Below are 144179 nucleotides of genomic sequence, written 5' to 3'. Positions count from 1 at the left end.
TGCAGTGAATGCATTTTCGGCCGATTTGTTGCACTATGAGGTAATGTGAGCTCCTTTGCATTTACTGCACTTTACTGCGTTTGAGCAGTAAGGAGCTGAATGCCCAATCTGACTGCATTTGGTGCAGTTTGCTACCTTTGAAACAAAAGTCGACGAATAGGCACACAAAGTCCCTCAAAATAAAGGAAATTCGGAAGAACCGTACCTTTGAAGGTGATTCGGAGCGAGGAAGTCTCACGATACACCTTCTTTCCGTCGACCAAGCTTGAAGCATAAAGCTTTTTTACTTCAAGGATCTTAGCACGAGGAGTTGATTGATGCAAAAATGCCCCCTCTCCGTTTTCTAGGATGTCCTCCAGAGAGCATTCAAAGTCATCTACTACACCGATGACTTCCACCAATCCACAGGGTATGTAAACCCGATAATCCTCCGTATAGGTCGGATCAGCCGCAATGGCATTGGCCTGCGTCCGGTCCTTAGCGGAAACCCGAATCTTATTGGGACGCAGCCGAAGCACGTCCAAAACTCCTGGATAGTTTTTAAAGATCGATGGAGAGATCGATCTGGCATCCAGGGGTTTATTTCTGGGCATGAAGAAAACATCATGTACCCCCTTGAAAGAAGCAGGATACGCCCTACTTCTTGGTTTCGGGACTGCTGAGTTGAATGGTTCACGCGAGGAAGAAGCCTGTTCTACTAATAGGGATTTCTTTTTTGCAAGAACCCCTGGATCAGAACTTTTGCGCTTCGCTGTAGCGAAGCACTCATCTGATCCGTCAATCGGCTCCACCTCCATGGCGGAGCTCGAACGAGTGGTTTGTCCAATCAGACAGAAAGGCACGAAGAAAAGGAACAACTTACCGACACAGGACAGGTGTAGAAAAGTGAGAAGGCGCGCAGAGCAAAGAGCGTACGCACTTTACTGAGCGGGCGCTCAGCTTACCTACACACACAACACTAGACGATACAACTAAGCAGTCACAATTACGCACCTACGCACAGGTCGCTTCTCAAACGTTTTATACACTTTCACTATACGTGCTGCGTGTAGTTGGAGTCGATGGCTTTTTGTTTTTGGCAATTCTCGTCGAATTCGTCAGCACGGAGCATTTGAGCAGGTGCACATCCTGATCGCTTCGTGGTTGGAGACGGAATTCCCGCTATCCGCTCTTAATAGAGTAAAAAAAATCCTCTTCGCCTGGTCCTGATGGGATACCTATGTATGTGCTTAAGTGTTGTAGCGTCATTATTGTTTCGTACCTGTTAATTATGTTCCAACGGTCGTTGTAAGAGTCTTACTACCTTCCGTTATGGAAATCCTGCTGGTTAATCCCAATCTATAAGAAGGGCTGCATGTACTATTGTGTCTAATTATATAGGAATTACTAAGATACAATGTGTGTAATCTTAAACGCTCGATTAATTTCCCTCAACCAACACAAATTTATGCCCAAAAGATCTGTTGTGTCTAACCTTATGTGCTTTGTTCCAATGTTGTTTTTCCATTTGGATGCAGGTCACCAAGTCGATGTTGTATACACCGACTATAAAGCCGCATTCGATTGTGTCCCTCATCATCATTCCCTTATTGTTAAGCTAGAGAAATTAGGCATCACCGATCTTGTTCTCCCTTGGTTTAACTCCTGCCTGTGTGATCGTTCGGGTCATGTCGTGTCAAGTGTTGAGCCTCGTTGTCCAGCCCGTTCTTTGGTCATGCTGGAGTCCCGCAAGGCCGTGTATTGAGTATTTTATTGTAAAATTTGTTTGTGAATGGTATCTGTTATGCTTTATCACCGGAATGTTACCTCATGTTTGTTTTAGTACTCCAAGATCATTTAAACTGCTCTACAACCTGTTGTGCTGCTAATGATCTTATTTTATATCTTTCTAAGTGTAATGTTCTTCGTTCATTCGTAATGTTGTTCGTTCTTCTTGATCAGGCTGTAAAAGATCTAGGTGTGAGGCTTAACCACAGACTTAGCTTTTCAATGCACCTTGAAAAAAAAGTAAGTAATTAGTAAATCCTACAGTTCTCTTTATTTATTCCGTCGCATTGACTCTAAATTATAAATTCTCTATGTTTGAAGGCTGGAACAAGACTGGAATATAGCAGTCTTGTTAGACCAACTATAGTGTTTTATAGTGTTGTCTGGTCGCCGTCTCCTCCTACTCCTAGTCTGAGACTTGAGCGAGTGCAAAAAGCATTTCCTCGTTTTGCAATTCGAAAGAACTTATAATCGGGCCATGAGCTTCCTCCCTGCCCTGCTCGTTGTCAGGTGTTGGGAATTGAAACCCTTGAAAACGGACGCTCTCTTTCGCACAGTTTAATCTACTCAATCCTGTTTGATGAAAATGATGCGCCTAGCCTCCTTACGTCCTTTAATTTTTATGTTCCATCCCGACCACTCCGTTGTCGTCTTGTCATAACACTTACAAATCATTTCATCTACTGCTTTCCGCCAACTTCTCCGTATCCATTCCCCCTGATTGTGGTGTCTCCCAATATTTTCCCTTTCCACTTTTCCAATTTTGTACCTCTATCTTCATTTACATTAATATAGCTATTATGTATGAGTTATCTTCATACATTCTAAATGGAAAACAAATGAATATATATGAAATAAATTGAACTCAGAGGCAGTTTAGCTAACACTATATTGTTTTACAGATATTTCGTTGCATGTTACAATATGGGCATGTTGCATTGTTTGCCAGAATGTGAAATTGAGAACCTGCTAGCTTTACATAAGTAGATTCTGCTTTGGAATTTCAATCGAAGTATCAGGAAGGACGTTATTGTTAATTATGCACGAGTTAATTGTTTTAACTGACGAGAGGTACACGACAGAGGATAATTTCATGTTGTACGAGGCATGTTCATGGATGAATCACGAGATGGATTATAGACGACACTAGTACCTTCAGTACTGGCCACCTTGAGGAAGCTGTTAGCTGACTGCACCTATAGCTACATCGCCCGTTTTTTAACATTGGCACTTGTTCTTCTACGAACTTGACCAGTTCGTCACATTCATCGTGCTTTGCAGCCACTGCTTGCCAACCAACAGTAGGCAGTTTGTACGTCTTCTAAAAAAGGAGAATGGATAGTGACATGTTTCAGTATTCCCAATAGGTTTACCCAATTTATGCAAACTCTTCACATGCAGGGTAAAATCATTTCGACGCTATGTCATAAAGATGCGCCAGGTCATTTAAGTGACTTTCGATTGGAACTGCTCTAAAATGTGTATCGCGCCTCAGTACTTGTGATCCAGATTCTTTTTCTTGGCATGTCGCTTTGGTTTGTTGGTTCGGACCGGAAGCAAGAAACTTCGACTGTATTGGGGCACTTCTGTTCGAATTACATTTTTTATTATATACCCTTTCGTATGTATACGATTATTTAACTTTACATTTTAGTTTAATTCTATTTTTCTTCTTCATATGGGGCCGTTTTGCCGCGATTTCGACCTTCAAACGCTCCAATAACGCCATATAATAGTCACTGTTGATGGTTTTTCCCTTCTCAAGATAATCGATAAAAATTATTCCATGCGCATCCCAAAAAACAGAGGCCATTACTTTGCCAGCGGAATTTTGAGTCTTTCCACGCTTCGGAGCCGGTTCACCGTTCGCTGTCCACTGAGCCGACTGTCGATTGGACTCAGGAGTGTAGTGATGGAGCCATGTTTCATCCATTGTCACATATCGACGCAAAAACTCGGGTGTATTACGAGTTAACAGCTGCAAACACCGCTCAGAATCATCAACACGTTGGTGTTTTTGGTCAAATGTGAGCTCGCGCGGCACCCATTTTGCACAGAGCTTCCGCATATCCAAATATTGATGAATGATATGACCAACACGTTCCTTTGATATTTTTAAGGCCTCTGCTATCTCGATCAACTTCATTTTACGGTCATTCAAAATCATTTTGTGGATTTTTTTTATGTTTTCGTCGGTAACCACCTCTTTCGGGCGTCCACTGCGTCCACCGTCCTCCGTGCTCATTTCACCACGCTTGAATTTTGCATACCAATCAATTAGTGTTGATTTCCCTGGGGCAGAGTCCGGAAACTCATTATCAAGCCAAGTTTTTGCTTCCACTGTATTTTTTCCCTTCAGAAAACAGTATTTCATCAAAACACGAAATTCCTTTATTTCCATTTTTTTCATAATAACAAAAGTTGCTTGACAAAAGACGCTCTGTCTCACAAACTAATTGACATACAGACGTCAAATTTTGACACGAATCATTTGAAGGTTGGTACTATATAAAAATAATATGCATTTAATACTAGCGGCGCCATCTATGTGTCAAGACCGGGGACTTATCAGCCAACCTGTTATGATGCATTGATGGAGGAAACATCCTAACGGTAGTGAGCGCATTATTAAACGATCGCACATCAGGATTGATATGGGGTCACTATTTGCATGAGAATGTCATGCAGATGAGCGTCAGCAACCCGTTTGGTTACTCGTTCAGGTTTACCGGCCGTTCTTGCACACTACTCCAATTACTCAAGTACGCCTTAATTGTTTGGTGGCCTAATATAATTTGGCAGCTCGCACGACTTGAGTCAATCCAGCGAAAGTCCATTCGGTTCGCTCTGCGCTCCTAGGATCATCATCTTGACTATTGGACCAGATGTGTGTAGCTAGGATTTCTGTCCCTCAAGGAAAGGGTGCCAAACACCAGGCGATTGTTCCTGTCGGGTTAAATAGATGGTCAAATTAAGTTTCCTGCTTTACTACCGGCTAACAACATATACGTACCGGTTCGTGCCTTACAGGTGCGGTCATTGCTCGCGATGGATGATCGGCGCACAGAGTTTTAATATTTCGATATATTTTTAATCCGACGTCAGAATTGCACCGAATTGCATTTCTGCGATGTGTTCGAGACTGGTATATTGATCCGAACATTGTGTATATTAATAACCTGGTCCGCTGGTCCGTGCAACTAGAAATAATAATAAAAAAATCTTCTACATTAGGATAAGTCCCCCATCTCAATTAGTGAGTAATCGCTGTGTGTTTTTCACAGCAATTACTCTCCAGTCAGCACCACGAGGAGGTTTGTGATCGGAGTTCTAAAAATGTGCAATCATTGCAAAAGGTTAATTTTACATTTTACAATCTTTGCATCTTTAGCATTTGCCAACCGCCTACCTAACCATCTAATCTGTTCTTCACTACCTAAACTGAACTCCTATCAGATGCTAGCTATTTGGCCCTAGTCTGCTTTTAGTATATTTAATATCTCAAAACTATTCTGGTTATGCCGTTTAAACTGATATTCTCTTAAATAAGATCTCATGCTACCTTTATTTGTTCCCATACTCCTAAGAAAATCCTTTACATGCTTCCATAAATTCTCTATATTCTGCGTGTGTACCTCTCGATTCCCTGGATCTACAAAATATTCCGAATGATTGACCTTAAGATGGCTATACCCATGTCGCTCTAATCCTCCGTACGCTGCCCAACAATCCGTCATCACTATACTATTTCTATCTACATTGTTTAAAATTAGTGTGTTGACCTATCCCTTTTCTCTACAATTTTTAAAAATATTTCCTTTGTTTCCCTACAAATGCCTCCAACTAGCCAAACCTGATTACTATCTGAAACACGACCCCTATTATTCTTTCGCTTAGCTACTACCGACTCGTCAATTTCTACCGTTAATCCTGATTCTCCTATTGGCCTTCTATTTGCCTCAACGTAACTAGCACATTTTTCCCTAACTATACTAAACCACTTATACGCTGTATTCCTATTTACTGCAAATTCCTCCACTATTGTTTCTACGCTAAGATCCATCCTAAAACCAACAGCAAACTTTTCCCTAACGTTATCCTCGACCCGCTAAACACACTGCCCTTACTAATCGAACATTCTACATTGTTGCACCGCGGATTGCAACATACCCACTTGTAACAACCTTCTGAACTAATTTTCTCTTCTAGTCATCCCTGCACTACAGTTCTCGTAATTCTGAGCTGCCCTCAATAGTCCTGCATCTAACATTAAACTAACTAGCCCTACCTCATCTTCAACTAACTTCAGTAGCTTCGTCACTGTATTTGCCTGTCCTAACGCATTCATATTTCTACACTCGTGTCTTACTGCCCTATCAACTAACTCTTCGCTAAACCACTAGTCACGTTCACGCTCTACGCTGAATTTAGGTACTAATTTCCTTTTTTTATGCAAGGCACACAATATTAGTTTTCTTTCGTCCTGGCTATGTGGCGATGCGTTGGTTTGTTGGTGTCGTTTTAAATGTCGCGTTTTAAGAATGGGGCACCTTCAGCATTGGTCAATGCGATAGTTTCCCACTGTACATTTGAAAATGCCTTTGGCGCATGGCCTTTAGTTCGAATAAAAATTGTTACTGCCGTAATGCATATTTCATCTTACATTATGTGAGTGGTTATATAATAAATAAATTCATCATTTTCTCGTCTACAACTTGTAGATATACAATTTAAAATTTTCTGCAAAAATATGTATTGCATTTCGAAGATCGAAAATCAAAGTCCATATCCAGTGCTGCCAGATATATCGAAATTTTAAGCCGTTAAAAAATATTTTAAATTTTAATTTAAACTATTTATTTAACTCTTCTAGTTTACATTGCAAGTGATGCTTCCCGTGAAATGCGCGAAGTTGGTTTCATAGTTGGTTGGTTCTTCTGTGCCAATGAAAGGTCCACCAACATGCTCCTGTCTATGCCCCTCACCCACAATCACCTCCTGTTATGATTTCAGCAAAGTTTTCTTTTGAAAACGAACATGGAATGTCACCATATAAAGGCTTCATCACAACAACAAAAACATTGGTTCTAGTAATACCGAACATACACGCATATACACGCATTTTCCTCAGCTATGCTATCTGATCGGAATCCGAACAAACTAGCAGTATTAGTTTACTCTCGATATACGATTTGTTAACATCTGCGAAAACTAATACCATGATCCGTCTAGACCTTCTTTGTGCGGAACTGTACCTTATGCGCATGAGTACCGTTATCTTCTTGCGCACGAATATACATCCTCAACGTTTGTTTCAGACTCAACCAATAACGACTAACACGGTACGCAAATTGCTACCAGCCAGATCGGTCATCCAATATCATTCGGAATAAAATGGAAAGAAACCATGTTAAACCTGCAAGTAGTCTCTTTTCCTGAATGATGATTCGACATCCATCATCAAATATCATCAATAGTTTACTTCCTTGCATCGTAATGCAACTGCAGTACCTATTTGCATGATGACATTCAAAACCTGTTTCTAGTGCTGTTTCTTGTATCAACATTTTATAAGAGGGAATACGAATGTTCGATTGTCATAGCTTCAACCGTAGGACAATAACAAATCAAAGGGATTGTTCTCAAACACTGACCCAAACCATACTGAACACATCCTTATAAAATCATTGCATCATTGAAATATTTACATCTTCAATGCGCATCGTACTTATTTTTTGCTTAGCGCATTAAAGCCTATTGCGCATCATGACACATTAGATCCAATGACCGAAATGTATTTTCACCAAAGTTGCATACACACACAACACTCGACGCAACACTCGACATAAAACAAAACTCCTCTGAGGTTGTGTACCCTCTGACTAGGATTCCGTGGCAACATCGATTCGACGGCGACTTTAGGTAAATTGTAAACATAAGTTCTCTACTCGTTCTCCCAACAGCTGATCATGAAGGAAAAAACATCTGCCACACTCCTCTACACTCCACACGCACTTCCACCTGCGCCGAAACGTGCAAAAAAAACACTTGCTACTTTTTATTGCACTACCACAATCACAACGAAAAGCTTCCAAAATTTTTTGCCACTGCCCCTGACAAATTTCGGGTCAAGTCCAATCTGCGTCCATTGGAGTATAAATAGGACCTTTTTAGGACGTCCTAAAAAGGTCCTATTCAGTTCCGAAATGGCTTCGAAAAGACCGCTTAGGGTTAACATTCTAGATGAAATTTCTTTTACTGGCACGCTTGTTTTCTCCATTTCTCGAACCTTTTTTGATTAAATTTTGCACAGGTTTTCAGAGCTCATCAGATTTTCTGAAACTTCTGTAACAGCTCCTTTAGCTCGTTGTTTCGTGTCGTCAGCGTACTTATTTGCTCTTGCATTTCCAAAATGGTGCTATTTTTAATACGCACATTTCACATGGGTTTTTAGAAGAAGCATCTGAAGTGGAGATACTTCTTTTATTGTGTCGTTTTGGAGATCTTATCACTTAGACTTGCTAAAACCTTCTGATCTTGAAACTAAATTTTTTGATTCTTTTATACAATTTTTTGGAGCTCGAGCGAGCAGATCTCAAGTACCCCGAGATGATCCGTTTTCATTTTTTTCTCTAACGCTAGTAGCGTGAACGCTACACATCCTTTGTTACTAACTCACCACCGGAAATGTTTTGAACATTTTTAGTACTTTGCGGGGTTTCTTCCAACCATTCTTTGGAGGCGCATATTCGCAGGAATGGTATATGTTGCACGTTTTCACTTCGAGTCGTGAGTGTTGGTATCGCTGTAATTGGGCCATATTGTTCAAGTACTACAATTTTACAAGGCTCGTTTTGAAATAATAGTACTTACCACGTGGATATAGCTTATTCCTTGTAGTTTTTAGCAACGGAGATTTGTGCATTTAAAAATCATCCGATTTGGAATGTGTGGACCATGTCATCGAATTTGTAGATTTCCAACCCAAAGGCTGTTGACAAAATCGAATCCAGCTGCTTCGTACATCATATTCCTTGTGAAAACGATGGAACGAAACTGGAAGACCACGTTGTTTAACATTTTTGGTGTTGTGATTGCAGAAGGAGACATGATGCATTCGGCATTTTTAAGCTTACAGAACATACACTTATTAAAATGGTCGACAACTATTTTCATGATAATCACATTATGTGGTTTTAAATTTTTAACTCACTTGTATAGACTTTCTACATGGTAACGTTGAGTATAAATCGAAACTTTTAAGTACACTAGGAAGTGTAACTTAAAACTATAATAACTGTAATAATTAACTTAAACTATAAGTATATTAAACACTAAATATAAAACACAAAAATATATAAAATTATGCGTTTCACCTCAGGTTATAATAAAAAATTGTTTATAGATTATTAGTGGCAATTCGCGGGACCACTTCATACTAGTACAAAACTAAGTGAGAAATGAATCGCCTAATTCTATGTTCCCTGTGCTTTTATACCTTTCGGGACCTGATTGCTATCTATTGTGAAACGTGGGAATCACGCATGAAGAGGATGTGTTGGGTTCCGGAGTGTCGGGCTGCAAGAATGCGTCTTCTTCCGTAGGGGACCTGAGTTGATCGATGACTGGTGTCGTGTTGTATGGGGCTAGCCTTCTGACGAACGGATGAGAGTCAAGTGATAAAGAATGCAACCATTTCCGTAGGGGAGAAGTTCCAACGATCGGCGATAATTCGTCTAGCTCCACTGATCGCGGATGACATGCAGACGAACGGATGTGAGTCAAGGAATGTTGATACGATCACACGTGTAGAATATGTAAACCTCCGTCCACTGGCTTCCCAAGGAAAGGAACCAACGTCCGGTGCGACCTCGCTAAACCACTCCTCGACCTGATCCACCATAGTCCACGTGCATGTCGGGACGTGTACAGTGATTGCGCGTCTTCGTCGTCTGCCGGTGCTGCTGTTGTATCTACAAGAAAAAATAATGGGAAGAAAACTCATTAGTATTGCTATTGCTGCATCTCCGTCATGAGGGATGGGCCCGATAGTAGCCGTGTTGTTGTCCGCCTTCGCTGTTGTCGCCGTCGCCGTACAGTTGGTAGGTTGTCCTCTGCCATACGCTGTTCGCTGGGCACCTCGCGCAAAAAAAAGAAAAAAAACAAAGAATTAATCAAAATTTCCCAATTACTCCCCCACGGCGTCCATCAAGGCAACAAACACATCTTCATTGCATCTACAGAAGTGATGCTCAGCATAATATTTTTCCACATTTTTTGTTGTGTTTGTCCCATTTTTTTTTTAAGAACGCCTTCAACCACCGCCATACGTTCTCAATCCGTTGAGTGTTGATGTCAGCATTCAACGGATTAAGAAAGTTTATGGAATGGTTGACCGTGGCGTGGGGAAAACCGATAGTTCCCAGCCCATTATAGCCGGGCCAGCAATCGGTTATAACAGTGGTTTCGGCTTCCACGTGCCGAACCCCTACTCCGTTCAATGTTGCCAACGAACGGTTGGCAACCCGCTGCAAAAAAATTTCCCCCGTCTCCCAGCATATGCCGCCCCCCACTAGCCATTGCGTAGGCGAGGTATTTACTCGTCCGACGTTGTACTTGCGACGAGAGATTACCGTTTCGTCGATCTCCACTGTCATGCCGGGGCCTCCAATTTTGGCGCTCTTGCATTCGAACGTTTCCCATAGAAACGTTCGAAGTGCGTCGTACCATAATATTATGGTATTATGGTTGAGACCAATTTCCCGAGCACGACGAGTAGCATCGGCGTTACCCGCAAACTAATAAATTCCTCGCACCAGTTGGGCTAGTGAGGCTTTATGCTTGGAAAATATGGACCCAGCTCGAACGCTGCTGGTCCCCCAACACGCACCGACTTTACATACGTACCTAAAACCGTCGACGGATTTGTACCGGTTCAGCCGCATGTCTCCTCCGCACCGCGGACATATCGGCTGGGGCTGCAAAAGCGCCCGCTGCTGCAACCACTGAATCCCGGCCAGGTTGTCGCGAAATATATCTGCGATCGCTTCCAAACTACACGCCATCTGAAAAATAATCTGGGAAGAACTTTGGTAAAATTATCAACACTTCCTATGACGTCCGATAATGCTTCAGGATGGAAAAGGTGCTTAAGGTCAAGATGTTCATACAGTTCTAAAATGATGCCAGTTTCGCAAACTGATTAGGCTGCAATTAATATCATATGTGCTATAAATTGTGTGGTTTATTTCACGTTGTAGATAATAATTACGAGTTTGTGAATATAATACTTTGCAGATAATGGAAAAAAACTTCGATTTAATTTTTTATGATTTTCTAGGTAGCATCCTCGAACACCTGCTGCTTCTCTGGCTGGTGATTTGTGTAATTATTTGCAAATTGTATCCTGATCCTGTAATGATCTTCCTTAAGTGAAGTATGAAACAAAAGATGTAAAAGAAGTACAATACATTATTCATATTTGATGAATATTGATTAAAGCTAGTGGCTGTAAATGTAATGTTGTTTTTTTTTTGTTAACGGTGAGGGAATCTTCAAAAGGCGAACACGTAGGAGGAGGGTGGATACGGCTGCCAGCAATGGGGATCGGTCATACTTTAAGTTAGAAAGCTTAAGCTTTAAGCCTGTACTTGCCAAATAATACAGATACCGGGCTGTATCATTCTGTACAGATTCGTAAAGGACATAGCATTTTGACATAAAGAATGACACAAGGAATCATTTTTGTAAACTATTTGAGGAGGTTTGAGATCGGAGTTCTAAAAATGCGCAATCATTGCAAAAGGTTAATTTTACATTTTACAATCTTTGCATCTTTAGCATTTGCCAACCGCCTACCTAACCATCTAATCTGTTCTTCACTACCTAAACTGAACTCCTATCAGATGCTAGCTATTTGGCCCTAGTCTGCTTTTAGTATATTTAATATCTCAAAACTATTCTGGTTATGCCGTTTAAACTGATATTCTCTTAAATAAGATCTCATGCTACCTTTATTTGTTCCCTTACTCCTAAGAAAATCCTTTACATGCTTCCATAAATTCTCTATATTCTGCGTGTGTACCTCTCGATTCCCTGGATCTACAAAATATTCCGAATGATTGACCTTAAGATGGCTATACCCATGTCGCTCTAATCCTCCGTACGCTGCCCAACAATCCGTCATCACTATACTATTTCTATCTACATTGTTTAAAATTAGTGTGTTGACCTATCCCTTTTCTCTACAATTTTTAAAAATATTTCCTTTGTTTCCCTACAAATGCCTCCAACTAGCCAAACCTGATTACTATCTGAAACACGACCCCTATTATTTTTTCGCTTAGCTACTACCGACTCGTCAATTTCTACCGTTAATCCTGATTCTCCTATTGGCCTTCTATTTGCCTCAACGTAACTAGCACATTTTTCCCTAACTATACTAAACCACTTATACGCTGTATTCCTATTTACTGCAAATTCCTCCACTATTGTTTCTACGCTAAGATCCATCCTAAAACCAACAGCAAACTTTTCCCTAACGTTATCCTCGACCCGCTAAACACACTGCCCTTACTAATCGAACATTCTACATTGTTGCACCGCGGATTGCAACATACCCACTTGTAACAACCTTCTGAACTAATTTTCTCTTCTAGTCATCCCTGCACTACAGTTCTCGTAATTCTGAGCTGCCCTCAATAGTCCTGCATCTAACATTAAACTAACTAGCCCTACCTCATCTTCAACTAACTTCAGTAGCTTCGTCACTGTATTTGCCTGTCCTAACGCATTCATATTTCTACACTCGTGTCTTACTGCCCTATCAACTAACTCTTCGCTAAACCACTAGTCACGTTCACGCTCTACGCTGAATTTCGGTACTAATTTCCTTTTTTTATGCAAGGCACACAATATTAGTTTTCTTTCGTCCTGGCTATGTGGCGATGCGTTGGTTTGTTGGTGTCGTTTTAAATGTCGCGTTTTAAGAATGGGGCACCTTCAGCATTGGTCAATGCGATAGTTTCCCACTGTACATTTGAAAATGCCTTTGGCGCATGGCCTTTAGTTCGAATAAAAATTATTACTGCCGTAATGCATATTTCATCTTACATTATGTGAGTGGTTATATAATAAATAAATTCATCATTTTCTCGTCTACAACTTGTAGATATACAATTTAAAATTTTCTGCAAAAATATGTATTGCATTTCGAAGATCGAAAATCAAAGTCCATATCCAGTGCTGCCAGATATATCGAAATTTTAAGCCGTTAATTAAAAAAAAATATTTTAAATTTTAATTTAAACTATTTATTTAACTCTTCTAATTTACATTGCAAGTGATGCTTCCCGTGAAATGCGCGAAGTTGGTTTCATAGTTGGTTGGTTCTTCTGTGCCAATGAAAGGTCCACCAACATGCTCCTGTCTATGCCCCTCACCCACAATCACCTCCTGTTATGATTTCAGCAAAGTTTTCTTTTGAAAACGAACATGGAATGTCACCATATAAAGGCTTCATCACAACAACAAAAAACATTGGTTCTAGTAATACCGAACATACACGCATATACACGCTTTCTCCTCAGCTATGCTATCTGATCGGAATCCGAACAAACTAGCAGTATTAGTTTACTCTCGATATACGATTTGTTAACATCTGCGAAAACTAATACCATGATCCGTCTAGACCTTCTTTGTGCGGAACTGTACCTTATGCGCATGAGTACCGTTATCTTCTTGCGCACGAATATACATCCTCAACGTTTGTTTCAGACTCAACCAATAACGACTAACACGGTACGCAAATTGCTACCAGCCAGATCGGTCATCCAATATCATTCGGAATAAAATGGAAAGAAACCATGTTAAACCTGCAAGTAGTCTCTTTTCCTGAATGATGATTCGACATCCATCATCAAATATCATCAATAGTTTACTTCCTTGCATCGTAATGCAACTGCAGTACCTATTTGCATGATGACATTCAAAACCTGTTTCTAGTGTTGTTTCTTGTATCAACATTTTATAAGAGGGAATACGAATGTTCGATTGTCATAGCTTCAACCGTAGGACAATAACAAATCGAAGGGATTGTTCTCAAACACTGACCCAAACCATACTGAACACATCCTTATAAAATCATTGCATCATTGAAATATTTACATCTTCAATGCGCATCGTACTTATTTTTTGCTTAGCGCATTAAAGCCTATTGCGCATCATGACACATTAGATCCAATGACCGAAATGTATTTTCACCAAAGTTGCATACACACACAACACTCGACGCAACACTCGACATAAAACAAAACTCCTCTGAGGTTGTGTACCCTCTGACTAGGATTCCGTGGCAACATCGATTCGACGGCGACTTGAGGTAAATTGTAAACATAAGTTCTCTACTCGTTCTCCCAACAGCTGATCATGAAGGAAAAAACATCTGCCACACTCCTCTACACTCCACACGCACTTCCACCTGCGCCGAAACGTGCAAAAAAAAACACTTGCAACTTTTTATTGCACTACCACAATCACAACGAAAAGCTTCCAAAATTTTTTGCCACTGCCCCTGACAAATTTCGGGTCAAGTCCAATCTGCGTCCATTGGAGTATAAATAGGACCTTTTTAGGACGTCCTAAAAAGGTCCTATTCAGTTCCGAAATGGCTTCGAAAAGACCGCTTAGGGTTAACATTCTAGATGAAATTTCTTTTACTGGCACGCTTGTTTTCTCCATTTCTCGAACCTTTTTTGATTAAATTTTGCACAGGTTTTCAGAGCTCATCAGATTTTCTGAAACTTCTGTAACAGCTCCTTTAGCTCGTTGTTTCGTGTCGTCAGCGTACTTATTTGCTCTTGCATTTCCAAAATGGTGCTATTTTTAATACGCACATTTCACATGGGTTTTTAGAAGAAGCATCTGAAGTGGAGATACTTCTTTTATTGTGTCGTTTTGGAGATCTTATCACTTAGACTTGCTAAAACCTTCTGATCTTGAAACTAAATTTTTTGATTCTTTTATACAATTTTTTGGAGCTCGAGCGAGCAGATCTCAAGTACCCCGAGATGATCCGTTTTCATTTTTTTCTCTAACGCTAGTAGCGTGAACGCTACACATCCTTTGTTACTAACTCACCACCAGAAATGTTTTGAACATTTTTAGTACTTTGCGGGGTTTCTTCCAACCATTCTTTGGAGGCGCATATTCGCAGGAATGGTATATGTTGCACGTTTTCACTTCGAGTCGTGAGTGTTGGTACCGCTGTAATTGGGCCATATTGTTCAAGTACTACAATTTTACAAGGCTCGTTTTGAAATAATAGTACTTACCACGTGGATATAGCTTATTCCTTGTAGTTTTTAGCAACGGAGATTTGTGCATTTGAAAATCATCCGATTTGGAATGTGTGGACCATGTCATCGAATTTGTAGATTTCCAACCCAAAGGCTGTTGACAAAATCGAATCCAGCTGCTTCGTACATCATATTCCTTGTGAAAACGATGGAACGAAACTGGAAGACCACGTTGTTTAACATTTTTGGTGTTGTGATTGCAGAAGGAGACATGATGCATTCGGCATTTTTAAGCTTACAGAACATACACTTATTAAAATGGTCGACAACTATTTTCATGATAATCACATTATGTGGTTTTAAATTTTTAACTCACTTGTATAGACTTTCTACATGGTAACGTTGAGTATAAATCGAAACTTTTAAGTACACTAGGAAGTGTAACTTAAAACTATAATAACTGTAATAATTAACTTAAACTATAAGTATATTAAACACTAAATATAAAACACAAAAATATATAAAATTATGCGTTTCACCTCAGGTTATAATAAAAAATTGTTTATAGATTATTAGTGGCAATTCGCGGGACCACTTCCTACTAGTACAAAACTAAGTGAGAAATGAATCGCCTAATTCTATGTTCCCTGTGCTTTTATACCTTTCGGGACCTGATTGCTATCTATTGTGAAACGTGGGAATCACGCATGAAGAGGATGTGTTGGGTTCCGGAGTGTCGGGCTGCAAGAATGCGTCTTCTTCCGTAGGGGACCTGAGTTGATCGATGACTGGTGTCGTGTTGTATGGGGCTAGCCTTCTGACGAACGGATGAGAGTCAAGTGATAAAGAATGCAACCATTTCCGTAGGGGAGAAGTTCCAACGATCGGCGATAATTCGTCTAGCTCCACTGATCGCGGATGACATGCAGACGAACGGATGTGAGTCAAGGAATGTTGATACGATCACACGTGTAGAATATGTAAACCTCCGTCCACTGGCTTCCCAAGGAAAGGAACCAACGTCCGGTGCGACCTCGCTAAACCACTCCTCGACCTGATCCACCATAGTCCACGTGCATGTCGGGACGTGTACAGTGATTGCGCGTCTTCGTCGTCTGCCGGTGCTGCTGTTGTATCTTTATTTATTTATTTATTTCCATTATGACGGCCAAAGGCCGTATGGTCTCTGCTGTTGTATCTACAAGAAAAAATAATGGGAAGAAAACTCATTAGTATTGCTATTGCTGCATCTCCGTCATGAGGGATGGGCCCGATAGTAGCCGTGTTGTTGTCCGCCTTCGCTGTTGTCAGCGTACTTATTTGCTCTTGCATTTCCAAAATGGTGCTATTTTTAATACGCACATTTCACATGGGTTTTTAGAAGAAGCATCTGAAGTGGAGATACTTCTTTTATTGTGTCGTTTTGGAGATCTTATCACTTAGACTTGCTAAAACCTTCTGATCTTGAAACTAAATTTTTTGATTCTTTTATACAATTTTTTGGAGCTCGAGCGAGCAGATCTCAAGTACCCCGAGATGATCCGTTTTCATTTTTTTCTCTAACGCTAGTAGCGTGAACGCTACACATCCTTTGTTACTAACTCACCACCAGAAATGTTTTGAACATTTTTAGTACTTTGCGGGGTTTCTTCCAACCATTCTTTGGAGGCGCATATTCGCAGGAATGGTATATGTTGCACGTTTTCACTTCGAGTCGTGAGTGTTGGTACCGCTGTAATTGGGCCATATTGTTCAAGTACTACAATTTTACAAGGCTCGTTTTGAAATAATAGTACTTACCACGTGGATATAGCTTATTCCTTGTAGTTTTTAGCAACGGAGATTTGTGCATTTGAAAATCATCCGATTTGGAATGTGTGGACCATGTCATCGAATTTGTAGATTTCCAACCCAAAGGCTGTTGACAAAATCGAATCCAGCTGCTTCGTACATCATATTCCTTGTGAAAACGATGGAACGAAACTGGAAGACCACGTTGTTTAACATTTTTGGTGTTGTGATTGCAGAAGGAGACATGATGCATTCGGCATTTTTAAGCTTACAGAACATACACTTATTAAAATGGTCGACAACTATTTTCATGATAATCACATTATGTGGTTTTAAATTTTTAACTCACTTGTATAGACTTTCTACATGGTAACGTTGAGTATAAATCGAAACTTTTAAGTACACTAGGAAGTGTAACTTAAAACTATAATAACTGTAATAATTAACTTAAACTATAAGTATATTAAACACTAAATATAAAACACAAAAATATATAAAATTATGCGTTTCACCTCAGGTTATAATAAAAAATTGTTTATAGATTATTAGTGGCAATTCGCGGGACCACTTCCTACTAGTACAAAACTAAGTGAGAAATGAATCGCCTAATTCTATGTTCCCTGTGCTTTTATACCTTTCGGGACCTGATTGCTATCTATTGTGAAACGTGGGAATCACGCATGAAGAGGATGTGTTGGGTTCCGGAGTGTCGGGCTGCAAGAATGCGTCTTCTTCCGTAGGGGACCTGAGTTGATCGATGACTGGTGTCGTGTTGTATGGGGCTAGCCTTCTGACGAACGGATGAGAGTCAAGTGATAAAGAATGCAACCATTTCCGTAGGGGAGAAGTTCCAACGATCGGCGATAATTCGTCTAGCTCCACTGATCGCGGATGACATGCAGACGAACGGATGTGAGTCAAGGAATGTTGATACGATCACACGTGTAGAATATGTAAACCTCCGTCCACTGGCTTCCCAAGGAAAGGAACCAACGTCCGGTGCGACCTCGCTAAACCACTCCTCGACCTGATCCACCATAGTCCACGTGCATGTCGGGACGTGTACAGTGATTGCGCGTCTTCGTCGTCTGCCGGTGCTGCTGTTGTATCTTTATTTATTTATTTATTTCCATTATGACGGCCAAAGGCCGTATGGTCTCTGCTGTTGTATCTACAAGAAAAAATAATGGGAAGAAAACTCATTAGTATTGCTATTGCTGCATCTCCGTCATGAGGGATGGGCCCGATAGTAGCCGTGTTGTTGTCCGCCTTCGCTGTTGTCAGCGTACTTATTTGCTCTTGCATTTCCAAAATGGTGCTATTTTTAATACGCACATTTCACATGGGTTTTTAGAAGAAGCATCTGAAGTGGAGATACTTCTTTTATTGTGTCGTTTTGGAGATCTTATCACTTAGACTTGCTAAAACCTTCTGATCTTGAAACTAAATTTTTTGATTCTTTTATACAATTTTTTGGAGCTCGAGCGAGCAGATCTCAAGTACCCCGAGATGATCCGTTTTCATTTTTTTCTCTAACGCTAGTAGCGTGAACGCTACACATCCTTTGTTACTAACTCACCACCGGAAATGTTTTGAACATTTTTAGTACTTTGCGGGGTTTCTTCCAACCATTCTTTGGAGGCGCATATTCGCAGGAATGGTATATGTTGCACGTTTTCACTTCGAGTCGTGAGTGTTGGTATCGCTGTAATTGGACCATATTGTTCAAGCACTACAATTTTACAAGGCTCGTTTTGAAATAATAGTACTTACCACGTGGATATAGCTTATTCCTTGTAGTTTTTAGCAACGGAGATTTGTGCATTTGAAAATCATCCGATTTGGAATGTGTGGACCATGTCATCGAATTTGTAGATTTCCAACCCAAAGGCTGTTGACAAAATCGAATCCAGCTGCTTCGTACATCATATTCCTTGTGAAAACGATGGAACGAAACTGGAAGACCACGTTGTTTAACATTTTTGGTGTTGTGATTGCAGAAGGAGACATGATGCATTCGGCATTTTTAAGCTTACAGAACATACACTTATTAAAATGGTCGACAACTATTTTCATGATAATCACATTATGTGGTTTTAAATTTTTAACTCACTTGTATAGACTTTCTACATGGTAACGTTGAGTATAAATCGAAACTTTTAAGTACACTAGGAAGTGTAACTTAAAACTATAATAACTGTAATAATTAACTTAAACTATAAGTATATTAAACACTAAATATAAAACACAAAAATATATAAAATTATGCGTTTCACCTCAGGTTATAATAAAAAATTGTTTATAGATTATTAGTGGCAATTCGCGGGACCACTTCATACTAGTACAAAACTAAGTGAGAAATGAATCGCCTAATTCTATGTTCCCTGTGCTTTTATACCTTTCGGGACCTGATTGCTATCTATTGTGAAACGTGGGAATCACGCATGAAGAGGATGTGTTGGGTTCCGGAGTGTCGGGCTGCAAGAATGCGTCTTCTTCCGTAGGGGACCTGAGTTGATCGATGACTGGTGTCGTGTTGTATGGGGCTAGCCTTCTGACGAACGGATGAGAGTCAAGTGATAAAGAATGCAACCATTTCCGTAGGGGAGAAGTTCCAACGATCGGCGATAATTCGTCTAGCTCCACTGATCGCGGATGACATGCAGACTTACGGATGTGAGTCAAGGAATGTTGATACGATCACACGTGTAGAATATGTAAACCTCCGTCCACTGGCTTCCCAAGGAAAGGAACCAACGTCCGGTGCGACCTCGCTAAACCACTCCTCGACCTGATCCACCATAGTCCACGTGCATGTCGGGACGTGTACAGTGATTGCGCGTCTTCGTCGTCTGCCGGTGCTGCTGTTGTATCTACAAGAAAAAATAATGGGAAGAAAACTCATTAGTATTGCTATTGCTGCATCTCCGTCATGAGGGATGGGCCCGATAGTAGCCGTGTTGTTGTCCGCCTTCGCTGTTGTCGCCGTCGCCGTACAGTTGGTAGGTTGTCCTCTGCCATACGCTGTTCGCTGGGCACCTCGCGCAAAAAAAAGAAAAAAAACAAAGAATTAATCAAAATTTCCCAATTACTCCCCCACGGCGTCCATCAAGGCAACAAACACATCTTCATTGCATCTACAGAAGTGATGCTCAGCATAATATTTTTCCACATTTTTTGTTGTGTTTGTCCCATTTTTTTTTTAAGAACGCCTTCAACCACCGCCATACGTTCTCAATCCGTTGAGTGTTGATGTCAGCATTCAACGGATTAAGAAAGTTTATGGAATGGTTGACCATGGCGTGGGGAAAACCGATAGTTCCCAGCCCATTATAGCCGGGCCAGCAATCGGTTATAACAGTGGTTTCGGCTTCCACGTGCCGAACCCCTACTCCGTTCAATGTTGCCAACGAACGGTTGGCAACCCGCTGCAAAAAAATTTCCCCCGTCTCCCAGCATATGCCGCCCCCCACTAGCCATTGCGTAGGCGAGGTATTTACTCGTCCGACGTTGTACTTGCGACGAGAGATTACCGTTTCGTCGATCTCCACTGTCATGCCGGGGCCTCCAATTTTGGCGCTCTTGCATTCGAACGTTTCCCATAGAAACGTTCGAAGTGCGTCGTACCATAATATTACGGTATTATGTTTGAGACCAATTTCCCGAGCACGACGAGTAGCATCGGCGTTACCCGCAAACTAATAAATTCCTCGCACCAGTTGGGCTAGTGAGGCTTTATGCTTGGAAAATATGGACCCAGCTCGAACGCTGCTGGTCCCCCAACACGCACCGACTTTACATACGTACCTAAAACCGTCGACGGATTTGTACCGGTTCAGCCGCATGTCTCCTCCGCACCGCGGACATATCGGCTGGGGCTGCAAAAGCGCCCGCTGCTGCAACCACTGAATCCCGGCCAGGTTGTCGCGAAATATATCTGCGATCGCTTCCAAACTACACGCCATCTGAAAAATAATCTGGGAAGAACTTTGGTAAAATTATCAACACTTCCTATGACGTCCGATAATGCTTCAGGATGGAAAAGGTGCTTAAGGTCAAGATGTTCATACAGTTCTAAAATGATGCCAGTTTCGCAAACTGATTAGGCTGCAATTAATATCATATGTGCTATAAATTGTGTGGTTTATTTCACGTTGTAGATAATAATTACGAGTTTGTGAATATAATCCTTTGCAGATAATGGAAAAAAACTTCGATTTAATTTTTTATGATTTTCTAGGTAGCATCCTCGAACACCTGCTGCTTCTCTGGCTGGTGATTTGTGTAATTATTTGCAAATTGTATCCTGATCCTGTAATGATCTTCCTTAAGTGAAGTATGAAACAAAAGATGTAAAAGAAGTACAATACATTATTCATATTTGATGAATATTGATTAAAGCTAGTGGCTGTAAATGTAATGTTGTTTTTTTTTTGTTAACGGTGAGGGAATCTTCAAAAGGCGAACACGTAGGAGGAGGGTGGATACGGCTGCCAGCAATGGGGATCGGTCATACTTTAAGTTAGAAAGCTTAAGCTTTAAGCCTGTACTTGCCAAATAATACAGATACCGGGCTGTATCATTCTGTACAGATTCGTAAAGGACATAGCATTTTGACATAAAGAATGACACAAGGAATCATTTTTGTAAACTATTTGAGGAGGTTTGAGATCGGAGTTCTAAAAATGCGCAATCATTGCAAAAGGTTAATTTTACATTTTACAATCTTTGCATCTTTAGCATTTGCCAACCGCCTACCTAACCATCTAATCTGTTCTTCACTACCTAAACTGAACTCCTATCAGATGCTAGCTATTTGGCCCTAGTCTGCTTTTAGTATATTTAATATCTCAAAACTATTCTGGTTATGCCGTTTAAACTGATATTCTCTTAAATAAGATCTCATGCTACCTTTATTTGTTCCCTTACTCCTAAGAAAATCCTTTACATGCTTCCATAAATTCTCTATATTCTGCGTGTGTACCTCTCGATTCCCTGGATCTACAAAATATTCCGAATGATTGACCTTAAGATGGCTATACCCATGTCGCTCTAATCCTCCGTACGCTGCCCAACAATCCGTCATCACTATACTATTTCTATCTACATTGTTTAAAATTAGTGTGTTGACCTATCCCTTTTCTCTACAATTTTTAAAAATATTTCCTTTGTTTCCCTACAAATGCCTCCAACTAGCCAAACCTGATTACTATCTGAAACACGACCCCTATTATTTTTTCGCTTAGCTACTACCGACTCGTCAATTTCTACCGTTAATCCTGATTCTCCTATTGGCCTTCTATTTGCCTCAACGTAACTAGCACATTTTTCCCTAACTATACTAAACCACTTATACGCTGTATTCCTATTTACTGCAAATTCCTCCACTATTGTTTCTACGCTAAGATCCATCCTAAAACCAACAGCAAACTTTTCCCTAACGTTATCCTCGACCCGCTAAACACACTGCCCTTACTAATCGAACATTCTACATTGTTGCACCGCGGATTGCAACATACCCACTTGTAACAACCTTCTGAACTAATTTTCTCTTCTAGTCATCCCTGCACTACAGTTCTCGTAATTCTGAGCTGCCCTCAATAGTCCTGCATCTAACATTAAACTAACTAGCCCTACCTCATCTTCAACTAACTTCAGTAGCTTCGTCACTGTATTTGCCTGTCCTAACGCATTCATATTTCTACACTCGTGTCTTACTGCCCTATCAACTAACTCTTCGCTAAACCACTAGTCACGTTCACGCTCTACGCTGAATTTCGGTACTAATTTCCTTTTTTTATGCAAGGCACACAATATTAGTTTTCTTTCGTCCTGGCTATGTGGCGATGCGTTGGTTTGTTGGTGTCGTTTTAAATGTCGCGTTTTAAGAATGGGGCACCTTCAGCATTGGTCAATGCGATAGTTTCCCACTGTACATTTGAAAATGCCTTTGGCGCATGGCCTTTAGTTCGAATAAAAATTATTACTGCCGTAATGCATATTTCATCTTACATTATGTGAGTGGTTATATAATAAATAAATTCATCATTTTCTCGTCTACAACTTGTAGATATACAATTTAAAATTTTCTGCAAAAATATGTATTGCATTTCGAAGATCGAAAATCAAAGTCCATATCCAGTGCTGCCAGATATATCGAAATTTTAAGCCGTTAATTAAAAAAAAATATTTTAAATTTTAATTTAAACTATTTATTTAACTCTTCTAATTTACATTGCAAGTGATGCTTCCCGTGAAATGCGCGAAGTTGGTTTCATAGTTGGTTGGTTCTTCTGTGCCAATGAAAGGTCCACCAACATGCTCCTGTCTATGCCCCTCACCCACAATCACCTCCTGTTATGATTTCAGCAAAGTTTTCTTTTGAAAACGAACATGGAATGTCACCATATAAAGGCTTCATCACAACAACAAAAAACATTGGTTCTAGTAATACCGAACATACACGCATATACACGCTTTCTCCTCAGCTATGCTATCTGATCGGAATCCGAACAAACTAGCAGTATTAGTTTACTCTCGATATACGATTTGTTAACATCTGCGAAAACTAATACCATGATCCGTCTAGACCTTCTTTGTGCGGAACTGTACCTTATGCGCATGAGTACCGTTATCTTCTTGCGCACGAATATACATCCTCAACGTTTGTTTCAGACTCAACCAATAACGACTAACACGGTACGCAAATTGCTACCAGCCAGATCGGTCATCCAATATCATTCGGAATAAAATGGAAAGAAACCATGTTAAACCTGCAAGTAGTCTCTTTTCCTGAATGATGATTCGACATCCATCATCAAATATCATCAATAGTTTACTTCCTTGCATCGTAATGCAACTGCAGTACCTATTTGCATGATGACATTCAAAACCTGTTTCTAGTGTTGTTTCTTGTATCAACATTTTATAAGAGGGAATACGAATGTTCGATTGTCATAGCTTCAACCGTAGGACAATAACAAATCGAAGGGATTGTTCTCAAACACTGACCCAAACCATACTGAACACATCCTTATAAAATCATTGCATCATTGAAATATTTACATCTTCAATGCGCATCGTACTTATTTTTTGCTTAGCGCATTAAAGCCTATTGCGCATCATGACACATTAGATCCAATGACCGAAATGTATTTTCACCAAAGTTGCATACACACACAACACTCGACGCAACACTCGACATAAAACAAAACTCCTCTGAGGTTGTGTACCCTCTGACTAGGATTCCGTGGCAACATCGATTCGACGGCGACTTGAGGTAAATTGTAAACATAAGTTCTCTACTCGTTCTCCCAACAGCTGATCATGAAGGAAAAAACATCTGCCACACTCCTCTACACTCCACACGCACTTCCACCTGCGCCGAAACGTGCAAAAAAAAACACTTGCAACTTTTTATTGCACTACCACAATCACAACGAAAAGCTTCCAAAATTTTTTGCCACTGCCCCTGACAAATTTCGGGTCAAGTCCAATCTGCGTCCATTGGAGTATAAATAGGACCTTTTTAGGACGTCCTAAAAAGGTCCTATTCAGTTCCGAAATGGCTTCGAAAAGACCGCTTAGGGTTAACATTCTAGATGAAATTTCTTTTACTGGCACGCTTGTTTTCTCCATTTCTCGAACCTTTTTTGATTAAATTTTGCACAGGTTTTCAGAGCTCATCAGATTTTCTGAAACTTCTGTAACAGCTCCTTTAGCTCGTTGTTTCGTGTCGTCAGCGTACTTATTTGCTCTTGCATTTCCAAAATGGTGCTATTTTTAATACGCACATTTCACATGGGTTTTTAGAAGAAGCATCTGAAGTGGAGATACTTCTTTTATTGTGTCGTTTTGGAGATCTTATCACTTAGACTTGCTAAAACCTTCTGATCTTGAAACTAAATTTTTTGATTCTTTTATACAATTTTTTGGAGCTCGAGCGAGCAGATCTCAAGTACCCCGAGATGATCCGTTTTCATTTTTTTCTCTAACGCTAGTAGCGTGAACGCTACACATCCTTTGTTACTAACTCACCACCGGAAATGTTTTGAACATTTTTAGTACTTTGCGGGGTTTCTTCCAACCATTCTTTGGAGGCGCATATTCGCAGGAATGGTATATGTTGCACGTTTTCACTTCGAGTCGTGAGTGTTGGTACCGCTGTAATTGGGCCATATTGTTCAAGTACTACAATTTTACAAGGCTCGTTTTGAAATAATAGTACTTACCACGTGGATATAGCTTATTCCTTGTAGTTTTTAGCAACGGAGATTTGTGCATTTGAAAATCATCCGATTTGGAATGTGTGGACCATGTCATCGAATTTGTAGATTTCCAACCCAAAGGCTGTTGACAAAATCGAATCCAGCTGCTTCGTACATCATATTCCTTGTGAAAACGATGGAACGAAACTGGAAGACCACGTTGTTTAACATTTTTGGTGTTGTGATTGCAGAAGGAGACATGATGCATTCGGCATTTTTAAGCTTACAGAACATACACTTATTAAAATGGTCGACAACTATTTTCATGATAATCACATTATGTGGTTTTAAATTTTTAACTCACTTGTATAGACTTTCTACATGGTAACGTTGAGTATAAATCGAAACTTTTAAGTACACTAGGAAGTGTAACTTAAAACTATAATAACTGTAATAATTAACTTAAACTATAAGTATATTAAACACTAAATATAAAACACAAAAATATATAAAATTATGCGTTTCACCTCAGGTTATAATAAAAAATTGTTTATAGATTATTAGTGGCAATTCGCGGGACCACTTCCTACTAGTACAAAACTAAGTGAGAAATGAATCGCCTAATTCTATGTTCCCTGTGCTTTTATACCTTTCGGGACCTGATTGCTATCTATTGTGAAACGTGGGAATCACGCATGAAGAGGATGTGTTGGGTTCCGGAGTGTCGGGCTGCAAGAATGCGTCTTCTTCCGTAGGGGACCTGAGTTGATCGATGACTGGTGTCGTGTTGTATGGGGCTAGCCTTCTGACGAACGGATGAGAGTCAAGTGATAAAGAATGCAACCATTTCCGTAGGGGAGAAGTTCCAACGATCGGCGATAATTCGTCTAGCTCCACTGATCGCGGATGACATGCAGACGAACGGATGTGAGTCAAGGAATGTTGATACGATCACACGTGTAGAATATGTAAACCTCCGTCCACTGGCTTCCCAAGGAAAGGAACCAACGTCCGGTGCGACCTCGCTAAACCACTCCTCGACCTGATCCACCATAGTCCACGTGCATGTCGGGACGTGTACAGTGATTGCGCGTCTTCGTCGTCTGCCGGTGCTGCTGTTGTATCTACAAGAAAAAATAATGGGAAGAAAACTCATTAGTATTGCTATTGCTGCATCTCCGTCATGAGGGATGGGCCCGATAGTAGCCGTGTTGTTGTCCGCCTTCGCTGTTGTCAGCGTACTTATTTGCTCTTGCATTTCCAAAATGGTGCTATTTTTAATACGCACATTTCACATGGGTTTTTAGAAGAAGCATCTGAAGTGGAGATACTTCTTTTATTGTGTCGTTTTGGAGATCTTATCACTTAGACTTGCTAAAACCTTCTGATCTTGAAACTAAATTTTTTGATTCTTTTATACAATTTTTTGGAGCTCGAGCGAGCAGATCTCAAGTACCCCGAGATGATCCGTTTTCATTTTTTTCTCTAACGCTAGTAGCGTGAACGCTACACATCCTTTGTTACTAACTCACCACCGGAAATGTTTTGAACATTTTTAGTACTTTGCGGGGTTTCTTCCAACCATTCTTTGGAGGCGCATATTCGCAGGAATGGTATATGTTGCACGTTTTCACTTCGAGTCGTGAGTGTTGGTATCGCTGTAATTGGACCATATTGTTCAAGCACTACAATTTTACAAGGCTCGTTTTGAAATAATAGTACTTACCACGTGGATATAGCTTATTCCTTGTAGTTTTTAGCAACGGAGATTTGTGCATTTGAAAATCATCCGATTTGGAATGTGTGGACCATGTCATCGAATTTGTAGATTTCCAACCCAAAGGCTGTTGACAAAATCGAATCCAGCTGCTTCGTACATCATATTCCTTGTGAAAACGATGGAACGAAACTGGAAGACCACGTTGTTTAACATTTTTGGTGTTGTGATTGCAGAAGGAGACATGATGCATTCGGCATTTTTAAGCTTACAGAACATACACTTATTAAAATGGTCGACAACTATTTTCATGATAATCACATTATGTGGTTTTAAATTTTTAACTCACTTGTATAGACTTTCTACATGGTAACGTTGAGTATAAATCGAAACTTTTAAGTACACTAGGAAGTGTAACTTAAAACTATAATAACTGTAATAATTAACTTAAACTATAAGTATATTAAACACTAAATATAAAACACAAAAATATATAAAATTATGCGTTTCACCTCAGGTTATAATAAAAAATTGTTTATAGATTATTAGTGGCAATTCGCGGGACCACTTCCTACTAGTACAAAACTAAGTGAGAAATGAATCGCCTAATTCTATGTTCCCTGTGCTTTTATACCTTTCGGGACCTGATTGCTATCTATTGTGAAACGTGGGAATCACGCATGAAGAGGATGTGTTGGGTTCCGGAGTGTCGGGCTGCAAGAATGCGTCTTCTTCCGTAGGGGACCTGAGTTGATCGATGACTGGTGTCGTGTTGTATGGGGCTAGCCTTCTGACGAACGGATGAGAGTCAAGTGATAAAGAATGCAACCATTTCCGTAGGGGAGAAGTTCCAACGATCGGCGATAATTCGTCTAGCTCCACTGATCGCGGATGACATGCAGACGAACGGATGTGAGTCAAGGAATGTTGATACGATCACACGTGTAGAATATGTAAACCTCCGTCCACTGGCTTCCCAAGGAAAGGAACCAACGTCCGGTGCGACCTCGCTAAACCACTCCTCGACCTGATCCACCATAGTCCACGTGCATGTCGGGACGTGTACAGTGATTGCGCGTCTTCGTCGTCTGCCGGTGCTGCTGTTGTATCTACAAGAAAAAATAATGGGAAGAAAACTCATTAGTATTGCTATTGCTGCATCTCCGTCATGAGGGATGGGCCCGATAGTAGCCGTGTTGTTGTCCGCCTTCGCTGTTGTCGCCGTCGCCGTACAGTTGGTAGGTTGTCCTCTGCCATACGCTGTTCGCTGGGCACCTCGCGCAAAAAAAGAAAAAAAACAAAGAATTAATCAAAATTTCCCAATTACTCCCCCACGGCGTCCATCAAGGCAACAAACACATCTTCATTGCATCTACAGAAGTGATGCTCAGCATAATATTTTTCCACATTTTTTGTTGTGTTTGTCCCATTTTTTTTTAAGAACGCCTTCAACCACCGCCATACGTTCTCAATCCGTTGAGTGTTGATGTCAGCATTCAACGGATTAAGAAAGTTTATGGAATGGTTGACCGTGGCGTGGGGAAAACCGATAGTTCCCAGCCCATTATAGCCGGGCCAGCAATCGGTTATAACAGTGGTTTCGGCTTCCACGTGCCGAACCCCTACTCCGTTCAATGTTGCCAACGAACGGTTGGCAACCCGCTGCAAAAAAATTTCCCCCGTCTCCCAGCATATGCCGCCCCCCACTAGCCATTGCGTAGGCGAGGTATTTACTCGTCCGACGTTGTACTTGCGACGAGAGATTACCGTTTCGTCGATCTCCACTGTCATGCCGGGGCCTCCAATTTTGGCGCTCTTGCATTCGAACGTTTCCCATAGAAACGTTCGAAGTGCGTCGTACCATAATATTACGGTATTATGGTTGAGACCAATTTCCCGAGCACGACGAGTAGCATCGGCGTTACCCGCAAACTAATAAATTCCTCGCACCAGTTGGGCTAGTGAGGCTTTATGCTTGGAAAATATGGACCCAGCTCGAACGCTGCTGGTCCCCCAACACGCACCGACTTTACATACGTACCTAAAACCGTCGACGGATTTGTACCGGTTCAGCCGCATGTCTCCTCCGCACCGCGGACATATCGGCTGGGGCTGCAAAAGCGCCCGCTGCTGCAACCACTGAATCCCGGCCAGGTTGTCGCGAAATATATCTGCGATCGCTTCCAAACTACACGCCATCTGAAAAATAATCTGGGAAGAACTTTGGTAAAATTATCAACACTTCCTATGACGTCCGATAATGCTTCAGGATGGAAAAGGTGCTTAAGGTCAAGATGTTCATACAGTTTTAAAATGATGCCAGTTTCGCAAACTGATTAGGCTGCAATTAATATCATATGTGCTATAAATTGTGTGGTTTATTTCACGTTGTAGATAATAATTACGAGTTTGTGAATATAATACTTTGCAGATAATGGAAAAAAACTTCGATTTAATTTTTTATGATTTTCTAGGTAGCATCCTCGAACACCTGCTGCTTCTCTGGCTGGTGATTTGTGTAATTATTTGCAAATTGTATCCTGATCCTGTAATGATCTTCCTTAAGTGATGTATGAAACAAAAGATGTAAAAGAAGTACAATACATTATTCATATTTGATGAATATTGATTAAAGCTAGTGGCTGTAAATGTAATGTTGTTTTTTTTGTTAACGGTGAGGGAATCTTCAAAAGGCGAACACGTAGGAGGAGGGTGGATACGGCTGCCAGCAATGGGGATCGGTCATACTTTAAGTTAGAAAGCTTAAGCTTTAAGCCTGTACTTGCCAAATAATACAGATACCGGGCTGTATCATTCTGTACAGATTCGTAAAGGACATAGCATTTTGACATAAAGAATGACACAAGGAATCATTTTTGTAAACTATTTGAGGAGGTTTGAGATCGGAGTTCTAAAAATGCGCAATCATTGCAAAAGGTTAATTTTACATTTTACAATCTTTGCATCTTTAGCATTTGCCAACCGCCTACCTAACCATCTAATCTGTTCTTCACTACCTAAACTGAACTCCTATCAGATGCTAGCTATTTGGCCCTAGTCTGCTTTTAGTATATTTAATATCTCAAAACTATTCTGGTTATGCCGTTTAAACTGATATTCTCTTAAATAAGATCTCATGCTACCTTTATTTGTTCCCTTACTCCTAAGAAAATCCTTTACATGCTTCCATAAATTCTCTATATTCTGCGTGTGTACCTCTCGATTCCCTGGATCTACAAAATATTCCGAATGATTGACCTTAATATGGCTATACCCATGTCGCTCTAATCCTCCGTACGCTGCCCAACAATCCGTCATCACTATACTATTTCTATCTACATTGTTTAAAATTAGTGTGTTGACCTATCCCTTTTCTCTACAATTTTTAAAAATATTTCCTTTGTTTCCCTACAAATGCCTCCAACTAGCCAAACCTGATTACTATCTGAAACACGACCCCTATTATTCTTTCGCTTAGCTACTACCGACTCGTCAATTTCTCCCGTAATCCTGATTCTCCTATTGGCCTTCTATTTGCCTCAACGTAACTAGCACATTTTTCCCTAACTATACTAAACCACTTATACGCTGTAATCCTATTTACTGCAAATTCCTCCACTATTGTTTCTACGCTAAGATCCATCCTAAAACCAACAGCAAACTTTTCCCTGACGTTATCCTCGACCCGCTAAACACACTGCCCTTACTAATCGAACATTCTACATTGTTGCACCGCGGATTGCAACATACCCACTTGTAACAACCTTCTGAACTAATTTTCTCTTCTAGTCATCCCTGCACTACAGTTCTCGTAATTCTGAGCTGCCCTCAATAGTCCTGCATCTAACATTAAACTAACTAGCCCTACCTCATCTTCAACTAACTTCAGTAGCTTCGTCACTGTATTTGCCAGTCCTAACGCATTCATATTTCTACACTCGTGTCTTACTGCCCTATCAACTAACTCTTCGCTAAACCACTAGTCACGTTCACGCTCTACGCTGAATTTCGGTACTAATTTCCTTTTTTTATGCAAGGCACACAATATTAGTTTTCTTTCGTCCTGGCTATGTGGCGATGCGTTGGTTTGTTGGTGTCGTTTTAAATGTCGCGTTTTAAGAATGGGGCACCTTCAGCATTGGTCAATGCGATAGTTTCCCACTGTACATTTGAAAATGCCTTTGGCGCATGGCCTTTAGTTCGAATAAAAATTGTTACTGCCGTAATGCATATTTCATCTTACATTATGTGAGTGGTTATATAATAAATAAATTCATCATTTTCTCGTCTACAACTTGTAGATATACAATTTAAAATTTTCTGCAAAAATATGTATTGCATTTCGAAGATCGAAAATCAAAGTCCATATCCAGTGCTGCCAGATATATCGAAATTTTAAGCCGTTAATTAAAAAAAAATATTTTAAATTTTAATTTAAACTATTTATTTAACTCTTCTAGTTTACATTGCAAGTGGTGCTTCCCGTGAAATGCGCGAAGTTGGTTTCATAGTTGGTTGGTTCTTCTGTGCCAATGAAAGGTCCACCAACATGCTCCTGTCTATGCCCCTCACCCACAATCACCTCCTGTTATGATTTCAGCAAAGTTTTCTTTTGAAAACGAACATGGAATGTCACCATATAAAGGCTTCATCACAACAACAAAAAACATTGGTTCTAGTAATACCGAACATACACGCATATACACGCTTTTTCCTCAGCTATGCTATCTGATCGGAATCCGAACAAACTAGCAGTATTAGTTTACTCTCGATATACGATTTGTTAACATCTGCGAAAACTAATACCATGATCCGTCTAGACCTTCTTTGTGCGGAACTGTACCTTATGCGCATGAGTACCGTTATCTTCTTGCGCACGAATATACATCCTCAACGTTTGTTTCAGACTCAACCAATAACGACTAACACGGTACGCAAATTGCTACCAGCCAGATCGGTCATCCAATATCATTCGGAATAAAATGGAAAGAAACCATGTTAAACCTGCAAGTAGTCTCTTTTCCTGAATGATGATTCGACATCCATCATCAAATATCATCAATAGTTTACTTCCTTGCATCGTAATGCAACTGCAGTACCTATTTGCATGATGACATTCAAAACCTGTTTCTAGTGCTGTTTCTTGTATCAACATTTTATAAGAGGGAATACGAATGTTCGATTGTCATAGCTTCAACCGTAGGACAATAACAAATCAAAGGGATTGTTCTCAAACACTGACCCAAACCTTACTGAACACATCCTTATAAAATCATTGCATCATTGAAATATTTACATCTTCAATGCGCATCGTACTTATTTTTTGCTTAGCGCATTAAAGCCTATTGCGCATCATGACACATTAGATCCAATGACCGAAATGTATTTTCACCAAAGTTGCATACACACACAACACTCGACGCAACACTCGACATAAAACAAAACTCCTCTGAGGTTGTGTACCCTCTGACTAGGATTCCGTGGCAACATCGATTCGACGGCGACTTTAGGTAAATTGTAAACATAAGTTCTCTACTCGTTCTCCCAATAGCTGATCATGAAGGAAAAAACATCTGCCACACTCCTCTACACTCCACACGCACTTCCACCTGCGCCGAAACGTGCAAAAAAAAACACTTGCAATTTTTTATTGCACTACCACAATCACAACGAAAAGCTTCCAAAATTTTTTGCCACTGCCCCTGACAAATTTCGGGTCAAGTCCAATCTGCGTCCATTGGAGTATAAATAGGACCTTTTTAGGACGTCCTAAAAAGGTCCTATTCAGTTCCGAAATGGCTTCGAAAAGACCGCTTAGGGTTAACATTCTAGATGAAATTTCTTTTACTGGCACGCTTGTTTTCTCCATTTCTCGAACCTTTTCTGATTAAATTTTGCACAGGTTTTCAGAGCTCATCAGATTTTCTGAAACTTCTGTAACAGCTCCTTTAGCTTGTTGTTTCGTGTCGTCAGCGTACTTATTTGCTCTTGCATTTCCAAAATGGTGCTATTTTTAATACGCACATTTCACATGGGTTTTTAGAAGAAGCATCTGAAGTGGAGATACTTCTTTTATTGTGTCGTTTTGGAGATCTTATCACTTAGACTTGCTAAAACCTTCTGATCTTGAAACTAAATTTTTTGATTCTTTTATACAATTTTTTGGAGCTCGAGCGAGCAGATCTCAAGTACCCCGAGATGATCCGTTTTCATTTTTTTCTCTAACGCTAGTAGCGTGAACGCTACACATCCTTTGTTACTAACTCACCACCGGAAATGTTTTGAACATTTTTAGTACTTTGCGGGGTTTCTTCCAACCATTCTTTGGAGGCGCATATTCGCAGGAATGGTATATGTTGCACGTTTTCACTTCGAGTCGTGAGTGTTGGTATCGCTGTAATTGGACCATATTGTTCAAGCACTACAATTTTACAAGGCTCGTTTTGAAATAATAGTACTTACCACGTGGATATAGCTTATTCCTTGTAGTTTTTAGCAACGGAGATTTGTGCATTTGAAAATCATCCGATTTGGAATGTGTGGACCATGTCATCGAATTTGTAGATTTCCAACCCAAAGGCTGTTGACAAAATCGAATCCAGCTGCTTCGTACATCATATTCCTTGTGAAAACGATGGAACGAAACTGGAAGACCACGTTGTTTAACATTTTTGGTGTTGTGATTGCAGAAGGAGACATGATGCATTCGGCATTTTTAAGCTTACAGAACATACACTTATTAAAATGGTCGACAACTATTTTCATGATAATCACATTATGTGGTTTTAAATTTTTAACTCACTTGTATAGACTTTCTACATGGTAACGTTGAGTATAAATCGAAACTTTTAAGTACACTAGGAAGTGTAACTTAAAACTATAATAACTGTAATAATTAACTTAAACTATAAGTATATTAAACACTAAATATAAAACACAAAAATATATAAAATTATGCGTTTCACCTCAGGTTATAATAAAAAATTGTTTATAGATTATTAGTGGCAATTCGCGGGACCACTTCCTACTAGTACAAAACTAAGTGAGAAATGAATCGCCTAATTCTATGTTCCCTGTGCTTTTATACCTTTCGGGACCTGATTGCTATCTATTGTGAAACGTGGGAATCACGCATGAAGAGGATGTGTTGGGTTCCGGAGTGTCGGGCTGCAAGAATGCGTCTTCTTCCGTAGGGGACCTGAGTTGATCGATGACTGGTGTCGTGTTGTATGGGGCTAGCCTTCTGACGAACGGATGAGAGTCAAGTGATAAAGAATGCAACCATTTCCGTAGGGGAGAAGTTCCAACGATCGGCGATAATTCGTCTAGCTCCACTGATCGCGGATGACATGCAGACGAACGGATGTGAGTCAAGGAATGTTGATACGATCACACGTGTAGAATATGTAAACCTCCGTCCACTGGCTTCCCAAGGAAAGGAACCAACGTCCGGTGCGACCTCGCTAAACCACTCCTCGACCTGATCCACCATAGTCCACGTGCATGTCGGGACGTGTACAGTGATTGCGCGTCTTCGTCGTCTGCCGGTGCTGCTGTTGTATCTACAAGAAAAAATAATGGGAAGAAAACTCATTAGTATTGCTATTGCTGCATCTCCGTCATGAGGGATGGGCCCGATAGTAGCCGTGTTGTTGTCCGCCTTCGCTGTTGTCGCCGTCGCCGTACAGTTGGTAGGTTGTCCTCTGCCATACGCTGTTCGCTGGGCACCTCGCGCAAAAAAAGAAAAAAAACAAAGAATTAATCAAAATTTCCCAATTACTCCCCCACGGCGTCCATCAAGGCAACAAACACATCTTCATTGCATCTACAGAAGTGATGCTCAGCATAATATTTTTCCACATTTTTTGTTGTGTTTGTCCCATTTTTTTTTAAGAACGCCTTCAACCACCGCCATACGTTCTCAATCCGTTGAGTGTTGATGTCAGCATTCAACGGATTAAGAAAGTTTATGGAATGGTTGACCGTGGCGTGGGGAAAACCGATAGTTCCCAGCCCATTATAGCCGGGCCAGCAATCGGTTATAACAGTGGTTTCGGCTTCCACGTGCCGAACCCCTACTCCGTTCAATGTTGCCAACGAACGGTTGGCAACCCGCTGCAAAAAAATTTCCCCCGTCTCCCAGCATATGCCGCCCCCCACTAGCCATTGCGTAGGCGAGGTATTTACTCGTCCGACGTTGTACTTGCGACGAGAGATTACCGTTTCGTCGATCTCCACTGTCATGCCGGGGCCTCCAATTTTGGCGCTCTTGCATTCGAACGTTTCCCATAGAAACGTTCGAAGTGCGTCGTACCATAATATTACGGTATTATGGTTGAGACCAATTTCCCGAGCACGACGAGTAGCATCGGCGTTACCCGCAAACTAATAAATTCCTCGCACCAGTTGGGCTAGTGAGGCTTTATGCTTGGAAAATATGGACCCAGCTCGAACGCTGCTGGTCCCCCAACACGCACCGACTTTACATACGTACCTAAAACCGTCGACGGATTTGTACCGGTTCAGCCGCATGTCTCCTCCGCACCGCGGACATATCGGCTGGGGCTGCAAAAGCGCCCGCTGCTGCAACCACTGAATCCCGGCCAGGTTGTCGCGAAATATATCTGCGATCGCTTCCAAACTACACGCCATCTGAAAAATAATCTGGGAAGAACTTTGGTAAAATTATCAACACTTCCTATGACGTCCGATAATGCTTCAGGATGGAAAAGGTGCTTAAGGTCAAGATGTTCATACAGTTCTAAAATGATGCCAGTTTCGCAAACTGATTAGGCTGCAATTAATATCATATGTGCTATAAATTGTGTGGTTTATTTCACGTTGTAGATAATAATTACGAGTTTGTGAATATAATACTTTGCAGATAATGGAAAAAAACTTCGATTTAATTTTTTATGATTTTCTAGGTAGCATCCTCGAACACCTGCTGCTTCTCTGGCTGGTGATTTGTGTAATTATTTGCAAATTGTATCCTGATCCTGTAATGATCTTCCTTAAGTGATGTATGAAACAAAAGATGTAAAAGAAGTACAATACATTATTCATATTTGATGAATATTGATTAAAGCTAGTGGCTGTAAATGTAATGTTGTTTTTTTTTGTTAACGGTGAGGGAATCTTCAAAAGGCGAACACGTAGGAGGAGGGTGGATACGGCTGCCAGCAATGGGGATCGGTCATACTTTAAGTTAGAAAGCTTAAGCTTTAAGCCTGTACTTGCCAAATAATACAGATACCGGGCTGTATCATTCTGTACAGATTCGTAAAGGACATAGCATTTTGACATAAAGAATGACACAAGGAATCATTTTTGTAAACTACAATTTGAGAAAAATCGATTTAAGTTTAGTAATTTAATTTTATTTTCAATGCATTTGAAATAATATACAAGTCTGATAAATAAAATAATCCTTTTTCAGTTGTTTTTGTAAAAAAAAATTGTTTTTATCTTTCGCACATGGGAAACATGGCGTAACCAGGCTCAGACCAACTAGCAAATTTTTTTGTTTTGACATTTGTCGAGCTAGGGTTAGCTTCGTTCTTTGAGAAACCAATCTATCCTTCTTTCTAGGCTTAACTTGGCTTGCCATTTATATGGCGAGCTGTAAGCGGATAAGCCTGGAAATTAGTGTTCGGTAATTCAGTTTCAGATTTATGAACATGAATACATCTTTGAACTGAATGAATGAATCTGAATCTGTATTCCAAAGATTCATGAATCTTCGAGATTCCTGAATCCTCGATATTCATGAATCCTCGAGATTCTCGAAATTCGAGACTAAAAATAGCGCAGTGCTTATTATAACTTCATATGTAAAATTTCGTATTTTGCATGCAAAAATAATAAAAAAAATCAGCCCATTATAATATTTGCGGAGAAATTTATGAATCTATGAGGATTCATGAAGCTCTGACGATTCATGAATCTTTGAGGATTCATGAATCTCAATCTGAATTGTCCAACACTAGTTGAGACCCATTATTTCAGCGTATTGGACAAATTGGCTTCTCGAATGAGACTTACACAAAAGTTTTGTTGAATAAGGTTCCATTACTGTCGAACTATGAGGGGAAAGAAGTAGTTCGATTGGAGGCACATCACTTCTAACTGTGGGTCCTCCATGGCATGCGTGAGGGTTACTGTTGTGAAAACAACGCGTCAATGTAGTGGTGCGCACGCGGTGACAGCGAAGGTTACTGCAGTAATAAGTTCACCGTTTGATGAAATGTCAAGCGAGATAGGATCATGACGAAACAGTGTGCGAGTCGACATTGGAGAAAGATGATGGCCGTTAGGAGAGCGGAAAATTGTATAAATAGGGGGTGAAAGGGACGATTTCGTTCTTTTCCAAACTAAGCGGCAATAAAGACCAATTTGTGGTTGCTAACGATTAGCACAACCGACAAAACCTTTTTTCGCCGTTACTTTTACAACATTCCACAAATTGTTAATCGTGTAACGCGATTCATCCGAGTTCGTTTTTTTGTTCACAATTTCACGTAGTTAAGTCACTCGCGGGTAAAGTGCAAATCGTTCGATCACCAAGTAGTGTTACGGTACGCGCGCGAAAACTACGAAAGTGAAACCGTCAATCGACAGTGGATTTTAGTGCACTCATACGAGGTGAAGCGTTTGTTGTAAGGGACATGGAAGAAGCAAAAAGTTCAGGAAGTGCGAGTGTGGACCGGGAGCTTCAGCCGGAGCCACTTCAATATACTTCAGGGAGGCGTACTGATACACAGGCGCCATCCGCTGATGAAGAGTCCATCTGCTCAAGAAGGACGAATAGATCCGACCTGGAAGCCAGAGAGCTCAATCTGGCGCGAAAGCAGCTGGAGTTGGAACGTCGAGAGCTGGAACTAGAGCGTCGCGAATTCGCACGAGAACGCGAAAGAGCTGTTTCGGACGGAATACCGGACGGAAAAGTGGAAGGATTAGAGGGCTGGGTGCGAGACACAGAGAGGCTGGGAGCGACGCCGACAGATCGGGTCGCAGCCACAATAGCGCAGCTTGACCGGCGAGTTCATCACCCCTTGACCCCAGTATCGTCCCCGGATGGATACGGAGCACGAATGGCGCAACCAAACAGCAGCAGGATGGCGGTCAACCAACGTCGCTGGCGTCCATTCGAGGGCGCGATGGCCGCATCACCGCCATGCTACGACCAAACGTTGGTCATCGATGAAGCCGCAGCAGCAGATCAGGAATACGCGGAATGGCGTCGCGCGGTCGATGAATCCCTTGCAACGCACCGTGAGACGCAGGACGGACAACAAGAGAAACCCGGAAACACGACAGCAGGTGAGCGTGGTGTGTCTTTCCAGGTAGCAAAGCCGTTGGATGTTACCCCAGAGGATGACACGTTAACAGCTCGTCAAAAGGCGGCACGAAAGATTGTAAGCAGAGAGCTGCCTACCTTTTCCGGGGTACCAGAACAATGGCCGATGTTTTACTCCAGCTACGAGCGATCGTCTGCAGCTTGTGGTTTTAACGAGGAAGAAAACCTACTACGGCTACAACGAGCCTTGCGGGGTCAAGCCTTGGATTCGGTCGACCACATTCTGCTAATGCCGTCGGGACTGAAAAAGGCACTGGACATCTTCAAATCCGAATACGGTAGGCCGGGGCTCATTGTGGAGAGTCTAATACAGAAGGTGAGGAAAATGCCCGCACCTAGGGCGGAAAGTTTGGAGACCATAGCAGCCTTCGGGAAGAGCGTACAGAAGATGTGCGCAACGATCCAGATATCGGGGATGCGGCAATACAACTGCGACGTCGCACTACTCGAAGAGCTGGAGGCAAAGCTACCCCCGGAGCGTCTACTAGAGTGGGCCCGATACAAGCTACAATTGCCGGAGGCTACAGTCAGTGAGTTTGGCACTTGGATAGGAGAGATCGCAACTGCGGCCAGATTAATGGCGAAACCATCGAAACGGGGGCCGATTATTGACCGTCGTGAATCGAACTGGCCGCCGAAAACTCGAAACGCTCACGTATCCGTACACACATCTGAACCATCCACCAGCCGCGAGTGCAAGTTGTGTCATGACTCGTGGCACAAACTGGTGGACTGCGAACTATTTCGAGAACTACCGTTATCGGAACGACGTGCACACGTACAAAACGAAGGCTTATGCGTACGATGTTTGGCAGCGCATCGAGGTGTGTGCTTCATAAAAACGGTGTGTAACATCGACGGGTGCAAACTAAGACACCACACACTGTTGCACGAGAGAAATGACACTACGCGTAAAACCGGCACTGAACACAACACTAAACAAGGCGCCACACGTAACGGTAAACAATGTAACACACACTCAAGCACAGATGCAAACATCCTACTACGCTATGTACCGGTGATCCTCTACGGCAACGACAAGGAGGTGAGGACATACGCCCTCCTCGACGAAGGGTCAACGGCGACCTTCATTGAACATAGTTTGATTGGCGAGTTAGGTGTTGAAAGCAGGCCGGATCCATTGAGCTTGAGGTGGACGGGAGGCACAACTCGGCAGGAAGTTGGCTCAGTCCGTGCGGCACTTCGCATCGCAGGCGTGCGCGATGGGTCAAGATCATTTCACCTAAAAATAGTGCATTCTATTAATGACTTGTCTCTTCCAGAACAATCGCTAAACATGGAAGAGCTAGGTGAGAGGTATACTCATCTGAAGGGACTGCCCATTGCCTCGTATAGTAAGGCGAGACCACGCATACTGATTGGAGTGGACAACTGGAGTCTAGGAAGGCCCCTCAAGTATGCAGAAGGACGAAGTAGCGAACCGATCGCCACAAAGACGAAGCTTGGCTGGACAGTGTTCGGGGCACGCGGCGGGTCGATGCATGAAGATGAAGTCCGCAGCTGCTACCATGTCTGCATATGTGACGACGCCTCGAACGAGCTTCTACACAATACGTTGAAGACACACTACGCTATTGAATCGCTGGGAATTAGCAACGTGAACCATCTCGTTCCGAGGGAGAGTGAAAGGGCCAATGCAATACTGGCCTCAGAAACCCGGCTGCTGGATAATCGCTACCAAACCGCCTTGCTATGGAAATACGACGATGTGCGGTTACCGTGTAACAGGAGCATGGCGCTGAGGAGATACTTGGGCCTACGGAAGAAAATGGAGAAGGATCCTACGTTAGCGAATGCCATTATCCAAAAGATGAAGGACTACGAGGAGAAGGGCTACATCCGCCGAGTGACGGAGAGCGAGATTGCCGAACGGGGACCCAGAGACTGGTTTTTGCCGATCTTCCCAGTCTTTAATCCAAATAAGCCTGGAAAGCTTCGAATGGTGTTCGATGCTGCCGCGCAGGTCCAGGGAGTTAGTTTAAACAGTTTTCTCCTCACAGGACCAGACCAATTGGTAGGATTGGTTGCAGTACTCTACAAATTTCGCGAGTTCCGGGTTGCGGTAACGGGAGACATTCGCGAGATGTTTTTCCAAGTCCGTATGAAGCCAGCCGACCAGCGGAGCCAAATGTTCTTCTGGAACAGCGATACAACCCCAAATGGATCGCCAAAGATTTACGCAGTCTCCGTCATGACCTTTGGTGCGGCATGTTCCCCAGGTAGTGCCCACTATGTGAAGAACATCAACGCGGATAGATTCGCAGACAGATTTCCTCGAGCTTCGGAGTGTATAAAGCTTGAGCACTACGTAGACGACATGCTGTCCAGCGTTGAGACGGTCCAGGAAGCGGTGACGCTAGCAGAAGACGTTCGACATGTACATGCACAAGGTGGGTTCGAAATCCGTAACTGGCTATCCAATTCCAGGGAGGTCGTTGAGCGCTTGCGGGGGGGAGCATGCAACCAAGCAAGCATCGAGATGTGCCCCGAGCAAGGTACTGAGAAGGTGTTGGGAATGTGGTGGAACACGGAAGACGACACGTTCACATTCCGACTCAGCCCGAAGAATGACCAGGAACTATTAGCTGGAATCCGGATGCCCACGAAACGCGAGGTACTTCGAACATTGATGGTCATATATGACCCATTAGGCCTGATTGGCCATTTCCTGATGTTTTTAAAGGTCTTACTGCAAGAACTGTGGCGATCCCGACTGGGATGGGATGATACACTGGAGGGTGACGTCGCGAAGAAATGGTTGAAATGGGTCGCCGTGCTACCCGACCTGCAAAAAACAACCATCAGAAGATGTTATCGAAAACTATCATCGTACCACACCAAGAACATACAGCTGCACATATTCTGCGACGCCAGTCAAAATGGTATGGCAGCGGTGGCTTACCTGCGTTTCGAAGAAAATGGTGTAATAGAGTGTGTGCTAGTCGGCTCGAAGACGCGAGTGGCGCCGATCAAGTACCTATCCATCCCGAGACTCGAGCTGCAAGCGGCGCTAATAGGAACCCGTTTTGCCAAGCACATAGAAGAAGAACATCGATTAAGTATTGCTAGAAGGGTATTCTGGACCGACTCGAAGAACGTCATTAGCTGGATCAGGTCCGATCACAGGCGATACTTACCATTTGTGGCTGTGCGGGTAAGCGAACTGGTCGAATCTACTAAGGCGGAAGAATGGCAATGGCTTTCAACTAAGCTAAACGTCGCGGACGACGCGACTAAGTGGCAGACAATACCAGAGATGGGGCCGTCAGGACGATGGTTCCGTGGACCGGAGTTTATCTGGCAACCAGAAGGAGAATGGCCGATTAACAACACCGACGCCGGAGAAACGACCGAGGAAGCCCGGCAAGTGATCCTGCACCACACAATGGAAGATCACTTCGTTAACTTCACACGGTTTTCTCGATGGAAAACGCTCCTGAGATCAGTCGGATACGTTATTCGGTATGTAAAAACTTTACGGCACAAGGTTCGACAGTTGGAAACACCGAGGGGACCACTCACTCAAGAGGTGGATCCAAGACTACTTGCCCACGCTAACCCGTCGAACTAAGTGGTTCGAGCCTGTAAAGCCGATCGCGGTCGGCGATATCGTGTTGATCGTAGATGGGAACCTGCCTCGCAACAGTTGGCCGAAAGGACGTGTGATTGCAGCGGTTAGGGCTAGTGACGGTCAGGTTAGGCGTGCGACAATACAAACCAATACCGGTACGATCGAGCGACCCGCAACTAAAATAGCAGTATTAGATGTAAAACCGCGGAAGGAGTAAGGACTTATCAAACGATCAGAACATACAAAACTAGGAACCGCGTGGTTTACAGTGACGTTTCGTTAAGTGAAGAACCGAGTTGCAACACTGGAGGGGAGAATGTTGTGAAAACAACGCGTCAATGTAGTGGTGCGCACGCGGTGACAGCGAAGGTTACTGCAGTAATAAGTTCACCGTTTGATGAAATGTCAAGCGAGATAGGATCATGACGAAACAGTGTGCGAGTCGACATTGGAGAAAGATGATGGCCGTTAGGAGAGCGGAAAATTGTATAAATAGGGGGTGAAAGGGACGATTTCGTTCTTTCCAAACTAAGCGGCAATAAAGACCAATTTGTGGTTGCTAACGATTAGCACAACCGACAAAACCTTTTTTCGCCGTTACTTTTACAACAGTTACAGCATCACTTTATATAACATACTCTTGAGGAACCTACACGGTGAGGCTCTAGGCGGTTATCTACTACAGCCACCATTAGAACCGCCACTGGATGCCAGCGAGGGCGAAGAAGTGCAGCCCTGCACCGATTTTACTGAGATACGTCATCCTAACTGAGTTTGTACACTTCCACAAAGGATGCCTTTACTTCCTAATATTGAGACATAGTCCATAGCCACGTCCTTAACTATTGGAAATAATGAAAACCAACATGGATAAATCGTATATTTCGGTTTTCTCTTTGACTTCACTTTCATGCTCATTCCCAATGTCAAACGGAAAAAAACTCAACGGAAAGACTCTAACGGGTATCTAGAATGCAAATTTGCTTACCGTTTGGTTAAAGACGATGATAGTTTCGATGATTGGTTGCTTTGATCTTTCATGCTGCTTTCAATAGCAAAACTGTACACAAATTTGAAAACAGTGCATACGGACGAGCGGGTTTTACAAGCCTTGCCCAAAATGGAAATTGATCGTTTTTAAATAAGACTGCAGCTATTACAGACGCAGATTCCAAATATAAACCATTTTTTCGTTTTGATTAATATCCTGCGCCGAATTGTTAATGCATCCATCACGTCTCTGACCGTGCCTCTACACCTAGCGGTCATCGCATGTACGATTGCCAACGTATCTTTCATGAAGCTTTTCCTAGCTTACGTACCTGTGATGACCGCTAGGAGTGCGATGCGCGGATGCGTGGTGAATGTCGTCAAGCAACAAATGATTTTAAAAGTAATTAAATACTGTTTTTTTGGCTATCTGAACGACTGATTTCTTATAAACATACATATTAGCTTGGATTTTGTTTTAAAAAAGCACATGACACTCTCACGACAAATTGTACTTTCTTCGTTTGGCAATGGTAGTGCAAATTTTTAACTTTCTGTTTGAGAAACTTCTGTCAATGATTTTTAAACGTCTGAAACTGCCTACGTCTTCAATGGAACGTAAAACAGAATGTCGTAATACCAAAGTGACATTTTGGCGTCGTTTGAGAAGATGTTTGAAATTGGGAATGAGCATGATTGTTATCTAGTGTTATGTTCTAAAAGTAAAAAATGTATTGTATGAAATTCCGGTCAGATTTATTCTTTCGTTCATATTTTTTTTATTCATTTTATAGAGGCTTTGGACCCTCTGACTGACATTCGCCTCTTTACTTGAACGTATATTACATTTGAGATTAGATTGGTGCAATCGTTACCCTAATTATTTTTCTTTGTACAAATTTATAGCTTTTAAGAATAGCAAAATATTTCGTTCTTTTTCTTCCTTATTCGCTAAGATTTCATCGATATTATTTTCTATTTTGTGCATTAGTCTTTCTTCATTGTAGCCTTCGCAGTCTGCTAGGATATGCTTCATCGTTATTATTTCATTACAGTAGGTACATTTTACATGATCTGTTTTTGTTATTCGATAGCCGTGTGTGATTCGTGAATGACCAATCCTAAGCTTGGTGAGAACTGCTTGCTCGTTATTTTTTAAACCATTCCCGTAGTGAGGAGCAACCGATGATTTAACTGCTCGAAGCTGGTTTTCTCTTAAATTTCCCCATTCCTCTTGCCATGCTTCTACAATTATTTTATTCGCCCATTTTTTCATATCTTTACGGGAGAGACTTTCGTGATGTCCTGTTTGTTGTTCCCGACCTTCATTGGCGGCTTTGTCCGCTTTTTCATTTCCTTTTATACCACAGTGGCTAGGGATCCAACAAAACGTGAGATGGATCGAGGACAGAAGATTTTCTAAAGCTTGGATGTAGGGGTCTTTAGATTTTCCTCGTTCAAGAGCGGCCAAGACTCTAGCGCTATCTGTGAAAATAGCGTTAGGTTTGATGAAATTTATTCCTTCTTCTGCGATGATCATGGCAATTGCTTCAGCCGAAAAAAATACTGGTATTGTCGGCTAGTTTGATGGTACAATTGTCATTTGCGGAGATGATTCCGCATCCCGCTTTATTTCCTGCGACAGATCCGTCTGTATAGATGTGGTGATGATCCGGATATCGTCTTTCCAGTAATGTGGTTATTAGACGGGTCCGATTTTGCCAAAAGTTTTTGTCGTCTATGTGTCAAATTGCCCTTGACAGGTAGATGCCGGTCCGAAAAAACGGAATTGAGCATGCTCGATTCCGATTTGCTTTGGGCAGTCGTTTATCTGTCAAAGCAGTGGTTTGTTTACATTTGCGCTGCTTTGCTTTCTATACATGTGCTATCGCTCATTTAGTGATATGTTAAAGTGTGAAAAATGAATATTGATGAAGAAGTTTTGATGGCTTTGGGGGTGTTATTTGCTTTGCGATCGAAGAGAAGGCCTCGCAAAAAATGGATGAAACAGATGTACCTTAAGCGGAATGCGTTATCGCATACAAACCTTATGGAGGAATTAAGACTACAGCCTACCGACTGGTTAAATTTTGTGCGAATGGACGAAGAGTCCTACTTGTGGCTGTTGGAAAAGATCACGCCGCTGATAATTAAGGAGAACACGGAAATGAGACCACCCATCTCCCCTCACGAGCGTCTCAGCGCAACATTGCGTTTTTTAATCAGCGGCAGCACATACCGGTGTTCACGTTTTCATACTTTAATATCACAGTCAATGCTTACGGCGATCATCCCCGAAACCTGTACCGCTATAATTAAAACACTACAAGACTACATGAAGGTATTCCATAATTTTTTCAATTCATGCACAGTTCATAATAATAATTCAATAATTTATCTTAATAACTATATACTAACTTAAACTAATTAAATAACTAAGATAGTGACAATAATTCATGCAATAAAAATTAAACTCAAATAACTTAACCTAATGTAACTAAACTAACTAATAATTAATTAAGTCTGCGAAATTTTTGATGTCGCATCCAATGCTCCTGCTTGTCCCATCCAAATTGCATCCATTATGATTTTTTTTGTGAATGGCAGCATATGGGGTGGAACATTAGCTAACTCCATGTCCACAAACGTTCCAAACGTTGGAGATGGAGGCATCGGTTGTGCGCTTGGTTGGTTGAGGGTTCTCCAACCTTTCCACAACCAAGCGCATTACTTTTTGACGTAAGTTTTTCTCGTTCACCGGTTCTCGATTCCTCTTTTGCGTTTGAGATATCGACGGAATATCTTCAGCATAAGGGTGTTCATCATCCAACAATTCTAAAATTTCCTCTTCGATGATCTAAAAACAAAGTAGATACCATAAACTTTTAGAATCATGTATAAGAAAAACGGAAAACACGAAAAGAAATTGGTTTAATGAGTATTTGTGGGTGTGTTTTTTTTTATTTTAGCTGCCTTGTAACCAGACAGAATGGAAAAATGTTGCCGAAGAGTTCTACCGAAAATGGCAATTTCCGAACTGTCTCGGTGCAGTTGACGGTAAACACGTCCGGATAGTCGCTCCATCAGGAAGCGGATCGTTGTACTTTAATTACAAGAAGTACCATAGCATCATATTGATGGCTGTAGCGGATGCAAACTACTCGTTCTTAATGTGCGACGTAGGAGCCCCGGGCAGCAACTCGGATGGGGGCTGTATACAGAACACTAACTTCTACCAACGGTTGCTGTCGAATCAGTTGAATCTGCCGGAACCAGACAATCCGCCCCATAGTGAGATGATCTTACCATTCGCCTTTATTGGCGATGAGGCATTTAGCTTGCGAACGGATTTTCTAAAACCCGTCAATCGGAGGCAGTTGGATCACTAGAAAAGGGTATTTAACTATCTGACTGGCTGTCCCGAGCGCGTAGGGTTATTAAAAATGTATTTGGAATCATGGCCGCACGTTTCCAAATCTTTCAAACACCAATACAAATTAAAAATGTGGAACACATTAATAGTGTAGTACTAGTTTGCTGTTATCTCCATAATTTTTAAGAAAGAAATGTAATAACTATTTAAATACTGGAGATAGCAGTAACTCTACAAATAGTCATTTCAGAAGCCTCCAAAACAATGGAACTAATCCCATTTCAGAAGCAAAGGCAGCCTGGCTGAAATTTGTGGATTATGTGAACGGAGACGAGCAGGTTGATTAGCAGGACAATGCCGTGCAGAGCGCGTTTTATGTATAATATTTGTTTTGTTAGCTAGTTAGTTAGGTGTTAAGACCTTTTGTCTCGCTTTTTTCTTCTTTTTATAATGAGTAAAATAATTCGTTGTTAGAACTAGTTACATCATCCAATTTTCTTTTTTTATGTATCATATTCAAATAAATCCGTAAATTGTTGTGTATACGGTGTCAGTTTAATGAATTTCTTTTTCTGTTAATGGGGTAGATCACGCTCTAAGCCAGTTTTTTGTATGCGTTTTGACGTTTCCAGGCATATCCGCTTACAGCTCGCCATACAAATGGCAAGCCAAGTTAAGCCTAGGAAAGAAGGATTAGATTGGTTTCTCAATGAAAGTACCCAAAACCCAAACCCAAATGTCAAAACAAAGAATTTTGCTAGCTGGTCTGAGCCAGGTTAGGCCATGTTTCTCTTGTGCGAGAAATGTAAACATTTTTTTTACAAAAACAACTGAATGAGGATTATTTTAATAATCAGACTTGTATATTATTTCAAATGCATTGAAATTAAAATTAAATTACTAAACTTAAATCGATTTTTCTCAATTAGTAGTTTACAAAAATGATTCCTTGTGTCATTCTTTATGTCAAAATACTATGTTCTTTGCGAATCTGTACAGCATTATACCACAAGTAACAATTCACCAAGGCCAAATTCACCTCAACAGCTATGAGGAAGTAATTTAAGCCATGGTTGGACCATGCATGCAAAGGTACCGCGTAAAATGTCAAATTTCAAAATAACGATAAAAAAACTGTCATAGCGGCTAAAAATATGAGGAACATTTGAAACGACCTGCTTTTGTAGATTTTTAATTAGCTCTGTTCTTTTTTCTTTAGCCTCGGGGCCACTGCGACATTTGCAAGCGCAAATTTTTTGCAGAACACTCAAATCACATTTGCAAGGTACTCAATCACTTTAGCAAGTGTGAGTTCACGGCCGCTATTTTGCTTTTGCATTTGGGATTGATCGGAATCATTCATGCTGTCACTCAGGGCACCCATTCGGTTTGTCATATAGTAACAGTTATCAATCCATTTCACAGTCAACAAAAAAGCGTTTTTCGACAAATTGTGTTTGTTCTTTTAATTTTTTTATTGATTCATATTCCAATAAAAACTAATCGGTCAATGTTGTTTCAAATAAAATGTTGTTGATTTATTTTATCTCTATTACTCCATAGAGTGAAGAAATAAAATATAGCAATAAAAACGTTTAGGAATATCGGATGGTGTTGATTTAAATCATTTCATAAATCATTCATAAATCATTTAAATCATTTTTACACATATTCTGTCGTTCACTGTGCAAAGCTGTGGTTAACAACTGTGGTCCAACGATCGGAAACATGTGAGTAGACACGAAACTTTCCTTAGTTATGTATAATTATATAAAAGAGGAATTAAAACGATTCAATCAATTCAACTATATTATATAATTTTAGGGATAATTTTCGAGTTCTGCAAGTTTTACAAACCCCGCAATGGAATGGAGTGTTGGCAAGAGTTCTTGCTATGAACTTGGTTCGACGCAGACGGGCCTTGGCGAAGATTCGTCAATGATGGATGAAACCAATTTATATCCAAACGTGAAGCCGGCAACGGTCTACTAAACGTTATTAGGGAAGAACAATTTACGGAAGCCACGTTGAATTTCCTCCGAATGAACAAAATAGAGTGACCATCTTTTAACCCTCATTGAACCTACGATACAGAAAACGACACAAATATGCGGAAAGCTATTACATCACAGGAAAGACTGTTAATCACACTGCGATATTTGGCTACTGGAGATAGTTATGCGAGCTTGCAATATCTGTTTCGGGTAATGGTTTGTTTGCTGGACAAACTGCTTACAGTGAATCTGTCCTTTCCCAACTCATTATCCCAGCCTTTCTAGCGGCTGTAGCCAGATAGAAGGTAGTGCCATGGTATGGCATCAGCGTATGATGCAGGATATGCTTAAAGATTTACGATCCATCCAAAGATCTTCCGAATCAACTATTGATTTGCCAATTCTCTCTCCAGATATTGGTTTACCAGGGCGTCGATTTCGATTTTAACAGCTGTTCCCTTTCGGGGGGAAAGTTGCTCCAGCTTTTCTCGAAATGAGGACACATAGTGCATTTCTGGACGATTTAGATGGTCCAGAATCGCATGGTTCATTTCAACCAACGACTGTAGTGCCGCACTGCATTCCTCATCGATGCGGAAGTTCTCCTCGCGTCGATTTTGACGGGTTGATCGTACCGCCGATTGCCGATTGGATGGGCCTGGTTGATGCTCTTCCTCCGTCACCACCTCCTCTTCCAATACTTCCTCCGCCAATACCTCCTCCTCCAACACCACTTACGGCGCAGCAGTATCCAATAGTGCATCATCCAACCATTCTTCCATCATCACTGCATCCTGGGATGGATCCACACGTTCCGAAGCCTTCAACCGAGTTTTCGGAAGATAGAAAATAAAAAAAGAATTTTTGGAAAAGATATGCTAGTTATCAACGTTATTTATGTATCAGTGGTGGATCTTACACATTGGAGACCCTAGGCGTAATTAACGATGGGGCCCCTACCGCGAAAAGCTAGAAATGGAGGGGGAAGGGGGGGGGGGGTGTGGGGGCGGTTGAAGGAGGACGTTTAGGTTGTTTGACAATTAGTGAATGCAGCACGCTTTAATTCCCCACCACCACACCAATGTTCCAACCCTTATTATTATTAGTATTATTTCCAAGCCGCTCATATTATACTACTCACTTTTTACACTCCTATTTTTGTTATGCACTTTACCTTACTATTGCACGCATCTAATATCACGTACATCACAATACATCGATTTACCCAGAAACAGTTGATTGAAAGTACAACATTATTCGTTTCTGTAGTCAGGATGAAAGAAATACGAGATTATCATTGTTAAGGAATGAATCGTAGGGCATAGACGTTAAAATTATAGCAACCCGCAAAGGGCAATGTATGCGTATGAATAAAGTCAGTAGCAATCGAAAAGCCAAACGGTGAACACCTTTTTTAAAGCAAATTTCGCGTACATAAAAATTTGGTCCTTCGAACCGGATATCCGTAAAACCGGATAGTTACGTAAACTGGTAGTTTAACCGTTCTTTGTTGAAAATAAAAATGTCGAACCCAGAAATGTCGGAATTCTCTGGAGTGCAAGCTACATCGAGCCCAAACGACTCGGTATCGAATGTGATCCAACGGGGTCAAGCACATTTAATGCGTAGATTAGATTCTCTAAAGAACGCTATCCAAGCCGCTAGAGATACGGATTCTTCATATGTAGAGGAATGGACGGAACGATTAAGTGTGATAGTGTCCGCGTTCGATACAAAGCACGCGTCGTTGCTCGAGACTGTGGATGCTGCGCAGTGGGAAGCAGAAGAGAAGCGGTATGAGGAGTTTGACCGGCGTCGCTGCGAAGTATCGATACTTATAAAGAGAAGTGGAGCAGATTTGTGTGCGTCCAACACAGAAACGCAGCAGCCAGGAGTGTCAAACTCCCGATCCAAGGTGCGTTTACCTGAGATGCTCCTGAACGATCCTGAGATGCAACGTGCTCCTGAAGCCATTGTTCCTGAAATCGCAATTGCAAGTGACTCAACTAGATCTTCGATGGTACATGTCGGCGAACCTTCTAACGCCGTTATGTTCACACCGAATGAGAGCCTACCGGCGCCTTCAACAACGATTTTACTGCCAACCCTCCTGGTAACCGTCGTCACATCGAATGGCAATAAGATGATAGCACGAGCATTATTGGACGGCGGTGCGCAAGTCAACCTGATTACCGAGCGAGTAGTGCAAGGAGTACGAGCTCAAAGGCAACGGGAGGACTTGTCGATTGGTGCAGTGGGCAGGAGCTGCCAGCCTTCATCACATTCGGTAAACGTAATAATTCAGTCACAGTGTACTAATGTTCAATTTCCTTTAAGGTTGCACGTTCTGTCGGAGATAATGTGGAACCTTCCAAATGCTAAGGTTGATACGCAACATTGGAAATTACCACAGAACATTAAACTGGCTGACCCGACATGTGAAGAAGTTGGCCCGATAGATATGCTTCTCGGCAGAGAGGTATATAACGAAATACTGTTGGACGGGTTAATGAGACTGCATTCAGAGGATAGTAGCTTGATGCTACAGCAAACGCTATTCGGTTGGGTAATATCCGGAAAAGCGTCGATAGAAAGTAGTTGCGTACAACAAAGCCTTGTAAATGTAACATACGTTGCGGATTCGTTAGACGAACAACTTTGCAAGTTTTGGGAGATAGAAACGTGTCAGACTTCGAATATGTTATCCCCTGAAGAATCAGAATGTGAAGCGATTTTCGAAAGCACAACCACTCGCGGATCAGATGGAAGATTTATAGTTGCGTTGCCTAAAAACGGGGATAAGATAAAAAAGATAGGTAGATCATACGAAATATCGAAACGACGACTCCACTCGCTGAATCGTCGTCTGCAAGCCAATCCTGAACTAAAGCTCCAATACGAGGAGTTTTTAAACGAATATCTAAAGCTAGGCCACATGGAGGAAATTAGTCACCAACAAATACGCGATGTACAGATGTATTATATGCCACACCATTGCGTTATAAGGCCCGATAGCCTAACGACCAAACTAAGGGTTGTTTTTGATGCCTCCTGTAGTACGGATTCAGGAGTTTCGTTAAATGAAGCTTTATTAGTGGGCCCAGTCATCCAAGACGATCTGCTCAGTATCATAATGCGTTTTCGCTTCCCAAGATACGCATTAACAGCCGATATTGAGAAAATATATAGGCAGATTTGGATAAGAGAAGCAGACCGCCCACTCCAACGCATTCTGTGGGGAAATGACGAAAGTGGAATTAGGGAATTTCAACTAAAGACCGTAACATATGGAACAGCGTCAGCCCCATACCTAGCCACAAAATGCCTACAAACACTTGCCAACGAGACCAAATTGTCGCATCCAGTAGCGTCAAAGATACTAGCGGCAGATTTTTATATGGATGATATGATAAGCGGGGTAGATACGGTCGATCAAGGAGAGCGTGTTTACAGAGAACTATCCACAGTGCTACATTCTGCGGGATTTCATCTGAGAAAGTGGGCTTCTAATTCAGCACATATATTAAAAACGCTTTCACCCGAACTTCAAGAAGTGGGTTCGGAGCTTGTGATCGATCCCCACAAATCTATTAAGACGCTTGGACTAAAGTGGACACCTGCACAAGATATACTTACATTTTGTATCCCAAAATGGAATAATGAAGAGCATATCAGTAAACGGACTGTTGTATCAGATGCAGCTCGCTTATACGATCCTTTGGGATTGATCGGACCAGTCATCGTTATAGCCAAATGTTTCTTGCAAGTTCTTTGGGAAAGAAGGGTTAATTGGGATGACCCATTGGAGGAGGTGCTACGAGATAAATGGATGCAGTTTAAACGAAGCATGGCAGATATAGAAGAAATTGTGGTTCCACGTCGAGTAGTTGCAAACGAAGCAGATATCGTAGAAGTGCATGGTTTCAGCGACGCATCTGAAAAGGCATATGGTGCTTGTATTTACATACGCACTATTTCGACAGACGGAAGAATCACAGTAGAGCTGCTAAGTGCAAAATCAAAGGTTGCACCTATCGAAAATGGCAAGAAACAAAGAAGAGTAACGTTACCAAGACTAGAGCTGTCTGCTGCCTTACTGTTAAGTCATCTGTGGCAAAAGGTCAAGTTAAGCATAAAACGCGAAATGAATTGTGTATTCTGGGTAGATTCGACAATTGTCCTGTACTGGATCGCTGGTAATCCTTCCCGATGGAAACCCTTCATTGCAAACAGGGTTTCTGAGATTCAACATATCACTGACAAGATTCAGTGGTTACATGTGTCAGGAGAAGAAAATCCAGCGGATATTATATCTAGAGGCATGTTACCTTGTGATTTGGAGAAAAACGAGGTCTGGTGGCATGGCCCAAAATGGCTGAGTGAGCACATCCAATGGACATCACGTACTACTGTCCCAAATGAAAGTTTCACAGCAGAACAATTAGAAGAACGAGTGGTAGTATTGACTGCTCAGGCAAAGAACAGCAGTCCTATATTCAGTCTGCGATCGTCGTATTCGGCCTTAGCACGATCAGTAGCATACATTCTCCGTTTCCGTTACAACAGTCAGAGGGTGAACCGAAGCCATCGTCGAAAAGGATTCCTTACACTCGTTGAACTACAACAAGCCATAAAGGTATTAGTTAGATTGGCTCAATCAGAAACATTCGGAGAAGAAATAGCTAGTTTGAAAGATGGCCAAGTAAAAGGAACTTCGAAACTGAAATCGCTGGCACCGATATTAGTGGATGGTATTCTGTGTATCGGAGGTAGACATCGAAATGCCCCAGTTTCAGAAACCAGAAAACATCCAATAATTTTGGACCCAAAACATCCACTTACCCTATTGCTAATGCAGTCATATCATCGCCAATTTCTACATGCAGGTCCACAGCTGCTTATCGCTTTAATACGTGAACGGTTCTGGCCACTTAGAGTGCGCAACTTAGCTCGCAAAGTAGTGCACAATTGTGTAAAATGCTATAGAAGCAAACCCACGTGTATGGAGCAGCTAATGGGTGACCTGCCGCCAGAAAGGGTCACCCCATCCTATCCGTTTCTAAATTCCGGAATCGATTTATGTGGTCCAATGTGGTATCGTTTCGCATCACGAAAGTCTGCACCAGTTAAATGTTATGTGGCAGTCTTTATATGTCTGGTAACCAAGGCAGTTCATATTGAGCTAGTAGCGGATTTATCTACCCAGGCGTTTATCGCAGCGCTGAAGCGCTTTGTAGCACGACGAGCAAAACCCGCACTTATAGAATGTGACAATGCTAAAAACTTTCGAGGAGCGGCTCGAGTTTTAAAGGAACTATATGAACTCTTTACAACGCAACAAGCTCAAGATGCCATAACCACTCAGTGTCTCACCGAAGGAATTGAATTTAAATTCATTCCACCACGCTCACCAAACTTCGGAGGAATATGGGAGGCGGCCATCAAGAGTATGAAGAAGCATCTGAAGTGTACAATTGGGGACACCATCCTTTTGAAGGAAGACCTAGAGACATTGCTGATTCAAATCGAGGCATGTTTGAATTCCCGACCATTGACGCAGTTATCGACAGACCCTTAAGATTTAGAAGTACTTACACCGGGTCATTTCTTAATTCATCGCAGTTTGGTATCCATACCTGAACCATCGTATGAAAATATGAACATCAATCGATTGGACCGTTTTCAGAAGATCCAAGAGTATGTACGTCGGATCTGGAAACAGTGGAAAACGGATTACTTATCCGGGCTCCATCCGCTTACTAAGTGGACCCGACAGAGAGAAAACATTGATGTTGGAACGTTGGTGTTAGTGAAGGAGGATAATCTGCCACCGTTAAAATGGGCTATTGGAAGAATAACAAAAATATTTAGAGGAGATGATGGCAATATACGGGTCGTTGAGGTGCGAACAAAGGAAGGGGAATATCGCCGAGCGATATCAAAGATACAGGGTTTCGATCCATATAACGGAACCTTTCATTCACTCGGGGGAATGTTTCAAACTGATAGTGGAACGTCGCATTCGCTCTGTGAAAGTTTGCAACTATATAGTGGAATGCTGCATACAGTCAGGTGACGTTTGAAAATCCGCTGTTGATCTGTGCAATCCATGTTGGAGTTTGATTCTTGTCTTTGTTTCAACCCTGCCAAACTGTCAATTTGCGAAATGTCATCACACTGTTTGTTTACATTTCTGCTGCGCCGGTTCACAATCATTCGATTAGCCGGAGGAAAGGTAATTAAAATTGCATTTTTATCTAATTTCAATGATGCATAGCGATCTTTTTGTAACGTTTGACCGTTAGGTTCGTGAAAATCGCTGTGTTCAATGGATAACGATAGAACAGTGCCAGGACTACTACCATTGCTGCATCGTGGCAACCCGTTCCTTTGGCCGTATCTGCTTCCTGTTACTTTCCGTGTCTATGGCAGCCTGCAGCCTTCTATTACTTCTGGCGTCCTCCTTCAACAGTAGATGAAGCGGCAGGACCACCTGGGCATCATATGCTATCGACCGGAAAGAGCTCGTGATGGGGCAAGCTTCCTGCGGCAACATTGCAGGTCGCACGCCTCTGCCCTTTTGGGTGCCCCGTAATGGATGACGAATTCCGCAACGACGGCCAGCAGCCGTCGTATTGCTGTCTGGGGACCACATTGCATTACCGTGTTGACCACACCCATATCACCCAATCCCACGACGCTCGTACCTTCAGGTAGCTGGATACGCAACACACTGTGGTACGTGACGTTCCCCAACGTGAGGCCCAAGATAGACCCCTGTGGAATTGATTGCCAGAATACAACTCGATGTTGTACTAATACAATTGATACTATCAATTAGATTTTTATTTCACCATAAATCTTGGCAATAATAAATGATTATTGGAAGTTCGCGCGTAGTTCATTATTTGGTTTTATTTCGTTATCACATTTCATTCCCTGTAACAATTCTTAATATTCTTACTAGTTCTTTGCGAAAATATTTCATGAAAGTTCTAAATCATAAGTAGTTCCTCAAGCAAAACAATTCATCTATTCAAGTGTCTACCAATTTCTACTAATTTACAAAAAAAAAACTCAATCTACAATCTCTTCCTCATTACTACATTTTCTAATATATTTCAACATGTTTCTGTAATATCCATCGCAATCCTGACGAGTCACTAGGTTTCCGCCATCTCTTATCGCGGTCATAAGCTCAGTTTCATTAGTTGGGCGAGCACGTCTAACAATTTCCTTCCACTTTGAAAACATATTTTCTATGGGGTTGAGGAAAGGTGAATACGGTGGAAGGTATTCCAACCGTATTCTATTTTCCTCTGCAAATTGTTTTATAATGTTGGTCTTGTGAAAGGCCACATTGTCCATAAATATGATAGGCTCTGTTATATCATGGACCGTTAACACCTCCTTCAACTTCCTCAGAAACTCCAAAAATAAATTTTGATTGAAGGCACCGTCTACTGCGTCGTATGAAACAATACCATTTCTTGTCATACAACAACAAATCGTAATATTACGGCTTCTTATTGACGGCACTATGTGGGAGGCAGGCTTGCCGGCTGCTGACCAGCCTCTTTTGCACCTTAAGGATATATTAAATCCTACCTCATCAACAAACATAAAATTTGTATCGTTTAGTTCGGCCTGCCAGTCCATGAATCGAAGTGCGTACTCCTTTCTTGTTTGTATGTTGTCCAGAGTATTTCTGCGAACTGGTAGTAGCTGAACTCTTTTCAGCGTGTAGTAGAAATTCGCCAAATAGTTTCGGATTGTGGAAAGACAAACCTGCACACCAAATTCTTCAGCACACTTTTCAGCCATTTTTTTCAGGCTAAGGGAGCAATCTTCGTCCACCCAGCTTTTTAAAGTTTGCAGCTGCTCTTCAGAGAGTTTCTTTTCGTGTGTACCACCTTTCTTCTTAGAATTATCGCGTACCTCTCCATCTTTCAAATATTGTTTTACTATTCGCGATACTGTTTGGATGCTAAGTTCCATTATTGTTGCTATATCGGTCATTCTATATTGATCTAAATATAGCTTCACTATTTTCTGCTTGTTCTCCATGGATATAGTCTTCCTTCCCGGCATCACGTAAAAATGTTCAACTGATATGAAATGAATCACGAACCTAACGGTCAAAAGTTAGAGAAAGGTCGCAATGAGTAATAGAAATTAGATGAAAATGCAATTTTCATTACCTTTTCTTTCTTCTTTTCTGCGAGGTAACCCTCCGGTACGACGGAAATCTAGCTTCTTGAGCCTTATTCTCTTTTCTAGTATTCTCTTCGCAATTTTGAGCCTTGTAGCTACCGTTTCTTCCTGCTTATCGAATGATTGTGAACCCGCGCAGCAGAAATGTAAACAAACAGTGTGATGACATTTCGCAAATTGACAGTTTGGCAGGGTTGAAACAAAGACAAGAATCAAACTCCAACATGGATTGCACAGATCAACAGCGGATTTTCAAACGTCACCTGACTGTATGCAGCATTCCACTATATAGTTGCAAACTTTCACAGAGCGAATGCGACGTTCCACTATCAGTTTGAAACATTCCCCCGAGTGAATGAAAGGTTCCGTTATATGGATCGAAACCCTGTATGTATTTTACCAGTTCAAGAAGGTTAATAGGAGCAGAAAGATACCTTTCCACGGGGGGCGGCATGTTAAGGAATGAATCATAGGGCATAGACGTTAAAATTATAGCAACCCGCAAAGGGCAATGTATGCGTATGAATAAAGTCAGTAGCAATCGAAAAGCCAAACGGTGAACACCTTTTTTAAAGCAAATTTCGCGTACAATCATTTACAATACCTACGCTAAAATTGCGTTGCGCGTCTAAAATTGCGTCTTCTCGATATTTTAAATTATCGTTTAAATATATATAATCTGCATGAAAAAATTATAGTCGAGAAAAACAATCAGTTTATACGCTGAGTTACAGCATAGCGCCTGACAAAGTATGGGTACACTTTGTACACTTTACGCTCTTGAACACATTTTGAATCGTTAGTTTATCTGATTACAGCGCTTCTAAGTTCAAGTTAACATTGTCCCCGTTGATCTCAAAAGTGTCGCTTTCAATGTTAAGTTGGTTCGATATTTACTTATAATTGCATCCATATTTTCATCAATGTGTACTTAGTAAAAATGATGTAAAAAAAATGTAAATGCAGTGCATTTGGAAAAGAATAAGGACAATAAGTATTTTTGGTTGTAATCTGCGTGTGGTAGTAGGAAATTCTTCAATGAGAAGAATAATATAAGGGGTGGCCCAGTGGCATGATGGAAGCGGATCCGGTCTTCTCACGAACGGTCCGGACCAAAATCCCATGCGGACCAATCCCCCGTAGCAAAGACTGACGTGGTAAAATAAGTTGATACGGCCAGGCCGTTCGAACGAAACAAACAAAAATATTGTTCTTATTTACTGTTTCTATACTGTTTTCAGTGGAATGGATACTTTTTGAATGTATGGCAAAAATTTCATGCATTGTAGTTTTCGTCATCAAATATATAATATAAAAAAAAATATAAATATGTATAAATATAAATATATAAAATATATTTTTAAACTATCAACATTTGTTCAAAATTAGAAATGAGCATTTATAATACAAGCAGTATTCATCCACGGTAATAACCTCCCACAAATCAAATCGATTCAACCGTTCCAAACATGTCTATTAGATGCAATGAAACAGTGGTTACATCGAAGTACACATTGATGAAAATATGGATGCAGTTATAAGTAAATATCGAAGCAAGTTAACATTGCGTAATGCAAGCAACTTTAGCAACAATCGCACCACATGACATTTCAACAGTTTTATAGGTAAGTTACATTTGGTGGTTTTGGGTGAACATTTTCTGCCATTTTTTGGATTCGAGACCTAATGGTAGTCGCCTAAGACAGTCTCCACATGGGCCGCGGCCGTCCAACACTGTCCAGCACGCACAGAATTCTTCCTTGCTCCGGTAGACAGATAATTCCCATCGATGAAAGAATTTACATTCGTCAAGACCGATTTCTTTTCTTACAGACGTGTTAAATCTGTCAAGATCGATATGACGAAAAAAAATTATCCAAAACCACCTGATGTAATAGGCCTATTAGATGACACCATAACCGCGCCCAAAAGCCGCCCAACTTTGGTATACACTATCTAAAATGAAGACAATAGGGTGAATACGATGGCGCCCTGGGGTGGATTTTATTTGCCGAGCGACCCCATTACCCACCTGATAAAAGATGCAAAATAGTAAGATAAAGTCATGAGGTTAATAAGTTAGTAAGTTAGTAAATTAATACACTACAAAGATGAAACAACAAAACAGATAAAATCAAGATATAAGCCTATACTGTTTACACGGGCATAAAATAAAAACTTTGCTTAAATATACCTTTTTCTACTCTTCTTTCTGGCAAATTCTGCTATAATTTTATCGGTATCTAGCTCATCCAATAAATCTTGTTCTATATATAACATTGCTAGACTGTTTAATTTCGCTTCACTCATAGTATTTTGCAAATAATTTTTTACTCGTTTTAATACCGAAAATGACCTTTCTCCAGAAGCATTCGAAATAGGAATGGTGAGGAGTATTTTCAATAAGGTTTCTATAATTGGAAAAGTGCAGGACATGTCTTTGGCAACTGTATACATGGCGTTCAAATCAGCTTTGACAACGTTTTCGGCATTCTTGTTATCTTTCGTTTCGGATTCGTTTTCTTTAAAAAGGACTGTTGTGAAAACAACGCGTCAATGTAGTGGTGCGTACGCGGTGACAGCGTAGGTTTACTGCAGTAATAAGTTCACCGTTTGAGGAAATGTCAAGCGAGATAGGATCATGACGGAACAGTGTGCCGAGTCGAGTAGAGTCGACATTGGAGAAAGATGATGGCCGTTAGGAGAGCGGAAAATTGTATAAATAGGGTGTGAAAGGGACGATTTCGTTCTTTTCCAAAACTTAGCGGCAATAAGACCAATTTGTGGTTACTAACGATTAGCACAACCGACAAAACCTTTTTTCGCCGTTATTTTTAAACAAGGACTAAAAATTGATCTAGTTCGTCTTGCAAACCTATTGCATCAACATCATTCCGATAAAGCTCTAATAATATGTTCAGTGATTTCTTCTTGAATTCTACTGATAAATTCCAGTCGTAAAAGACTCTAAATGGCTCTAAGACCGATTCATATTTTTCAGCTCTTTGGAAAATCTGTTCTTTGACATTATCACATATCACGTAAAATGAATTAACTATAAATTCATCTTTTACTGAAAATTGGTATTCATTATCCCCTGATTCGTCATAAAACAGTTTTCGCTTTCGAACACGTGTTTCTACTGAAAACATTGAAGACAACCCCGAAAATTTTTTAGCTTCCTCTTCAATTTTAGCAAAATTACCTCGAAAACTTTCAATAAATTTGACTAATGAATTTAGTAACGCTGCTCCTTTTAATAGTTCGCATTCAACAGTCTGGAGTGATTCACTTGTAGCATTAATCCTTTGAAGAAGTGGGTTCCATACAGCATTCATTAAAGCAGTTTCTTGTTTTTTCATTTGCTTCAAAAGAGAATTTGCTTCATCTAATGTCGCCACTTTTTCATTTCTATCATTGCATATTTCAAACAATGCATCCTGAATATTTTTAAACCCCACTTTTAAAGCGAACTCTGCATCTGCTCTTGCTGACCACCTGAAAACTAAACATCGTTTCAAGAGCACAGGTGGTTGATTTTCATTTTTCTTCAAACACTCGGTTAAAACTTACCATAAACTACCTTAAAGTTAAGACGAGAAAAATGTGTATAGTTTCTGTATGAAACTGAAATAGTGTACAGCTGTACGCTGTACGGCACTCGAACTGTGTTGTCTAATGCGTGCTTGTAATCCCGAGTATTTCCCTGACATATTTGCCGCATTATCGAATGACTGACCCCGGCAGTTTGAAACATTCAAACCTAATTTATTTAATTTATTCAACACTTCTTGTTCTTGTAGATAAGATGTGTTATGTCTATCTATTGGAATAAATCCCAAAAAACGTTCGAATATTTTCCCATAAGGAGCAACATACCGTATTACAAAAGTTGATCGATGTGAGCTACGTCCGGGATAGAATCTATTATGATGCTGTAATATTGTGTTAATATTACATCTTCAATTATTTTGTTTTTAATTTGTTCAATGATTTCTATTGATTTGATTTGATTGATTTCTAAAAACTCATCGCAAATATGATGTGACAAATAGTTCACTTTGCCACGATCAGGATGGCCATATTTTTCTAAATGTTAATTATTTAACATTTAAATTAATGTTAAAAATTCGTCATATTCTGCTAAATATTTTAAGCAGGTCAGATAATTTCCCTTTCGTTGACTTTGCTCGTTTTCGTCGTGTCCTCTAAAAGCGATTCCTAAACGACTCAATAATTTAATTGTACTGACTACTCGCTTAAGAACTTCTTTCCAATATTTCGCTTCCTTGTCCATTTCTAACTCCAACGCGGAATCGACCTTTTAAGCATTTCAGATCTTTTATATAAGCTGCACATTGATGATATGTGTTCTTTTGTTGTTTCATGACCTGACAAAAGAGCGGTAATAGACTTCAAGTTACTTAGACCTGTTGTAAATTTCGAATTTGAATTAGAAAAAAAGCACGCAAGGATAACAATAGACACATTTATTGGTTGAGGAAAACACGAGCCAAGTTCTCTCTTCCAAAACCCCATTGCTTTTTTTCTATAAAAATGGTCTTGTGTCAGGCTTCTGTAATATACATGCTCATTGTCCTTGTACAGCGTTTTGGAATCTTGTATATTACCAAAGTTTGTTGGTTTATTTTTAACAACAAAGTCAACAAACTCCTCTGAAAAAGGACGTTTCCACAGTGAAATATTTTTTGGGACAGTAGAGCTCGTTGAACCTGTTTCGTTTGTATCGTGTGATACATCATTACGGATGGGAGCGTTTATTCTACTTTCCTCGTGGCTAACGTGGTCGCAACTGGGCAAAATATCTGTTTTTGTTGTTTCAGCTTTATCTTGCACAACAACAAACTTATCCAACGCATTTTTTTGCGATTGAACAAATTCCTAATCCTTTTTTAGTTTTTTACGCTTCTCGGCGCCACTCTGGTAACGTTTCATGATGTTGTGGTAGTAGTTGTTTTGGTAATAGTAACAATAGTAGATTAGTAAAGTATTAATTCTTTGTTAGAAGTAATGCAAGTAAATATAAGTAATAATAAGTATGAAATAGTGTAAAATATGTGAAGAATAAAAACTTATTACTAATTACTTACTAAAAACTTAAAAACAAAGAATAAAAAGTAAAAAGTATTTTAATAAAGAAAAAGTAAAAAGTAAAACCTTAAAGTAAAAATAACTAAAATATAAAATGATAAAGTAAAAAGCTTGGCTTGATAGAGCAAAAAACACACTACAAAGCACTTGGCACAGATCACAGCTTACTTCACCAAATGACGATCACAAGCATAAGGTTGCCTCCACACGGACCGCGGCCACCGCGGTACCGCGACCGCCGCGTATAACTTTGGTTGTTAATTTTGAACTTCGGCACGGCTCGGCTCAGCTCGGTTCGTTTCGGCTTTCAAATCTTCTGCGGCAGGTTGTCAAATCTCCGCGCCTAACTGTCAAACAGGCGCTCCGCGGAAGGCGTTGCCGCGGAAACGTAGCTTTGTTGAATATCGACAAATCTGCGGCACTGCAGGCACCGCGGTAGATTTGACAGTTGAGCGCGGCGAGCTGGTATATAAATTCTCTTTTGGCAACGACAGTCATACGCGGCCGCGGCGACCGCGGTCCGTGTGGAGGCGACCTAATGTATCATATGTATAGAATTATTGCAATTCTCGCACGGGGTTTTCAGTGACGCCTAGGCCTCACCTTTACCAAGATTAGATTGCGACATAGCTGCTATAGGGGAAACTGTGGCAACAAACCCTGTAGAATGCAATTCGTGGACTCATAACTACACATAAAAGTGGAAACGTGGAAGTGTGTGGGGGAGGGAGAGGGCCATCATTACGTCTACCCTAGTAGGCGATTTAAAAAAAATGTCCTCAACAACTTTTAAGTGGCTCACTCGCCTCTTGCACCAATTTACTTTTCGCAGGGGAAACGGGGGGCTCCGGAACGTTCCGGCAATCGTATGAAGATTGTGTGTGTATGTGTTTGCCATCAAGCCGTGCACTGGCCAAATCGGGTAAAATGTGGGGCCCCGTATACTGTCCGGGGCCTCGTGTACTCCTCGTGTACTTCCCTGTATCCAGGGAACCAAAAGCAGTGCTATGAGGGGCCATCGTAAGGAGATGCGGGGCCACAAATTCAATCTCTGGCCCGGTTAGCATATTGGGATTGTATGCAAGTGTGTGAAGGGTGTTTGAAGTGTGTGTGCGCGATGAGGCCTGCATGTGTATACGTGCAAGCAATCCGTTAGTTGGCCCAAACCAAGTTCCTGGAAGTATTAAATGTGGTCCAAACATTAAGCCAAATGCATATTGTAGCTTTCTCGCATAACCACTAGTTTTCTTGCTCGCATGAACGTCGCTGCACCATGGGGGTGGGGTGGGGGGGGGGGGGGTGTGTTGTTTTTACTTTTAGAATAGATACGAGGGGAAAGAAGTTGTGAAGTATTGCGGGGGGCAAATATGGTTATTTATTTTTCTTTTTTTTTCAGCTTCCTAGTACACAAGAAGAACGGATAAAAGTAAGCGATGGTTTGAATCGCAAATATGGATTTCCCCGCGCATTAGGGGCTTTGGATGGACACGTAGCTATTCGTGCTCCAGCACAAAGTGGAGCATCATACTACAATTATAAAGGCTTTTACAACATTGTCCTATTAGCAGTAGTAGATTCGGATGTGAACTTCCTATATGTAAATGTCAGCTGCAAGGGTCGTATTTCCGATGGGGGGGTATTAAAAAAAATCGGAATTAAATATTTTTTATGAATGTTCTTGCTTTACCTACTCCGGATGACATGCTGTCCTTCCGGACCTTGGTGTAGTGCCGATAGGAAGAACGAAGACTCTTCCACTTTTCCTTGACTTCGCTGATGGTAAAGCCCTGCTCTTCAGCTATTTTCGCCCACGCTCTTTCCCGCGCCATGCCGATATTACGATATTCATTCAGTGCCACGTTCCACAACACTCCCGGGTTGCTCCCGAACCGCCGCAATGAAACGCGTCGTACTATCATGCGACATAGTAACAGACTAAAAAAGATGGTTAAAAAATCATTAAGGATTTCTTATAATTAATTACATGCGACTCGGTTATAATCGCACACTGCACATAAATAGATAGTTTAACACATGTTAAACCATTACATTGACCGGAAGAATACGATAGTTGCACCGCGTGTTGACTATCCAGGAGTCGTAATCAATGAAAAGGTGCTCGTCCTGCTTGGCTAGTTGGCTGAATCAAATACTTAATCTGCTCGGATGTATTAGTAATGGATCAAGCCCCTCGGAGGCGGAGTGAGGCCTAATAACACTTTATTTCAGCTTAACGAACTAAGGGTCTCCTCGAATGAGATGAAATGAAAAAAATATATTTGAAGGGGGCTCCATAACTGTCGAACTTTGAGGGGTGTTCTAATTTAGGGTACCCTCTGGCATCCGTGAAGGTTGGTGCATGCGTGCACCACTTTATGTAAGATACTTTTACACCACATAATATTCAGGAACGTAAATGACGAGATCCTAGTCGGGCACCTACTCCGCCTATCGTTAGACTCGCTAGCGGATGCCTCCGTGGGTGCAGATATTAGTGAAGATGTTTAATCCTAACCGAAATTCTACACTTGCACTACGGATGTCTTTTTCCTAATATTGAGCCAAATACATCCTTCTTTAACCATCGGAAACGACCAAAACCAACATGGATCAATCGTAAAATTCGATGTTTTCTTCGAAGTGAAGAAAGTATACTGCAACATGAAAAACATTCGACCGATAAAAATACGAGCACGGTCACAACATAAATAAATAAACGAACTAACTACCGATGCACTTACCATTTTCTTCGCTTTCTTTGGCATCTGTGCCATTATTTTACTCTCAATTTACAAATAAAACGAACGAACGACAAAAATTACCAACAAGAACGCTGCACTGACGCTGTATGATCAAATTGTAAGCAAACCTGAAAACAATGAAAACCAAATTCTAAGAAAAAATATATACGCCTGGTTTTTACATAGTTTTCTTTATTTATTTAGCTTCTTTATTTTCAATTTTAATTATAGGATGCCATTTCTGAGGCAAACAAAAGTATACACTAGATATTTACAGTTTTCTATGGAATAAATTAAATATTCAAACAATATTATATTTGAAAAAACAACCGTTGACACTGTTTTTCTTTTATAATTTTTAACGAGTTGAGGAAAACTATTTATAGATTTAAAAAGATATATTTTTTCTTAATTTTCACTAGAATATTTGATCCGATTTGGATCTCGCATTAAAAAGTTATTTAATTTTAAAGTTGGCCGTTAACGGTTCGATGGCAGCGTCGAGCTTCATTTTTCCTGCATTGCATTGGCGTGACGTCGGGCTATGTGAAATCTGACAGCGTTCACGCTCGATCACGCCTGTTTCTACGAACGTCTACGAACTACGAAGTTGGCTTTTGTGTGGGGCTTGGTTGTTGTATGGCTGCTAACCCAACTAGCCTTGCGATGGATGTTTCTATGTGCTAGAGCGAGTGCGGCTGATGTTCTCACACTGTTACTCCTACAGGCGCAATACACGAGGCGAGCCGAAGTAAACACACTGTGAGAATGTGTTAGAGCGTTTGGCCGTACCTCCGAATATTTGATACCTGAACAGGTCAAAGAAGAAGAACACGAAGTGAAAAGTTTGAAAAAAACAAGTTTGTTTACCATTCTGGTTCGTTATTTTGAACAGTAAAGAACGCAATTTCTTGCTCAATTTTTAGTGAACCAATTGTTACAGTGTTTTAAAAGTGATATTAACTGCGATAACAAGTGACAAAATAAGTGACTTGAATAAGTGAAATTGTTAAACTGCTAAATTGCTTAAATATTAAAGCATGGATGCTCAGCAAGTGCGTCGTAGTAAACCGTTTTACCGGCGTAAAGCTAAAATAGCAGCAGTTATGCGTGCAAGTGAATGTACGTGTCCGTGCACTTGTGAGGATAATTTACCTTCAGCAAATGGTATGTGCGATTATTGTTCTCGTTAGTGAAATTGTATTAAACCATTAATTACATGTGTGTATTAATTTATGTTTTACAGAGCCACGAAACGATGCTGCTACTTCTCACGATGATGGACCTATCTATGCTGAGACGGATGCCATGGAGCCAACGGAGCACGTGGACGTTCCACTCGATGATGAGATATCAGATGACGACGAGGATATTAATACCGAAGAAACTTTAGAGTTTGACTTTGGTCAACAGTCCCTGGATGCCTGCCTTCAATATTGGGCATTAAAAACAAACTCGGCTCACACATCGATAAACATGATATTGAGAATCATCCGTGAAAAAACTTCATGCGTTGTGCCGAAGGATGCTCGTACCCTGCTTAGAACCAGCAGGGTACAAAAAGATATAGTACCTGTTCAAGGGGGTCGTTTTTGGTACCACGGAGTGGCTAACTGCCTCAATATTCGATTCAGGTAAGCGATTAGCGTAATGTTTTACTACTGACGATATTCTGACATATTTTATATACCCTTTTTTATTTTATTATACCCTGTTTTTGCAGTGGCAACCATCTGGGAAATGTTTCTGAGCTTCCCTTAAAATTCTTTGTTGACGGATTGCCTCTACACAGGAGCAGTGAAAGCACGTTTTGGCCGATTTTAATGTCCATCGAAGATATGCCCCACATACCACCTATGGCAGTGGCTATATTCTACGGGTCATCGAAGCCGGGTTCAGTAGAAGAGATTTTACGGCCTTTAGTAGAGGAACTAAATTTGCTGCTCGTTCAAGGTGTACGTCTTGGTGAACAACAAACGCTAGTGAGGCTGAAAGTGTTGGCTTTTGTGGCGGATTCACCAGCTCGTAGCTTTATTAAAGGTAAGATTCCTCAGCATAGTGTGTTTGGAATAACATATATCACTAATTCGTTTTTATTTCTTCTTTTCCAGCCTGCGTTAGCTGCAATGCTACAGAAGGGTGTATGAAATGTAAAGTCATCGGACGTCGTCACCCGAGATCAAGGGCGGTTACATATACTGGAATCGATCATCCACCCCGCTCGGACGCTGAGTTTAGGCAAGGAATTTACGTTAGGCACAAAGTGGGTCATTCACCACTCTTGGAGCTAAGGTTTTTTGATATAGTGAAGGACGTGTTAGTCGGTGATAAACTTCACTTGATAGATCTAGGAGTTACACGCAAACTATTACACGGGTGGGTGTATGGTATGAGGGGAGCAACCAGATGGTCTGATCAAACCTTTGTGCACATTTCTAGTCTTTTAAAAAGCATTACTCTTCCTTCTGAAGTACATCGCAAGTTACGAGGTTTAGAAGATTTGAAACATTGGAAAGGATCGGAGTTTAGTAGTTTTTTGTTCTATGCTAGCATAGTAGTGCTGAGAGGTAACATATCAGCAGAAGCATATCAGCATTTTATGTTATATTTTGTTGCAATAACGCTGTTGTCTTCAAATGTGTATAAAGATTTTTGGGACGAGGCATCCGACATGCTAAACGATTTCGTTTCGCATTATGAAGAAATCTATGGGGAAGGTTATATTAGTAGTAACGTACATAACTTGTTGCATGTAACTGAAGAAGTAAAACGTTTAGGGCCTCTGAATACAATGTCTGCGTATCCTTTTGAAAATGCTCTTCAGCATATGAAAGGTATGCTTAGACACGGACATAGATGCTTAGAGCAAGCTGTGAACAGGTATTCTGAATTCGAACAGTTAACCATTTCGAAAATGAGACCGGATAATGAAACGACATTGAAGGGTTCAGGTGACAATATAGTTGTAACCATGAAGGATTTTATCCTAAGGCCCAATAATCGCGACGGTTGGTTTCTTTCGCCAGAAAAAGAGCTAATCAGGTTTTGTTCTGCAGAAAAATCGTCAGGGACTATAAAATTAATCGGTAGGAAGTTGATTGATCCGGAGGAATATTTCGATGAGCCGGTATCATCAGGGGTCATCAATATTTGTAAAGGCAAAATTTCAAATTTATCTCCTAATACTTTCGAATATAAAACTTCTGATGTCAAAGGTAAGATGGTTGCCGTCAAGTTAGATAACGAGGGACTTACGATGTTTGCTCCCCTTGTGCATACGCTAATAGATTAATCTATTAATTAACCTAATTAGGTTTAGACTAAGAGAAATGGATTTCGAATGTTACTTTACCTATTAAAGCAGTGTAAAGAAGGATTAGTTCTTGCTATTTTTTGTAATAAATATATTCTTTCAACGATTTAAACAAAACGTTTATTTTTTTTATTTTAGGTAATGCATTTCAGTCTGCTTATCTGATGACACGCAGTATTTATTCCTTTGTTATTGTGTTATCATTGTGATCTGATATTATTTTTAGGTGCTTTCAGGTGCTCCAGATACCCCAGAAAAGGAGGATTGCGGATTTGCTTGATTTTCTAAAGCATTTTTTCTTGCACTAAGCCTATTGGAACGAGTAAATGGACGTGGGCTTGATGTTCGAATACGTTTGTAGTTCTGTAACCTTTGCTTCGCATGATAGAATTTATCTTTAAAGTACTCGCGAATACTCCATTCCGGGAACTCCACTCCGTCCGTTGTTCCTAGTAGGCCAAAAAGTTTAAGGATATTGGTATGAACTTTGAAAGGGATTTTTGGGTTAGGAATGCCTATTCCACTCCAACTGCAGGATGCGAAAAACTCCAAATCGAACAGCAAATCTATGGATCGGTGCATCAAATTGATAGGACGATATTCCCCTGTCGTTCGTTTTAAATACGCTATCACTTGTGCCATGTAATCTGGTTCGGCAAGTCGGGTATCAAATTCTACCATCGACTCCTTAGATTTAATCGGTTGCATGCTAAAAGAAGTAGATGGTGTTAAAGCACCAACAGCTTCCATAGCACACTCGAAAGTAGTTAGCAAATATTCTTGGCCTTGTCGAAGAGCTTTTAGCTCCTTTTCAATAATGTGCATGTAGTGTGAACTTTCTGTTCCAGAAGACTGATTCGAGGGCACGATATACGATAATGTATGTTCATTCTGCAAAGGATGCAAATTAGTGAGAAGGTCAGATTCTTTTGTTGGGGTGATTTCTAGAGGTGATGATGGGTTTGAAAGGATATGCTGGTCATAAACGGTAGCCGTAACAGTTTGAGATGTAGATGCTAATGGTATGGTTTCAGCTTCAAAGCCTGAAGGAACATTTTCTGTTCTTGTATAACTGACCGGTGTCTTACAACTTACAGGTATGGTTGTTGTTTTGGAAGATGGAGCAGTAGGTAAAGCCTTCGAACAGCAAGGAATGGCTGGAGTTTCATACCTTTCAGGTACAGTTGGTGTAGTGAACGATGGAGCAATATGTAGCTTTGAACTGCACGGAATGGTTGGAGCAATATACCTTTCAGGTACAGTTGGTGTTGCGGACGATGGAGCAGTAGGTAGAGCCTTCGAACTAGAAGCATTCACTGGTGTTTCAAACTCTGCACGTATGGCTGGTATTTTACGTCTGTAAGCTGATGTTTTCGAACGTGCAGGCACGGCTGATGAAGTAATAGCTAGCGAGAACTGCACAGGTAATGTCGTTGAACTATACGAATGATCCTGAATCGACAATCGGGAATCTTTCAGAGTCTTTAACTTCATTTTCGAAGTTGCATGGCTTGCATAACGTTTTCTTGTTTTCGAAGAAGATACCTCATACATAAGTGGTGTATAAGTGTGATCAAATTGATAGTGTGCGTGATGTGCAGAGTCCTATAAAAAATATAAATAAACGTTGTAAAACTTCATTTAATTCAAGGTTATAGTTATACGTTCATGACATCAAATAGATAGTTATAGAAATCAGGTAAAATCGGTAATTGAACTAACAAATCACACAATCAAATATAGCTAGCATAATTGAAGCTGAACATAACTGAGTGTTATGTTCATTTGGCACTGTTTTTTATTGTACTGGCTGGAAAATTCATATCATTCCGTGAACTATGAGTGTAGCGTACAACATCAAACACAATACAATGATAGTTTTCGGATTCTTAACATACAATAGCACTCAACTTCGTTATGTTTGCTCATGTACATACTTACATCGTTGTTACGGTTATTGCTTGCAGCAGCATTCTCTTTATCGTGTTTCTGAAATATAAACATACCCACCGTTAGTTTTACTGATGTAGCCCTAACCAAAATTAACTTTTTACTTACAGGATTCATCGTGTAAACAACAAGCTGCACGCCGTTATGATAAAAAAGCATTTAACACCTAGTGACTTTTCCATAATTTTTTCCAGGAACATTTGAAATATGAATTGTTATCATACACAACGTGCGTAACATACATAAAAAGGACAAAATGTATTTCTTTATATTAAATTAATAATATTTAAATAAATATTTAATATTTAAAAAAATTAAATAATATTAACTGGAAAGTATCAAAAAACCATTATTCTTCCCATAATCACCACAAGATAACAAAACTCGATTTCCAAACACACGGAAATCACGTTGATACTTTCGCATAGTCGAATGATAAATTAAACACTGCTTATACGCAAATGTAAAATAAAACGCGATTATTAACGTCTCGCACCATGAGCGCTCTGATAGCAGAGTGCGTAACACAATCTTGACTGTATTTCTTTCAGAACACATTCTTGGATCAACGCTAGAGCCGGATACTACGAGCATCGCACTTTCTGAACAGAAAAATATTTCTATATAATAAATTACACACATACACAATACATAATATCTTCTCCCCTCACAGCAATAGAACGTACATATATGATCACATGTGTACAGTGTATGAACAATAACCGTGAGAAAAAGTAGACGAGGACGGGGGAAATGTAGTGGTAAATAATAACGGTTTTTTTTTTACAATTTCCAATCGATCCAAAATGGTTTCCAACGTTCCAAACCCCCCTACTTGACAACTGTCAAACCCATTGCCAAACGTCAAAAACCCCCTCAAAGTGGGACAGTCCGTTGACTTGCTCGTAGACATACTCGTAAGGTTTTTGCTTTTTTCTAATTTTGGCGGCCTTAGACGTCAGGTTAGTTGGGAAGCTACCCGTAGACGTGACATATTTATCTGCCGAAATGTTTGACGTCTACAAATTTCTTTTGTTCTTTCTGCAATGGCGATCAGCAATGACCTTGGATAAATAGCTCACGTTTGGGAGGGCTTCTGTGGTAGCGCAGATGTTGCTGTCAATCGCTGCAGTTGTACATGTCAAATGAGGGGTTGTTGTGTTTATGATTGTGATCAATATTCTTCAAGTTGTGGCTTGTGTTTGTTGTGCCGTTCTGTTTTCGTGAAAATTTTTGAACTAAAATGGCATTCAATGCAACTGTTCATGCTGCAACGGCAGAAGCTGTAAGATTAGTGCAATTATTAATAGAAGAGGAGGAGGAGGAGGAAGAGGAGCAGAATGCAGAACGGCGCTGCTGGATGACGGACCTTTTTCTGGAAAGGGCTCAAGGGCTCTTGAGTGGAGCCGGCTGTTCCAGGCTATTGATGGAGAAGGACCGAACAACCGCTATAACGATTTCTTCCGACTGAATCGCGAGGAGTTTAACCATGTTTTATCATTGGTCGGACCGAAAATTGTCAAAGAGGATACAACAATGCGCAAAGCAATATCTCCTAAGCAACGGCTCGCTATCGCGCTTCGGTTTTTAACTACAGGCGATTCATACGAATCCCTAGCTTTCATATTCAGAGTAAGTTATTCGTAAACATTATATACTCTTCATTAATCATATAATTAATTTTAGGTTCTAGCAACTCCGTTTCGCTGATCGTTCGGGAAGTTTGTACCCACATCATCGATGAATTGAAGATATATATCAAGGTATGGTATTAATTCCTCTAGCTAAAATACACTTTCTTATGTTTTAATGCTATGTACCAGCCTCTATTAGATACGACGTGCTTTTAAGGAGAGGGATCCTAGATCCGAGAACCTTCGAATGGTGCACTCCTATATGAAAAAATAGGAGTAGTACTATAGTGAAAGTGGCTGTTAATGTTAACATTTGTAAACCTCCGAAAAGGGATGGATTCTCTTGGTAGTCCGCTGACTTTAGGGGGCCAAGAACCACGGTCCAGCACTGCCTCGCTCAACCACTTGTGCCTGTGCGCTGAGAGATGCTAGCTGGTGCGCAAATTGTTGCTTTTGCCTCCAATTTGTTATATGTTTGGCTTATTGATTGATTGCTACGTTTGCATGAAATGTGTCGCATATGGCGTGCTAATTCGCATCAATTGATCAGTTCGTTTGTTAAAACTGTGTTTTTGTAAAATGCGCATTACATTCGTTAGGACTGTTAGGCCGTATCGGAGTGCCAGATATAGTTATACTGTAAGTATTATGATAATGTTTTCAAACTGAACATAAACACATAAGCAGATATATTTATCTGTTATGCTGGGCGATGTTACAGAAACGAATTATGCATTTGACTCAATTTATAGTTCTTCTTTTGCTTGGGTTGTCGTGTACACATTCCCGGGATACTAATTAGTTTCCTGTACAATAGATTTACTTCAATGAATTGACGGTAGGTAACATCTAATCTTCAGATGAGGGTTAACTCCATTTGAGTTCAATATACTCCTTGGTTCACATACGTTTCCACAGTCGTAAAATGAACAAATACACGACAAGCTTTTCTGCAACATCAACAATTTTATTGTTTCCGTTAACGTGTTTCGTAACATAGGTGTTATCTTCGAATACAAAACGCATTTGAACGAAGGAACACATCCTGGTCGTCACATTCGGTTCGCACATCGTCAAGTAGCCAGATAACCACTTCTGTAGACTACGTGCCAAACGAGTATCTGACGAGCACCTGCCTGGTGGGGCATCCTTTATCCTTTCAGCCTTAGCTGCTGACAGGATGTCTGCTTCGCCCAACAGCTCAGCTAGCTCCTAGTCCATTGAACATCCGTACACGTATTTACGTAGATTCTACCTATAGGTAGTTTACCTTTGTTGCACCGATCTATTTCCAATCCTTAAAGCTTCGCACACTACCGCAGATGAGCGTCAGATAATGTCGATGACATTTGCGACCAAGGAATTGGAGAGAAAGGGTCAAAATCGAGCCGCATGTTCAACACCTTATTGAACCTCGATATTATTGAACAGCCAGCAAGGTTGTGGGACATCATTGCTCTCTGCGGTACCTCCTAGATCCGCTCGCATCATTTGCTACATCTAGAAATAGTCGTGGTCGTGACGTGGTCCTGAGCGTTGCATCTCGTGGAATTTTTGGATTTCTTCATTTAGAAATGAAGTTACCCCACGGACGAGATGGCCAAAGAACTCCGGGTAATTTTGTTCGAAGGGGAGAACTTCACTCTCCACAAAATTACCCAGATTTCTGGATCGCGATGGCGGTGCAACTGGTGCTGCCGTGCTAGCAGCGTTTACAGCGGCTCCGCTAAGGAGCGAAGTGTGGTGATACACTCGGCAATCTGTCGAGAACGAGTTGTCATCACCTCGCGCTTCCATTTACGGCCTCGCGATCCAGAAACACGTCCTTCCAGCATGCCACTATTACTAGAAGCAGCAGATGCAGTGGATGCAGCGATGGGCGTATCGGTGGCAGCGGTGGAGGAAGCGATGTTCGCATCGGTAGCAGCAGTGGCATTGGACGCAGAAGATGAAGATGTAGATGTAGAAGATGCAGAAGGGCCATTAAATGCTGTAGCGGACGCCGTGCTGGTTGTAGTCAAATTTGCCTGCAAAGATAAAATGAATATATAATAAGATGATAATATTTATAAAGAGTATATTGGTGCTAACGGTAATATTAATGAATTATTTTCTATTTCTTTTCAGTTACCGTCCACTACTGCAGACTGGCTGAAAATTTCCCAGGGATTTCAAGAGCAATGCTTCCATCGATGGGAAACATGTAACCATTGAAGCTCCAGCGAATTCCGGCAGCCAATAGTTCAATTATAAAAAATCATTCAGTATTGTGCTCCTAGCAATAGCGGACTCAAACTACAACTTTATGTTTGCCGACGTCGGTTGTCAGGGGAGAATTTCAGATGGTGGGGTGTTTCAAAATAGCCCTATTTTCCAAAAATTGGAACGTCGGGAGATGAACATACCCGTTCCAGAAATTTTGAATTTGCCATACAGCATTGAAGTCCCATATTTCTTTTTAGGTGATCAGGCGTTTGCTATGAAAGAATATTGCCTCAGAACATATGGAGGAATGCATCCCGCAGAGTCGATGGAGCGGAATTTTAACTATCGACATTCAAGAGCGCGTCGTACTGTAGAGAACGCTTTTGGAATTTTGGCAAAAGTGTTCCGGGTTTTAGCTAAGCCCATAGATCTAGAACCAGATATTGCTGAAAAAGTTGTTCTTGCAGCTGTAACGTTGCACAATTTTCGACGACGGCACACTTTATATAATTATTCTACCGAATTTCTTCCTGGCACTACAAACACACCATCTACATCAATGGAATTCGAACAATTCAATGATGAAGCATCACCCCCTTCAATGTTACCTTTCCCAGCTGTTGCATTAAGACCAGCAAGAGCATTACAAAATATGCGAAACCATTTGGCAAGGCATTTTTTGTTGAATGATCCTTTACCCTTTGCTCTACCGCAACCGCGACGAGTTTTGTAAAGTGAGCAAAGTGTGGGTGCAATGGTCCATCGTTAAACTGTTCGAAAATATATGTTTTTAATTTGTTGGACGTGGTAGAAGTAATTGGGATTAGTTATGCAAAAGGTGTGGTCATCTTAAGTTTTGCAGATATGTAACTGTAAGCATCATTTTTTAGAAATGTACAGATTTTCGCGAATGCAGGCAAACGTCAGATCACCTGTAAGGCAATATTTTTCCTTGGAAACTTGCAAAATTTCCAGTGCGCGTAAGTTTAATTCAGCAAACGACAGTGTTAGGAATCCTCGATGTGATTTATAATCAGAGGGGACAGCCGAGCGGAAAGGGTAAACGATATAATATTGTTACTTACACTGTTAATCGATGGCTGCGGTGCAACCGAGTCATGCAAAAACGCCATGTGCTCGTAAGCGAACCATGTGTGTTCCAGAACCCCAGCTCCTGAAAGACAATACAACAAGAATACATGTCATTATCCATAATATCACAACGGACAACAAATCACAGCAATACAGTAATAACACCAAATCGAACGAACCCTAAAGAACAACAGAAAGGCAATACGGCAAATGCTATCTTCAACTGTGAATTGTGTTTATAAATCAAATATATTCAATTATTATTTGTTATTGTATTGTGGCTGTAGAATTTATTTCCTTTTTTCGCGTATAGATAATCTCCGAGCGGACCTCTGCAGCAATCTGCCGTATTCTTTCTTTGTTCGTATATAATTCATAATTTAAGATACTTTTTTTTGCAGGAAAACGGCAACAAAAATTAAAGCAAATGTATGGAAAATCAAATTAAAAGGCACATTGTTGTACAATCATGCTTGAATAGCGTGCTACAGGCGGCCAAATTTTAAAATAAATCCGTATATCCGAATCCGCAATTACGAAGCACCGTGTATCTCGGAGCCTTTCTATGTGACAAATGAGTACTATAATATGGAACGATATGGTTTTACTAAACTACAAACTTTGTATTCGAACTAAAAAACGACTGTATACACGAATGTTGAAATAAGAATATGAATGGAATGTTCTTACCCGAACCAGTCGTCAAGGTCTTGGCCATTTCCTTCCTTGTCCGACGGTAAGGGTTTAGCAAGTTCTTCCACTTGCTGCTGCAGTCGCTGGAAGTTCTGCCGATAGTGACACCGATTTGTACCCATGCCTGGTTTTGCAGCTCCCGGTTTTTGTGCTGCCGGTCATCATCCTTCCACAGGCATGGGTACATTTTCACCAGCTCAATTAATGAAAGGATTTCCTCCACTTCTTGAATTGGCTGCAACATCAAATTAGTCATTAATTTTATGTTGGAATTAATACTTCTATAAATTGTAAATTTTTTACTTTTTTTATGTAGCGTTTTGGAACATCCATATTTGCCATTTTTTAAATTAAAAAAAAAATACAAAATCCACACGTTGAAGAAAGAATCGCACTAATTTTACCAGCCGTTTGAATGTATACATTGGGCTCAGAGCATAATGGTTAACGTCAAAATAGTAAAATTTCATTCCCATGTTCAATTTGTTCGAACTCAGTCACGAAATAGATAAAAAATAAAAGCATTAAAAACAATTCAATAACGTAATTTTTCCTTGAACCATTCAATTGCAATATTATTCATTGATACCATATGAAATATCGATCAGTAAAAAAAAAAATTTGACGCTCATCGACAATCCTGCATTTCCACTGTGGACATAAACAAATTTCTAGGAAAATAAAACCAAATTTCGCCATTCAAAAACCATTCAAACAAATCGCCATACGCCAGCATAAAAACCATTCTAGGACCTGCTTGTACTTTACAATACAAGAAAATAACACATACAAAATTAAATACCAAAAGTTTTGTGGGAAACATTTTAATTACTGCAATATTATACATAAATATCATTCCACTAAGACCAATATTTCTTGAAAATATTTACAGCTTACTTAAAAATGGTTTAACACCAGGCCTAGAACAATTACTGTCTCCTTTATATTTCAATACTATTATATTTCTTTGTCGTTGTAATTTTTGTATATGTCGTAATACCCATGATTAATCATAACAAAAATTAAAATCATTATCAGTTTCGGAATTATAACGGCGGAAATTCAAATTCGCGAGTTATCTCGTCATCGAACATGAATCAACTCCTTAACACTACAGGTATAACTTTTGCAATTGCCGATCTGACACCAACATCCCAGCAGATATCCCACATATTTGGGTTACGAGCCGCCGACGAGAGAACAATGGAATACGGTAGACGTCAAACATCTCGGCAGATAAATATGTCACGTCTACGGCTGGCTTTAGAGTGCATGTCGGTAGTGTAGACTGTGATGTACTGGGTTGTTGTGTGGATGTTAGTGCATTTGTTGGCAGTATTGAAGACGGTAACGTTGACGATTGTTGTATTTAAACCAATTGGGAATTGATTTCAGTTGGTTGCTCTATTACCGATGATGATGTAGCAAGCGTTGTGGTTATGGATGATGGCTCTTGAGATATAGTCAAACTTACTTCAGTTGGAGTTGTTGTTGCCACAGATGTATTGGAAAAATTCAGTGGATGCTGAAGAATAAAAAAAAATACATTGAGTATTTAAACACTTTAGACTGGCTGTAAACTATAATTAGGTAAAATCCCTAATAATATTATTTAATTATTATTTTGTTCCCTTTTTGCTTTTTTCAACTTCCAGATACGACGGAAAAATGGCTACAATTAGCGCAAGAATTCGAAACTCGATCGAAATTTCTCCATGTGATTGGGGCTATAGACGGCATGTACGGATTCGGGCTCCGAGACACAGAGGAACAGAATACTTTAACTGTAAAATTTCACCTGATCGGCAAAGGCGATTAATGTGATATCAGCGAGTGCTCGGTGTTGCGCGTTGGACATTCAATTTGCTATCTGATGGAGTGGTTTTTAAAAATTAATCTTTGTACCCCTTGCTTGAAAAGAAGAGCTTAAATATTCCTGCTCAACAAATCCTAGGCACCAGTACCAGTACGAGCCAGTACCATATGTATTGTTTGGTGATAAGGCATTTGCAATGTCTGAATATTTAATTCGTCCATTTGCAGGAACTCATCCAATAGGTTCTGTTGATCGATCATTCAACGTGTTGCACTCTGGAGGGCGAAGCATAATTGAAAATGTATTTGGCATATTAAGCAGCAGATTCCGGGTGCTAGTGGGTCCAATCTAATTGGAACCAAAATATGCTAAACTAGTTGTATTAACAACTATATATTTGCACAATTTCTTGAAACAGTTTTTGATGATGATTACATTTCATATCATTTTGTACAATCATTATCTATCGATATCGATTAGCCACAATCGTCCGTGGATTGTCCCTTTCCACTCGATCTTAAGATAGCGGCATCTTAAGAAAGTGGCACTCCCAAGGATGAACTCGTGCGCAGATTCAGTTATAACGAAATGAATGCCTTTCGATTAATTTTTTTTTACACGAAAAGAACCATATGCACTTGGTACAGTAACATCCTTTCGTTCATATTTAGCACCGCCACAATTTGGTTTCAAGTCATACAATTGGCGAACCACACCAAAAATGGTGCTGACCGCAATGCGTCTGGGCATATAATTCAAGCATATACTGCAATATTCTTATTTTTTAATAGATAAGCTGGTATCAATTACCTAGCAATGAAATGAGTGATATATCCTACAAATAATTATTTATTTCCCCCTTCTCAAATGATACACTGCCTATAGGCTTTAGTTGTAACTGTAGTTATAAACGTATGACCCCACACCCACAAACGTCAAATTATTGGAAGTAGAATTTTGCGGAAAATCGCTAATATTCAACCTTGTCTCCTTCAATAGCCTTGACATGGACCAAGAAATCAATGGAAATTCAGCCATTCTTTCAAACCATGCAACTTCTTATACGACTACGATTGCGTTAGCTGGCGATTTAACCGGAATACATATTAGATCATCAAATGATCTTATGAAAATGAGAATGAGGTTTGCTAATTATTTAGCTAATATGTACAATTAAACAAGCACCTTTTCAGAGTAGAACAGTTAAGTTTAGTAGTATTAAATAGCATTATAAAACATAAAGGGAAAGGATTTACATATACAAGAGTTATGTTTACAGTATATCTAAAATTCCAATATATAGTTTTCCATGTACTCGTAGCAACAAAGTAATATAACAGATACATAAATATATTGATACAATACTTACAGTGCTCAATGTTGATTTGCATTCTCGAACAGCTTTCATGAAGTCCATGGCTTCATATGCAAACCAGGTTGGTTTATAGATAGCAGCTGAAGCTAAAATATCAAAAACAGCAATGATTATGTTTTCATTTAGGACGCCAACTAACTTACATGGACCAGTCACTTTACTCTGGGACACTTTTGAACTATATGTTCGGTATGCTGCATAAATTGTTTTTCACTTATCCTGCAGAAGCAGACTAGGAATATTCATTGTTTTAGATATATCTTCCCATGCGTCTGAATGCGCATTTATATCCTTGTACAACGAACTATTCCTATTCCAAAGGACATCGTGTTGCTCCACCAGCTGGATGAAGCTCAATACATCCTCTCGATCCATTGATATGGTCTTAAATAAATAATATTATTTTTATACAATACACGATTAGTGCTTACAAAGAAAAAGACTAGTTATGGAATTATGAACGGAGCACCGAATAAAGAAGCTGATGGTTTGTAAAAAGATACCACAGCTATTGGGAATTTACCTTCAGTGGACATTTTTGTTTTTTTTTGTTTTCGGTTCCATTATCTGCTTAAAATTAGTGTTTATATTGGGCAAAAAACTCTGTGTGGAAAGGTGATCTTCCTTCTTGGCTCTCTGCGCTGCAACTGTGGTGCAATGGCCTTTTGCGTCTGCTACCCTACCAAATCAAGCGATATTCGCATTTGTATTACTGTCATGATCGTGCAACCGGTACCACCGTCATGATCATGGAGCCGGAAGATCTGCAGGAATGAAAGAAATCTATGTTGTATGAATGTGCTTTTTCACCAGTATACTGATCCATCTTGTGCCCGAAGAGGATCCTGAACGCATAGATGATCCTATTTCATCGCACAACAGCTCCAGTGCCATGAAATAGTAGTTCAAATAAGTTGAAATTTTCATCACCACCACCGTCCTCTGAATGTGCATGTGATATTGTGCGTCGAAAAAGACATTATAATCGCACGTATGGTTTGCAAGTAAAGTTCTCGCATCATTACATTTGCACCACTAATGTGCACCATCGCTATAGTTTACGCTACAACTCCACGAAAACAGTACGAGGCAATCTCATGACGGTTAAATGATAATGATGACGCAGCTGTTCCATTGGAATCAGTGTCTGATATTGAAAGTAAAACAGAGACTGTTTTTATCTCAATTCAATTCAGGAAACACTTTTCGTTGAGGCCGAGATTTGAACGAAACCAACTTGCATACCGACCTTTTACTGCACCATCAATTTGGTGCATTTTGTGCAAATTGATGTCGAAGACATAAAACAGAAGTGCATATTCCGCTTGATTCCATCATGGTAGCTTTTATTGCACTATATTAGCCCCCAATCTGCAAACGTCACACGAAAAGGCGCCCGACGGGCGCCGTTATAACGATGGCTAGGGCTGGTTTTGATATTTACCGCAGCCAAAAATAAAATTCATGCTCCCACCCGCGTTCTTTTTGCTTCTATGCATCTCGCTATCATTTTATTGAATTTTTTTAGAATCGAACCCTTGATGTGTGTGTCAGAATATCTGGTGTGTTATGTATTTGTCTTTTACGCCTGTGTTGTAAGCAGACGCAAAAGACTCCTCACTGTTGTTTTCTGCGTTGAAACAACTGTATTTCACATAATTACAGATAAAACTCGTTCGTTTATAAAGCGGCATCTCTTCATGTTGTTTACATGTGCTTCTTATTCTTCTTCTTCATGGCGGTGTGACAACCAATGTGCTGCTTAAGTTACCAACATCAATAATAGCAATGCTCACGATGGTGGGCTAAAATTTGCAAATTGTTGAAAAATCGTCGGAATTCCAATGAAACGTGATTGCAAAATTAGGATAAATCTTCTTAAGGTCATTGCAGAAAGAATTTCCGACCATAAAGCAATCAAAATGCCTTAAAAACACGTGCACTCTTGGACATGGTAGTGTAAATTGACAATGTTAGCCACTCCGGCTGTCTTTTGCATGCTGGGTACAAATCAACGGTCCGATTGAAATTAGGGAAACTAGGAACCAGCGTCAAAGCTAAATGACATGTAGATGACGTTGGCGTTGTCGCCCAGCACGAAGTGGAGTCGATCGGGTCGAATGACGTTTCGTTTAGGGGTCATTGGCTGACGACCAGGACGAGAAAAAGGGCATAAAAGGGAACGACGAAGAAAAAGGCGCTCATTTTTGTGTTTGCGAAACGATAGTGAATTTTTTAGCTCTCTCTCGAGAACAATAAAGCTATAAAAAAACTATACCGCGTGTATGAGCCGTTCTGTTACGATAACGTTCGTAACAATAAGAGATTTTTAACTTGTAATGTGCACAACCTTTTACATGTAACAGCAGATGTTAAAAATTTCGGACCACTTCCAACAATTTCATCGTTCCCTTTCGAAAACAAACTACAACACACAAAGCGATTAGTTCGAACAGGGCATAGTTGTTTGAGTCAAGTAGTAGGAAGATTAGTGGAACTCCGGGAAGTAGAAATAGCTAGTGAGAAGGAGAAAATTAATTACCCGTTAGTAAAAACCAAGCAGGAAGAAACAATATTACATGTTAGGGCAGATGTTATTCTAAGACAGGGCAACAGAAACGGATAGTTTCTAACGAAAACTAATGAGATTGTTCGATACGGTAGGGCAACCGAATCAGCAGGATTATTTGTTATTGAGGGTCATCTAATTTTAAGAAAAAAAGCAGCGTTCTCTTATCCCCGTAGTTCAGACATAATTTTCAATTATACAGCATCCATAGAAGATCTGTCGTCTGAAGTTGTTAGGGTTAATGTTTGCGATGTAAAGTGTAAATTCGTGGCTGTATCATTAGATGAAGGGATGACTTTCCATTTTAGCCCTTTAGCACATACCCTTCATCAATGGATATTTGCTTGGGAATGATATATAGTCTTTTCCTGAGTTACGCGAAAAATGCGTGCCAGAGAAATTCGCTCGAATTCGCGTAACTCGGGAAAAGACTGTTCAGACAAAAGGCGATTTATATGTATTGTTTGTTAGTATCTTTTATAATATCTTTCTTTTTCAGCTGGCTAGCTAATGCTAAGATACATGATACGTATCTTAAACTCCTTTCTCAACCTCCTCGTTGTGCTAGCTGGATTATGGTTACTGTCCTTTCGAGTGGACTGTATTAGGTGAAAAAACCAAGGTGAAATTTCGGGAGCAAAAGGATAACCCGTCCGTTCGTTACGTTCACTACTTGATTTCTTACTTTTATTTTCCTGCATGTTTGACATTCAATTCGATTCCCAAATAACATTTCAAAATAAACAACCTGTCACCAAATTATGGCCAGGTGGCATAACAGTTACAGTATATGCTAAATTATGCACTATAATGTAGTTTTAAACGAATAGAGAAGGAGGAACTTTATCATCAATTGTATAAAATAAAAACAATACATAAATGCTATATTGCTGTGTTTTTCCGGTTTCTATTTTTTCTTTACGAAAGAAATGCACGTAGAATTTTTTTTAAGTTTACAAAGCATTTTTATGCAAACAGAAATTTAAAAAAAAAGTTGAAATACCCGACACCAACTATTTACAAATATGCTTAAATTTAGCTAAAATTAATATCTTACACTAACTTCCTCGCAACGTTTTAATGTCACATCTACCTTTGCCATGCCGCATCTTACATACTAAAAAATCCTTAACATATGTATCACTTAAATCTGTAAATTTGTTGCCACCCGCAAATTTGATCAAAGCTAATATATTTATATATTTGTCAAAACGGAATTTTTGAATTGGGAAATCCCTTCCCTGTCCAATTGCATTGGGACAGAAATTCCCTTGTAAACAGTAAATCTCATCAGATTTAATCTTTCATCCACGCCTTTAACGTGATCAATGGTATGCAATATTTTACAGATTGTTGCGGCCATTTATAAATTATGTTCTAGCATATTGTTAAATCTGTCGCACTCCTCCAAACTTTCCACAGTTGCAATTGAATTGTAGCGCGGAGTTGTCCCTTCCCTCGGGACTATAATGTTGTACATAAGTTTTACTTCAGCCCCAGTCTGTCGAACAACTTTTGTTAAGACATCAATTTTTTTCCAACTCACTGTTGGTGGCACTATTTGTACTGGGCAATGAGGGATCGGCCACTATTGAAGCCATGCAGGACGGGCCAGGTACTATTGCAGAAGTAGAGGGTACGTCGGACACCATTGAAGCCGTGCAGGAAGGGCCAGGAACTATTGCAGTAGAAGAAGGTACATCGGGCACTATTGAAGCCGTGCAGGGCAGGCCAGGCACTATTGCAGCAGTAGAGGGTACATTAGGGACTGGCGTCAAAACGGATACCGACGATGAAGCGAGTAAATCAACAAAACCACCGGAGATCGGTGGAGGTGATCCAACCGTTTGTTGCGATGTAATGTTATCCTCTGGTGTCGCATAGCCATGGTCGTGGTTGATTCTTTCCATTTCACCAAAATAATACATACAAAATTTGCATGCAGTTTACATTCGTCTACAAGGTATAAATCTGCTTACCAATGCGTAAAAGTGCGTAGACGTAGGTGACGATAATCAATGATCCTGTGCCGGTTTTTGTTGGATTTAATAACACCGAAGGAATCGAATCACCTTAACCGTGCGTGTGAATGGCTAGGCACACACGTCCACTGGACGTCCGAAATCCACGAAGGCATACAAAAATTCAAAAAAATTGGGTCCTGCCGTGGACGCGTTCACAAGACGTCCACAAAGCACGAAGTGAAAGAGGAATCGCAAATTATTCTCTCCAGAGCAGATTAGTGGACTTGTTCCTACCCGGTTACGCAGCCTTGCTGTTGTAGAGTAAAAAGGATGGATAGCAAAAAGATGGGTTGAGATCGAACCGTTGTGAGAACTAGGAAGAAAAGCATTGTTTTTTTTTGTGATGAAATGTTTAAACACCACAACATATTGCGAAGCGGTTCCCGATATTTTGGAACAATATTATTTTTTTTATTAACTCTTTATTTGCAATGGTTTATCTTAAACCTACATAAAAAATATAATTACATGAACAAATTTTAGACTACGCGAAATAAGCACACGAAAATGCTCGGTAGTACTGTTTCTTTACATTTACCGGCAGAAATAGAAGGTTTAAATTTTCGTATTATCATTATCCATTTCAAAAACAACCATTAGTTTCACAGAAAAATGATTAACCATTTCTACAACTCTTTTTTGTCTAACGTCAGCATATAAACGTATTCGTTTAGTTTAAAACGCAAAGAAAATGTTTATGAAATTAACTAGGGGGTAAGATCCTAGATCCTCTCTGAATTTTACGTATGCTTCTATTAAGGAGCGCCCAGACTGTAACCATAACATATGCTCGAATGGTCTTCGAGCAGAAATTCGGCGTTTCTGGCAACCAAATTGACAGCAAATTGCGTTTTTTGATGATTTGGCAACACTGAACGGACCGTAACAAGTGTGGACAAGTGAATCTCTCGCTCTAATACGATGCTCCGTTTCATTCTGCTCGATTTTTTTTGTGTTCGGATAAAGTCGAGTTCTTTTGGCGGTAAAACGGTTTTTGTTTTGTATTGCTTTGGTAAAGAAAGTGTGTATTTCAAAGAAAGCCTATCCATCAATGTTATTACTAAAATATGGATCAAATTGCAATCGAATTCGCCAACGCTTCGCTAGTTTTAATAAGCGCTGTTAAAGAAGAATGTGACCGTCACCAAGGCCGAGAATATTGGATGCGGCCGGTTTTCTTTAACCGTGACGGAGACGGCCAAAAGTTGTTAGATGATCTTGTGGAGGAGGAATGCCACAAAACAGTTCGCAATTTTTTAAGAATGCGAAAATGTGACTTTGATTTTTTGGTTGCTGCTATCGGACAAAAAATCCAAAAACAAAGCACTCATCTTCGTCGCCCAATATCTGTGCAAGAGCGGATTATGATTACATTACGTTATCTTGCAACTGGTGAAGATTACACAAAACTGCAGTATTTGTTTGGCGTGAGTAAACTTTAGTTTTTGTACATAATGTGTACATAGTGAAATTATTTTTGATTTTGTTTATTTTAGGTTTCAAAGCAGTCTATTTCGACTATAGTTCCGGAGGTGTGCAAATTCCTAAACGAAGCGCTGCAGGACTATATAAAGGTATACTTTTTATTCAAAAAAATATAAATTTACGGGAAGGTGTGTTAGTTACGCGATGGTAAATGTATACGATCATCGATTGTAACCGTGGCCGGGCATTTCAATCGTCGTGATTAATCAATCAATCGAACCTAAACTTAAACTTATCGAAGTGAAACGATAATGAATGACAGTCTGAAATGCTGGCGGCCTAGCAAGTTATATTTTGTGATTGAGCAAAGATGGACAGTCAATGGCACCGTTGAAGAGCCCGCCAATAAAATTTAAACACGCATGGTCAATCCGCTTGTCAAGGATCCCAAGGATTCCAAGCATCAAGCACCTAATCTTGTAATCAAGATGGAGAACACAGGAGCGGAGCCATAAATTAGATGTCCGGCGTTGGATGGACTCTAACCGCACAAGAAAATGGGCCATATTACTCATGCATATTCCATCACCGAACGGATAAGGGAACAGGGTACAGCGTTTATGTGCTTGCCGGATCATGAAGCACACGCGTCATATTGATGACCAGACCTAGCAATTGGCTACATCTAGCTACAACATGATCAAGTTAATTCTTGTAAAACAGCCTCGATACAAGAAGGACGCCTAAATCCTTGATGCATTGTTGCTTTGTAAGTTGCTGTCCATTTAATGTATGTGGTGTGAGTGTCGAGGCGGACTAAAAGAGAAAGAGAAATTGTGAAATATATAAAAAGAGAGGATAGCGGTTCGAAGAGGAGTCGCTTACAGGAGCTTGGCAAATAAAGTGGCAAAACAGTTCCGCTCTGTGTGATCCTGATCGTGGTGTTCTACTCGCTTATCTTACATGTATAATTGAGGTACGCCAGAAAAAACACGGATGGATCTTGATTGATGTGAGCCCATCCTTATCTGGTTGGTCGATCCTATTATATAAGAACTGATCCCGGCCACCAATCGCCCTGGACTGCGAACTGATTCAGATCACTTTGTAAAATAACTTCACCCACTGTGACTCATTCAAATTTAAAATCTTACAAACTAATTTAATAATACAAAATATACAAGCTCCCATATTGTGGTGTCCCCGATAGTGGTGTCTTTCGAAACTCGAAGATTCACGAGAAGTTCGAGAAAGGTGAACTCAATTTGCCAGAACCCGAGATTCTGCGGTGTCCGTACTCCTTAAGTGTACCATATATGTTGTTAGCTGACAAGGCATTTGCCTTCACTAGCTACTGCATTCGGTCTTATGGAGGATACCATCCACGAGGATCAATTGAAAGAACTTTCAATTACGGACTGTCTAAAGGACGAATAATTGTTGAACATACATTTGGCATTTTGAGTAGCATGTTCCGAATTTTTCGAAACACTATAATGCTACAGCCGGCTGTGGCAAAAGAAGTAGTAAAAACTACTACTTATTTGCTAAATTTCATAAGGCAACGTAATACGACTTTTCCACTGTTCGCGTCACATGATGGAGTGCACCAATCAGCAGACGATCACGAAACGTTACATGAAAATAGTGAACATTTGTCTTTAGCACCACTTGCCCCAATTTCTGTCCGATCAGCAAATGGGCTTTTTTCCATAAGAAACCATATAGCTCATGAACTTACGTGGAATTAGTTTTGTTTTACCTTTTTTTCTTTTTTGAATCTTTCATTATTTCGCATGCTGATTCATTAAATAGCTTTATCGTAAACCTCATGGCCCCATAAGTACCTTGTTGAGTTCTAAAATTCCTTTGTTTTATTTTGTTTCCTCGTTTTATAGTTCCTCTTCTAAATACTCTTCTCCTAAATACTCCTCTTCTACAATGGCCTGCAGGCCTCCAATCCTATAATATGGGATCAAATGATCTGGGATCACTGTTGAATAGCGCTTTTGATCCCTAGCGATCCGGGATCATCGTTGCATGGAAAAGGTGATGCCTTGTATGGGGATTGTGATCCCTAGCGATCCGGGATCATCGTTGCATGGAAATAGCTCTCTCCCCTCCCACTCCCCCCCCCCCGCCTACCATTCCACCAGAGATCAGGGATCAGCCGATCCCATCCGATCCCGGTATCGTTTAAATTTACACGATCCGATTCCAACTTTGGAATCATTTCCCATCACTACCTTCAACCTCCAGAAAGAACGGAGGGATCACTTTGATTTCGATTGTCATCTTTAGCTGTTGCTAACTGCTCTAACATAACTTCGATAGCAGTTGCCTAACAAATTAGCTGATAACGTGAACAAAATCTGAATCTGAACACAATCTGAATCTGAGCTACAACAGAAGAAACAAGACTGGAATCAAACACATGTGGCAAGGAACTCGTTCGTTGCCTATCCTGTTGTCCGATCCTGTTGTAGCATTTACCGTTACAATTGCACGGATGGCATATTTACAATCATCATGACAAACAAAACTAGTTCGTCACAACATATGACCAGACAAACAACAAACAAACCACAAAACATCACACATGAATCTACAATAGATTTCAGTAACTATAATTGTACTAGTGGCCGGTAAATGACCGGTAAAGTACCAAACATCCTCTGGGATAGTGTTATGGATATTAAAATATGTAGAGAATCTCACTATGAGCGAAATACATGCGTGCATTGAGCGAACAAAACAGTTCTGCAATGTTTAAAATGAGTTTTTTGCTAACAATCCTTCTGCGCAAAGTAAATTCACGATCAAAAAGTGAGGTTAAAAACGAAGGATTTCTGCAACAGTGGACTGTGTGTGTACGTTTGTTGACGTTTGTGTATGCCTGCAACGGACACGACCGAGAAGGAATGTCTTCGAAGAAGCGCACAGCACGAGAAATTTCGCTCCGATCGAGAGAGCTTTCGAGGGGGGGTTCGATTCGACGAGAGTGCAAGTAGGAGCGAAATAGCTGTTAGAGCGAGCACTTTCTGATTTTGTATGGAAAAGGTCCAATTGCTTTCCTTGGGCTGCTCACTTACAGATAGATCGTTAAATCTATCTAAAACGGCCAGTAATTGCCGTTCAATTTCGTTCCGGTCCAAGGGAATCTTTCTATTCATTTTTTCTTTCAAATCATCTAAAAATGCGTCAGATCCTGAATTGTTATCCAACTTTTTGTTAATTTTTTCGCACAATGCATTGTAATTATGCAGTGCTTCAGCAAAAAGCGGATCAATGGTTGACAACCATTGGCCGCGCTAAACGTTTTACACGTTGACGGTTGCTGGTTGACGGTTGGTGGTCTGGCGAATGGTTGTTGCTGTTGCTAGAGCTCGGAGTTGGAATGCGCGATCGTTTTTCCACTCGATAGACAGTGTTTTGCATCTGAAAATGTAAATAATTTGATTCAATGAATTCAGGAATTAAGAAAGTAAGTAATGATAAATTATTTCAACTTACTGAGTCTGTAGTTACTCCAACCTGGTCGTTTTCATTCAAGAATCCCATCGCTTCGAAAGCAAACCATCGTGATGGTTTGCTGTAGAGATGAGAATAATCACTCTTTTCAATGATTTGAATCGGAGTCAAAGAGTGGATTTAAAGATTTGAAACCTTTACTCACTCTTTTGAGATTCATTAAAAAATATTACACTGCATTTATGTTTTTACCACTCTTTTGCATTTATACTCACTCTTACTCTCTGTGCCGACTAGAAACTCACTCAGGAGTGAGTAAAACTGTTTTATCACTCTTTGGATTATAATCACTCTGTAAGAGTGAGTAAAAGAGTATTATCACTCTTTTTATTATAATCACTCTGTAAGAGTGAGTAAAAGAGTATTATCACTCTTTGGATTATAATCACTCTGTAAGAGTGAGTAAAAGAGTATCATCACTCTTTTGGGATTGTAAGCACCAAGGATGAGTGAAAAAACGTGTTATTTCACTCTTATTGGATTTTATTCATCGCCCGCCAGGGGATCCCCTCCCAGTTAGCCAAAACCTGATAACCGACCCTACTAGGACCGATATAAGACGGTCGTATATTGGGACTTAAAGCATTACTTACAGCAGTAATTATAAGACTCTGTGGAAGATATAAAACGCGCCATAATTATAGGAAAAGTACCATAAAATTGAAATATTTCATTTGTGCCGCGAAATTTTCAGCGCAGTTTCATACCTTCCTAAAATTCAAATGAAATAATTCAACCATTAAAATCCTTCGTTGAAATATATTCGTTATTTATTATTTCTTCGTTTAGTTCGTGATGACAGCTCATAAACTTAACGAAAGTCGTGTTTTCTCTGTTGAGCATTCGTTGCGCGCTTCCATACAAAGATGCGTTATCCTACTATGCAAACAGGTATCGTTGGATTCTCGTCTATTCTAAGAATTTTGCAGCATGGTTCTTCAATCGTGTTTGACACATCCAGTTGCTGTGTATTGTTCTATGTCGTAAACTGAAATAAAAAAAAAGATCACAGAGAAACGAATTAGGCGCTTATATTAAAACAAAAAAGAAATCAATTCGGCTTAAGCAAAAGCTAAATAATCAAAGTTCATTAATTGGTTACAGTGTGTAAACTTAATGCCAATTAAGTGAAAGTGTGAGTATTAAATTTGTAATGCACAACTGTGAGTTGCTCTATTACAAAGCTAAATTCCAATGAATCAACCGAAACGCATAAACATGTTTCTGTTTAATTTTAATTTCTTTGCTCCGTAGAGATTTTCAAAATCCTGAACATAGACCTCCCACATAGCCAAAAACTGAAATACGACCATTGAAAGACCGATATAAGGAGTCGTAATTGATTACATAAATGAGGACAAGCAGCAGCAATCATAAGACTCGTTACGAAAATTTGAGGAAGCGTTACGTGAAAATTAAATGCGTTACGCTTTGAAATCGTTTCAGTAACGTCTGAAATATTTCTGAAACGATATTTAGGTTCTTGTGAAATATTTCTCATAAATAAATGAAACATTTCAGACTCGTTAAATACTGTTCGTTTTAATTTTATTCTTCGTTCTGCTCGAGTGAGAGAAAGAGGCAACAGGATTTGCATTCTCTTTCTGTTGCATGGATTGGTTCGGAGATAATATTTTGGTTGAACATACATGTGCAAAGATTCGCAGAAATTGTTGCTTTGTCCATCCTTTGGTGCCGGAATAACCATACAGCGAAGATTAAATCAAAGAGCTGCACCTCAAAAAAGGAAATTAAGTGAAAACATATTGCATTAGTGTGTATTTCTAAAGTAAAAAGGTAAGTAGTAAACGAACATACATACCAAACATGTAGTGTACATCCAAAACACGCTAAAGAATGATTTGGTTCCGCAGAACAAGCATGCCCTTTTCGGTGGTACAAACCCGTGGAGCAAGGGGCCATGGAGAACTATCTGTTGTTCCAGATTCCTGGGTTCAAGGAACAAGCAGCGGTAAAATGTATCTGTTTTGGCCCAACTGTAAAGGAAAAATTAATAATTTATTGTTGGAAGAAAACTCCGTTCCTCAAGCTGGTTGGTCTAAGCAGCAATGCCTAGTAAAATATGAAGGCCTCATGTATGATGATGCAAACATTCTCGCCGCCGACATGTCTGGCGAATCATCTACAAATACCACCGCAACAGATACAGCGCCGTTAACTGTAAAGGAAAAGCCAAAAATAATAGCTTACGAAGAACGTTTTTCTGAGAAAATGTTAGCTACAATGTTAGCCAATCAACATAAGATGAACGACGAAAACGACGTATGTGACATAGCAGCACCAGCCATTATATTGCCTTCATCAGCATCACCGGTAACAGTTTTGTCATGTCCAACGACACCAGCAACAAATTTGCTACCAATAACACCACCACCAGAACTAGCACCATCTACATCAGAAGCATCGGAAAGCGTCTCTCAACACAACCTAACAGAATCAAATTCTCATTATGCTGCACTACAGGAATTGCTGACAGCTCATACTAAACAATTTGAAAGTTTCATTAAAGCTCAAGACCGGGTAAATACCGAGATTCTGAAAAATCAAAAAAAAATTACTCATCGTGTGGGAATAATAGAAGCACAATTAAATACCCTACTTAACTACACCGATGTGGGAAACGCAGAAGCTGCTTTAGTCGACAAACCATTAATATCTAACTTCGAGGAGCTCAGTGAATTCGAAAGTAGTTTGAGCAATGAAGAATATTTCCAACAAATATCTAAAGCTAAAAAAATAGAAATAGTTGATAAAAATGTTCAAAACAGGTTGTTTGCGCTTCTTGATGGCATTTTTGATAAAAATTTTTTGGTTAAATGTTCATGGACAGGCATTTCTAAAACTGGTACCAAAATAGCAATGAATTCATACAAAAACATTCTAAAACTGTTTAAACATGTTGGAAGCACTAACGTAATAAAAGTGTCGGATGAAATGTTAAAAACTTTTCTGATGAAGAGACTTAAGCATGCCGAAGAACGTGCTAAAGCTAAAGGGATACGCAAATCGTCATCTCGAGTACGCCAACCAAAATAAATAATAATTACTTATGTTTTCTTATCACTAAGGTATATAAACTTAATTTCATGTTAAAGTATGTACAAGAGGTATGAATAAAACGGAAAAACATTCGTCTATAAATAGTGCAACTAATTTACATTTAATAAAACTATAATAATAAGAATCTTCTATCGTAGACAAACTCGTAAGATCACCAACGTAAATGTTAATCAATTTTGATGGAAACGGTGAAACAAAAAAATCAAATTTTGTGCTAATAGCATTACCAAACACGTTTATGTTTTTGCCTTGACCTGAAGCTCTGGTATACTTCACGATTTGGTTATCTCTGGTTAGAAACCAATTATCTCCTACCTCTTTGCTTAGAATATAATTCTTCATTTGCAAGACAGTGTCCCCGTTGGGTTTCGATGTAATTACAATGGTTTTTTCGATGTAATTTCTACTGCGAATTTTAATATGACAAGCGTCTAACTCAGAGAACCGGTTTTTAATTTGCTGAATATGTTGACCTCCTTTACGAATCCGTGTTTTCAAATCACCCAATGCATTTTCGAAAGGATACGTAGAAAAGGAATGCAGTGGTCCAAGTTGTTGCACTTCGGATGAAATATGTAGAAGATTATGTACATTACTTGTTACATATCTTTCGCCGTATATAATGGCAAAATCTTTAACATATTGCTGAAGCATATCTCCGGCTATACTCCAATAAGATTCGTAAGCGTTGGAAGCCAACAAAACAATGGCACAAAACAGAAGTTTGAAATGCTCATACTCTTCATGAGGCAAATTATTTTTAAATATTAATATGCTTAGATATTTAAAAAAAGTATTGAATTGTGTGCCTTTCCAATCACTCAAGTATTTTAAAGATGACAATTTTCTATGTATCTCTTTAGGAAGCTTTGTGTTTAAAATGAAACTTGATATGTTGTCTATTTGATCTGCTGTCCATTTTGTTCTCTTTCCTAACGTTCCATCTCGATAACCCACAGTTAATCTCTTCGATATTCCTAGGTCAAGCAAATGGAGTTCATCACCTACTATAACTCTATCAACGATGTTGAAATTATTCAGCTTAATTAAAGGAGATACTTCTCTATTGTGTTTTCCGTACGCCGCTCGACGAAATTCTTCATCAGTTCGAAGTGATGCGTCTGTGTCTAGGAATACATTACATCTTCCGTCATAATTGTATTCACCCTCACAGGTGCATTTCAAGCATCCGTCTCTCGCGTTGAAATTCGCCACTCCTGCAAATAATAAAATCGATTATTGTTTGTTACGATAAATTTCTTTAGTACTCATACTACCTTTGATGAATGCTCTAGCCGGCGAATCAGCAATTATAGCTCGTAATTTAATATTTATTTTTCGATTATCAATTATAAATCCATGCTCCATCAGTTTATTCAGCTCATCTACACATTGTTCCATAAATTGCTGTACTTTTGAAGGCTTTGAATTTCCGCAAAACAATGCTACAGTCACTGGTGCAATGTGGGGCATTTCATGAATGTTTATCATTATGGGCCAAAATTGCACTCTGTTACATTTGTGTACTGGAAGCCCATCGATAAAAACATTAAGAGACCAACTAGCTAGGGTTACCGGGACATATCTGAAAAAAATAGAACAATATTAGAAAACAAAGGTATAATACTTAAAAGTTGCAAACATTTTTATGTAGTAGCCAACAATAGCTTCTAATAGGAAACTTGAATCGTTGTATAGTGAAGAAAAAGGAATCATTACGACATATAATCTAGTCTGATTTTTTATTCTCCCACATGACAATAATGTTGCTTAAACATCATTGTTTGAACTGCGAAAAAGTGCAAGTAAATTGTATCAAAATTAACGTAAATCATTTGAAGAAAGTTACATTCGAAACAAGTAGCTTTGTTTTAAAACTCGTATTTAACATTGTAGTTGAAAAACTGTTGAGTCGCGCTCAATTCAAAAATTAAAAAAAATGACAACAAAGGTTTGATATACTTAATAAGGTTGATAACAACGTTACCTCAAGTGTTCTCTTAGGCTCGTTTCTATTCCACGGTACCAGAACGATCCATTTCCAATTGGTGTTATTTCCACGACATCTCTGTTGGTGTTTAAAATAGCTCGAGCATCTTTAGGTAGTTTATGATTAGTTTTCATCCGTAAAATTTTCAGCAATAAAGATATAGATGAGTGCGATTGTTTTTTCAACAAAGCCCAATATTTTAAACAATCTCGGAGGCTCATGACATTGAAATCTGGATCTTCGTCGTTGTCAGGATCTGGATCTTCGTCGTTATCATGATCTGGATCTTCGTCGTTGTCAGGATCTGGATCTTCGTCGTTGTCAGGATCTGGATCTTCGTCGTTATCATGATCTGGATCTTCGTCGTTGTCAGGATCTGGATCTTCGTCGTTATCATGATCTGGATCTTCGTCGTTGTCAGGATCTGGATCTTCGTCGTTATCATGATCTGGATCTTCGTCGTTGTCAGGATCTGGATCTTCGTCGTTATCGTGATCTGGATCTTCGTCGTTATCAGCAGCTGGATCTTCGTCGTTGTCAGAATTAGGAACTTCGTCGTTGTCAGGATCAGGATATGGTTTGCCATCTTTGTCATACTTTGTATCACGATTGAATTCTCTGTCAAAGCTTGATGATGGCACGTTCGTTTCCGCGGATTCGTTAACATGGGCTTCAGATAAATCTATAAATTTATAACAAATAAAAATTAAAATAGAAGAATAAAAAGAATGAACATAATAAAAATATGTAATTACTAGAAATAATTTAGCTATTCTTCCGTTGTTATGGACAAAATTAAGAACAAAAAAGCCAGGCGTATGAATGGATCAATGTTCTACTAACAACTGTGCTGAGGATCCCGGACACAACCGACGCATTGCAACAACAAGATGGATGTACCAGAAAGGAGGGCCGGAGACAGGGGATTGCTCTGTAGGATAAATTTTAAGTTTAAAATGACCTATGTTAGGTCAAGAGAGTACTCAGATATTTTCAGTCCATTAGTTAGAGTTAACAGATTTTTTTGCTAGAATCTATATTTGTACAGCCGCTAAGTTTGTTTTATCATACCGCTAGTGTAATTTACTATATTTTGGCGCAGGTCTGCTTGGTCCGTCAGCGTCAATACATAGTATGAAATAATGTACTTCCATATCAAAACAATTCTGACAACCCGTCTGGAAGGTCCCAGTGTACGGGGGAAAAAATGAGAGACCCACGGGTTCGATATTGTGCTCATCGTGTTGCATGTGATGTTCTTCAACCATGCCTCACTTTCAAACTAGTCGTGTCTATCCTTTGTTTTACAGAAGGCATCGATATTATCGCAAGAATTTCAGGGATCGAACCCTAGGCTGTACTACGTTTACCTCTTCTAGGCCGATAGGTTTACCTCTTCTAGACGGACCGGCACTAGACTGATTTAGTTGGTTTGTCACTCGTCGCTAAGAAGAGATGGTCCAAACTAGATAGTGGTACCAGACGTGTGTTAGATAATGCCGATAAACTACACCACCGCACCGTCCCCGATCTACTACAGCATATAAGAACAAAAATCTAGTGCCGCCATAAGTCTACCATGGGCGGCCCGGAAAAACATCTCCGATCGTTGTACACCACAAGTTTTCCTAGTTTTACAGTATTTTCCTGTCGGAAAGTGCAAAGTAATCTTACCTGTTGCCAGATCGATGTTCGCAAAGGTTCGTTCTCCCTTCTTGTACTGAAAGCTTTTCTCCACTCTAGTACGACGCCTGTACAGCATACCGGTTCTCCTTATTTTTGCAGCGTAATCCATTCCTATCACTGAAAATCGAAGGAATCATAATCAGATTATACTCGCTTAACAATATTTACGGCTACTTACGTTTCAAATAGCTAAAAGATAGCTAATATTAGCCTCAAAAACACTATTGATTGCCTGAAACACAGAAACACACGGTTTATATCAAAGGAAGTGTTGACAATTGTTCTGACATGACAGATAGAAAAAAACGAAAGATATCGCTATCTTCGATAAGCTGTATGACATTTATCGAAACAAATTTTAAACTACAACCGAAATCGATGAAATGTTTCGATAGTTCGGTGAAATATAACATGTTTCAGACACATTTTAGTTGGACCATAAACCTGTTTCCAATTATAGTTGTTGTCCAGACTTTTTTCTGTGCCTCCTTGGCGTTACATAGCATGGCCAAAAACCAGTCTTATATACAAAGACCATTTCCATACAAAATCAAATTTATATGACTTTATTACGACCGACGGTCGTAGAATGGCTATATGGGCTTCAACATGTCTCCAGCAACTTCCCAATTAGTACGGTACTCTTCAGAAGACAGCAAAACTATTGCACAAAATAAAAGTTTGAAGTGCTCGTAGTGTTCATGAGGCAAATATTTTTTAAAAATGTAAATGCTTAAGTAATTATAGAAGTTATGATATTGTGTGCCTTTCCAACATTTCAGTTCTTCTAAAGGACGAAGCTTTCTAGGTACCTCTTTAGGAAGTTTAACTTTTAAAATTTTAGTAGATATTTCTTTAATTTGGTTAGTTGACCATTTAGTTTGTAGACCCAATGATCCATCTCTCCAACCAAAAAGTGATCTACGTGTTAATCCAAGATCTAATATATGAAGAATATCTCCAACTAAGACATCTTCAACAATATTAAAATTATTTAAAGGTAAAAGAGGTGACACTTCCCTGTGGTGTTTCCCATATGCGTTGCGACGAAATTCTTGGTCTGTTCTCAATGGGGCATTGGTATCCCTGAAAATAACGCATTTACCATCGTAATCGTATTCTCCCTCACAGATACATTTAGAACATCCTTCCTTAGAGTTGTAATAGGCCACACCTTGAATGAAAAGCGTAGATTATTTTAATAGTTTTAGTCACTAGCTGCATTTATATCATGTGTATCAATTAAAGAAGTCTGGTTTGGATTACGGCGTAGCAACATTGTATTCAAAGACATTTGGATTTTTTCAATGATTCAGCGAAAAATGTTCGTCATAATTGTTTAAGTCCAAAAATGCACATTCCTTTCGATTTTTTTTTCATAGAAAGGGATACGCTAATTAAGACCAGATCAGCTAAAACTAATAAATATTACAAAACATTCACGAGTTGATTGACAACTCATTTGATTGGTTCAAACTTTTGGTTGAAAACTCAACTTTTGGTTGAAAAAAAGGTAAGGTGATGATTCTCGATGATTGTAAATTGTAAATGTTAATGTGTTTATGAAAAAGTTGAAATGAATGAAAAGTTACGAGTTGTAGCTAATTGTGTGATGTGCAATTGATCAAGAAAATTATTAATATTAGACCATAAACATTGAAATCACCTATGAAAATTAACATCAAACTTTAAAGAATTACCTTTCAAAAATGCTCTTGCTGGAGAATCTGCTATTATTGCGCGTATTTTTACTTGCACTCGGTAATTATTTAGTTCAAGCCCTTCGTCCATTAATTTGTTCAGCTCTTTTACCAATAAATCCATGAATTGTTGAGCATTTGTTGGTTTTGTGCGCCCACAATACAACGCTGTTGTAATAGGTGCGATCAGAGGCATTTCTTGAATATTTATCATGATGGGCCAAAATTGCATGTTGCTACTTTTGTGCAACGGAAGGCCATCAATAAAAATATTCCAAGATATTGTTTCTGTCACAGTAGTAAACCTAAAAATACGAAAACCAATAAGTAACTAAAACAATGCAAACAAACAAAACAAACAAATAAACTAAAAGATAATGTCATACTCCTTACCGTAAATTGTCCATGAGGCTTTTTTTAATACCACGGGTCCAGAAAGTACCGTTTCCGAGAGCACTTAGTTCCGGACGATCTCTATTGGTGTTTAAAAGCGTTCTAGCATCTTTTGGAAGCACGAAATTGGTTTTTGTAATCAAAATTGAGAGCAACATGTTCATGGCCGATTGCTTTTGATTGGTTGCTATAGCGAAGTACCTCAAGCAATCTGTAATATTCATTGATTTGAAATCAATGACTCCTTCGTCACTCTTAGATTCATCATCGCTAGAGCTATCGGAAACACTAGGATCAGCGTTATCTTCCTCCTCATCGACGAACGATGCATCGCCATCCAGCTCTTCTGCTATGTTACAACCTGGCTTCGCTACACCTTAACCAAAAGCGAATTACAATTAAATTTTAACCAATAGATTAAAAATAGACAATAATACAAACCATCATTTGTTTGGTTAAGTGGTGGCTCTGCGGTACTGTGACTTATCTCTTCTTTTCTCAGCTCGTCCAAGAGTCGCTTTCGTCGATACAAAACACCACTTTTTTTTAAGCAATGCGCGTAATTTCGGTAGACATTTCACTTTCCTTTAATTCACAAGGTTGGCATCTAATCACAAGTACAGCATAAATCGCACAAACCACAAACTAAATCCAAATTAAACCTATTGAATAGAAATAATAGAATATGAAATCACTATCTATTCATAGGAACTGAAGCACGCGTTGAAATGTCAAATGACAATGCGAAACTTGACAAAGCATTCTTCGTTGAATTTCGAGCCTTCGGCAACTAGACGAAATTTGTAAAAACTTTTCAGACCGAAACAGTTATATCTTGACATTTTTCCAGTCATTTGAAAAGTTTCAGTTTTTTTTCTTATTTATTCTCTGTCGGCATGATATAAAATAGCATGATTTCGAACCAATTTGCTTTTACGACCACAAAGTCGTAGTGTAGAACAAATGAAAATTCTACGACCCTAATCAGACTCTGTGGTCGTAGTGAGGTTGTCTGGGCCTGTCGTTTCCTGGACGTTTTCTCACTCATCCTCGGTGCTTACAATCCCAAAAGAGTGATAATACTCTTTTACTCACTCTTACAGAGTGATTATAATAAAAAGAGTGATAAAACAGTTTTACTCACTCCTGAGTGAGTTTCTAGTCGGCACAGAGAGTAAGAGTGAGTATAAACGGAAAAGAGTGGTTAAAGGAGTCATAAAAACTCTTCGTGCTGATTTATATTCATTCACTCTCTCGAAGCTTTCAAATCACTCACTCACTCTTACTCAGCGTGCACATCTCTAGTTTGCTGGCAACCGATGAAGCTGTAACAAACGAGTTAAATAAAACTACGTTTTTATTTAAATTCTCGAAAACAATTTTGTGTTTGCTTCTACGACATTCGTGCAATAAGTGCACAATAACAATAAGTGCAATAGTAAAGAAATTATAAATCGATACTTAGTTTCCCTAACAGTAGAACGTACGATATTAATAGCTATTAATATATACACAGATATTAATATATACACAAAACCCACTTCAAGAAAACAACTCATTTTTTCTACGATGATAATGCGACATGGGCTATGACGAACCAACGTTAATTTTACCTAGGGAAGAAGATTTTATAAAGACAATCAGATTATTTCTCGTCATGTAAATTTAGGAGACAAAAGCGGTTGTTGTGTCTTCATGTGAATCCAAGTTGATGTTGGCGTGGAACACGATCTGCATTGTCTACTTTAAAGGACGTGATACGCACAGCATTCTCCTTTTTGCCGATATGGTGATCATTCGACGATCTATGACCGAACATTGAACCTAGTAATAACTCTTGACAGCATAACGTCAGGTCGAATGGGGAAGGGCATGGTCATCATGGACGGTCTCATAATCTTTAACCTACAGTGGATTTAGATTAAAAGCCGAGCGAGGAAAAAGTCCACCGGGTGACACCATTTAATGAATAATGATCCGATGATTTGATACAGATCATACGATTTCATCCCAGCATACGGTCAAAAAAGTATTCATACAGCAAATACTTTCTTGCGCGGCCCGGTGGTGTATATAATAGCGGTCAATCTTCACACGGCAGGAAGGGGACGAAATCCCATCCGGATCGAACTCCCGTTGTTAGAACTGACCATCTGGCTACGAGGTAATATAAGTCGATACGGCCGACCGTTATAACGAAACAAAAAAAAATACTCACCGGATCCTGTCGGTAACGATCGTATTCTTGCCCGGATTGAACGGTAAGAATTCCGCAACTTTATTAAACCGTCCTTGGCTTCGGTAACGCTAATACCCAACACGTTGGCCACTTCTATCCACAAATCTTGTTTTCTTTGCTTATCTTTACAATTAACGTTTGTTTTTTTCCAAAGCGTTGGTCTGGCATGCACCTCCGTAATTAAGGAGAGACATTGTTCTTCGTTCAATTTCGTCTAAAAAAGATTCTGATAACATTATCTCACATTTGGTGTGGCTATATATGTGGAATATTCACGAAACTGGTTGTGATATGAGTGCTCAAAGCGTCTAATGTTCCCGCCGTCCGGTTTGCAACTGTGTATTCATCTGTCCCTTTTTAATCCATTTACAATTCATGATTAATCCTATAGTTCATTATCTTTGCTCTAGATCGATTGTCAAGGTTGCTAGTGTTGTCCTATCCTAAGGTGTATAATTCATGCAATGTTATCCTATTCCGTGTAATTATGGTCATTATTGTAGATTTCAATTATTATTTTATAACTAATTCTTACATTGGTTTGGTTTGGTTTTACATTGGTTTGCCGCTGCATGCTATTCAGTGCCACTGCCGATCTTCCTATCCAAATTGTTAAGCACATCTGAATTGGGTAACATTGCCAAACGGTTTGCTGCGCGTACGATGGTTTTGCCCGAAGCTGTGCGCAGCGTCACTACGCGAACAATTCCGTCCTTCCCGGGATGAATCGAAACAATACGACCCATCGGCCACAAGGTAGGATGCAGGTTGTCTTCCTTAATGATCACCAGTTGATTTTCTTTTAGGGAAACTGATCTACCATTGCAATATTTGGCTCGAGCTTGCAATTGCTGAATATACTCCGGATACCATCGAGACCAAATATTTCGCATGTGCTTTTGCACTAGCTGATACTCCTTCAGGCGATTGTCTGGCATGTCGGTGTAGTTGGCGTCTGGTACTGCTTGCATGCTGCTACCGATGAGAAAATGTCCCGGTGTTAAGGGTTCCATATCTGATGGCTCGTCCGATAGATGAGTGATTGGTCGGGAATTCAAGCATTGCTCGACTTGTGCCAGCAGGGTAAGCATATTTTCCTGTGTTATGCTCCTTGTTCCGATGGTTCTAATTATATGTTTTTTAGCTGCCTTCACCGCCGCCTCCCATAATCCTCCAAAGTGCGGTGCTCGCGGCGGAATAAAATTCCACTCCATCTCGTTCATCGCACACCAATCAAACAGTGTAGTTCGATCATCTTTGTTGCATTTTAGCATCTTATAAATCCGATTGAGCTCATGCGATGCTCCCTTGAATGTAGTTGCGTTGTCTGAGTGTAGTTCCTTTATCTTCCCGCGGCGTGCAACTAGCCGACGTAGGGCACCCAAAAATGCTGTTGTTGTTAGATCGCCTACCAACTCTATGTGTACCGCTCGTGTTGAGAAGCATACAAATATCGCAATATATGCTTTAGTGGGGCTTCTAGTTCGAATAGTGGATTTTAGGAAAATTGGCCCACAGTAATCAATTCCGCATACAGCGAACGGTCTGGTCGGTGAAACCCTTGATGTCGGTAGGTCAGCGATACTTTGCCTTATGAGTGTTGGTTTAGCTTTGAAACACGCGTGACATGTGTGGTAAACAGACTTGCACAAGTTACGACCCCCGATAATCCAAAACCGTTGTCTTAGTGATGTTAGTAGCATTTGTGGACCAGCATGTAGATTGCGTAGATGACATGAAACTGCTATTAGTGCTCCTAAAGTATGTTTCGATGAAAGTATGACCGGATGCTTACTTGATTCCGAAATTTGGGCATTGTTTAGCCGGCCACCAATGCGTAGGATACCCTGACTGTCGATGAACGGTGAAAACCATCTCAGGTTTGAGGTTTTTAGAATCTCCTTTCCCTTTTGTAGGTGATGCATTTCTTCTTGAAATGTATCTAATTGTGAGAGATAACACAATTTTAATTCAGCACCATGAAGTTCATCGACGGTGATTGGTGGAACCGATGTAGAACGCGTTGTACGTTTCTTAGGAAGTTTTGCGTTGCGAATGAAACGTAAGCAATAGGCCATAACCCTTTGCAGTTTGTAGTATACCGAAAACCGTGAAAACAGGCCGTTCCGGAATTCATCAACCGTTGTTGTTGTTGCGATCCGTTGTGACGTCAATCTCTCCTCCTCAGCGCCTTCAACTTCGCTAAGTGATGGAGCGTCTTGAGGCCATTCTTCCTTGCTGAGTGACAACCAGTGCGGCCCATGCCACCAACGATCACATTCTAATAGGTTATTAGGCATAATCCCTCGCGAAATATCGTCAGCTGGATTATCGATGCCAGGAACATGGTTCCAGCGATATATACCAGCCGTTTGTTGAATTTGTGCGACCCTGTTCGCAACGAAAGGCTGCCATCGATTTGGCGGAGAGTTTAACCAGTGAAGCACCGTCATAGAATCTGTCCAACAGACCGTAGTAGCAGAAATGTGAAGTGATTGTTGGACCTTCTTGAATAAAACCGTAGCTAATCGTGCTGCACATAATTCTAATCTCGCTATCGAATGAGTGTTAGATAATGAGACTACCTTTGACTTAGCTGTGAGCAGGTGAACGGTGACTCCTTCCAGACCTTCAGCTCGAATGTAACAGCAAGCACCATAAGCCGATTGTGATGCGTCTGCGAAGATGTGTATTTGTAGATTCGTAGCCGACCATTGTGAAGTGTAGCGAGGAATTCGTAAATCACGAAGTGATTCTAACGTGTAGTGAAATTTCAACCATTCCTGCTGTAAGTGCAATGGGAGCTCGTAGTCCCAGTCCCATGACTTCCCATCCTTTTTAAGTGACCATAGTTGCTGCATAAATAGTTTTGCCACGATTATTGTTGGACCCAGCAAGCCGAGAGGGTCGAAGATTTTGGGTATATGTGACAAAATGACCCGTTTTGTCAATACCGCTGGTGCAGGTGGTAAATCTACTCGAAATCGAAGCATGTCAGTAGTAGGTTCCCAAACGATGCCTAGGGTGGACACTTGTTTCGCATCTTGCCACTCATATGTTAGTTGAACCGCCACATCTTCGGTAGGAATGTTTACTAGTGCTTCCGTCAGGTTAGATGCCCATTTTTTCAGTGTGAAGCCTGCCGAATTTAGCATTTCTGAAATTTGCTGTCGTATTGCAATGGCATTAGTTAGATTATCAGTCCCCGTTAACAAATCGTCTACGTAGAAATCGTTCATAACCGCGTTTACGGCTAATGGGTACTGCTCCTTGTGATCGAGGGCAATTTGTCGAAGTGTTCGGGTAGCCAAAAATGGGGCAGCTGCTGTACCATACGTAACCGTTTTCAATTCGAATGTGGATATAACTTCTGTCGGGGATTCTCTATATCGGATTCTCAAGAAGCTTCTATCGCGTGGATCGTGAAGAATCTGCCGATACATTTTCTCCACGTCAGCAGTTATGGCAATAGCATGGGAGCGGAACCGAAGAATGATACTGAAAAGATCCTCCTGAATTACTGGTCCGACCAGTAGCTTATCATTCAACGAGTAACCAGTGGACGTCTTGCATGAGGCATCGAAAACTACCCTAACCTTGGTACTTGTGCTTGATTCCTTGACAACCGCATGATGAGGAAGGTAATAAAACTGACCTGAATCTTCTGCCTGATCGTGTATCCTTTTCATGTGCCTCAAACGCTCGTATTCCCGCATGAACCTTACGTATTCTTCTTTCATTTTAGGGTTGCTGTTTAAACGACGTTCCATACAGCATAGTCTACGATCAGCAGTGGCTCGAGACTCTACTAAAATGATATGAGGATTGGAGTTAAAAGGCAAACGAACGACATACCTTCCCGCTGAGTTGCGAACAGTGGTGGACACGTATAGTGTTGTGCTAAGTAGCTCTTTTTGAAGAGGAGAGGGCGAGAGCTCTCTAACATCTGCGAGGTGAGCGCTCAATGTAGCTCCGCACTCACTTGCGCAGAGTACGTATGCAGAGTGCAAATGAGTACAGAATGCGGAGTACAGAGCTACCAGCAAACAAACATGACTTCTCTCTTTGATAGGATTGATTGTTAGTTTGGTAAAAGGCGAAAGCATGCTAGTTTTTCTTGTTAGATACGGAGTGTGGAGTGGAATAGAAATGCTAATTTTCTTGAGGGGTTAGAGTTCGAGCTCAATAATTTAAGCAATTTTTTATTCATAATATTCAAATATATTTTAAATTATTAAATTTAATAATGTAATGACCTTCATTGATATCGTTAATTAATATAATATTTTTAAAAAAACACAACCACACATCTACATTTTTTTTCCTGCGTTTTTTCCGTTATATATACATATATGTATGTATATCTATCTATTATATTAAAAAATATACATAAAATTAGTTACAAGTCATTATGGACGTATCTTGATAAACATTATAAAAAATTGAGTTATAGAACATACTAACAAAATTTATTCATACATAAGTTGTACATTACAAGATAATCTCAAAAATTACATTAAGTTTTTTACGACTTCTTACAAACTTCAGCGTTATGCTTTATAAACAAAATTTTGTTTAATTTTTCCGGTTTTAACCGGTTGCGTTTCTCCGTTTCAACTTCGGCTGCCTTTGAGAACACTCTCTCGCATGGTACAGATGATGCCGGAATACATAGTTTATCCAACATTATTTGGAAGAGGGTGGGATAAATTGATTTTTTAAGATGCCACCATAGTAATGGATCTTCTTGACGATCTAAGAATGGTTCTGATAAGTAACTATCAAATTCAATACTGTTACTAGATCTTTTACTAAGCGAAACACATCTAGTTTCTTTTCTATTGCTATCAAATTCTGACCAAAAACTGTCAAAATTTTCTTGTTCTACTTGCATTTCTTGCTGTGGTTCGCTATTTGTATCATTAAGTTCTGTAATTTTTTTCATTTCTGAAGCTATGCTATCAAGACATTTTTTAAATTCATCGTCATTGTCAAAGCCATCTTTTTTGAATCGCGGATCTAATATGGTGGCCTGTGCTATAGTATCGGTATTTAGATAATTGAACCTATCTAGAACACCATCATGCAAATCTTGAATTAGCTTTTTTGTTTTTTCTGACAGATGAAGCATTTGTTGAAATGAGAGCAATTTTTTAATAATCAACATAACTATTACTTTCGTTTTTGATAATGTTATAGATTTTTCCGCAGAAACTTCTTTCGTGATAAGATCGAAGAATTTTAAAATTTTTGATGCTTCTTCAGTAACGATCCAATCCCTAGCTGTTAAATTGCAATTAACACCTAATAATGCTAATGAAGTAATGAAAGGGTCTTTGTTGAAGTGAAATCTTTCAAGCATATAGACTGTAGAGTTTCATTTGGTAGGAACATCTAATTTCAATTTTAAAATATCATATTTCAAATTGGCTTGGGATTCTCTTAATTTGGTAGACGCTGTTGCTCTTTTTTTTAAATATACAACAGTTTGTTTTACAACATCTACAGTGCTCCTTATATTTTTTTTTATCGCATTTGGTACTACTAAGTTCAAACAATGAGCAAAACAAGGAAGATTTTCTTTTTTTAATAAAGATACTGCCAACTTCATGTTAGATGCATTATCCGTTATAATATTAAACACCTTGTCTGATATTTTGTACTTGTCCATTACAGACTCCAGCCAATTAGCGATGTTTCGCGATGTGTGGTTAACTTCAAATGGTCCACATTCTAATAAATACGACTTTAATTTACAATCCGATTCCTGTATGAAATGGGCTGTAGCAGCCAAATAGCTCTGATTATTGATATCAGTCCAGCCGTCGGTTGTTAAACACACAGTTTTTGCATTAGCAAGACTTTTCATTACATTTGCCATCACCTCTTCATACTCCGTATTTAACATGGTACCACTTAATGTAGCTCGTGAAGGTAGCGCGTAATTTGGACAAAGAGTCTTAAACAAATCCCGAATATCGGATTCTTCCACTAATCTAAATGGCAACGAATGGTTGCAAAATATGTGAAGCAGCTTCTTATCAACAATTTTTTTGTTGGATGAACTTAAAGGCTTAATAACATTTACGAATTCACCGATAGATTTTTGAATTGGCTTGGATGATACAGGATGCACGCTTCCGGATGAAGTAGGATGTACGCTCTCGGATGATGTTGTTCCTGCTGAATGTTCAACTACTTCAGCTGTCCGTTCAATTAACATCGTTGGATGTTTTTTTTCCATGTGACGCTTTAAGTTGTAAGTTGTTCTCCCTTTAATCGCAATCACATTTCGACACAAACGACATCTTTGCTCTTTAGGGTCGTTTTCTTCTTCGAAGAAGTACCATATATCGGCTGTTCTTCTATTAGCCATAACTTTGGTACACGCTTTGATTTGATATCTGATTTGTAAGTGAAAAATACATTTTTTAGTATTATTTCACATAGTACTATACTACACTATTACTTACATCAAGCAGAAACCACAAAACAACTGTGTTACAAATAGACTACAACCAACTAGCGATTGACCACACGCAAAATTTAAAGACCGTTACGAGACGAATACACGTAGAGGAATGATTTTCATGAATGGTTGAAGCTTAAATTAACGGACACCAATAGTACAGTGAGTATTGTTTAATATGGGACACTTAAAATTCCAATTGACAAATAATATATATACAAATCAGTATTGAACATAACATTTAAAGATTGTAGTTAATAAATATATATAGTAATAAGGACATACCATTGTCCAGACAAACATTTATGGATATAAATGTTTCTTTCAAATTAAAGTAAGGTCTCATCGCTCTATATTTTAATTGTTCCAAATTAGACGAGTAGCACTGTACGAACTGATTTGTGTCAAACCAATTAGAACTCTTGGTGGTAGTCCACATGGATATGATGAGAATGTATTGGACAAAATATGAATTAAGTAACGGTACACAGGTAAAAAAATATTGGTACAGTTTAGTCCACATGCGCAAGTAGATCGTCGTCAGTTTAGATTTAGTTAACGGTTCAAAGACAACGTGTTTCACTAAACTCCGAGCGTACAGAGCGCGAGAAAAACGGAGAGTACGGAGCTACATGCATATAATAAAAGAGCTACTTCAGAGGCCTCACTTCACCGTCAGCTCACATTTAGCTAACGTACACTACAAAGACAACGTGTTTCATAGTATTTCGTGCGTACCCGCGATGGCGGGAAATGTCACGGAATGACTTGCACTGAGACGCCGTAATACCGAATTTCACTCTTGATGCAGAATGATGCCTGAGAAAGCACTCACTATCACAATTGACTGTACTAAGTACCCGAAAATCCGGTTCGAAGGACCAAAATGTGGAATATTCACGAAACTGGTTGTGATATGAGTGCTCAAAGCGTCTAATGTTCCCGCCGTCCGGTTTGCAACTGTGTATTCATCTGTCCCTTTTTAATCCATTTACAATTCATGATTAATCCTATAGTTCATTATCTTTGCTCTAGATCGATTGTCAAGGTTGCTAGTGTTGTCCTATCCTAAGGTGTATAATTCATGCAATGTTATCCTATTCCGTATAATTATGGTCATTATTGTAGATTTCAATTATTATTTTATAACTAATTCTTACAATGGTTTTTAACCAAAGACAACGGCATTGTTCAATTTTTGGAAGCAAATAAATCTTCTGCGCTTCCCATCTCCGTAGTTGGAGTCCGGTTTGTGTCAGTGGCGGAGCATTTCAACGTATCAGCGGACGGCAATGCTTCTCCTGCATTGTCGTCTGCTGATTTTCATATTTATGAAGTGCAAGAGAATGCTCCGTCACGAATGGTGGAAGTGTCATGGACTGAAATCAGGTGCAAGCTGGTGGCAGTCCGGTTTCCTACCCAATGCCTTAGCCCTCATCCCAAACAACCTCTTCCACGTCCTGCTCATGATACTATAGCCTTCTTTCCTTTTTTTTTTCGTTAGAACGGCCTGGCCGTATCGACTTATTTTACCACGTAGCCGGATAGTCAGTCCTTGCTACGGGGGATTGGCCCGGATGGGATTTTGGTCCGGTCCGTTCGTGTGAAGACCGGCGCCGCTACCATCATGCCACCGGGCCGCCCCTGCCTTCTTTACTTTTCTTCATACTTTTATTCTTGACTAATCACCCTTCTATTAACTTACTAATTTTTTCAACTAATTCCTCCATTCCTACCTACTAATTCATCCATACTATTTCAACTAAAACGCTAACAAATTACTAATTTCCAATAGATTGTTCACGCTACAATTATCGTATATTTATAGATATATTATAGGAACCATCTGTGGCCGCGTGAACAGCCTTATTTTTCACGGGAGGTAACAAGTGGTAAGTTATGATACTTCCATTGAATGTTAAAAAGATTCTAATTGATTTTTGTGGTTTTATTTACAGACACTTTCGTCGCGATTCCGGTACAATGGTGCCCAGTTCGTAGCCGACCCTTTTAACCGCATGGATGGCACCTCGATGATCCAATCCCATTAAACATGAATTTTATCCCATGTCCTCTCTAAATTAACATATTTAACCATTTTTTTATGTTGATTAGGTTGTAAAAGTGTGCGAAGGTTAGGTAGCATAGGTGTTAGATATAACATAAATATAAAGATTGTTAGAAGGATCGCTAGAGAGATAAATAAATAGATAGGTAGATAGATAGTTAGATGGTTTGATCGATGGATAGATAGTTAGACCGATAGTTAGATCGATGAATAGGTAGATAAATAGGTAAATAGATAGATAGATAGTTAGGTAGTTTGATCGATGGATCGATGGATAAATAGTTAGACCGATAGTTAGCTCGATAGATAGGTAGATAGATAGATTGACAGATAGATAAATAGGTAGATAGGTAGATAATATTTTGGGGCTTTTATTTTGGATCATCGGGAATTTTATGTTCAAGCTTGCGGGACACCGTGATCTGTCCAGGCCTTCTTCAGACGTGCGCATTTGTATTCTTGGCCGATGACTTTGAAATGGTTTGGTCGATGAATGAATAGTACTCACAGCATCGCATGAATATTAACAACACTAAAAATACTAACAGTACTAACATGTTCGGTAAGAGGGAGGATCCGATGCCACAAGGGAGCAGCTCATACTCCATATAAAAGTAACAGATTTAAAAGTTACATTTGAAAACCTTCCTAAAGGCTAACAAAGGCTCTCCTCCCTAACTCCTACTCATTACGTCCACGACGTACCGAATGGCACCATGTGATTTTTTGCATGGCTAAAATGAGAGGGGAACAATGGTTTACTGCTTGTGTATGCTTTCTTACTAGCTACAAAAAAGTAAATATTGTATATTATGCAATGAGATTTTAACTTTTCCCAACAGTATCCATTTTAACAAATTAAATGTTTAATACTCTTTTCCTCACTAACGCAGTTGCTCTGTTTTTCGTTATTTCATAATATATTTTAAAGTTTATTAATTTAACAACGTTTCATACTATATATTTTTTATAGCAAGCAGATAGCCTTTTTGGTTTGTATATAGAAATATTATTTAATGTAATATGTATTTTTTACGGCTGAATTGTATTTAGCTTTTCTTATTTTTTTTATCACATTTTAGCAGTGGTGGTAGCTGCAGTTCACAGGAACAGGAAGTTCTGCACACAATATTCCCGATATTTTGCACGACACGATTACCTTCAAACGATAAAACTTTTGATCGACCGCAAACATGCACTATTCTGACTATTCAGGTACGGATTAAAAAATATGAAAATAAGTTTATGCCTTCATATGGATCATTTCAACAAATGTTTGTAAGATTCTTGTCTTCGTACGCGCATTGGGAGTAGGCCAAAGCATGCTACACACATTTGAGCGGATTCGCATTCTATGGGAATAACAATCCTATGTGAGGACACAAGATATACATATTTTTCCAGCACCACCAACGATTAATGTTTAAAATACGGATAGGTTTAAAATAATCTTTTAGGTCAACATTTTTGGTAGTCCTGAAAATGACCTTTTGAAAAGGAAGGATTTTGAAGGACCTTGATAGAGGAAAGGTGTCAATTATTAGGAAGCTTTTTCGAGCTCCGTTTCCTACACGCACATCTTCGCTGGTTTTTTATAAGCAGTCTTTCAGCTGCATGGAAAATTTTTAATTTTAGAATGCGTTCAAACTCTTTTTTCTCTTGCAATCCAAAACCAGTCACTCGCAGTAGTAGAGTCTGAAGGTGTGCATATGTTTTTAGCGGACACAAACGACATCTTTGCTCTTTAGGGTCGTTTTCTTCTTCGAAGAAGTACCATATATCGGCTGTTCTTCTATTAGCCATAACTTTGGTACACGCTTTGATTTGATATCTGATTTGTAAGTGAAAAATACATTTTTTAGTATTATTTCACATAGTACTATACTACACTATTACTTACATCAAGCAGAAACCACAAAACAACTGTGTTACAAATAGACTACAACCAACTAGCGATTGACCACACGCAAAATTTAAAGACCGTTACGAGACGAATACACGTAGAGGAATGATTTTCATGAATGGTTGAAGCTTAAATTAACGGACACCAATAGTACAGTGAGTATTGTTTAATATGGGACACTTAAAATTCCAATTGACAAATAATATATATACAAATCAGTATTGAACATAACATTTAAAGATTGTAGTTAATAAATATATATAGTAATAAGGACATACCATTGTCCAGACAAACATTTATGGATATAAATGTTTCTTTCAAATTAAAGTAAGGTCTCATCGCTCTATATTTTAATTGTTCCAAATTAGACGAGTAGCACTGTACGAACTGATTTGTGTCAAACCAATTAGAACTCTTGGTGGTAGTCCACATGGATATGATGAGAATGTATTGGACAAAATATGAATTAAGTAACGGTACACAGGTAAAAAAATATTGGTACAGTTTAGTCCACATGCGCAAGTAGATCGTCGTCAGTTTAGATTTAGTTAACGGTTCAAAGACAACGTGTTTCACTAAACTCCGAGCGTACAGAGCGCGAGAAAAACGGAGAGTACGGAGCTACATGCATATAATAAAAGAGCTACTTCAGAGGCCTCACTTCACCGTCAGCTCACATTTAGCTAACGTACACTACAAAGACAACGTGTTTCATAGTATTTCGTGCGTACCCGCGATGGCGGGAAATGTCACGGAATGACTTGCACTGAGACGCCGTAATACCGAATTTCACTCTTGATGCAGAATGATGCCTGAGAAAGCACTCACTATCACAATTGACTGTACTAAGTACCCGAAAATCCGGTTCGAAGGACCAAAATGTGGAATATTCACGAAACTGGTTGTGATATGAGTGCTCAAAGCGTCTAATGTTCCCGCCGTCCGGTTTGCAACTGTGTATTCATCTGTCCCTTTTTAATCCATTTACAATTCATGATTAATCCTATAGTTCATTATCTTTGCTCTAGATCGATTGTCAAGGTTGCTAGTGTTGTCCTATCCTAAGGTGTATAATTCATGCAATGTTATCCTATTCCGTATAATTATGGTCATTATTGTAGATTTCAATTATTATTTTATAACTAATTCTTACAATGGTTTTTAACCAAAGACAACGGCATTGTTCAATTTTTGGAAGCAAATAAATCTTCTGCGCTTCCCATCTCCGTAGTTGGAGTCCGGTTTGTGTCAGTGGCGGAGCATTTCAACGTATCAGCGGACGGCAATGCTTCTCCTGCATTGTCGTCTGCTGATTTTCATATTTATGAAGTGCAAGAGAATGCTCCGTCACGAATGGTGGAAGTGTCATGGACTGAAATCAGGTGCAAGCTGGTGGCAGTCCGGTTTCCTACCCAATGCCTTAGCCCTCATCCCAAACAACCTCTTCCACGTCCTGCTCATGATACTATAGCCTTCTTTCCTTTTTTTTTTCGTTAGAACGGCCTGGCCGTATCGACTTATTTTACCACGTAGCCGGATAGTCAGTCCTTGCTACGGGGGATTGGCCCGGATGGGATTTTGGTCCGGTCCGTTCGTGTGAAGACCGGCGCCGCTACCATCATGCCACCGGGCCGCCCCTGCCTTCTTTACTTTTCTTCATACTTTTATTCTTGACTAATCACCCTTCTATTAACTTACTAATTTTTTCAACTAATTCCTCCATTCCTACCTACTAATTCATCCATACTATTTCAACTAAAACGCTAACAAATTACTAATTTCCAATAGATTGTTCACGCTACAATTATCGTATATTTATAGATATATTATAGGAACCATCTGTGGCCGCGTGAACAGCCTTATTTTTCACGGGAGGTAACAAGTGGTAAGTTATGATACTTCCATTGAATGTTAAAAAGATTCTAATTGATTTTTGTGGTTTTATTTACAGACACTTTCGTCGCGATTCCGGTACAATGGTGCCCAGTTCGTAGCCGACCCTTTTAACCGCATGGATGGCACCTCGATGATCCAATCCCATTAAACATGAATTTTATCCCATGTCCTCTCTAAATTAACATATTTAACCATTTTTTTATGTTGATTAGGTTGTAAAAGTGTGCGAAGGTTAGGTAGCATAGGTGTTAGATATAACATAAATATAAAGATTGTTAGAAGGATCGCTAGAGAGATAAATAAATAGATAGGTAGATAGATAGTTAGATGGTTTGATCGATGGATAGATAGTTAGACCGATAGTTAGATCGATGAATAGGTAGATAAATAGGTAAATAGATAGATAGATAGTTAGGTAGTTTGATCGATGGATCGATGGATAAATAGTTAGACCGATAGTTAGCTCGATAGATAGGTAGATAGATAGATTGACAGATAGATAAATAGGTAGATAGGTAGATAATATTTTGGGGCTTTTATTTTGGATCATCGGGAATTTTATGTTCAAGCTTGCGGGACACCGTGATCTGTCCAGGCCTTCTTCAGACGTGCGCATTTGTATTCTTGGCCGATGACTTTGAAATGGTTTGGTCGATGAATGAATAGTACTCACAGCATCGCATGAATATTAACAACACTAAAAATACTAACAGTACTAACATGTTCGGTAAGAGGGAGGATCCGATGCCACAAGGGAGCAGCTCATACTCCATATAAAAGTAACAGATTTAAAAGTTACATTTGAAAACCTTCCTAAAGGCTAACAAAGGCTCTCCTCCCTAACTCCTACTCATTACGTCCACGACGTACCGAATGGCACCATGTGATTTTTTGCATGGCTAAAATGAGAGGGGAACAATGGTTTACTGCTTGTGTATGCTTTCTTACTAGCTACAAAAAAGTAAATATTGTATATTATGCAATGAGATTTTAACTTTTCCCAACAGTATCCATTTTAACAAATTAAATGTTTAATACTCTTTTCCTCACTAACGCAGTTGCTCTGTTTTTCGTTATTTCATAATATATTTTAAAGTTTATTAATTTAACAACGTTTCATACTATATATTTTTTATAGCAAGCAGATAGCCTTTTTGGTTTGTATATAGAAATATTATTTAATGTAATATGTATTTTTTACGGCTGAATTGTATTTAGCTTTTCTTATTTTTTTTATCACATTTTAGCAGTGGTGGTAGCTGCAGTTCACAGGAACAGGAAGTTCTGCACACAATATTCCCGATATTTTGCACGACACGATTACCTTCAAACGATAAAACTTTTGATCGACCGCAAACATGCACTATTCTGACTATTCAGGTACGGATTAAAAAATATGAAAATAAGTTTATGCCTTCATATGGATCATTTCAACAAATGTTTGTAAGATTCTTGTCTTCGTACGCGCATTGGGAGTAGGCCAAAGCATGCTACACACATTTGAGCGGATTCGCATTCTATGGGAATAACAATCCTATGTGAGGACACAAGATATACATATTTTTCCAGCACCACCAACGATTAATGTTTAAAATACGGATAGGTTTAAAATAATCTTTTAGGTCAACATTTTTGGTAGTCCTGAAAATGACCTTTTGAAAAGGAAGGATTTTGAAGGACCTTGATAGAGGAAAGGTGTCAATTATTAGGAAGCTTTTTCGAGCTCCGTTTCCTACACGCACATCTTCGCTGGTTTTTTATAAGCAGTCTTTCAGCTGCATGGAAAATTTTTAATTTTAGAATGCGTTCAAACTCTTTTTTCTCTTGCAATCCAAAACCAGTCACTCGCAGTAGTAGAGTCTGAAGGTGTGCATATGTTTTTAGCGGAACTCTCGGTCCGCCTTTACCGCCACCTAGCCAGCTACATTGGATGAAAAATTCCGCACTTATAACAATATGGAGAGCATCACTCAAACGGTTTGTTGCATCACAACGAGGCACCAAACAATCTAATTGTCTCACTATTCTTTCCATGTTGGTAGAGTGGCTCAAAAATTCCTCCAGTCTATCCAATTCCTCCTTGGACTTTACAGGAGAAATTTTTTCATTTGCCATAGTTTTGCTTGCGGAGACTACGCGAAGCCCGGTTCCCTGTACAGTCTGTTGTACGATTGTACGGGTCAATTTAAATATATGACCATTCATGATTGCCAAACGATCTGACATTTGTTTCATGTCTTGCCTCATTTCGGATATCGCATACATGATATTGGCCATATCATCCATCGAGCGTTTGGTATAGAAGTCGCTATCTCTACTGGCTGCTGTGGCGAACACACTGGGCCACTGTGGCAGGCAAGCGGAGACGTTGGAGGCGATGGTGGTGCATTTGCTGGTTACACTGGCGCACGCACATGGTGAGTATAGTATGCAAGCGGAGGCATCGGAACACTCGCCTGTGGTGCATTTGCTTGCTGCTGTGGAGAAAGAGCAGTCAACTTTTCTTCCGACATACCACAAGGCGCGGTTATCGTTGTACCACTGTGTTCAGCGGTGGCGTTAATGTCCAGCGATTGTTGTACATTGAAGGTAAAACTTTCCATCTGTGTCGCATTTTGCGTGTCTTTAAAAAGCGGCGGAGATTGCGATCCTTCCATGTTATATGATAGCTTTAAACTAACCTTGTTAAACCAATAATCTAACAAATAAATCTAGGTTGTCTAGTAACAATACTTCATTTTCGTAGAATTGATTCCATTCGGGGGGGGGGCCCCCCCCCTCCCCTTTCCCTAAAGAACACAGCGAAAGAAACAGTAAAAGCGAGTCCGAAATAGCTATGGATATATTCATTTACAGGTATGTGTATTGGTGCGGTAAAATTACGAGTAGCGTGTGCAGCAGCGGTGATACCAATAGGCTGGGCACAAACGTACGTCCACTGGACGTCCGAAATCCACGAAGTCATACAAACATTCAAAAAAATTGGGTCCTGCCCGTGTACGCGTCCACAAGCCGTCCACAAGCCGTCCACAAAGCACGAAGTGAAAGAGGAATCGGAAATAACTATTAGAATGACGCGTTTAATCAATTTCTCTTCGCACCGGTTTATTTTTGGATGTGTTTACGTTGTATTGCAGCGCTGTAAGGTAGTAAGAGAATGATGTTTTTAAAATCTTTTTACCTGTGGCTCTCTTTGGTGTTTCTCATAGGTGTTGAACTGGATCATTCAGTTTTAAAGCGTTCGTCCGGCAGTAGCTTGTGTTGAAGTGTGCCCGTTCCCGTGGAAGTATAGTCGTTATTAGTGCCATATAAGCAATACAAGCTAAAAGGAGAAGATGGAAAAGTACGACCGTGATCATAGCAATGATGTGCATAACGATAAAACCTTTTTTTATATATATATTATCCATATTTAGTGCAAAGCGACCAAAACTTACAATGAGGGTGATAAATGGAAAGTGTGTTTTAACTCCATTTAAACCTCATAATCATGGTGAGCATTTTATTTTCATTGATATATGTTTTGATGCTAAACGTGTTGTGAAAATATTGTGGTCCTTTGAATGGGTGTATACATTAACAGTTTTTGTACATTACCAGATTCTCTACCCTGTGCGGAAACCACATTTTTATCCCAAGAGTTTCGGCAACATATGGCATCCAACCGCTTGAATGCAGCCCAAGCACGTCACAAGCAAATAGCAGGACGTCTATGGATGTTCGGCCAAAAACAGGTACAAGTAAGAAAAGGTTTTATAACACAAGTGTTCCAGCTATAATGTTTTTATATTCAATGCATATTTTTAGACATACAGAGCGAAACGCAGTCAGTTGGTACGCAGACGATTTTAACTGGCGTGAATACGTTTACAGTGTTATGATGAAGCTAAACGAAATCCTAAGGGAAAATCAGCAGATAAACAAGAAGCTAGTGGACATGGACAAACAAATGAAGCTAATGCGCTCGGAGCTGGACATTGTAGCAAATAGACTTGTTCCTAGAGATGGAATTGTTAGAGCAACAACTTTTGAGTTCGTGGCTGTAGGCTCTAAAGAAGAACTAGCTGAGCTGGAACAAAACTTGCATCGACAGGATTTCAAAAAGGAAATAAGCGAATTTTTGGACATTCGGCTTCCAGCGGACAGTGTGGAATCTCGCATGCGTGCTAGCGTCGACGTATTATTTGAACGGGATTTTTTTGTTAAAATGAGCTGGTCAGGTGTTGGACATCCTAACCGTAAAATTCCATTCAAAAATTATTCTAATATTATAAAACTTTATAGGTATGTAGTTACTTGCCACGGCTTTGTCAATTAAGATAAGGATTAAGACTTTTTTCATAAACAAATTTAGGCATAGTGCGCAAAGAATAAACTTAGTAGGAATAGTTAAAACTACTCATCATAAGCATAGTCATTAATGTACAAGAGTCATTGTTTTAGAGTAAGAACACGTTTAGGTTTAACAATTTTTAACTTTTTTATTTTTATTTATTTACAATTAAACCTTAGTGTAGTATATTATATCTTTATTTCAATACCTTGACGTACCATTTCAATAAACCTTGTATGATTGTTAATTGGGTTGTCAAACCCACACACACACGCAATTGACATGTGACCTGACAGCGCCGGAAAAGACATGGACATTCACATGGAGACTATCGACAGCGACGGACACGTTACTACACTTAGTGTAGAACTTATATTCAACCAATGTTTCATGAATTATTTAAAAAACTTATCCTATTTATTAATATTTGTGAAAGGCAATGAATAAATGATTCACAGAATATCAGAAACGTTGTTAATGCATTGCGTTTGAATACAAAAATATGGTTGTTACATTTAATTAAACTAATGTATGTATCAAGGGAACAAACAGATAATTATTTATTTGAGAAAGGGGAACTATTACTAATTTACATTTTATATCCTGAGCGCCTACTGTAATATTTATATCTCCTAAATCATTCAAATTGCCTTGATGTATGTTAATCAATTTCGAATTAAAAGGGTAATTGAAACCATCTGTTGATTCGGATAGTTGTTATGCAGAAATATCGACGGAGGTTTCGTGTGCAACCGCTTTAACATATTTACTTATTTTTTCCGCTTTTGTTAAAAAACATGGATTGCGTTGATCGTTTTTTAGGCAAAAACCTTTACGTAAATGGAGTATTACTAAACTTCCTCCCTGATGAATTGATGGATAATTAACTTGTTCTTCCGTGTTGTTCGTTTGAAAAGTCTCTATTTCAGAAAGTCTATTTATCGTTTGTTCTAAACTTTTCGGTCCACTTCGCAGCAAACGTTTTATACGCTGCAATGCATTCTCAAAAGGATAAGATGATATTGTACGAAGTGGACCGAATTGATCAGCTTCTTTGTAACTGGACCGTAAATAACTCCAAATTGTTTGACAAAGACCTGGAGAAAAGAATATGTTACTGACCAATGCTCCTTGTACACAACAGACGAAAGCATTGTAATGCTACAAAAATACAGCAAGAAGTGTTTATAGTGTTTTTCACTTAACGTTTCTTTGAGAACCCCTACCGATGCGTAAAAAAGAAACAAGGCAAACTCAGATCCTTTCCAATATTTAAGTTCACTTAATGAACGGAACTTTCTATGTATCTCTATAGGTAATTATATGCATACTAACATTGTCGACATGTTATTAATATGTTGTGTTGATAACTTATGATCCATACCAAGTTTACCATTTACCCAGCCGTTAAGCATTCGTTTCGTATTACCTAAGTCAATTAAATGCAATGAATCACCAACTATTATTTGACTGATCAAATCTAAGTTATCCAAGTTTAAAATAGGAGAATCAAATTTATGATGATCGCCATACACGCGTATTCTAAATCCTTCATCTGTGCGCTCTGGAGCAATACATGTCGGGAATGTTACTCTTCTTCGCATACTCCGTCCTTCCGTAATGCACTTCAAGCAACCGTCACGAGCGTTGTAGTTGGCTACACCTGTTCAAAAAAGATTTAGGTAATATGAAAGTTGATGTAATGTTGTAATTGTTTTATATTACCTTTGATATATGCACGAGCTGGAGAATCAGCTATAATGGCACGTATTTGTATCGCTACTATTCTGTTTTTGATGAGTAGTCCATTCTTCATGAGAAAGTTTAGCTCATCCACGAAAGGCCAAAGAAAGTGTTCGATACTTGCCGGTTTTGACGATCCACAATATATGGCAGCTACCATAACTGGCACTTCTGGCATTCCATGAATGTTGAATATTATTGGCCAAAATTGTTGTTTACTGCTTTTGAAAATCGGTAAACCGTCGATTGATATATTCAGCAAAAGCGTTGAATCGGGACGAATATTTGCAATGCTACAAACAAACATAATCGTATATACCAGTATGACTTATGTTTAGATTATTTACCCCAGATCAATTACCTTAGGTCGTGTAAAAAACATTTTTGGATTCCGTGGTACCAGTATTGGCCTCCTTGTATCGTTAATATTTCCAAAGAAGGTTTCGATTGGTTTTCAGCAAGGTTCTTGCATCTTTAGGCAGCTTACAGTTACTTATTCGTCGTATTATCTCCATAACTTCCTCGATCGACTCGTATGTTTGATTTTTAGATACGGCCCAGCGACGTAAAGCATCTTGCACTAAAAACGTTTTTGTACTGTTTTCCGATTCTTGCTCTTCATCTGAGCTTTCAATGAGATAGTCGACATCATCATCATCATTGTCTTGACTGGCTTCATCGTCAGTGCTTCCCAATGATACGTTGATTTCATTTTCACAGTCAGCCGATGAGGGGTGATTATCTACATTACTTGCAAGCTGATCGATTACGTTTGGAGGGGCTTGTATAACTGTAATTCAGACATACTTCTGTTAGAACAAGAGTACAAACACACATTAAAACTTTGTTCTCAACATTAGCACTTCCACTTGCAACGAGCGCATCATTCTGTTCTAGTTGAACGAGGCGATCACGATTGCGATATAAAAGGGAATTGAATCGAATTCGCTTCGAGAAAGACTTCTCCATTTCATTTTCTCTACGGAAACCAGACATTTTCATCAACCACTTAAAATATCACTGAAATATTCTTCTTTTTCTTCTTCTTCTTGTTAGGTGGATGGGTTGAAACCTCCTATGACATTTGCTGTCATAATCAGAGGCGTACCATCCTGTTTGTGAAAAGAGGAGGACTGTGCGTCCATTTCTCTGTTTAGTTTTGATGTTATTGTTCCAGGTGAGTTTTGTGACTTTGTTGTTAGCTTCTGTCACCAGTTTTATGTTAGTATATATGTTCCTTCGTATTTCGTTCTATTTCCATTGGGTTTTGTGGTTGTTTTGTGTTTTTTCTGCGTTGTTGTTTCTATTGTCGGTGTTGTCTTCTGTCCTGATTTTATGTTGGTGTTGTTGTTGTTCCGTCGTTCGTCTCTTCTCTTTTTGTTTGTTGGGTGAGTGTCGTGTCAGTATTTATCTTCCATCAACGAGTTTGTGTTACCGTCTTTTGGTTAGTCAGATTCTTATATTTCATTTTCACTTAGTTATTTTTTTTCCACTAGTATGATTATTGGGTTATTTTACTTTGGTTTTCTTATTTTTTTTTGTGTGTTATTCTTTTATTATTTTATTTATTTATTTTTTTTTTTGGGTGTTAATAATGTTATTTTTTATTTAAATTTTGTTTTTTTTTTGGGTGGTGCTTAGAGGGTTGTCGTCGTCATTCTCTGAAACATGCTTTTTATTTTCCTGATTATCTTCTACCTGTATTTTTTTTTTATCCTGCTTGCTTTCTCCTATGTATTCCATTTGTGTTCCTATTATTTGTTGTGTGGATATTCTATTCTTAGTTTTCTTGGCGTAAGCTTTGTCCGGCAAAGGAACGTCAGAAATCATCATGAATATTTGGTGCCTTTTACTTATTATTATTTTTTGGTAAAACTTCCTTTTTGTGTTTTGTTTTGATGTCGAAGCTTTACGTATTGTCTTGTCGTTTCAAAGGTCAGAATATCTTAATTATACTGAAAGTATAAGGAGATTCTTTTTCTCTTCTTGTGATGAAGTTAGGAATCTCCTTTGTGTTCTATTGTTTAGTTATGGTTGTTCTGATTTTAGGATGTTTGTATTGTTGTCTTTTGTTTGTCTTCTATTGCCTTATTATATAGTTATGTTATTTTTGTCTATCAGTTCTATAATTTTCTTTAAAATGCGTCCTGATTTTTGTTGCCATTTTTCTATAAGGTTATTCATATTAATTTCCGTGGATCTGACGTATTTTGGACACTCAAAAATTTTATGCCACCCGGTGTTTGGACTAGCACATATATCACAGTTTCCTTCGGGAACTATTTTTATTTTTTCAAGCCAGAATTCGGAGAGGTCATGCCTGATAAAATTTTGTTCGATATTTTAACCTCTCTACCCGTTAGGTCAGTGTGTTTGTACCATGGTTCGAGCTTAAATTCTTTTTGAAATTTGGCGAATTTTTTTCCTTTGTGAATTATTGTTTTTTGGTACCATTCTATAGTTTCCTCAATCATTACCGTTTTAAATAATTTAATAATATCTGGATATCTGTATTTGTTGTTTATTTTAATTTGAGATATTGTCCCTTTTTTTGCTAGAGTATCTGCGATTTCATTTCCTCTTACTCCTGTGTGGGATGGTATCCAAACTATTTCTGCTTTTAATTTGGTACATGTTTTTATTATTTTGTATATATTTTCTTCTATTAGCAGTTTTTGTTGGGCGATTTTCAGTATATTGCATGCTGTTAGGCTATCCGTGTATATGACTGGTTTTTTTAATTTTATTTCGTCTGCTTTATCGAGGGCCTTGCTTATTGCTATAATTTCGGTTGTGGTTATGGAGGCGTATTTTTTTAAGCTGTAGTCGAGGTATGTGTGTACGTTCATTTCTTTAATATATATCCCTATTCCGGCTTTGCCGTTAATTATGCTTCCATCCGTGTATATGGAGGGTCTATTTTGATTTGTTTGTTCTATTTTTTGTAGTGTTAATTGTTTCATCCTATCTCTGTTATTGTTAGTTTTTTTGTCTATTTCGTTGGTTAAAGTTGTGTCTATTTGTATTTGTTCTTCAATATTGTTTGTTGTGGCTATATATAGGTGGGTATATTTGTTTTTGTCTTTTTCAAATAGCGATTCTTGAAATGTTTTTTTTTTCTTTTTTTGTAGTTTATTTTTTGATGTTTTTCTATTTGTGATCTTATTGGCTTTGAGAATACTATGTTTTTTGTTAGTTCTTTCCGAGTGGTATACTTGTTTCTTATGTTGAGTGGGATTTCTGCGGCTAAAGCGTGTAAGGTGTTTATAGGCGTGGTTTTGGTGCATCCTGTTGCTTTTCTTAGAGCTTGGTTAATGGTTGTGTTTAAAGATTCTTGTGTTTTTTTGTGCTGTTGTTTGTAGATGAGCTTCCTGCTTCTATTATGCTTCGAATGTTTGCTCTGTATATGTTTAGGGCTTTGTGTGGGTATAAATTGTTTTTCCTAGAGCATAAGATTTTTATTATATTTAGTCTGGTGTTTGTTTTGTTCTTTATGTATTCTATGTGCGGTTTAAATATTAGTTTTCTGTCTATAATATTACCTAGGTATTTGTAATGTTTTACTTCCTCGATTGGATTGTTTTGTATGATGATTATTATTCTATTGATGTTTTCTTCGAAAGTCATAAGTTTTGTTTTCCCTGTGTTGATCGTTAAATTTAGTTTTGTTATTTCTTGAGCAAAAATGTTCGTGGCGTGTTGTAGGTTTGTTTCTAGTTCTAATTGTGTTTTTCCATTTCCAATTATGGCGAAATCATCTGCGTATTGAATTAGTTTTATGTGATTGTTGTCTAAATGTTTGTGTAAATCTTTGGTGTAGAAATTGAATAAGGTTGGTGACATAACGTCACCTTGGGGTAGTCCATCCGTGACAAGTTTTTTGATTATTTGATTATTGCTCTCTAGTTCTATTGTTCTATTAGTCAGGAATGATTGAATCCATTTGATTGTTTGTGTTGGTATCTGAGTTTCTATCATTTTTTCGATTAATATTTTTGTTTTGACTTTGTTATATGCATTTTCAAGGTCAATGAATATTATACCCGTTTTTAAATTTTTTCTTTTGTTATGTTGTATGTGATTTGTTATGTAGTTAGTAGGTTGATTAGTGGTTCTATTGTTTCTGCCAATCCAAAAGATAGTTCGGGGAGTATGTTGTTGATCTCTATGTGTTTGTTCATTTTCCTTATAACGGCTGTGTTGAAGATTTTTGTGTTTGTTGGGATTAGTGCTATTGGCCTATAGTTTTCTATGTGTGTTTGTGTCTTTGTTTGGTTTGCAGATGGCTACTATCTTAATTCTTTTTAAATGTTTTTTAATTTTTCCTTTTTTCCACATGTTATTTCCCTCGTTTAAGATTTTTTTTAGAGTTTCAGGATTGATGTTTCTTAGCATGTCGTATGTAATTTTATCTGGTCCTGGGGCTGTGTTCTTCTTTCCTGTTATTATTTGTTCCCATAGATTTTGATCAATGAGTTCATTTTCTTGATTTGGTTCTATTTGAATGTTTATGTTGAATTTGGAGTTTGTATTATTTGTAAAGTTCAGATTAAGAAAATCCTTTGCCTTGTTTGTTTCGTTGTGTATTATATTTGTTTCTTTGTGATTGTTGTTGTTCAGATTGTTGTTATTGTTCAATTTACTCACCAGGTTCCATAGGTCTTTGGTGTTGGTGTTTTTGTTAATTCCTTCTAAAGTGTTTGCCAGTTCTGTTCTTTTTGTTTTTTAATTTTTCTTTTTAATATTGCAGATTTTTTCCTGACTTCTATTGCGTTTTCTAGCGATCTTATTTGGTTGAATTTTTTTCTGGCATTGTTTTTATCTTGGAAAGCTACTTTTATTTCGTCATTCCACCATGATTTTAAGTTAATGGTTGTTTTATGTTTGTTGTTTGCTATTATTTTCTTTATTTTGTTGGTTAGTTGTTTAATTGTGTTGATTTCTTGAGGGTCAATATTGTTAATATTGTTTTTTTATTTTTTTTTTATTGAGGACGGTGTGATGTGTTTTTGTGTATGGCTTTTAAAGATTATTTCGATCGTTTTGTGATTGCTTCCACCTACGTGTTTGTCCTTGATTTTCCTTGTGATGTGATTATATATGTCGTTGGATGTTATTGTTAAATCTATTGCTGTTTGTCTTGTTTACGTCTGTAGGTGTATGTGTATATTTTTCGTTTGGTATTATGATGTAATTTGAGTTCTGTAATTCTTCCATTATTGTTTCTCCTTTTCTGTTTGTTAGGTCGTCTCTCCAGAAGGTATGGTGGGAGTTGAAATCTCCTGTGATTATGGTTCTGTTCTGTGTGAGGTTGAGTTGTATAATTTTGTTAATGGTGTTTTTTTATTTCATTTATGTTAGCTTGTGGGGCTATATATGTTGTGATGATTGTTAGGTTTTCTGTTATTAGTTTTATGCTGGTTGTTTGTACATTTTCTGTTATATCTGTGAAATTGTTGATTTGGTATTTGATATTTTTTTTGATTAGTATACAGCTTCCTCCATAACCGTCTTGCCTGTCTTGTCTTACTATATTGTAACCTGGAATTCTAATTGTTTTTCCTGGCTTTAACCTAGATTCTTGTAAGCATGCTATCGAAAATTCCTCGTCGCGTAGGATGTGGTTTAATTCCTCTTTGTTACTTTTTATACTTTGAATGTTTGTTTGTAGGATTTTAATTTTTTCCGTCTTGTCTTTTTTGTTTCGCTATATTCGGCGAACCGTTGATGAATTCTTTTGTATTGTTATTGTTATTATTTTTGTTATATTTCTTTATTATTTAGGGGAGTGTTTCAACTTCTGTTTTGCTGAGGGGACTGTGAAACATCTCGGATTCACTAAGTATTACCTCAGTGTCGCTAAATATTACTTCTTCGGTGTTTTTTTTTGTTTTCTGTAACTTTTTGATTTTCTGTGTTTTCTGTTTTTTTTCTGTAAAATTTTTCGTGGCTTGGTTATTTTCTGTTTCCGTGGTGTTATTCATTTCTTTAGTGTTTTTCCTTTCTGTATTGTTTTTAAAATTTTCTGTGTTATTAATTTGGTATTTGGGTGATTTGTTTTTTTCCGTATCGTTGTTTTGTTTTGGTGTTCTGTCTTTGACAGCGCTAGAATACGGTCTGTTAGTATAGTTTCTCGGTACCATTGGTACCGCTTCCCTACGTATACGTCTTGCCTCGCGCATGGTTATTCGGATAACCGTTTGTATTTTTTTTATTTCGTATTCATCCACGAATACTGGGCACTTTTTGTCTAGGGCAGAATGATCCTCTCCGCATTCTGCACATTTCGTACGATTTTTGCATTCTTCGTGGTATTTATCTCCGCACTTGGGCACAAACCTTTTCACGGGTGCATTTTTTTTTGTGTGTCCAAACATCATGCAATTCATGCATCTTAGTGGCATTGGGATGTATTGTTCCACTCGCTCTGTATAATTTCCTATTTCTACTGATCGCGGTAGCTTCGTTTTCTTGAAAGTTATAATAGCTGTTCTAGTATTGACTATTTCCCCTTTCGCGTTTTTCCGCTTCATTATAGTCACATCTATTACTTTTTGTTCTGCTAATCCCTCTTGTAGTTCTTCTTCCGTTAAGTGTACGAAAGCGTCACATCTAATTATCCCTTTTGTGGAATTCAGGGCTTCATGTTCGTACGTTCTAATGTTTAGTTTAATCTCCCCATGATTGAGATTTATATTTCCAATTTTTTTTGCTTCCGTGGGGTTTCTCACTTTCAGTAGTATTCGGCCATCACGTAAAAGCGTTGTTTGCAATGGTTTTCTTCCGATCGCCATTTCTGACGCTTTTGCAAATAGGAACGGATTATAGGTGGCTAAACTTTTCCCTGCCGTAGTGCACTCTACTATTACGAACACTTCTTCTGGTTCCTGCGTATAAGTCAGGTCCAGCCTATTTTTCCTCCTTTTTTTAGAGTTTGGTCTCCTATCTTCCTCTAAGCACTCATAGTAAGAGCCGAAACTCCTACCACCCCCGGGGTCATCGACCCCCATCTTTTTTTCACCCTTTGATGATTAGTTTTTTTTTCCCCCAAATAATCAACTAACCTGCTGTTCACTTTTTATTTTCAATCACTTGTTTTTCGGTGGATTTAATTGGACAGTTTTCGTTGTAACGACGGTTTAGATGTGCTCACTATGACGGTTGGCTTTAGAATGATCACTGAAATATACGCTTCGGATTATTCACACTTTAGCTTCGACGTCTTTAATGTTTTTATTTACGCGGCAATTTGGTGTGACAGCTACAAAAAACAACAATGTTCGAACCAAACAAACAAAATCAATAATATGAACACCAATTATTACTGGTTAAAAAACTGCATTTGTGAAAAAGTCTTATGAATGTGATTAAAACTTATGTGTAAAATTCATAAAAGAGTTTCAAAATTATTTTCACATAGACTTTTGCCGTATAATGCAGTAAAAAAGCTTTAAAAACAAATGAACGCTTTTACATAGTATTATAAATAGGAAAACTGGGCCCGTCCGGCTGTCTTTTGCAGCCTGGGGTTAGCTACTTGTAGTTGCCCCTAAGTCAATGAACCCCGTTGAAGAACAAAGGAAAATCGCTGGCTGTCAAATGTAGCTGGCTACTTGTAGCTAGCGTGTCCGGCTACCTTCAGCAAAATCTCTGCGGATTTCGTTCATCAAAAATAAAATTGCTAGAAATGCAGCAAATGATTTGCTTACAATTTTACGTACGGATGCATCCTGCGCCCTTCCACAGGATATCAGGACTTTATTAAAAGCTCCGATACGAGTAGGCGAGCAAATTGTAGCACTTGCAGGTTTGCAACTACAGAAGTTGCAGGTACAGAAGTTTGGAACAGGCTATAGGAAAAATTACTTTAATTATAGATATAGAAGTAGCTGGTTCATGTGAAATCCAGCACTATCCTAGATTATCAAGGAAGAAAAATGAAATAATAACACATGTTAGAGAAAGATTTGTTTTAAGAAATAATGGCAGGGACTGTTGGTTTTTAACCAGGAACAATAATATAATTAGGAATAGTTATGCAGAAAAGGAGTCTGCGAAAATGATAGTTTACGGATATCCAGTAACTAAACGTGAGGAAGCGTTTTTAACACCATGCTTAGCAAATATCATATTGAATTACGTAAGCTTACAATGAGCTATTTCGGACACTCTATGTAAAATGCAAATTGAAAACGTGAAGTGTAAAATGGTTGCGTTGAAAGTAATACGATCTAGAACGCCAAAGCTTCATTTCACTCCTGTTTTACGTACACTAATTTAAAAATAATGATACATACAAACACAAGTTATCTATAATGAAATAAATGAATCCTGTATTATATTAGTCATCTTGCACGTAGTACGTAATCTAAATTATTTCTAAATACAACAATATATTAAGTTCAGCGCTTTACAATGACATCTGTGTACTTTGTACCTTTGCGAATAAAAAGGATCGATTGAATAAGCCGAACGTTATAGTCTATCAGTAACTAGAATGCAACTAAACAATACAATATACAAGTATAACATTTTCGATAGATAGTTGCATGTTGAATACTTAATTTAAATATGATTTTATTTGAACTTGGTCTTTAATTTTATAACATACTTCTTATTTGATTGTTTGTAAAGATCACGTTATGTTTGGGAATATAATATGCATAATAAAATTAATGGTTGTACTTCATTTATTTTATGACAAACGATAGATCACTTCAAATGAATCATAGTTCTAATGTTTTAAACCTAAAACGGATATATGAAAATATTGGTAAATGTAGGAAGTTTCGCAAGAAAAAACACCATCTAAACCGCGTATGACATTTTATGTTACACAACAAAGTAGTTAATGAACTAACAGCATATATTTTTTACATCAAAAAAGGATTAACAAAGTAATAAAAACGGAATCAATACTAATAAAAGCATAGAACTTAGCATTTGTTTGGACCAGACGAACTCGCGGTAATAATAACCGAACCTTTTGCCAATCTTCGTAGGTGTTCATCCAAAGAAGCCCAATCATGGTCGTAATTAAAATAGTTAAAAAATTATGTTTCCCTTTAAATGGATAATACAGGTAATATCAATATTTCATACTGGAATGCTAATAGCATTACAAACAAAAAACTAGACTTATTTAATTTTTTAACTGCTTACTTAATAGATGTGATGGCAATAACAGAATCATTGTTAAAACCTGATCAACGCTTTAGTATACCAAACTACCAAGTTTATAGGTTAGATAGACTTGAGGGACCAAAAGGAGCAACATTGTTGCTTGTAAGAAGCTGTATAAAGCACGAGTTTTTACCTGGATTTAACTTGGACGTAATTGAAGCCATCGGAGTAAAGATTTTTACTCTGAACACTCCTGTAAAAATAGTTTCCGCATATCACCCGGGTGGTAATTCCAATATCGCTAACTTCAAGAAAGACATAAAAAAATTAACTAATACAGCTAATAATTATTATGTTGGTGGAGACCTTAACGCACGGCATAGATTTTGGAACTGCGTATCTGCTAATCAAGCAGGAAAATCCCTATTTGAGGAAATTCAAAAAGGTTAATTTTCAATATACTTTCCGGACTCGCCTACATATATTCCGTCAAATTCGAACTGCTCACCATCGACGATTGATGTAGTTTTAACAAATAACAACCTCGATATTTCCAACCCGGTTACACTCACAGAACTGACTTCCGATCATTTTCCAGTTTCTTTTCAAATCAGAAACACAATCTCCATTAACAAACCTGACAGACAAGTATTGAACTTTTCCAAAGCTAACTGGCAATTATTCAAAACATTATTAAAAAATAGCATCGAAACAACTGATTTGGATTTAAGTAGCATTGTTCAAACCTCACAAATTGACGAGTTAATAACTGAAGTTATGGACACCATCATTTCAGCCCATAATATTGCTGTACCACGCACAACAACGGGTAAATATAATTTAATAATACCTGATAATGTGTTGTCACTTATCAAAATTAAAAAAGTTGCAGCGACATAGGCATAACATAACATTCAAATCAACTTATCTCTGGCTTAAGGCTACTATTCAAACACAATTGAACATAGTTCGGAACGCTGCTTGGGCATGCAATCTGGAATCAATCAATAACGCACACAATAATAAAAATGATAATAATATAAAGTACTCTTCGCGGCACCCGAGCGTCCATAATCACTCAATTAGAGCGAGAGGAAACGATGAAAAAACGAGAGGTCAATATAAAATCATCGGTTTTTGTCAGTTGGGTGACGAACATGAAGCATTTTCAAATGAAGAGGTTGAATATTTGAAAGATGATGAATGCCAATATTATTATGCAGAATCCGTACTGAATGAGGACAGCGAAGAGGAGGAGTACACGGATGTCGAGTATTTGGAGTCCGAAGAATTTGAACCATTAGTTCTGTTGACGGGTGTTTAGCAATACACCTCCGGTACGGGACAGGATCCGACACCTCTCGAAGGTTACATAGGCTCTCCTGCCCCTACTCTTACTCAAATACGTCCCCGTCGTACAGAACGGTAACAGTCTCTATCCTATAGCCGAGCTTGGGTATTCGGGGAAACCCAACCCCTTGGAAGGTGGGAGGAGCTGGCTAAATTTGAGAAGGGAAGGGGGCAGCCTGGTCAAACAGGCATCCCCCTTGTCCTGGCATCCTACGGGACGTTAAAAAGCTAGGGTGCGTCGGCCCACCGACGAGACAGGTGGCGGGAGGAGAGGCCTTGCAAGCCACCCCCACCACTACCGCAACGAACAGCCATCAATATAATATACCGATTGGACCAAACGATGACCGACCTACGCTACGAAAACGGACTAACGATTGGAAACTCGGGACATGGAACTGCCGATCCCTCACGTCCGCAGGGAGTACCCGAATACTCGCGGACGAGGTGAGGGCCCGTGGCTTCGAAATAGTAGCACTTCAAGAGGTGCGCTGGAAGGGAGTGATGGAGCGTCCGTATCGCAGCGATTGTATGATCTACCAGAGTAGTGGAGATAAGCACGAGCTCGGTACGGCGTTCTTCGTCATAGGTGAGATGCGCAAGAGGGTGATCGGGTGGTGGCCGATCACCAACAGAATGTGCAGGTTGAGGATACGTGGCCGTTTCTTCAACATTAGTATCATAAACGTGCACAGTCCGCACCTTGGGAGCACTGATGACGATAAGGACGATTTCTACGGGCAGCTGGAGAGGGAGTATGATCGCTGCCCCAAACACGATGTAAAGATCGTCATCGGGAACTTTAATGCTCAGGTCGGACGGGAGGAGGTGTATAAACCAGCGATAGGCAACTTCAGCGTCCACCAGCTTTCAAACGACAACGGCCAGCGCCTTGCCAATTTCGCCTCCTCCAAGTGCATGATTATCCGCAGCACCTACTTCCAGCACAAACCTCGCTTCAGCTACACCTGGAGATCACCGCAGAACACTTATTCCCAGATTGACCACGTTTTGATCGACGGACGACACTTCTCAGACATCATCGACGTCAAAACCCTCAGGGGTGCAAACGTCGACTCGGACCACTTCCTACTCATGGTTAAGCTTCGCGAAAAACTGTCCGTGGCTAACAAGTCACGGTCACAGCCTACCCCGCGGCTAAACACGGACCGACTGAAACTAGCTGATGTGGCAGGGGACTACGCGGCAGCCCTCGGGGAGGCTCTGCCGGACGACGACGCAGTCACCACGATGTCCCCCACAGCCCACTGGCGTATAGTGGAGCGTGCCATCAGCAAAGCAGCGGAACGACATGTCGGCTACGTGACACGCAGCCAGAGAAAGGAGTGGTTCGATGATGAGTGCAGGCCAGCACTATCCGAGAAGAATGCAGCACGCGCCCGAATGCTGCAACGGGAAACTCGTCAGAACGTGGAGAACTACAAACGGCTGAGGAGGCAGCAGACCCGACTGTTTCAGGAGAAGAAGCGTCTTCTGGGGGAGTCGGAAGAGCAGCAGATGGAGCGGCTTACTCAGTCGGGGGAAACTCGTAAGTTCTACAGGATGCTGAACGCGGCGCGGAGTGGTGATGTCCGCAACATCACAATGTGCCGCGATGCAGAGGGGAGTATTCTGGCGGACGAACGAGAGGTGATCGACAGGTGGAAGTGCCACTTCGACGGACACCTTAACGGAGCACAGGCAGGAGACCCCGATTTGGGGGCGGAATGCAGAATCGAGCAGCACATCAGTCTGGTGGCAGGTGACGAGGTGCCCACGCCATCTTTGGAAGAGGTAATTAGTGCCTCAAGCAGCTGAAGAACAACAAATCAGCAGGCAGCGATGGCCTAGCTGCCGAGCTCTTCAAGATGGGGCCGGAGAGGCTTGCCGTCAGTATGCACCAGCTGATCGTGAAAGTCTGGGAACAGGAAGATCTACCGGAGGAATGGAGGCTGGGCATCATCCACCCAGTCTACAAAAAGGGCGACAGGCTGGACTGTGGGAACTACCGTGCCATTACAGTCCTGAACGCTGCCTACAAGATCCCGTCCCGAATTCTCTTCTGCAGACTTGCCCCACTTGCCTCAGATTTCGTCGGGAGCTATCAAGCCGATTTTGTTGGAGGAAAATCGACGACCGACCAAATCTTTACTCTCAGGCAGATCCTCCAAAAATGCCGAGAGCACCAAATCCCCACGCACCACCTGTCCACCACCTGTTCATCGACTTTAAGGCGGCCTACGACACCATAGATCGGATGGAGCTATGGAACACCATGCAGCGGTACGGTTTTCCGGGAAAGCTGGTGCGGCTGTTAAGGGCCACCATGGACAGGGTGCAGTGCAAGGTGAGAGTATCGAGCATGCTGTCGGATGCGCTCGAGTCTCACCGGGGAATGAGGCAAGGTGACGGACTCTCCTGTCTGCTGTTCAACATCGCTCTGGAAGGTGTCATGAGAAGCGCGGGCTTCGATATGCGGGGCACGATTTTCACCGGTTCCATCCAATTCCTTGGCTTCGTGGATGACATCGACATCATCGGAAGGACATCTGCGGCGGTGTGCGAGGCGTACACCAGACTGAAGCGCGAAGCCTCAAGGATTGGATTGCTGATCAATGCGACGAAGACAAAGTACCTGCTTGCCGGAGGCTCTGACCGTAATAGGGCCATGCTGGGAAGCAGCGTATCGGTCGACGGCGATGATCTCGAGGTAGTAGAGGAGTTCTGCTACCTCGGTACAATCATAACTTCGGACAACAACGTAAGCAGCGAAATCCGAAGGCGCATTGTTCTACTACGGGCTCCACAAACTCCTACGTTCCAGAAACCTTCTCCTGTGCACGAAATGCATGATATACCGTACATTGATTCGGCCGGCTGTCCTCTATGGTCATGAGTCTTGGACCATGCTCACAGAGGATGCCAATGCACTCGGTGTTTTTGAACGCCGTGTGCTAAGGACGATCTTTGGCGGTATCTTGGAGCACGACGAGTGGAGGAGGAGAATGAACCACGAGCTTGCTGAGGATGCCGGACTCGTGCCCCACCAAAAAGGTCCTCGTCGGCGATCCGTTCGGCACGAGACGCAGAGGAGCGCAGCGAGACCGTTGGCTGGATCAGGTGGAGCAGAACCTGTCGGAGATCGGGTGCAGCAGAGGATGGAGAGCGGCAGCCCTGGATCGAGTCTCCTGGAAACGTATTGGTAACCAGGCCATGTCAGCACGACGTGCTCAACAATAAGAGCGGGCCAAAGAAGAAGAAGTATTTTAACTACAAAAAAACATTCAGCATTGTCCTCCTAGGAATAGTGGACGCAAATTACAACTTCCTTTTCGTAGATGTTGGTTGTCAAAGTAGAATTTCAGATGGCGGCGTATTTTCGAACAGTCCCATTTACAACAAACTGGAACGGGGGGAGCTAAATATTCCCGCTCCGGAAATTTTGCAAGTTCCCTACCAGGTGAAAATTCCTTATTACCTTCTAGGTGATCAGGCGTTTGCTATGAAGGAGTACTGCATTCGTCCATTTGCAGGAATGCACGCTGCAGATTCTATGGAGCGTGGTTTCAACTACCGGCATTCAAGAGCGCGCCACACTGTAGAGAACGATTTTTGGATTTTAGCAAAAGTGTTCAGAGTCTTAGCTAAACCCATAGATCTGGAACCACCTATTGCAGAAAAAGTCGTTCTTGCAGCTGTAACATTGCACAATTTTCGACGACGCCACACACTGTACAACTATTCGAACGAATTACTTCCAACTACAAATCAAGAATCATCGCTTATTTCCGAAGAATTGAACGATATACCACCACCAGCTGCAATGATACCTTTATCGGGTATTCCGATTAGGCCGACACGAGCAGTGCAAAACATTTGGACGCACCTAGCACAACACTTCAAATTTAATGATCCATTGTCCTATCTTTACCGCAACCCCAGAGAACTACTACTTAATAAACTACTTATAACTTACACTATTGATAGTTGGTCGCGGGGCGATCGTATCGCGTACAAACGACATGTGTTCGTACGCGAACCAAGAATTCTCCAACAGCTCCGTAGTACCTGGATAAAATCAAATGTTATTCATAATGAAATAAACATAAATTGAAAGTTTCGTAATATACCTGATCCAGTCACCTGGCTTCCAGCGATTTCTTTGCGTGTCCGGCGGTATGTGTCCATCAAGCCCTTCCACTTCTTCCGGACGTCCTCAAAAGATCGGCCCATTGTGGTCGCAACTTCCTTCCATGCCTGGGATTTAATATCCTGGTTCTTATACTGGCGATCAGTATCCATCCACAGGCATGGATAGGTATGCACCAGCTCTATGAGGCGCAAAATCTTCTCCTGGTCTTGAATTGGCTGCAATATAAAAACAGTAAAAAAAATAAGTTGTATATATGGTTTATTTGGTAGTTGTGGTTACAAATTGTGATAAACTTACATTTTTCTTTATGTGGGATGAAGCGGTTGATTTTTCCATCATTAAACCTTCGCAAAAACTATGAAACTCGAATTTGTTTTTTCACGGTTTACTCACTATCCATGTGTCCGTTTATTCATCGCTTAAAACGATTCATCAATCACATTCGAAACAGAACATGATTTCTTTCGTCAAAATTATAAAACTACATTGCAATGGTCAATTTATTCAAAACGAAAACATAATACATTTTTCAATTGCGTTAACTGTTATTCAAACCATTATTCACCATTCAAGCAATTATTTTTATTGAAAACATATAAAACATGGATAAGTTTAAAATTTAATATTTTGACGCTTACCAATCATGCCGCAGTTCCACTGTGGGCTCATAAACATGTGAATTTTTGGTTGTATTTTGATTTTTTTATTAATTAATAATCATTCATTATATTTAGAAGGTTTCGTAGCAAACATTTTATTCACTGCAATATTATACAAATAATTTCACTCTTGTGGCTATTCCAACTCCTACCCAATATTTCTTGGGAATATTCTTAGCTTCACTAAAAACAAATCTACAAAACTATTGTTGACTAGAGCAATTCCAATGTTTCCGCTTTCTCTCCATGCCGTAGTAATTTTCTAATGCCGAACCCGTTAAATTTATTCAAAAATCATAACAATGTTCGGTTTCAAAACGCCGGTTTCAACGGCGGAAATTCAAATCCGCGAATTATCTTCTCACCGAACATGCATCAACTCGTTAACCCGACTAGTATAACCTTTGCGGTCGCTGAGCTGTCAGCAGCGTCGCTGGCTCGTATCCCGAATATCTGGGATACAAGCCGGCGACGAGAGAACAATGGAAAGCTGTAGACGTCAAATGTAGCTGGCTACTTGTAGCTAGCGTGTCCGGCTACCTTAATCCTTCTTTCCTAGGCTTAACTTGGCTTGCCATTTGTATGGCGAGCTGTAAGCGGATAAGCCTGGAAACGTCAAAACGCATACAAAAAAACTGGCTTAGACCGTGATCTACCCCATTTTCAGAACAATCAAAAATATTAAAAGTAAAAAATCCACCGGCATAGACCAAATAAACAATAAAATGATAAAACATCTTCCTAAATATTTAATTATCTTTGTTCGCGATCGATCCCTACGTTGTGTTTAGCGTTTCTTTCAAAAACCAGTGAAGTGCTTAACGATTGTTCCGGGTTGGCCGTTCGGCGTACGTACCGCTCTATTTCGTGGTAGCTTGTACAATGGTGTAATTTTTACGCATCCGAAATGACCGTAACCCTAACGCAGCCAAAATTAAGCTAACGCTGCCCCAGTGAAAATATTCTATATACATTAAACAGTTGCGCGAACAGTCAACAAAACAACGTCACAACAAAAACAAACAGTGCCCAAGTTAGTAAAAACTGCTATTTTCGTAAATATTTACGGGATGTTTTCGTTAACGAATTATCCACGAAAACATTTACGAGATTCAGAACTTTTTCGAGGATAACAAGTTTTGTTTATGTTTACAAAAAAAGCTTTTCATGAAATGTAAACAAATATGGATGCTTCATCCTCGAAAATTTGAAAAGCTTGTTGATGCTTTCGGGGATAGCTCGTCAAAATAAACATTTATCGGGGATACAGAAATTGCATATGTATTGGTCATAAAAATAAAAGAAGGGGAAGTTATTCCGAGGAATTTTATTCGCTCATTCGCTTATTGCCGCCATTGCCGTTGTCATTGTCTTTGCTTCTCCACATTTTCGAGGTGTCTGTTCTGTTCGATGTGTGTCTGTCTGTACATGCGTGCTCTTCGAAGATAATTGGCGTGTCGAGAGTGCTTTGATCTGTGGATGAGAGTGAGTATCTTTTTTCGTTGTGCTGAAATGGGTTAATATAAGTGAGAATTGAACATTTATTGATATAACGTGTATATTCTTACCACAAAGTTAACGACTGAACCAACAGAGTTGCTCAGTGCTGGATGCCTTGAAGCACAAGAAAACGCACGACGAGTCGCATTCTAAAAATAGCCCGTCGAATAAGGAAATATAACGATGTCGTGCAATCGTGAAACAAACACGGCAAACGTACTACTTTACGAGGATGTTGAATGGCTTTTGTCGGGTAAATATGATAACATACATTTGCCCCAGACCTGTTACTTATTTTCTATTTTTCTTTAAGATTCTGATGCATCGACTATAAGTGCAAATGAAACTCATTTTAGCGACTATGATACCAGCAGCACCGGTAAGCACGCTGTATGTTATTTGAATTTGTTCTTACTTAATGTTCCACATATTTGTATACTTTATCCTCAACGCTAATTGAAGGCGCGGTCTTGGACAAGGAAAACTATGCTTCAGATAATATGCCGGATGTAAACAATAACCATATTTCAACGCAACAGCCATTCAGAGAAAGTAAGTAACTATTATTGTTTCTTTTATACACTCTGCATTTTTTACTATTGTTAAATTTTTGTTTATCTTTCAGTATCGAACATCAGATCCTCAGCGATGGATGTATTGCCTTCCACCAGCAGTAAGTGTTGTCAAACATAATTTTAGTTAAGTTTGTTTGCTTTGAAGTAATACTAATGTTGCATCTTATAGACCCTCAAACTCGATCCATTATCGGTACGAACACGGATGGCAATACAGAAATTGGCTGTCTAGATGGGTGTATGGCTGCTCGAGCGCTGGAAGCTTTAACCCGAAGCCATGCGCGGTTGGCGACATCGGTCCAGGAAGTGCTGGAAGTAATCCGTCCTAGGGATGGCCTGCGCCCTAGGACGGATTTTGAATTTGCTCCGATCGATTCGCTAGAAGAACTGCAGAGTTTGAATGCAGTCCTTCAAGACGATTCGGAATATAAAGCAAAACTTGTCCAATGGTTCGAACTGCAGATCACTCGTGTGGACGTGAACAATCGTCTTCACGATTTAATTGATCTGTTGTTCACCAAACGCTTTTTTGCCACAATGAATTGGTCAGGCATCAGCAAAAAGGCCGGACAAACAAAAATAGCATTAGGTAAATTTAAGCTAGTTTTAGAATTATTTGTAACTATAGGAAGTAATAAAAATTTAGTAGTTAGTAAGCAGTATGTTGAGGTATTTTTAAAAAAAAAGTTATACCATGCTAAGGATAGGATTAATATAAGTGATAGCAAGCGAACGTCATGCCATGGTAAACGTTAGTTAAGATAATCATTAATAATTAGTATTAGGCTTAGATAAGGATAGCATAAGTTTAGGATTTAAACTTACAAATAACTATTAGGTAAAGATTTTTAGAATTAAGGTGTTCGTATGTAGTTAACTAATTTTCTAGAATTATACTAGATTATTGAAGCGAAGTATCGTGTATGTGTTTTTATCTTATTTATATTATTAATTCTAATTGATACTATTCTAGTAGTTCTGAATTAAAGTAGTTCCGTTTGATATAGAACATTTTAGCCCTCGCTAAATAACGTATAATTAGTATGTATGATTTACAACCCATGGTTACTTTTCACTTTATCGACAACTTTATTCAACTTTAACAATTAAAGTGAAATAATAATGCTTTTTTTAAAGATTTATTCAACAAGTGTGTGTAACAGAGGAGTAAAGATAGTATAAATGCTATTAGTTGGTACAGCAACTAGTTTGCACTTTACCTGATCTAGGCAAATGTACTCACACGCAGTTTCTAAATTTGTAGCGCATCCCTTGTACGCGTTGATGATACTGGAGTCAAAGGGATAGACAAAAGCTAATGTTTTATCAATTAACTTCCGACCGCATATACGCAGATTGCCATCATCATTTGCCGTTTGAAATTGGTAAATGCAGTTATCCCTGCTCATGAACCAACAGTTCCTTTCGTTATTTTGCATGATTAAATCTTTCCGAAGTTGAAATGTGTGTATATTCCCCCGTTTGGAAAAAGTGGGATTTATGGTCTTACATGAATTTCCTGTATGGTATTCCTCATACTCCGTAAGCCGGTTAATTGCTTGTTGTAGCTCCTTCCATCCACTTCGTAATAAATTTTTCAAATGTTGCAGCTGGTTTTCGAATGGATAAGTGGAAAAGGACGATAACGGCCCGAATAGTTCCACCTCGTCATACAAATGTTGCAAAATATGCACATTGATGCTCATATACTCTTCGCCGTACACCCTTGCAAAGTCCACTACAAATTTGTTCAATAATTCCCCTGCAAAACGCCATTTATCTCGGTAAACGGAAGAAGAAAACAGTGTCACAGCACAGAACAGCAGCATGTAATGCTTGTATTGACGATCATCAAGATACGGTTTCAGCACAACGAATCCCGCATAATGGAGAAAGGAGGCACTCTCCGACCCTTTCCAAAAATGTGCTTGCTTGATTGGGCGTATTTTACGGTGAATTTCCGATGGCAGCTTTATCATTTCAATATGTGCTGAAATTTGTAAGCATTCCATATCCGTCCACCGTTTTTTTAGTAACGTTCCATCCCGGAAGCCTAACACGTATCGTTTGCCGATTCCTAGGTCCACACAGTGTAGTCGATCTCCAGTTGGCACGCAATTCACGATATCGAAGAACTTCAGATCCAGCAATAGTGTGTCCATTTTGTGGTGTCCGGGGTACGCTTTGTCCCTGAAGCTCTTGTCCGTACGTTTCGGAGCGTTTATCCCAGGAAATGTGATGGTATGCCTTTTATCACTATATGTCCCTACGACGGTACATTTCAAGCAACTTTCGTATCCGGTATGGCCTACGACTCCTGTGAGCATCAACATAGAAAAAATAAGTTGAAAATTACTATGAAAATATGTAATGTGGAATAATGTAGCAGAAAAAGTTCAATCCAACTTATGAACTTATGAAGCTTAAGTGATAATACCTAAAATGAATGCCCTCGCTGGAGTATCTGCGACGATAGCCCGAAGTTTAATGGCGACATGGCATCCGTGAATGATTATGCCACACTGCATCAAATCATTCATCTCGTTCACCATCGGACGGAGAAAATCTTCTACAGATTCCGGTTTCTTCAGTCCGCAGAAGATGGCAGCTGTCATCACTGATGCTTGGGGAAGCTCATAAATTGAAAACATGATTGGCCAGAACTGCATGGTACCATTCGAATGTAGAGGCAGACCATCGATTGATATAATTTACGAAAGCTGGGAGGAAGGTGATTTTTCCGTGCTAGGAGATATGAATATAAAATTATTATACGATACGTCGACACGTAAGATGTGTAAATAACACGTAACGTAGGTGTTAAATAATTAATTGCACATACCGGAAGTAGTTCAGCAAACACGGTTTGATCCCACGATACCAGAATTGTCCACCTCCAATTTCTGCTATTTGCGTTGAGCGATTGCGATCCGTCTTTAATAAAGTTTTGGCGGTTGCAGGAACTTTTACGTTCGCCTTTTTAAACAACTGTAAAACCATGTTAATGGACCGATATGTCGCATTTGTGGACAATGCCCAGTAACGGATGCCATCTATGATAGACATTCCTTCTATCGGCCTAGCTTCAACATCATCGTCGTCATCTTCTTCCAACAGATAATCCACTGTCTCACAATCTTCGTCTGGTAGCAACTCTGGTAATTCTGTTTCCAACAGTTCCACCTCGGTTTCCAATTGTTCACCTTCACGATTTGCGTCTAATGGCTCAAATGAGTGGTGGGATGGACCTGGAAGAGTGAGTAATTATGTATCATTCATTTTATTGATGATTTACGTTTATGAAGAAGATATTTCATCGGCTTTTAGGGGGTTTGTCCGTAGTTCGGAGCCCTTATTTTATTACTCCCTCCTTCCTTGTTGGGACTAGGTCGCTCTTCGGTCCTCCTTGGGTTTGTAGTGAAATGTTCGTCGGTTGACGGGGAAACGATAACTAACTTTTCGTTCGGACATGTCACCGCTTTTATATTCTGCTGGCCATGTCTCGAACTTTCCTGTTCCCTACGTGTTTGATCCTGTCTGTTTTTAGTTTGTTCGAGTATTCCTTCGTTCCTCTCCTACAAACAAGGATCTTATTGTTCTAGCCTTACCGGTTGTCTAGTTTGGGTTTTACCTCGGAACAAAGAACTCATTATATTCCTCTTGTCCAGGCAAAACTTCCCAACTAGCAATTTAGTAGTACCCTATTTTTTGCCTAGGTGGCGCTTTTCTGTGTCCTGGCTATTTGCCTTGGACGCCACAGTACTCCCCTCCTAGAGCGATGTTACCGGTATCGCAGGGGGATCACAACTCTGCGTTGCGATCTGGTAACTCCGGTCGATATGTTGTCCTCGGTTGTCCGTCGTAATATCGGCTGTGGCTGGATCTGGCTAGTTGGGGTCGCGCTGGACGAAGGCTCACAGGTTGCGGACGGTTGCTCAGGCGATAGTGGATCGACCGTTGGTGTTGCGCGTTGTGAGGTCATCATGGGTTCTTCAAAGGGTCGGGGCTGTTCGGCTGGTGTAGTATCTTCTCCGGTGGTGTAAGCGGGTTTCAAGCGGTCGATGGATACGAACGAGGGATGTCCATTATGCAAAATCTGGAACGATTTTGGGCCTCGGTTGAGAATCCGGTACGGTCCTTGATAAGGTGTCGTCAGGGCAGGGCGGACGGTATCGTTGCGTAGAAACACGTGGGAGCATTTGTTAAGGTCGGCGTGTACAAATGCGGTCCGGTTGGAATGCCAGGCGGTTTTCGGCGGACGGATGTTGTTCATCGCTTCTTGCAGTGTTTTGGCGAAGTCCGATTGGTCGGCTGGCGGTGGCTTCTCGGCGAGGAACTCGGCTGGGATGGTGAGTGTCGTACCATAGACCAGCTCGGCAGGTGATGCGTTGATGTCTTCTTTATGGGTGGTTCGTAGTCCCAGCAGGATTAGAGGAAGATGCTCGCTCCATCTCGTTGTGTCTTTGCAGCAGATGGCTGCCTTCAATGTGCGGTGCCATCGCTCAATCATCCCGTTCGCCTGTGGATGATAAGCAGTTGTTCGAATATGCCTTGTGCCGAGTGTTCGAGTTAGTTCCTTGAACAAGGATGACTCGAATTGTCTGCCTTGGTCCGTGGTGATGTACGATGGCACTCCAAACCGGGCGATCCAATGCTGTAGCAGTGCCGAAACGACAGTTGTCGCGGTAATGTCTGGAATCGGTACTGCTTCGGGCCAACGGGTGAAACGGTCGATGATGGTCAGACAATAGCGGTTGCCATTGCTGACGGGGAACGGTCCAATGATGTCGACGTTGATGTGCGCGAACCTAGCAGCTGTTGTCGGGTACCGTACCAGTGGGCTCTTCGTATGGCGTCCTACTTTGGCTCGCTGGCAGGCAATGCAGCTTTTCACGAACTCCTGGGTCTCCCGTTTGATGCCCACCCAAACAAATCTTTCTGTCATTAATTTGGTGGTGGCTCTTACTCCTGGGTGGCTGAGATCGTGGACTGCGTGTAGAAGTGGCTTCCGGAATGTTTCCGTTACGTAAGGGCGAATTATACCTTCAGGGCAATCAGCATACAAGGATTTAGTGCTACCGGGAATAGGTGTCTTCTGCAGCTGAAGATCGGTTGGTGTTCTGCCTCTCAGCAAGTCCTGTAGCTCCGTGTCACGGGTTTGTTCTTCGGCTAGCTGCTCGTAGTCGATGGTATGCGACGCGTGTACGGCTTCGATTCGAGATAGAAGGTCAGCGGTGATATTGTCTTCTCCTGCTACGTGCCGAATATCGTTGGTGAATTGTCCGATGAAATCTAGTTGGCGAGTTCTTCGTGGCGATGTACTATCGTGGGATTGGCGGAAGGCGTAAGTTAGCGGTTTGTGGTCCGTATAAATACGGAATTCACGACCCTCTAACTGATTACGAAAATGTCGTACGGCGAGGTAGACGGCTGTCAGCTCCCGGTCGTAGGTCGAGTATTTTAGCTGTGCTTTCTCGAACTTCTTCGAGAAGAATCCTAAAGGCTGGAGTTGACCGTTGACGAGTTGATGCAGCACTGCTCCCGCGGCGAAGTCGGAGGCGTCTGTCCAGAGCGATAGCTCTGCGTTGGGAGCGGGATGGGCCAACAGGGTGGCTTGCTTCAGTTGCTCCTTACAGCTTTCGAATGCCTCAGTAGCTTCAGGTGTCCAGACTAGCGGAGCTTTATCCTTCTTTTTATTCCCCGGGGTCATCGCTAACAGGATACTTTGCGTCTTCATGGCGTGTGGTAGGAACCGGCGGTAGTAGTTCACCATGGCTAAGAACCGCTTTAGTTCCATGACGTTGGATGGTTTCTTCATCTGGCTGATGGCATGAACTCGCTCCGGAAGGGGACGTATACCTTCGACGTTCACCAGGTGGCCCAGGAAGGTTATTTCGCTGCGGCCAAACTCGCATTTGGCCGGATTTATCGCCAGTTGATGCTGTTCCAAACGCTGGAAAAGTTGGCGCAAATGCTGGTGGTGCTCTTCCTCGGATGATGATGCCACGATCATATCGTCCAGGTAGGGAAAGACGAAATCGAGCCCGCGGAGTACATCGTGGATTAGGCGCTGGAAGGTCTGGGCAGCGTTCCTCAGTCCAAAAGGCATCGTGGTGAATTCAAATAAACCGAACGGGGTGGTGATCGCTGTTTTCGGTATGTCGTCCGGGTGCAATGGAATCTGATGATAGGCCTTGTGCAGATCGATTTTCGAGAAGATTGTCTTTCCCTGCAACTGCATTGTAAAGTCTTGCAGAAAAGGCAATGGATAACGGTCGGGGATCGTCTGCGCGTTAAGGGTGCGGTAGTCACCGCAGGGGCGCCAAGTTCCATCGGCCTTCTTTGTCATATGCAACGGGCTTGCCCTGCAGCTGTGGGAAGGACGGCAAATTCCGAGCTGCACCAAAGACTCGAATTCGGAACGGGCTGCAGCGAACTTCTCGGGCGACAACCTTCGGGGACGAGCAAAGGTTGGTTGTCCCGTGGTTTCGATGCGGTGTGAAATGTTGGTTTGCAAAGGTGTGCCAGGTGCTATCCGTGCGGTCAGGCCAGGAAACTCTCTCAACAGGTTGATGAAGGGGGATGTTCCGTCGCAAACTTTCACGGTGGGCTCCTGTAGATGTCGATCCGTTTCACCACGCGTTTGTAGGTTGGTAAGGGCGTCCACCAGGCGCTTGTGTCTCAGGTCCACCAAAAGATGAAAATGCTGAAGAAAGTCGGCTCCAATAATAGCTGTGCCCACGTCGGCTATTACAAAATTCCATAAGAATGTTCGGCGTAACCCCAAGTCCAAGGAATAAAGAGTTTCTCCGTAGACTTCGATGGGGGTTTTATTGGCGGCAAATAAACGCATCGACGAGGGTTTACCCGGGAAGGAACTGTGATGCCTCGGGATTACCGAAACATCGGCGCCGGTATCGATGAGGAAACGTTGCCTTGAGCGGCGATCCACTACGATGAGGCGATGGCTTGCGGTTGCAAGAGCGTTAACTTCCTTCTTAGTGTCGTTGGCCGTTTGTCAGGATGATGCGTTGGTCCCTTGCGGACGCTGGTGAAACGAACACGGAGCTCGGCAATTTCGCGCATCTTTTCCAAACTTCCGATGGAAGTAGCAAACTTCCACTACTGTTGGTCGGGCTGGAGAGTTAGCCCAACGGCGGTGAAGTGGTCGAGGATGTGGTCGGGACGGTTCACGGCGGTGGTCTTGTCGTAGCACAGCTTCCAAACGTTCACTTAACTGGTTCACTTGTTGAGCAAAGCGATCCATTTCCACGTTTCGCACTTCGGACACATGTTGGTATGGCCCCGTTCGATGGTACAGGGCGAAGGAATCCATCACTGCGTCGGCTACTTTTACTTTCTCCTCCACGTTGGTGGCAGCCGCGAGGACGGCCGATTGAACGTAAGGCGGCAGACGTCCAATCCAAAGATCGACCAGGGTTAGGTCGGTCATTGCTCCCTTTGCCGTTCGGCGCATTTCTGCTAGCAGCTGGGATGGTTTCCGATCGCCGAGGGTCATCTCAGACAGCAATCGATGTAGGCGGCTTCGTTGCGATTCTTCGAAATACTGGGTCAAGGCTCTCTTGGCGGTTTCGTAGTGGTCGGTAGCAGGAACATTTTCCAAGAAGTGTCGCACTTCCGGAAGGATGCTAGTTGGGATTTGCGTTTTAAGGATGTTAAAACGCTTGGCATCACATCGTGGAGTGAGGTTCCACACATCAAACCAATTTTCCAGAGCGAAAAAAAAAAGGTATGAATGTCGGAGGTGCTGAGTTCCGGGGGCTTGAGTCGCATGGCGTTCATCGTCTGAACTTCCTGTTCGGGTAGCGCGGATGAAAAATCACTCGCGGCGGGAATTTCGATGAGCACTGGCGATGCGGTAGTACCGATAACCGGGGTGGTTACGGCGGCGGGCGCAGATGGTAGATCGATAGTCACGAGCGGTGCGGTGTGACCGGCAGCGGGGCTGGTAACGGCGGCGAGGTTATCGGCAGGTTCCCCACGCTGGATCGGGCTGTGCAGCATGGCGATCACGAGGCGTCAGCACGAATGGCCACGGGCCAACGGGCGTTGGTAATGGACGGTGGAACGTGACAGTGGTATGGAATACCCGTAGGATTCCTGAAAAGGAATTAACCTACGGTGCCAGTGGTACGAAACACTCGAGGAATTCCTGAAAAGGAATTAATCCTACGGTGCCAGTCTACTGAGAAGGAAATGATGGGCTCGAAAGCCGGCGTCCACGTGGAAAACTCGGCGACTACGTTAGAGGCTCGGCGTCCCGAAGGCAGGAGTGATCACGTCGGGGTCACCAGTTTTAGGGGGTTTGTCCGTAGTTCGGAGCCCTTATTTTATTACTCCCTCCTTCCTTGTTGGGACTAGGTCGCTCTTCGGTCCTCCTTGGGTTTGTAGTGAAATGTTCGTCGGTTGACGGGGAAACGATAACTAACTTTTCGTTCGGACATGTCACCGCTTTTATATTGTGCTGGCCATGTCTCGAACTTTCCTGTTCCCTACGTGTTTGATCCTGTCTGTTTTTAGTTTGTTCGAGTATTCCTTCGTTCCTCTCCTACAAACAAGGATCTTATTGTTCTAGCCTTACCGGTTGTCTAGTTTGGGTTTTACCTCGGAACAAAGAACTCATTATATTCCTCTTGTCCAGGCAAAACTTCCCAACTAGCAATTTAGTAGTACCCTATTTTTTGCCTAGGTGGCGCTTTTCTGTGTCCTGGCTATTTGCCTTGGACGCCACAGGCTTTATACTTGCCTTCAGTGGATGTCTCCGTATCCTGATTCAGCGGTACCATCATCGTCTGCGCATATTTCTTGGCTTTTCGATAGAAGTTGCCAGTGGCACGGGCACGCTTCAAATCCGACATTTTCACGCTTTTTGCAAAAGATTAGTAAAACACGAAACACACGGAATTTGCAAACACACGCTTTGAAAGCTCGAGAAGTTCTAACTCATTCTATGGTAGAGCACAGTGTGTGCACATATATCACACAGGTAGAGAAAAAGAGAGAGGCGATCCACGTTTACTTTCGCTCTCAGTCTATGCGAGTACAAAATTGAACAGTCACGGTCGTATACAACAAACGTGCACACATACATGGCACACGAAATGGTAAACATTCATTCTACACGGAGCTTTTTCGAGCATGTGACAGTTCTTTCTCAGGAGGAAACGAAAGACATATAGAAATAGAAAGAGAGAAAGCAACTCATCCTCGATTAATTCTGTTTGGGTTGATGTAACATCAACACACTAATCTCTGCACAAACTGTCAAAAAACGCGTGGTGATGAAAATACAAAAAAACTCGCCGCGCGGAGAAAAGGCTCGATTCGAAAGCTCGAGAACTACTAGTCTATCGATATGTGCTCTAGCTATCTAATCTTCTTGATTCACGCTTGAGATTGGCAAAGGACATATCTTCGCGATCGGACGTTTTATAAAACCTTTAGCGGTCCGCAGTGTAACTACACGTACCAGTCCGTCCGCGCCGGGGTGTACTTCTGTGACTCGTGCAAGTAGCCAG

General features: G+C 40.1%; 7 protein-coding genes and 2 pseudogenes across 7 annotated transcripts; 5 read left to right on the top strand and 4 right to left on the bottom strand.

The window, feature by feature from the left end:
• Positions 1-66295: 66295 nt before the first annotated feature.
• On the top strand, positions 66296-67444 carry LOC128707236 (uncharacterized). The gene has a single exon (XM_053802186.1). It carries the CDS (start codon positions 66296-66298, stop codon positions 67442-67444), a length of 1149 nt encoding a protein of 382 aa, XP_053658161.1.
• A 243-nt stretch (positions 67445-67687) lies between these two features.
• Positions 67688-69532, bottom strand: LOC128718305 (uncharacterized). Its single transcript, XM_053811941.1, has 3 exons — positions 69524-69532; positions 69407-69454; positions 67688-68440 (listed from the first exon to the last, which is right to left on the bottom strand). Exons 1-3 carry the CDS (start codon positions 69530-69532, stop codon positions 67688-67690), a joined length of 810 nt encoding a protein of 269 aa, XP_053667916.1.
• Positions 69533-72882: 3350 nt separating this feature from the next.
• LOC128718304 (uncharacterized) lies at positions 72883-73987 on the top strand. The gene is made up of 3 exons (XM_053811940.1): positions 72883-73059; positions 73177-73252; positions 73329-73987. Exons 1-3 carry the CDS (start codon positions 72883-72885, stop codon positions 73985-73987), a joined length of 912 nt encoding a protein of 303 aa, XP_053667915.1.
• A 3935-nt stretch (positions 73988-77922) lies between these two features.
• LOC128718303 (uncharacterized) lies at positions 77923-78605 on the bottom strand. The gene is made up of 3 exons (XM_053811939.1): positions 78464-78605; positions 78225-78316; positions 77923-77937 (listed from the first exon to the last, which is right to left on the bottom strand). The coding sequence occupies exons 1-3, from the start codon at positions 78603-78605 to the stop codon at positions 77923-77925; spliced, it is 249 nt and encodes an 82-aa protein (XP_053667914.1).
• Positions 78606-89660: 11055 nt separating this feature from the next.
• LOC128718302 (uncharacterized) lies at positions 89661-90836 on the top strand. The gene is made up of 2 exons (XM_053811938.1): positions 89661-89778; positions 90310-90836. Exons 1-2 carry the CDS (start codon positions 89661-89663, stop codon positions 90834-90836), a joined length of 645 nt encoding a protein of 214 aa, XP_053667913.1.
• A 4907-nt stretch (positions 90837-95743) lies between these two features.
• On the bottom strand, positions 95744-99881 carry LOC128718301 (uncharacterized). Its single transcript, XM_053811937.1, has 4 exons — positions 99689-99881; positions 96630-97005; positions 96237-96541; positions 95744-95754 (listed from the first exon to the last, which is right to left on the bottom strand). The coding sequence occupies exons 1-4, from the start codon at positions 99879-99881 to the stop codon at positions 95744-95746; spliced, it is 885 nt and encodes a 294-aa protein (XP_053667912.1).
• A 14886-nt stretch (positions 99882-114767) lies between these two features.
• LOC128709370 (uncharacterized) lies at positions 114768-115625 on the top strand (annotated as a pseudogene).
• A 629-nt stretch (positions 115626-116254) lies between these two features.
• Positions 116255-118249, bottom strand: LOC128718300 (uncharacterized; annotated as a pseudogene).
• Positions 118250-134565: 16316 nt separating this feature from the next.
• Positions 134566-135396, top strand: LOC128718299 (uncharacterized). Its single transcript, XM_053811935.1, has 3 exons — positions 134566-134617; positions 134691-134738; positions 134810-135396. Exons 1-3 carry the CDS (start codon positions 134566-134568, stop codon positions 135394-135396), a joined length of 687 nt encoding a protein of 228 aa, XP_053667910.1.
• The last annotated feature ends 8783 nt before the right edge of the window (positions 135397-144179 follow it).

Source organism: Anopheles marshallii, chromosome 2 (assembly GCF_943734725.1).
Source record: "Anopheles marshallii chromosome 2, idAnoMarsDA_429_01, whole genome shotgun sequence".
Taxonomy (NCBI): domain Eukaryota; kingdom Metazoa; phylum Arthropoda; class Insecta; order Diptera; family Culicidae; genus Anopheles; species Anopheles marshallii.
Note: the sequence above shows the minus strand (reverse complement) of the source record. Positions and strands in the feature narration are given on the sequence as shown.

Bases quoted from the DNA above. Each gene is read 5' to 3' on its own strand.
- LOC128718301 (XM_053811937.1), bottom strand. From the start codon at position 99,881: ATGGAACCCTTAACACCGGGACATTTTCTCATCGGTAGCAGCATGCAA. The intron at 97,006-99,688 runs GTAGATCAGTTT...CTTTTGGTTAAG, and splicing joins TCGAGCCAAATATTGCAATG to GTGTAGCGAAGCCAGGTTGT. The intron at 96,542-96,629 runs GTAAGGAGTATG...TCGTATTTTTAG, and splicing joins AGCCTCATGGACAATTTACG to GTTTACTACTGTGACAGAAA.
- LOC128718299 (XM_053811935.1), top strand. From the start codon at position 134,566: ATGCCGGATGTAAACAATAACCATATTTCAACGCAACAGCCATTCAGA. The intron at 134,618-134,690 runs GTAAGTAACTAT...TTTATCTTTCAG, and splicing joins GCAACAGCCATTCAGAGAAA to TATCGAACATCAGATCCTCA. The intron at 134,739-134,809 runs GTAAGTGTTGTC...TGCATCTTATAG, and splicing joins TGTATTGCCTTCCACCAGCA to ACCCTCAAACTCGATCCATT.
- LOC128707236 (XM_053802186.1), top strand. From the start codon at position 66,296: ATGAAATGTAAAGTCATCGGACGTCGTCACCCGAGATCAAGGGCGGTT.
- LOC128718302 (XM_053811938.1), top strand. From the start codon at position 89,661: ATGCCCTTTTCGGTGGTACAAACCCGTGGAGCAAGGGGCCATGGAGAA. The intron at 89,779-90,309 runs GTAAAGGAAAAA...GTTTCATTAAAG, and splicing joins GTATCTGTTTTGGCCCAACT to CTCAAGACCGGGTAAATACC.
- LOC128718304 (XM_053811940.1), top strand. From the start codon at position 72,883: ATGCCACTATTACTAGAAGCAGCAGATGCAGTGGATGCAGCGATGGGC. The intron at 73,060-73,176 runs GTTGTAGTCAAA...ATTTCTTTTCAG, and splicing joins CTGTAGCGGACGCCGTGCTG to TTACCGTCCACTACTGCAGA. The intron at 73,253-73,328 runs GTAACCATTGAA...TTGTGCTCCTAG, and splicing joins CTTCCATCGATGGGAAACAT to CAATAGCGGACTCAAACTAC.
- LOC128718303 (XM_053811939.1), bottom strand. From the start codon at position 78,605: ATGGATCGAGAGGATGTATTGAGCTTCATCCAGCTGGTGGAGCAACAC. The intron at 78,317-78,463 runs GTCTGCTTCTGC...TTGATATTTTAG, and splicing joins TAAAACAATGAATATTCCTA to CTTCAGCTGCTATCTATAAA.
- LOC128718305 (XM_053811941.1), bottom strand. The intron at 68,441-69,406 runs GTAAGTATGTAC...GTTTATGACCAG, and splicing joins GCAATAACCGTAACAACGAT to CATATCCTTTCAAACCCATC.